The sequence below is a fragment of the Coturnix japonica genome, chromosome 6, assembly GCF_054131305.1.
Source record: "Coturnix japonica strain WE chromosome 6, WE-NBRP24, whole genome shotgun sequence".
Taxonomy (NCBI): Eukaryota; Metazoa; Chordata; class Aves; order Galliformes; family Phasianidae; genus Coturnix; species Coturnix japonica.
In genome coordinates, this window is record NC_140668.1 from 37,262,742 (window position 1) to 37,381,856 (window position 119,115).

The 119,115-nt window shown below is 41.2% G+C and overlaps 3 protein-coding genes across 4 annotated transcripts; 1 reads left to right on the forward strand and 2 right to left on the reverse strand.

Moving 5' to 3' along the window:
* Positions 1-30,707: 30,707 nt before the first annotated feature.
* HSBP1 (heat shock factor binding protein 1) lies at positions 30,708-32,297 on the reverse strand. The gene is made up of 4 exons (XM_015874160.3): positions 32,211-32,297; positions 31,823-31,889; positions 31,522-31,644; positions 30,708-30,972 (listed from the first exon to the last, which is right to left on the reverse strand). The coding sequence occupies exons 1-3, from the start codon at positions 32,253-32,255 to the stop codon at positions 31,523-31,525; spliced, it is 234 nt and encodes a 77-aa protein (XP_015729646.1). The 5' UTR covers positions 32,256-32,297; the 3' UTR covers positions 30,708-30,972; position 31,522.
* A 40-nt stretch (positions 32,298-32,337) lies between these two features.
* Positions 32,338-118,587, forward strand: LOC146760585 (uncharacterized). The gene is made up of 6 exons (XM_085551881.1): positions 32,338-32,524; positions 35,911-36,020; positions 54,098-54,180; positions 96,178-96,352; positions 101,602-101,718; positions 118,445-118,587. The coding sequence occupies exons 2-5, from the start codon at positions 36,012-36,014 to the stop codon at positions 101,701-101,703; spliced, it is 369 nt and encodes a 122-aa protein (XP_085408007.1). The 5' UTR covers positions 32,338-32,524; positions 35,911-36,011; the 3' UTR covers positions 101,704-101,718; positions 118,445-118,587.
* On the reverse strand, positions 59,365-75,592 carry KCNG4 (potassium voltage-gated channel modifier subfamily G member 4). Of its 2 annotated transcripts, none has more exons than XM_085551878.1 (3): positions 75,197-75,592; positions 73,547-73,861; positions 59,365-60,883 (listed from the first exon to the last, which is right to left on the reverse strand). In XM_085551878.1, the coding sequence occupies exons 2-3, from the start codon at positions 73,691-73,693 to the stop codon at positions 60,098-60,100; spliced, it is 933 nt and encodes a 310-aa protein (XP_085408004.1). In that variant the 5' UTR covers positions 73,694-73,861; positions 75,197-75,592; the 3' UTR covers positions 59,365-60,097. The 2 variants fall into 2 exon arrangements, with proteins under 2 accessions (XP_085408004.1, XP_015729647.3); XM_015874161.3 differs by having other exon boundaries at positions 73,547-74,346; positions 75,197-75,586.
* Positions 118,588-119,115: the final 528 nt, after the last annotated feature.

Below are 119,115 nucleotides of genomic sequence, written 5' to 3' on the forward strand. Positions count from 1 at the left end.
ATTCTGTTTAAGAAGAGCTTTGCTTGTTTCCTACCTGAGATGCCCCACAGAAAAAAGAAATGTTTTCCTTCAAGGCCTGGTTACATCAGTGCAATTAAATGAACTGGAATTATTGTACATATTTTTAAAGACTAATGTCTGTGTTCCTTCTAGGTGAGTGCGCTCATTTCCCACCATTTTCTCCCACCTGAGAGCTGTTTTCTTTTCAGGCTATTAAAGGGTACAAGAGAGAGCAAGAGCACTTATTCTGCCAAAGGTGTCAGACAGACTGGCACCTGCTTCTTGGTCTAATAGCACTTTGATTTTGAAAAGGAAAAAAAGAAAGGCATCAGCTGCCGTGTGAAATCAATCTTCCAATCTGTTGTAGAAGAATTTGCTTTGTGAAGAGGAAGAGGGAAAAAGCTCTCATGAAAGATAGATGCTTCATCTGTGTGTTTGCTCGCTGCCTTCAGCGTCCTTCCGTGCACTTTTCTTCCAACACTGCATCAGATACTTAATAGACTACAAAATATTGGATGTAATTAGGAGCCTGCTGCTACCAGGATACTAATGAAGGAGTTATTGCTAAGTTAGTCATACCCATTTTGAGGTGCCATTTCAGCTTGATACATCTCTAATTAACTGCAGGAAGTATTTCTGAACGGCTGCAGGCTCATGCTTATTTCAAGAGAAAGATGCTCGAGAGGTGGAAGGTTCTGGAACACATGAGATCTTCTACAGGACATCCACTTCCATTTCATACCCTTATTAATCTCTGTGGAGGAATATACCATCTTCATCAATATCATAATGAATCTCAGGTAACAAAGCTAATCTACGCTCAGCACTTCTGAGCTAGGCACTTAATTTGAGTAAACTGGAGCCCTCCCTGGTTAGTCTGAGCATCAGAAGGCTGCCTGTATCCTGAGGTACAGTCCCATTAATGCAGCTGCTTAAAATAATTAGGTATCTTTCTTTCCGTCAGTTATGCTGGGGAACGTTTGGCTGGGATGAAACCCTCTGTCTTGAGCATAATCCATGAGACCTAAGTAATGTGAGATCTTAGCGGGGGAAGATGGGAGAACAGGGGAAGGCAGAGAGAGAGATTAGTGATGACTAAATTTAGTAGTATATATTAGAAGCTTAGAGAAATTAATCTCTTCATATGATAAATAGACAGCAGGACTCTGAAATTAAGCTTATGATCTGAAATGCTTAATATAGGGATCACAGAATCATAGAATGGCTAGAGTTGGAATGGGCCTTAAAGATCATCTAGCAACCTCTTTTCTAGGGAAGCGGAATCTGAGCTTGGGAGCTTGAGGTGGCTGGCTTGGGTTTCTCTCTATTGCCCCCGTTAGAAGGGCATTGTACTGATTTGCTCAGAGTTTGAAGAAATGAACATTAAGTTTGAACTGGACATTGAACAAGGTAAAACTCACTGTGTGGTTTCAGTGTCATGAGATGGACATTTCTATTTCTCTGGCGTAGAGTACCAGATTGCTGCTGAGGCTGATCCTAATCTTCCAAGGAGCACTCCTATGAGGCTTACTATTGCTTGCCCTATTTCTGGATGAAGTAGGCTTAGTTGTCAAAAAGCAATAATAAAAATCAGTCCAAACTGCAAAATAAAATGCTGTTTTGATGGTCAGAAGACACCTGAGTAAGTTCTTTTCTCTTGTAAATTTTCCATGCTGCTTTTAGTTTCTCTGGATCAAATTATCTTTAGTTTGGATCTCAGCTTTGTTAGAATGCTGGTCTTGCAGCTAAATGGGAAAAACTGATCGCAGTAGAGTGATTTTTTCCTGCTAGCTGTTGCATGTAGTAAAATATCGTGCACCTCACATTGGCAAATCTAAGAGAAATGAACTTGAAATTCCATTATTTATTAAAAGAAATAAAAAGTAGCTAGATTGGTTCTTTAGATATCATCATTTGAGGCCCAGTGGGTGGTATTCATTTATGGACTTTATTCATCTCAATTCCTGACACTTATATATTTAAGCAAAAAAAAAATAGAAAAGATAAACATAAACTTGATTGTTTTTTTTTCTCATATTCATTTCTGAGAAGAAGGCATTTTATAGGGCTCAAAATTTCATGTCTCTGCTGGAAAGATCTTAAAAAGGAGATCAGAACAAAAAGGCCTCATCGCTCTGCTGGTTTTGCCCAGCATCATTATGTTTTTCCTTTAAAGGTAGCATCCATCTCACAACCTACTGTTGTAAAATTTCCAGACTTTCAATAATCTCTGTATTAATTTCCTAATACTGAAAATAAGTAATTACTCACATTTTTCAAAATGTGCTCCAAATTAAGAGGCTAGACTGCATTTTCTTTCGCTAATTATTTCAGGAGAGCTCATCTACAATGTGTGTGACCTTTTCTGAATTTGGGCCCATCTGGCATTTTCAAATGGAATTGAGTATTGATCTTCACACTGTTAATTTATTGTTTAATTAAAAAATCATAGTGCAGTGATGTGGTTTGATTGCACATCCTTATCCACATCAACCAATTAATGTGGAGAGCCATCACAAAACTATCACTTTTTATTATTATTTTTTATAATGGAGCTTCCCAGAAATGTAGGTGTCCTCTCATATACTACACTAATGGTTTGGAACACCTTTTAGCATAAATGACCTGCAGAAACTGCCATAGAAAGTAAATTCTTCGTTTATATCGTTTGGGTATGACCAAGGCGCTATGCTTCTTGGTCTTGATGAACGTTTCTGGAACATGACTGAGCACTGTAGGTCACCGATATCAAGTAAAAAGTGTAGAGTGGTGGTTATTAAAGACCAGTCATCTTAGTCAATGAGGGTTTTGCTGCTCTGCTCTTGCTTTCAGGAGGAAGAAACCATATTTCTTGACTGAGGCAATCCCATCAAACTTTGTGCTTTAAACTTCCCTTCGTATGAGTGAAAAACGTTTGAAGCGAACTTGCACTGTCGCCAATCTGTACATCATCTATCTAAAATGTGCTTAGGTGAGGCTGACTGTGCTGTACAACCTGCAGAACACTTGCTTCCAACTGCCTTAATAGACACCTAGAAGTGAAATCCTTATTGCTCCTGCCTCATATTTTACCACTCGGTCTTATGGAAATTTAACATCTCCTGCCTCCCCAACCATTATTAATGTTTCATCTCTTTGGAATATATCAGAATCCTCCTGAAGCAGTCTAGTTTGGTCTTCAGCATACCTGTGTCTGAAGTTTTTATATTACCTGTATTTTTATCACTGTTTTTTTTGTTAGAAATAATGATCACATCTAGCACAAAGCCAGCCACATTTAAATCAGTGGTGTTAGAATTAACCTGGTCTAAGCCTTCAAACAAAGGTAATTATCAGATAATAACTTCTGCTTAGTTGTTTAACTCAGGTGTTTTCCACGTCCGATCCAAAATAAGTGGTGTGTCAAAAAGCCACCTCGTTAAGAGATCATCCTTCCAGAAATGACAGAACCAGGAGCTTCAGAATTATGGAAGTTCTGAAATGAAGAACAAACTGCATAATTTCAAGGAACACTAATTAGAAAAGTGGGTACCATTCTGACGTAGAAATGATACCTCAGCATTCTTTGCAAATAAAGGTGTATATATAAACATTAGCAGAACTTCAGTGTTCAGCCAAACAGAACCCACTGAAAGCAATTTATCTTTGATCTTCTGAGAACAGCCTGTGGTTTGCTGTTATTAAAAATCATAACTATAATTGGAATTAGAAAAAAAGAAGCAGTACCTTTCCGTTACATTTTTACTTAAGACTTAAGCTTTAAGAAAAAAAATATTCAGGAAACTTTTACTTCTAATTTCTATAGTGTTATTTTTTCACTATGTGAGTCTTTCAGCTATGAAGAATTGTGACAAAAGTATACTTCCAAAGCATTTTAAAACCTATTGCTAAATATAAGCTGTGATCTGAAGCCCATTGAAATGGAGGAATGGAAATCTTTCCGCTACTTTCTCTGGCCTTTGGCTCAGGCTCTGGGTTTATTACTGGGGAGAAGTCCTTAAAAGTCATTTTCAAGTGCAGTGTCAAAAGGAGGTTTTATTTTAATACACCGTAAAAGATGGAGGAGTAGAAAGCTGCAGAAGGACCAGGTAAACGAGAAAAACAAATGCTGTCTTAGCAGGTCAGGAAAAGGTTGCTGTTTTTACAGTTAGAAATAAGCCTTCAATTGAGAATGACAGTAAGACTTTACTGCTCCAGTGCAAGGAAATGAAAGCGTATCGGTGCAAAGTGACATCTGAAGTGCTAGCGCTACTCTTATGGCTGTGACAGAAATTAAAGCAAGGGGAGATGTCAGGTTAGAAATAGTAACAAGAGCTGTTCTTAAGGAATGTAGAAGGCTGGATGGGTTGTGTTGTGGAGGGGGCTGGAAGCAAGAGGGCTGTGGGCATGGTTGGTCAGCCAGGACTTGTAGCACGTGCAGCAAGGAGACCCCAAACTCTGTTTATTCATACACAGGGAGGAAAGTAATGGATAAGGGACCGGTGGAGGAGGAGTGTTCCTGGTTTCCTTTAGCAAATGGTATTCATACAAGTCATACGTATTGGAAGTATGGCTTGATTTACTGCACGTGGGCTTGAATGATGTAGATATATCTCTGTGTGCAATTAAAAAAGCATTCAGATCATAAAAAGTCACATTTTGTAGTCATCTGACTATGATTAATTGTAACAATACAACTTATTAATTAAACTTGGGAAGCAGCATAATTGGAACTAGCATTCTCAATTCACATGAATGAATTTCAGCATTTATTCTGCAGCTATTTTAATGAAATGCTGAAATCATCTGTGTATCAATCTATTCATTACCAAATGAGATGAATGCAACAATCCTAAGTATTCATGGAAATATCTTCATTAGAAAAATCATGTAATTAACCTGGAGTGTTCTCTAAATGAAGCACCTAAAATGTTGCATACTTTATTTCATAATTGCAATTTGAGAATATTAGTTTCTCATTTTCTCTGATTATATTTAAAGTAAAAAATAGCATTCAAGATGACATAAGGATTTAGAACAAAAGAATGAAGTTTAGGAAAACGCTGCCAGGGGGAGCTTTAACCTCTCCCATCCTGTTTGTTCTACTTATTGTTATTAATCATTATCAAATAATTTTTCTGACTGTGAATATGTCATTTTGTGCTGAAGTTCTGTTTGTGCTGCTGATGCTTCTTACTGTTACTTGAAAGATTTACTCGCTTCATATGAGGCTGCTTCATTGCCTTTCCCTCCATTCTGAAATAGTTAAGCTGAAATATAAAAGGGATCTTTAGTAGGAAATTTGCCATGAAACTTCACATCCTGAACCAAAGCGTGTCTCAGCTGCCTGCTTTGAAGAATCCTGTCTTTGAGAAAACGACTTCTACTTGAAATGTACAACTGGATTAATATTTATATGACTAATAACAGGTTTTGCTGAGCACATACTTACCTCTCTTCTCTTTTGCAATCAGTTGTGACATGGCAGAAAGTACCTGCAGAGAAGCATTCTGGGGCTTTAAGATAGAAATAACTCTTACAAGGTAGAACATGGATGTAAGCTGGCCATCTACAAACTATTTCCCAACCAACTTCTATTGCATGAAAGATGCTTTTTCTGCCCCTATTTTTTTTTTCTTTTGAGAAAATGAAGCAATTGAAAACTGGCTCAGGAATTTGTTCTGTGTTGTTACCAAGACCGAGTTGGTAACTTCAATATAAAACCTCTTGTTTAATGTTGAGGTCAAGAGAATAACCATAAATAAATTATTCAAAAGAAAGAAACATAACAAAATGCTGCCTGAAGTACTTTGCATCTGGTAACTGCTCTTTTCCCCCTTTCAACATAGGACCATTTAACTCACTCTTCAACAGTATGTTAGGGTGTCATCTAGTTAGACTGTTCTTTAGAATTCCTCAGATTTCTTATTATAAGAATATAATTCAAAACATCAATCTCTGCTTAAGTGCATGAGTGCAGCACGTAAAGTGTTAAGAGGGAGCTATGTGACATGGCTTCAAAGAAATCTGTGCCCAGCTGTAATGAGAGCCTGGACTTTTCAACCGTACCGACTAGATGATTGTGATCTCTGTTTAAACAAAAGATTTCTTCATTTTGATTCAGCTATTTATCTTCATTTCAATGAAAGATTCTTAGCTCATTAAATTAGAAGCTGCTCTCTAAGAGATTGGGACAGTACAGATTAACATTATAACTTTTAGCAATAAGATCCGTCTCCTCAAGGAGATGGACTGAAAGGAACTGGAATTGTTATCATTGATCATTATCATCAACAGGTAAAATACTCAATTTCTAAGACAGGATTTTCTTATTTGAATACAGCATGTCATCTCTTTGGTTTGATAAAGAAAGATTTATGAACATGGTCTCTTCTTTGTTTCTCTAATAGCTTTTGAACCAATTAGCTATTTTCAGCTGAATTGGATAGAGTGGCATCAGTGATAGTTTCTATTAACAACTAGGGAAATTGGTGGTTGGGAAGGGAGAAGAAAGACAAATGAATGGCCTTGCAATAGAAAAGGCTGCAATGTAAGTTCATGTCATCAGAAATCAGAGAATCCATGTGAGTCTGTGTAATGTAGCTATATGAAGTCTCATGAAGAAGTAATTGCTGTTGATAGAGTTCTTGATGCAGATGCAGCAGATATATCTACTGCTCCCATAAAGGGTGAACATTTCTTGGGAGAATTCCTATTTGAAGTTCTGAAATCCTTAGGGATAGTTGCACCACAAAACTCAGAGTTCTTACGCTTTACAGGGTGGGAGCTTTTGAAACTGAAACATCCAGAAGTTTGATCTAACATAAGGAAGTGGGGAAAACTAAGGTTGTAAACTGCAATTCACTTTTTTGAGTACATGATCTGTTTCTAGGAAACAACTCTCAGTAAGAGCAACACAGCCATCTTTTCCCTCTTCATGCTCGGATGGTGAAATTCTCTCTGTGCCCATACACAGCCAGAGAGCATGCTGCCCACCTCCTCTAAGAAGGTCTCCTCATTTCGGAGAAGACAGTTTTTGTCAGCAGGCTGATCCAGAAAGGACTTCAATCCTGTCTGCAGAGAAATGACTTTTCAAATGGTGGTTTCATCTCCACCCCACTACCCCTCATTTTCTTTGTCTCCAGGATTCCTCCTGCATTCATTCTGCAAAATTTTTGTGTCCCTCTCATATCATTCTCTGTTGGTTTGCACAACATCCCCTCTGCAGGTACTGAGCCTGCAAAAAAGCTGCAGGCTACTGATTTGACATTGTGAAATTTATTGTGTTTAATGTTTTGTGTTTTTGGGTTTGTTTTTTTTTGCAAGGAGGATTATTGGAGGCTTTTTGTTTCCTGTTTTTCCTACAACATTTTTGAGCTATAATGCAGCCAGAGTAACGTTTTGAAGCAGCAAGAAGCTTTTTATTTTCATGGCTATAAGATGGAGCATTCTGAGTAGCCTTAATCACATACATAAAGGTTTTAGTATTTCTTTTGTATGGCGTTTTATGTTGTCAACTGCTGTAGTCAGAACCATTTCTGAGATTTGAGATCTATCACATCATTGGGTTGAGATGGTTAACTTAGAGAAACAAATTTTTATGGAAGACGTAAAGAGATCTGGAAGATAAGATAATGGTGCATTTTATTAAATGATGCATTAATGAGCCTTCACATTTTCAGCGTAGCACCTGTTTATCCTGTCAGAACCAGAGTTCATAGATGTAACTTCTCGTATTGAATATATGCCTTGTTCTTCCTCTTGTTACAACCTGATTATTCTGGTGTAAATGCATCACTGCAGGTGAATTCTCTTTTATTGTAGAACAGCCATCTGTGTTTTTAAAAACTTGATGAGGCTTTGAAAAGCCAAGCAGCATCAACTACTTACAATGGCCAATTCTGATAACTTTAGAATCGGAGCATTCAAAAATAATCTTCAGCAATAAGTGAAACTAGATTGTATGGTGCAATGGGAGGCTTATGTGCTGGTTGTCTACGTGCATTCTCCTTAAGTGCTTTTTCCCTAAGCTTGCCAAATTTAGGTATTAGATAAAAGATTTTAAAATGGTGCCGTAGGCTCCAGCTTGGTGGTCTTAATTATTTAGTGCCTCCTTGCACACAGTCTTGCCTACTAAAGTAATTTTAATGACAAATTACAGTATTAAAATATCTGTCTGAACAATTTGTAGGCAAAGTCTGATATTTAGATGCTTAAAGTGCTTCTCTAAAGTCCTTGGTTTATTGTGCATGCAAAATTACACCTGAAAGAGGAGTGTTTCTGAAAATTCAGTGTCATTTATTTAAATATATCCAGTGGTTGTAATGAGAGTAATTTACATAATCATAGAAAAGTACTGTGCTTCGTCTGAGTCTCTGATACCTTTCCAACAGAGTAATATCCACATAAGTGATGCCTTGTCTCGATCTTCCCTCATTTATGGAAGTGGTGAATGTTCTCTGTAGACATTGATTTTTACACTAGACGTTGCCATTGTAAGAGAGCCTCACGTGAGACACTTCAGAAATTAACTTAGCTAAGGGAAATAAAGTGATATGCCCAGGGTGATGTACACAGTCAGGTTGGTCTTTAAATGGAACTACCTTCCATAAATCTGTGAGCTCTTGGTGAAAGGATAAGGTGGGAAGAGGGTGGTAAAATTCAAGCAAGCTCTGGGTTTTTTTTGTCTGATTTAATATTCTTAGCATGGACAGCTGATATTTGAACGCATTTGCACCGAGTCTCTCACTAATGTCTGTGATGTTACGTGAGATAACAGATGCAGAAGAATCTGAGCAAATTGCAGCCACGTGGTTCCATTCCTGAATGCAGCAAATATTCCAGGGGAAAAAAAAATATATGAGAAAGTTCAGGCAGTTCTATATGGGAAAATTCCCAGTAGGAATGTGATGATTTGTAGTACATAGTGCAGAACTGAGATGAGAAAAGTGAAAATGAGAAGCATGGCTCTCAGTTTTCTAGCCAGGTTGTACGATAGATGTTTTCTGTATATGAGGCTCATTACTTGGCATTGGGTTTTTAGGTTAAAAATTAGCCCCACAAATCTAATCTTGATATGATATTCTAATATCACTGTTAAATATAAATAGTCCAGCTGCTTAGTTTGTAATCTGCAGCTAAACTTCCAATATAGACTGAGAAATTGAGTGCCTCCTGGGTGACTACATGTCTACATGCATGCTGGTTCTGTAATTGAAGATGTGATTTGGTTTGCTGGAAAAATAGGATGAGTGTTCTCTAGAATGAAATTTGGTGGGGAGCTTGATAGTTGAGAGTGCCTATGAAACCAAAGACTGGTTTTTTTGATAGGAGGTATTTTCTGAATGCCTTTTCTCTTTCAGTACAAAATACTAAATTACCCAGTGAAGCTTAAAGCTGTAGCAGTTTGGTGTTTTGGCATCATAAACTTGACAACAACAGATGTCATATTTCTTCACTTTCACAGCTATGTTATGAAGGGACAATCTTGAGAATAATGGTTTAATCTCTGTGGTTTAAAAGCACTGAAATCATTTGGGAAGAAAGAGACTAGAAGTTACTACTGGGAGGCAAGTGTTCTTGTTGAAAAAGCAGAAGCTTCCTTTGTCCATGGAGATGACTCATGCTTTCTCAGCTTGTCTGTAGGAACCGCGGGGCTGTATCAGAGAAGATAACACCACCAAGTCAATTAAATGTCGTCTTTCCAGGCTATTGAAACTAACTTCTGAGAAAGATGACAGAGATCTCAGAAATAAAGTGCTGAATGAAGAATGGAAGGGCTGCAGTTTATTTCCCAGCCATGATAAGAGAGAGGTTCCCTCAGCTGTCCTAGGCAAATCCTTTAATATTTGTGTCTACTTACCCTTCAGTAGATTTGCAGCAGCACTATTCCCCCTTATTTAGGTGGTATTTTTATTTCTGAAGATCTCAACATCAGTAAGACAAACTATACAACAAAGGAAAAGTACTTTGATAAATAACATTTCACGGCTAATGATCATGATGGAACTGGTTTTATGGGATTGTCTGGAGGAAGAACAACACCTCATTCTTTGACACATTTGAAACTGTAGGGTGTAACTCAGCTGAAATCAAGGGAGCTGTACTAAGAATTGATTCATTGAACTTCTTTGGAAACTGAGGTATCTGTGGAGAAGTGGGATATGGGAAGATTATGAAATACAACCAAATGAAATACAACCAAATTCAGATCCAAGGCACACAGCACAGGAATACTGAAATAATATTTGAGCTCACAGAAAGTAGGTGCTGAGATCTTGGCCTAATTACCTGCTAGGAGACAGGCTAAATTAGTTGGTTAATAATGATGTGAATTTGTCTTGAAAAAATACATGCCTTGTGGGCAGCGTGGGTTTGTCCTGTGGTGGAAAATAGCGTGTTTCAGCCCTCATGTCTGGAAGCCTGTGGTATTAATATGAACTGCTAAAGTAGGAAACAGTACATAATTGCTTTATTTTTCTACCTTTCGTTTCTGTTTGAAGATTTGAAAATCCGTGGCCTCTAGAAGTACTACTTTGTGTAGGGAAAAAAAAAGTTTATTTCCAAACACTCCAAATCAGTTTCTACCTTAGCTCTGGAAATGGTGTCAGCATGTTTTCCTTCTCTTCTGCAGCTGTAGTGAGGAGTTTCTGGGTGGATGTTGAATAATGTGCCCGTGCTAAGCTGCAGGCAAAATGCCTCCTGACAAAACTGAGTCCCAGCAAACTTCACAGGCAGCTCTAACAAGGCTTCTGGAACTGATAGGGCTCTGAAGTTAGCCACTGTGACAGCAATTTATAAGCTGTGAATAGAACACTGTGCTGATTATATTGATTTTTGAAAGCTACCACCAAAGCTGGTATTCACTGACATTCTTTTTGGCAGTGTGTCTTGGAAGTTCCATCTGTGTTAAAAGTGAGATGTGTTAGTACTAGACTTGCCAGGTTTGTCTGAGTTTAGATTAGTGCAGACTTTAAGGTGTCACCAAGAAGATATCTGGACAATTTGGGCTTTCATGAAGTTGGGAGGTTTTGTTTTGTTTTTGTACTATAATCTGCGTGCCTCATCTGAAATCTTTTCTCTCTGGGTCTTCTCTGATATCTGGTAAATGCCGCTAGTAGAGCAGTCTAATTAGTCAGGCTCCTGGCTGTGGATATCCACTTTCTCAAGTCTGCACTACGGTGAATACTGTAAGATTGTTCTGGACACATGGAGGGCATTCTTACCATGTAATGGGGACAAGCCATTTGGGTAGCAGACAGCTCTAAGCATCTGGCCTGTGACAGCCCAAGTCACAGTAGCTACATGTGGGCATGCAAAGTAGGGCACGCTGCAAGGCTCCTGGGCCCCATGGCTTCAGTCACTCCCAAGCCCAAAAGAAACTGTTGTCATAGACAGAGAAATGCAGTGAATTGAAAAGTCTCGATGAAAGCCTTTTGGGGGCCGGTACGCTCCCGAGTCTCCCTGCAATAAGGAACATTTTAAACTTTTTTAATTGCTTTCGTTTACTTATTTTTTCTCCTTGATGGTGACATTTTTTTCTCCAAGTGACTACAGTGGTAATTCATTTATTATTTTTTCCTTCCCGAGCCCATGTGACAACATTTCCCTTAATTTTATTTAATTGATTATAACTAATTGACTCTCAGTTTAGGGAATAGAGGTTTCTGAGCTTACTGGTCTGGTCTTTTTGTGGAAGTGTTTTACTTTCTGAGGGCACAAGGTTATTCCTTAAGAAGGAAAAGAAAGGAAAAGTTTCAGTGCAATGGTTGTTCTGTTGTATTCAAAGGTAAGAAAAGTAGATTTCCTTGGCAGAAACAATAATGCTGCTTCAATCTCTGTTGTGTAAATTGTCACATTTATTTCATGCAAGGTACTTGGATCTTTGAAACAAAATTTTTATTTGCTAGATGCAGGTAAAAATGGTGTGCTGGCTAAATAATGTGATAAACGAGGCTTCATGATGCTGCTGGTTTGTTCTCCCCTGGTTCAGTGCAAGTACCCCTTATTTGTGGGGAAGTCGGAGGTGATACTCTGTTCATCAGAGCCTCTGATAAATACTCTTTAAAAAATTGCCATGTCTCATTTGTCATGTTTTGGCTGTTTCTCCTTCCCTATGCAATTTCTGGTGTGTTTTCTGCACTGCCTTTTAGAGGAAGACTCCAAGTAGTGCCCTGATTGTGAACAGATCTTGATCAAACTTCTGGTGAGCTTGTTTATTTTTGCTTTTTTACTGTTTCTGTGTATGTCCTCACTGAGGCATAGGAGGGGGAGAGGATTTCCTCAATGGCACAGTGCTATTTACATGAATTTTTCTGCCTCCTTATGCCTTCCTCTGTTCTCCTTGGTGATCATTGCATAGGCTGCCACTGTGAATTAAGAACAAATGTGCAGGAATCCTACAATGCCATGAGAGCCAATATTATCTTAAACGTTTTTATTTTATGCCCAGCAATTGTGCTTTACCCAAGAGCACCATCTTCTGGATGTTGTGTCTCCATTTCTGGGAGTGCTGCAGTTAAATCCAGCTTGAAGGAGAAGACTACTGCAGAGAAGTGAAAGCTTGTAAACCCATGCTTCGGGGAAGACTTGCTGTCATGTTCTATTTAGCCAGAGCGAAAGCTTCCTGCAGACTGTTTTCATTTGCCTTTACAGACATGGCTCTTTGACCTGTTCACTAGTTAAAGTGCTTTGGGAGGATGTTCAGAGTTCTGTGTATTTCATAGCTGGCTTTGGGCAGCTATCTGCATGATACTGCTACTCATCATATTCTTGCAGTTAGTTCCCTTTCCTGAGCTCTTGTTCAGTTGCTCCAGTCCTCAGTTTTATTCTTCTGAGCCGTTTGTTGAGCCTTAAAATCGATATATCTTGATCAAAGGTCAAGTCCCTCTGAAATATTCTGAACTTCTGAAGAAGAACTTGTCTTTAGGTCTTTGACCTCTGTTTTGTCCTCTATGAGATTAAATCATTGACTTGAGATTTGGGAGAGACTTGTAGGTGGAAGCAATGCTGGTTCAGGTCAAGTTAAACCTTATGAAAAACCTCTCTTTAAAAGCTGGGTGCATACAAGGATGATTGCCAAAATAATCTGTTCTGAATCAATATTTTCCTTTGCTTTTTGCTCACAGCAAAAACAGGCATAAAAAAAACAACTATGGCAGTGTTTATATGTGAAAAGGGTCCAATTTACAATCAGGTTATGTGAAAATTTAAGTTAATTTCATAGATGCCCTCTTTTGACAGGCACTGCCTCAAGCTTCTATCAGTTCTGTGTGGTGTTTTTTTCATTACAATCTGAAAGGAAGTCACAACTGTGAAGAAGTTCATCAACAATGACCCCATCACTTGTCTGAGGACTTGGACAGACCTTGGCAGGGCTCTGTCTGAATGTGAACGCAACTCAGGACTGGCTCTGGCTAAAAAAAGGGGAGGGGAAGCTATTAAATGTGTAAGACAGAGACAAAAAGGTCTCTTTGACTTCATTTTTTACTGCTTTGCTGATTCACAAATCACTTAAACCAGGGCTGATTTTTCTTAGTAGGAGAAACTTTGGAACTACGGGCATGGTTAAGCACGGAGGAGATTTCCTTGGGGGTGGTGAAGTCCTCCTGAGAAGCTTTCAAGAACAGATTAGAGGAACTTCTGTCAAGAACAGTTTGTGTGGCTTAGCCTGCCTTGGGCAGAAAGACAGACTGAATGACCTTTGAGGTTCTCTTCCAGCCTTATTTTGATGATTAATCCTCAGAGGGAATGCATCTAATTGGTGCTATGTTTGATCAGTGCCAGGATTCAACCACACTCATTGTGACTGAAAAGCAAATGCACCAACAGAACATCACTCATAAATTTTGCCTTGATTATCTGTATTGCAGGATGGGAAGCTGGCTTGTTTGTCTGAAGGAGGAGCCTTCAGGGTGATATTACTGAGCTCCCCGGGCAACTCTGTCATAGCTGGATGCAGTAACCACTATCAGAGGCAGAAGAATGTCTCTTCTTTATATCCTGGATAATCTTGGTAGATTTTGCTAACATCTCTCAGCTACATATAACCTTGTTCTTCTGTTCAAAAAGATGGTTGGCTCGCATTCATGCCAGTACAATCTCTGTGCACCCATTGTTACCATACAGATACTGCATGTTGTAATAGCAAGGACAAATTAGCCTGAGCTCATCAGAGTGTGTGTCTTCTGGATTAAGTCCAGAGAGCCCAGCACAGCTTTTTGGAAGTCTTTGGGCACTACTACAAGCACAGGGGAAGTGAAATAGAGAATTCCTTTTGGTAACATTTGGGGACCTCAATTTCTGCATTTATCCCTCCTTATTCTGACACAGTTGCAGAGGAGTTGCAAGTGATCTTATCACATGAATCTCATTAGAAAGTGCCCACTGAAATATTTTCAAAGTGCTTTTTCAAAGCGTGCTTCTTTCTCCCTCCGCCCTTCCATTTCTCACTGAAAGTGCCACCACCAAAGCGTCTGAATAAAAGCAGAGAGAACGAAATGCATCTCTCCCTCTTTGAAGCTTCCCTCGATAAACCAGTTTTTCACAAGAATCACTGTGGAAGAATAGTCCTTGAGCTTAACATGGAAAATATTGTTCAGTAGATCTTTCTTTGGGTTTTACATGCTGTAAATGAGGTCATGTATTAAAAAGGAATGCAAATGCTGAAGTTTACCAGATAGGATTTGTATTATGCTCTTGATATGGAAACTATTTAAGCCTCAGTGAAAAGGTTCTTGCAGATTAAAGTTACAATAACTGGTACACCCAGTATCTGGGGATATTTTAAGCAGTATAATGTACTGTTCAATATCATTCGATTATAGCAGACTTTCAGACTTGATTTGAAGAACGTATCTTGTGTTTTAATGTGCTGCAAGAGTTGCCGATCTATTATTTACACCACATACCGGGTTTTATGCCCATTGCTTTTGAAGCCAGTCCAATCTAATCCCTGAATATGTGCTCAGTAAGCACATGCAACACAATGTGGTAGCTTTGTGCTGTTCCTAGACCTGTCTGCAAGTCATGAGCAAAGGTTTGAAACTGGGGTGTTTGGGTTTATTTTAGCAGATGTGCTTTTGAGACGTTGAAGCTGTGGAATAGAAACTTCTGCTGTTCAGTACATAGTAGCATCTCTGTAGGGCACAACATTAGATGCTATCATGAAAAACTGAAGGTGATTAAATCTAGTAGTGTTTGGGTTAGAAGGTTGAGCACACGGCAATAGCAGTGTCTGGGTTTAGGCCACTTTGGCCCACACCAAAGCTCCTGAGGATTATTTCCATCCCTTTATCTTGAAATCTCCCAGTTTTCTTCAGGGAGAAAAGGATTTGGAAAAAAATGTGGTATTTCCAGAAGTCAGAGAGGCACAGCAATGATTTTGCCTGAGTGTTGTGATGCTTGGTGGTCTAAGGAAATGAAATGAGGACAGCAAGCAGTTTTCTGTCTTTTGAGACAAAACGTCCATGGACTTGTATTCATACAGATTCACAGCTTGTGATCATGCAGCAAAAGGATGGAGGGGGTGTAACTGGGGGCTGTTTGCTCTGATTTTTTTCCTCCATGAGTAGAACTGAATGGAGGCTGATCTGGTTATTGCTCTGTCTCCTTATGAGTCAGCATGGCAACTTCATTCTCTGGGCTGTCCAGACTGGAACTCTCATGAATGCTAAATTTGCATTTCTTTGCAAAATACTCTCTCTGTATTATTTTTGAATATGAAATTACATGGCAGGCATGCTTGTATTTCTCTTGATGACCGTGTTTACAAGACCAGCATTTGCAATGCTTTTAAATCTGAGATTACTTGGTCTAATTTTAGAGCTGTTTCTTTCTCTTGTCTGTGTGAACCTGGTGTTAGCAAGTGAAAATTGGCCTCAGCTTCAAATTACAGAATTTAAAACAAATTACGAGATGAGCTTTAAAAACAAGGAAATATATTGGCCTACATTATTTCTCATGCTCATGTACTTCTCACTGTTGACTCACACTAATACTGTACACAGCGTATCATAAAGCTCCTCACAAAGTCCCAGAATCTACATGAAGAGATGGGGAGATGCAAAAGAGATCCCCTGGATCCTCAGTTCCCCTGGAAACACTAGGAGAGAGGTGAAGTAGTAATGCAGAATGTCAGACCTTTTCATGTTTGTCTTTTTGCAAAGATAAATGGAGAGCTGGAGAAGTTGCATCAGCTTCTAATGCTGGAGAAAGGTCTTCTCTGGCCACAGCAGTTATGGAAGGATCCTCTTGCTTTTATTTTCTCATCAAAACTCTCTTCCCCCCACTCTCCCAGTCTTGTTTTCAGTGAGATGTCTTGTTCCAGAGGGCTGCCACCAAAGCTAGTGAGTGAATGAAACCTCTTCATATCAGTCTTGTAATCCTGGACAGGGAAGCTCTTGATCTTGAGGGCAATGATGGGAGGCATGTCTGCTTGTGGCTATTTTCCCAACAGGAGCTTGGCACATTACTGATGATTTCTTAGCAGTCTGCAGTTATAAAAAGTACTTTGCTCAAGCTGTTCCTGAGTTTTCTGTGAGGACATTTCCACTCATGACCTGTGGCACCCAATGGAGGGGTAGCAAAAATTGCATTTGTTTTTATAGTCCATAATTTGCTTTATAATGTAGACAGCCCATCTGCCCACACATTTTGTCGTTTTTAGAGTACCGTCTCAGTAGGGTGCATTCTCTTGAATCAAATATTCCTTGTAAAGATAAACTGTGTGTAAGAACATTAAATATTGTTTGGATGGCTCAGTTTATGAGAAAAATATAGAGATTTCCCATCTCTTCAGCACAGCGAAGCTACCTCTTTTGGCTTTCCCAGCAACCTCCTAAGTGACTTTATCCATCAAGGACACCAATTAGCATTCATTTAGTCCAATAGGATTAGCTAGAGGCTGCTAAATTCATATCATGTATGTCTCTGAAAGGCCAGAGCCAGCCTTTCCTTGCTGCATTGGGTATGAATGGGCATTTGAAAGGTGAACTGTTCTGTATTCTATTTCTTATCCCCTTGGGCAACAAAGTCATCCCCTGTAAAGCTGAACTTTAAATATGATAGTTATTAAGGTTTGCCCAGACTTGAGATTTAGCTCGTATATATTCTGACAGAAACAAATGACTCTAAACTGCGACCAAACCTTTCTTTTTCCCCGTTCCCCTGCCCTTCCAGGTCTGCTGTTTGAAGAGGAAGCTGTGAATAAGAATAGCACCAGAAGATAAACAGCTACTTCAAAACAAATTTTTCCAGCTCTCTTCTAAATACAAAACCGTTATTGCAATGTGCTGTGCTGCAATTGAAGGCAACTTGGTTGTGACAGCTACTTTTCTATTTTAAAGTTGACTCTAAGAGCAGGCAACAAGTGGAGGGGGAGTGGAGCTTGTCAAGCTGCACGCATTGCACGGTGAAGATGATGTAGCAAGATTCTGTTTCCTGGGTAAAGGCTCTATCTGATAATATGTATGAGCTGATGGAAAATCTGGTAGATGAAAACAAATCCCAAGTCCCTAATTCATATTAGGGAGTATCCAGACCTGGGATTGAGGGTCACTGGGAATTATTTCTGGCTCTTTTTGCTGGGCACATAAATTCTCCACTTTGTCCCTTTTCTGTTCCTCCTTATTTATTTCTTCTTCTTCCTCGTTCATGAGGCAAGCATCAAAGAGCAATTAGTATTGGTACTGCAAAGCTGAACTAACATAGGATCTGACTTTGTGTCACAAATGCACCAGCAATCATGGTAGAGATTTGCATCCGTAAAGGTTGCGATGGAAGCCCACTACCACTGATTTTGGGGCAGGAGCGATCACTAACTCACTCTCAGCCCATTTTAACTCTTGTTTTGGCAGGAAGGATCACTGATCAGTCAGACTTCCTATAGATCTCAGCACAGGTGAAGCTGGCAGGAAGCCCACAGCAGTTTTGTTCCTCACAGCAGTCTGCTGCTCAAGGCAACTGCTTGTTTTGCTCCTACCTGGAGCTGGCCATGAAAATTGACTGCCATTAAAGACAGCCTACATAGCACATTTGTCAGTTCAATTAAATTAGCTTAAGATCTCATCTGCTAAATAGATGCAGCTTTCTTACATATTCAAGGGCTTTTTTTTTTCTCAAGGACTCTGTGAACAGCATTGAGCCTGCCAGGGCTCTGACCTCACTGGGCATCTTGAAGCAGTATCAGGTACTGACTAAATACAGTTTTATTTAGGGTGAAAGAACATGTCCTTTGACTTAAGATAATGGTACTCTGCAGAGCTGTGTGAGCCTGCTATTAGCCAACCGTCTCTGTTGAAAATACTCAGTGATGCTGCAGAGGGAAACAGGATAAAACTAAACTGCCTTGTGCCAAGTGATAAAACCCTTTGCATATGGCTATACTACTATCCTTTGCCCTTATAATGCCTTTCACAGAAGGATCTGGAGACATTTTCCAGACGTTAGTTAATTAATCTCCATAACATCCCCGTGAATTAGGTGACTTATCTGCTGTTTTACAGACGGGTGAACTAAGGCGCGTAGAGGTTAAGTGTCTTTCCTGAAGTTAAACAGTGAATTAGAGGGAAATGTTGGGAGTAAAGTGAAGGGCTACCATTCTGTTTAACAGCCATGTTCTTTCATCAACACCGTTCTTCACTGAGAAAGTTACCTTTCTCACTTTAGACCGTGTCCTGTTTAAAAGGAAATTGGTTAAGTTCAAATATTTCTATGGGTGTTTGCAAAACACGAGCTCATTAGTAAGTATTTTACTTGTAATTTAAATACATGACATGGATTCTTGGGTATTAAGCGAAAGATTGTACTATGTAAAACAGCGATTTCTTCTTTGAAGCCAATTAAATCCTTCTCACAAGGGAACAAAACTGTGTTTAAAGACACCAACCGCATGTGTATGTTTTGTCAGAAAAGCACTAACACCTCAAACTGCAATGTATGTTTTTGAATGGCTTCCAAGTCTGGCAGTATAAGCTCTCTTGCACCTTAGAGAAATTGATTTTTCTGCAAATGTGCAGCAGATTCTTTTGATCATATCTTTTTTTCATCAGGAACTAAAAAAAATAAAATAAAAGGAGCTACTGAATTGCTTTGTTTTTTAAGCAGCCATTCAAGAAGTCTGAGAGAGTGTGTTTTATTTGCAGCCTTTGACAACCTAGGGAAAGGAGGTGGGTATTCAATACCTGTCCCACATGATGTAGCCTGTCCAAATCAATATATACAATAGGAACGACAACAGTCTTGTAGAAGTATAGTTGCCACCTGCTTTTTGGCAAGGACCATATTTCCTGGCATACAGCCCATTCATCTCCGAAACGCTCCAGCTGCTGATGATCTGTTCTGTTTTAATAAGATGTATAAAAATCTCCAGATGTTTGTGAAGAACCAACACAAAGGAGATGATCTATTTGACAGGCAGAATGTGAGTACGGGCCTCAAAAATACTCCATTGTGACTTTCGTGATTAATATTGACGTGTTGAATTTGGCAGCTCTTACTGAAGCAGTCTACTGGCAGATGGTGAAAGAATGGAAGGGGGTTGGAAAGAGAGGCAGAGAGACTTTCCACCTGCTGCTACCCAGTTGGTAGTCACAGTGCCTGGCATAGCTAGGGAGGAAGAAGAGGCTGGAGGGTAATATTGCTGCATGATGGGTTGGGTGGGCTGTACATTCTGGTCCTGCATCCCTTCTTTTGCTGATGACAAACTTAGGATGGGTCATCAGTTCTTCTCCCACAAGGGATACAAGTATTTGTGGCCTCCTTCCAACCTGCAACAAATTACCATTGTTCTTTCAATTAATTTAGCCTTCTGCTTAGTGTGCAGCAAATGCATAATTAGCTCCAGGAAGACAGAAATGTTATTTCAAAAAACTGTTTGAAATATCCCAAAGAGGCATTCCAGCAGGCTTTACCCAATACTCCTTTACCTCCATTCCCACTTTAATTACCAATGAGCCTCCTTGTTTAATGCTGTTTTATGGAGCTCCTCTTTCCTTCTCTGCTGCTATTAGAAAGTTGCTGATGTGGAAAAACCATGGAAAGTGTCATGAGAAGAATCATGGCAGAATGAGCTCATTTTGAAATCACTGCTCAAAACTACAGTGGAGGCTTGTGGGCTTTGTGAGTCTTTCACACCAAAACAATGAGGAGTGGGGATAAATTACCAGAAGATGCTGAATCTGTCATTCTTTCCTTTGTTTGCTTGGGGAAATGGGACCAGTGTTATGGGTGAAACGTCACCTCTCTTGACTACATATTCTCTTTTGAGAGTGGAGCAGTGGAGGCATAGAGGCATAACATAAATTTCACTTTCGGTGTAGTCCAAAATTGTGCTTATCTTGCATTTGTCAAGATGGAGTTTGAAATTCAAGTAAATATAAAGTTATTTTCCTTCACAAGTGAGACAACAATATGATCTGTGGCTTCTCTGGATTCCCTGCCTCACCATCCCTGGAGTCATAGGTTTTAGTAACCTGAGCTGGAGCAAGAGAAGGGTACCAGGAAGGATCCATCCATCCCCTCTCATGCATGATGCCAGCCCTCAGGAGCAAGAAGATTTATTTCTTCACACCTAATGTGTGTTTATTCCAATTCTACCTCACTGAGGTGAGTTTCTGAGTTTCTGCTGGAGTAATAAAAATAGAAGAAGAAAAAAAAAAGCATTTTACAAAGAAAACGCAGATGCTACAGATTCTTGTTTTGCTTGAAAAGAAGTTCAAACTTTCCACATCTACTTTTGTAGGAGAAAGTAGGCCAGAAATACCATCCCATATTTGGTCACCAGCTCTATTTCTTTTCCAGGATTCTGACCCATTTCTATTTTTCAGGCACAGGGCTTGCAGATAGTAAACTATCTTTAGAACGTTGACCTGTTTGCATTCGATTTTGCAATACGTACTCAGAATATGTATGCCCACGTGGTTTTATCCAGTAGTTGATGTGCAGCCTGTGGGCTGGGCAGAAATACTGCAATCAGGAGTGACTTGTGATAAGAAGTAAAGGAGGCTAATCAGTCCACTTTCAGTGCCTTGAAGAATCTGGTTGTTGTCTGACCCCATATTTAACAGTCCACAAAAGTGCTGCAAGTGGAATGTGTCTATATCTCTCTTTTAAGCTGAGATAAAAAAAGCCTATCCGTAGCAAAACAGTGCTGAAGGAAAGGAAGCAGGCCATGAAAGAGACTGGCTATGCAAAACTGGTGGACTATGAACTTTCTTGCTTAATTATTGTAACTTGTGAAGTTAATTCCCTAAGCCTAAGCAAAGCATCTTTGCTGTCTGAGGTGTCTCTGCATCCCCAGTGGATTACCCAAGTGTTTTACTTACACAGGCAGAAATCATGCAACGCCAGCTGGAATACAACTCACTCCTGAACTGGGGAGAGGCTCTGAAATGACCAGGGAGTTTAGGGCAGGAAATGAACGATGCTATTACGCCCAGTTTCAACTTCACAGCAATTTTGGGAGGCAGAATGTCAATATTTAGTCCACAGCTGGGCCCTTGGGCAGTCAAGCCTGATGCTGAAAGCACCCTGATTCCTGCCATCTGTTATGGCCCGGCAGCAGCACTCAGTGCCACAGTGTCTGATCATCTAATGACTACAAGGTGTAAGGATTTCTGTTGTGCTTCTCATCCAGAACCCAGCAGATCTTCCCTTAACACTATGATGAAGCATTGCTTCATTACAGAGGGTAGGGTGCCATCTACTGAATCAGGTTGGAGTGGTTCTGTAACTCCCACAGGAACATGAAATGATCTTGAACCTTTATCAATACATCCTTGTGCTCTCTGCTGACTTCTCCACTCCCTCAGCTCAGTCCAAGTCCTTACATGTGTTCTGGTTGGAGCTGAACGCTGATGATGAATGATGGGCAGTAACAACATCAGCAGTACGTTACAGTCACGTGAGCTATTTTGCAAACCCATTATTCCAACCACTTTCCTGTCATTCTAAATTACTATTCAACAGATTTAATAGAAAAGATCTTTATCCAAATCACATATTTGTCAGTTTTTAGGATCTTTCACTGTTGTATATATGCTTTTAAGCATCCACAAACAGCACAGAGTTTACTGCAAGATCCCACTTACCTGAATACTTCCCAGCTACACTTGTAAAGAAACACGGGGCACAGCTGATTTGTGAGAGGAAGGGAATACAGGATCCACCTGATGGCCCAGAATCCTGCAGTAAATGGAGATTGATTCTTAACTCAAACAAGCGTTGAGCTAATGAATTAAATAGTGCAGTCCTGCGTGTTTTCGAGGCTGTACACACCTGCTGTCTAAAGGAGAAAATGAATGAGATTTGCTTTTTTAATGTACCCTGGAAGGTTTGGTATCCCATGGGCTCTAGGTTCGACAGTTGTAAATGTTTTAATGTTCCTTCACTCCTTCCCTTTAGGCAATAAATCTGTTCCTGCTCTTTGGAACAGAAAAAAAAAATCAGGGGATTGCTCTTGCTGTCATCATGAGGCTCAGACTCCTGCAGGTTTGTAGGCTGTCATTTGGAGGCTGCTGAACTATCTTGCTAAAGGCAGAGATGAGGAAGTCTGGCTCTGAACCTAACCAAAACTCAGGGGCTAGGCTGGGTCTGGCTCCCTGGTGTGATCCCTTCAGAAGCGATTCAGTTCCAATGGCTATACTTGAAAAGCGATCAAATCAAAGCAATGCCTTGTGCTTACAAGACTTGTGTATTTTCCATGTCAGCAGCTTTCCGAGGCTCTTAAAACAGCAGTGAATAATATTTTAACTGAGGCAAAACTCTTGAGCTGTAATAAGCTCCTGCGATCAAAATGTAGCACCAGGTCTAAGATGCCTGCTCAGAAACAAAGATGTTTCTGTCTTTGGACCTACAAAAGTAGTTCCACTGTCTGTTAGTAAGGTTTTTGCCACTCAATTGATGATTCAGTTCCATGCGTGAGAACAATATAAATCTGATCAGTTAAAATTGCCCTAAGACTTGGATTTGACAAACGAATTTTTAACACAAATATTGACCCACCTGACCTGTTCTCTCTGGCTTTAGTTTTCCACCTTTATATGCATCAGCCAAAGCCCAAAGGATGACAGGTTGAGCATCATCTTTGGATCAGCCACACAGGAGGGTCTGGTGGGAGTGCTCCAGAATCTCAAAACCTCACTGAAAATTCACTGAGCATCTGCTGGAACTGTCAGACCGAATCTGCCAGATATGAGAGAATCAGGAACAGGCTGCAGGATTAACTGACTCCTCAAGGTTTATTCTAGCTTTTTTTTCTATGATTCTAAAACCAAGAAAGCCTTAATATTGCATAGTTGTGGTCTGCAGTTCCAATTCCCATTTAAAATAAATGGCTTTCAAGTAGGCTGGTGCTGTGTGGTTTGTAGCCTTTCCCAGCCTGGAAGAAGCCTGCTGTGAGTAATTGTGTATTTATGTGATGCTGTGAGAGTGTGCTCACCCTCACCTTGGAGCTGGAGGTGCTGCTTACTGCACCCAGAGGTGAAGAACACATCTTCATCCTTGCAGTGAGGATGTGTGCCCTCAACCCTTTCTCTCTCTGAGAGCTGAAACTCCCTGTTGATCTACAAATACCATTTTTTTTCCCTATCAGACTCTGTTAATGCATGCTAACCTTAGTGTAAACAGTTTTTCATAGAAAAATTCCCTCAGGACAACTTCCAGCTTGATTTTTGAGGAGTTGCTTAGCCGTAATCATGCAGAATTCTCTGGGTTTCAGGCTGCGTATCTCCTGCTGAGGTGTTCTGCCTGCTAATGATAGGAACTCAAGCTGTTCATTTTGTCTAGGCAAGGGCACTTGAAGGACGACTCTCTGCTTTTGCCATCCCTCCATATCTTGTATGAGACAAACTGCAGAACTTTGGCAGAGTAAGCATTGCAGTCCCTTTCCTTAGTAAGCCTGCTTCTGATAATTGATGGGTGATACTATCAAGAATGAGCCACTTGTTTCTGACTTTTCTAAGAGGTTGCTGTAGGAAGATTTCCATCTTCTTCTGAAAATGGTGAGAGAAAGAGTAAGTGATGCCCAAAGTGAAAGCTCTGTCCTCAGAATGAAGATTTACTACAGAAACACCAGGCAGATACTTAAGAGTGGATTTGGAGTTTGCAGTGAAAATAACAGTTCACTTAGTTTCAGGCAAAGCTCTCTCCTCCAAATTATCTGCTTCTTTATATAGGAATCAGGTTTATTTTAGCAGGCTGCAACAGCTGTACTGTTGTAAACACAGAAAAGGTTGTTAGAGTCTTTGCTGTACCACTTAGAAGCATTGCACTACACTTCTGCCTTCTCTGAAGCAGACTGCACCCTTGTAAAGCCCCGCTCCAAATGATTCTAAGTGGCACTTGGTTCATCCACACCTTCATGTGAAGGGGAAAATACCTGCACCTCCACCTGCTGGACTGTGAGTCAGGTACATGTGCCTCCATCACCCTGTGCCTTCCAAGCAGCCATCTGTAAGTCTTTCCTCAGAAAATTCAAGGAGGTTATGAACAGTTTGCCCCACTGTATCTTCCTTAGAGAGCATAAGAATGCATTGTGTTGTTCTTCTAGACAAGTGCTCAGTTTGAGATGCCTGGCAATGGGCATTTCAATAGTGGACTCTATTTATACACAGTGTATCTGGAACAACAAAGGGTAATGAATCACTTTACTGGCTGTATGCATGCAATTAATACAGCATTAGTAATACAGGGGATGGTAGCCTGTGTTAACATTGCCTGCCAGCTAAATTCCAATAAATAATTGTCTGCTCAAATTTCACTCATTTATTTGTCAGTGCTCAGAATACAAAATAATTTGTCCTGCAACAGTGGCTCTATCTCCTTATTAACCTGGCATGTTGTTCCCTTTGGTAGTGAAGGAATGAAACTTGGGGCTATGTTAGCAGCTTCAAAACATCTGGCTGAGCCAAGCCCTCTGATATCTCCTTGTGGCAGAGTTGTACACAGCAAAACAAAGTCAACACAAGGAATAGAAGACTGGAGAAACTGGAGTCATAGGGAACACAATAAGGACAATAAAATTGCCTCTGGCAGCTTCAGGCCAAGCAGCTGGGATCCTAAAGTTTCTGCAGCATGGGACGTGGTGAATGCTGGCTCACCCCACTTGGAGACAGTTCATATTGAAGAGCTGTAGTCAATGACAGATGATTTCAACATTCATTGCAGGCGTGACTGCACCTGTATATTCCCTGTAGAGCTTCACGTTCACCTGATGCTGATTAATCATTCTTTCTAGGTTCAAAACTTGGGGTTCAGAGGAGAAAATCTACAGCAGTACCCAGCAAGGTGAATGCATCTGGGTGTTAAACATGGCTGAGAGAGATTTCCAATTCCAATCATGACTTTTCCCAAAGTATTTGTTCTGCCCTATCAGCTAATACAGCAATGGTGCATATATTAACATCCTGGAATTGAAATAGAGATCAAGGGCACAGGGTATAAATTGGTTTTACAGCATAATGTTAAATAATCAAACCATACTGGAGCAGCCTCTGTGACAAAATGACTTACATTTTTGGTGCCGCTTTTTAAATGTGATTATGCATTTTAATTGTTTAACTCCAGTCTGTGGAGTAGTTTCAAAGATGTTTTAAAATAACTTACAGCATGAAAAGCCTCCTGATCTTTAAATACACCTCAGGTTCAATAAATTTGTTTTTAATTCCGTGTGATGTGTGAAATAATAATTTTGTGCAGTGCTTTCAGAGAGGTGGAGAGGGATTTCATAAACCAGGCTGGGACAAGGAGGATACAGCTGTATAAAGGCAGTAGGAATTTCTATGCTGCTTCTCATTGTGTCTCACTATAAGAGCACAGTGTGTTTGGAAGAGAGGTGCACTCATGATGTTCTAAGCCTCAGAATGAACAACACTATGGTATAATAGGGCTCCAAACAGAGATATGAAGGTGGCTGGTTTGTCTTGCTCTACTTCAGCCATCCATCTCACAGTCATCTCCACAAAGCAGAATTCTGTCCCTAGTGGGCCCAGCTGAATGTAGAGACACTGACAAACCTCACTGAATTCGCTCGAGCACCCTCCACATTCCCTCCCATGAACATGAGGCAAGAATGGGTTAATTTGAGACACATCTCATGAAGTCAATAATGTGTGAAAGCTGAGATGGAAATCTGCACTTTATTTGTTTTCAGTCCTGATTATTTTGTGAGAAGAAAATCGTAATTCACAGTGCTAATTGTCAGCATTTTTAACCAGATCATGGCTTCAGATACTGGAAAGCTTTAAAAGAAATAACAAGACACCATCTGCCTTTTTTCTGTGATCCTGCTCAATGTTTATGGATGCCCGTTGTTTTAGAAGTTGAAAATCAGGACTGTTAATGAAGAAAAATGAAATTTGGTTCCTCTTCATGCAATAAATTAATATCAATAATTTGGAAAAAAAGGCTTGTGAGGAATTTCCAGAGCAATGATTCCTGGTTAATTGTCTTTTAAGAAGCACCCCGTCCTCAGTTGCATGGAACACTTCTTGAATGTATTAAAATGACACATCTATTTGTAACCCTCTGATAGGAACCTGATTAAATGTTTTGCCTGGCTTGCTGGAGATCCAGCCATGTCTCTTCTAATGAATGTTGATCACATTTATTGTCAATTTTTATGTTTGCAGTCCCATTAAGTTTTTAAGGTTTGGTCTATTTATCATACGTTTCTTTGTGTATGTGTTAATAGCAGAGCTGGCTTCACTAAGAAAGTGTGAGGTTTTCTTTGTCATTTTCTTCTTCCTTGTATATCACATTAACATTCATTGACAGTCATTCCTCCAGCTACTGGAACAAGGGATGTTTATAACAGATAATACTATGGCTGAGGTCCTTCTCTCATGTCTCACAGCGTGCATTCAGACATGCAGGCACTCCAGATGTGTTATCTTTGGTGACCAATCATGTTCATACAAAACCTGCTGCTGTGTAGAGCCAGGAAGAACTTCAGATCCTTTATCCTGAAGAGCTGGTGATGAGCCTGGAAGGTCTTTCTGGTTCTTCACAAGCGAACACAACCCTTGCAGAATCAATGTCTGCAAAGATCAATGACATCTGCAGTTTGGTCCTTAGAAAGAAGTAAGTGAAATATTTATTAGAGCTCTGTGGGAGTCAGAACTTTTATTCCTTGTGAAGTTTATATTCTAAGAGGAGGAGGAATTGGACTGAGCCGGGATGTTACGAACAAGTCAGAACATATCTTTTGCTGGGATACCTTTTGCTAAAGACAAGCAGACTACAGAGCATTATTTTCCTGTGTTATCTGTACCTATAATAGGTATATTATAAATAATATCTGCACAAATGGACCACAAGTCTTCTATTTGAGATGTCACAGGGACAGCTCTGGGTCTGAGACTTCACAATGAACTGCATCCCTTCCCATTCTCCTGGTGCTGTTTCAAATAGGATTTGATGTCTTGAGCAAGGAATGTGTATGCTGAAGCTTTGTAAACTGAAGGAATATTTACATGTGTATTTAACTACCAGGGCTTCGTAAATAAAGTCAGGTCTGTAGCAAAACAACATAAAAGAACATTTTCTATTAATATACGCATGTATTTTCAGAGACAATATTTGTTTAACAATTCCTATCTCAAGAGTGCTTATATGATGTAGAGTTTTTATTCTCATGCCTTATTTTCCTAATGACCAAATCTCGTTACCTTTACATCAGAGCCAGAAAAAATTCTCTGCAAGCAGCAGGTCTTTCAAAGCACAGTGAGGCTTAAGGCTCAGGAAGGGATTTGTAGATCCCATTAATTTTCTTAATCATAAACAAAGCCTCGGTGCCTTGTGTAAGAACCACATTTCAAAACAACACGTGGCTCGTTAAAGTCCTAACATCTGAACTTGTGGAGTAAAGGTAACCAAATAATTAATCTGAGCAGTGTTCCTTTGATTAGTGAGTGTGTGCCCACTAGAAGGCACTATCTGCTAGAGTTATAAAACAGAGTGAAGAGCTTCATGTAGAGAATTTCACGTGAATGTCTCCAGAACAGCAGACAGGTGCAATTTTAGGGGTTGAACAGTGTGTGTCTAACCTCAGTTACAGCTATTTCACAGCCAAACCATAAGGAATCAAAATTATTTGCTTTTTGGAATCACACTGACAGATGTGTTTATCATATGAAAAAATGAATTTCTTGAGCTTTCTTTAGATAGAAACAATGAGCACTCCAGGCACTTCCCCAGGGTTTGGAAGAAAGGAGGGTGAGGTCTCTGTCTTGCTGATTTCCACTATAATCTCAAGACAAATCAATTTCCCATGCCTCATTCCAGCTACAAAAAAGAACCATGTTGCTTATTTGGAGTGTTGAGGCAGTAAGCCTAGAGGAAGTCAGATAACATGAATTTGCACCTATGTTTCTTGTCTCCCTTGACAACAATAGATTGCAAGAATTGCAAGATATGATCTTAGTAATTCCTTCTGAGCTCTGTCCTATGTCAAGCAGCAGCACAGGCCACTTTACTTACCAGGAATCTGAGGAAAACTACCTGGGTACAACTCAGGGAAAGGCAAGCTTTGGAACTAGCTCTCACAGACAGCAGGTATCACAGCTCAGTGTCTCTCTGGCCTACACCCAGCTTCATTTGCTGCACAGACCACATGGGGTGAGCTAAAGAGCTCTCTGTATGCAGTTCTATTTACAGTCCATTGTCTTTAGAGCAAAGCTTAAAGATCCACTTAAGATCTCCATAATTTTGTATCACTTATCAGTTGGCCTGAGTGTTTCAAAATTGAGATATATGTTTTGGATGTCTGTAATGGGAGCATTGCTCCTGCTGTAAAGATAGGAATCAGTGCAGCAGAAGAGATGAGACAGAAGTTTTAGATTTATTTCTGTTGCCCAGTGTGAGATCCTTAAGCCAAAGAGGGTGGTGGTAATGAAAATTTAGGGAAGCATTGAGAGGTAAGAGCAGAGACAAAGGAGAGCCTGAGGAACCTGGTCAGGAGCAGCGTCAGGGAGATTCTGCCTTCTCTATCCTTAGTTTGTTTTTCCTTTTCCTCATCAATGCCAGACTCTGTACAAAACTGCACTAGTTTTGAAAGCTATGGTGGAAGATGCATTTTCTGCTCTGCAAGGGAATCGAAATACGGCACATTTAATCAGCAAACAGTTGTGAAAATAAACTGTAAGAGGTAAATATGTCAGTCACAAAATACAACGGTATGTTACCACGATGAAAGCAGACAATCTGTCTTTAAAGAAAGTGGTTATATGGACTTAAATATAGAGATAACTGAACAAAAAGAGGCAAGCCACAGCTTCAAATGACAGCCCTACACAGAACTACAGAGCTTGGCTTAAATGAATAGATGGAATAATTTTCGTGGTTTCAGCTGGGATAATTTCCCACGCATTTGGTCTATAGTGTAACTATGTGCTAAAAGGCTGATTTAGTACGGCATGAATTGTGCTCAGCCATTTATTATACAGAATATATCTATATGCTAGTCTATATTCTACAGTGATTGCACTCAAGTCTTCCTATAACTTATAAGTAAATTACAATCTCTTGTGTTAGATTTTGCTTTAATACATAACCTGGCTATTTGGTAACACATAATTTATTAGATTTTCCATGACATTACAAATAGCCTAAGGCTGGTATTACAAGATATACTGATACAGTTCCTATGTTCACAAAATTCCCCTATGAGTTTTTATTACAATTTCCTCTCAGTTTGGAAAAATGACCTGTCATATTGCCTTCATAATACACAGGTACTAATTTAGTGGCATTCAGAGAGCAGCCTTAAGTGGTCCACACGTAACTGCTGACTGCCACCAGTGCCTTCTTGCGTTTATATTTCAAGCTGCAGTAGGATTGTAATGATTGTCAGTAATATGCGACATTGGTCATTTTTCTTCACAACAGTGACACAGTACAGACTTCTCTAAGAACACTTTTCATTGCCAAAATACTGTAATGGAATCTGTTGAATGTCAGGCCCATAAACGTGGTTGTGATTGTAAAACCAAACGCCTTCCTAAACCAAGTGCTTTGGAGAGTCCCAGCTGTTTGTTTACTCAGAGTAGCCAGGCTCTACAATTCTAACTGGATTCTCTCCTTTGCTATTCAATATATTGTTGCTTTGTTTAGCAAGCTTGACTTTATACAACAGATCAGTGACTTAAACTGCAAGATCACATACAGAATTTCCCACAAAATTACCCATCCCTACTCTGCAGCGTATCAATATTTTAATCACTATTGTTCCAAGATGCTACTAAATGACACACTGTCAGTTTCAAAGTGTAGTTTTTACAGTGTTACAAAAGCCAGAATCTCATGGTGAGATTTTTTGTAACTGAGAATTCTTTCTCTCTCTAACAGATCAGAATGGCAGTGGTAGCTTTGCTCTGTACAGATGTCTCTACTGTTAAACACGTATTTGTTTTACACTCTAGGAACACACAGGTATGGTGATATCAACATGAGATATGATTTTGATATTCAATGTCTTATGTTTCCAAAAATCACCTTACTTACATTTATAAGGAGAAAACAATGCAGTCATCCACTACTTAAGAGAATGATGCTTGAACCTAAGATTAATACTAGATTTCAAACTTGTGCTTCACTCCACAAAATTACATAGAACAACTCAAGATCTCCATTGGACAGCAGTCACTGGCTGTTTAGATATCAAAAATGAGACGTCTAGAAAAAGTATAAGAGGGAAAAAAGTGACCTCACACCAAAAAAAATGCACCCAATAATTGAGATCCATAAGATCTGTGTTTTAATAACAACTAATTGATCCTCATAACAAGAATTTGAGAGGTGAAATTACAGTACACAAATTGAAATAGAAACTAACCTATCCCTAGCTATACAATATACATTAAGAATGCAAGCTCTGTAACAATATAAAAATGCTTTTACACACAGTAATTGCGAAAAGCTCTTCTGTTTATTCCAAGGGCTTGTAGAAAAAAAAAACACACCAAAGTCTTCCAGCATTCACCTTAAGTTATTGGCAACCTGTGTGGGGGGAAACATAACAAGAATATGATTGAGAAGAATTTAAGAAACACATTGATCAGAAGTTTTCATTTGTGAGTTTCGAGCTGAGAAAACTGGCACTGATGGGCAAGGAAGCCCATAACAACTTGTATTTATTTGGTCTAAGCACACAAAATATAGTTCTTTTAACATGCAAATATGCCTGTTTCAAACAGGCTGCACAGTGCTTTAGATGTGACCTCTGAATTTCAGACACAAGGGGCTGAGACATCTCTTATTTAACCCCCTTAAAAAAGGGTTCTCTACTATCACACGTATTCATTTGCCCATTGCTTTCTATGGATGAGGAAAATTAAGTTCTGTATTGAACCCTGCTCATACATTGTAACACACAGCCCCTGCTTCTGCTGGAATATTCTTGGCAATCTTGCATTGCCCTCATCTGGCGAAGAAAGCTTCATAAGATTCTTGTATTATAAGGAATTTCAGCCTATCTCACAGATAAAAAAATACATTTTTACCTTTTAAAGTCAGTAATTTCAAGTGACCTGAGGCCAACTGTCTCACCTTAACTCTTGTTAGTGGTAGCGGGGGCTTTGTTCTCTCCTTCCAGTTCTTCCACTCCCGCTTGTGTCATCAGGTCTGCTATGTTTTTCTCCAGGTCATCGATGCGGCAGCTCATGTCATCGAGTTCTCTGGTTAAGGACTATGACTACAATGTAGTGATCAGGTTCTTAGTGTTGTTTGGTTGCAATCGTGGCACTGCTCAAACTTTTATGGCCACTTTAAATGTACCTTACAAATCCCACAGAGATATGTTAAGCCACTTGAGCATTCAAAGCAGCCATTTGGCTTTAGAAAAGGATATTCCGTCCAATTATTTGGTCAGACATGGTCTGAAATTTATCCTGCATCTGCTGAAGCAACGTCTGCACCTGAGAGAAGGGGAGAAAACACGGCAGGCTGATTGCATTCATTACAGAACTCATCACGATGTTCGTAGTGCTATGAACACACACAGCAGCCTCACAGCACAGCCCCCCATCGCGTTATATTTATATGTACATACAGAATGAAAAGTTATAGGGGAGAGATAATAAACGCAGACAGACAAACCCAAAGCAGCTGCTCCCATTAAACAGCCCAGGCCTCTTCTCTACTCCCACAGCCCCGTCCTCACCCACACCCTCCTACTAAGGGTGATGTAACGAGGCTAAGGGCTCCTCCAACACCCTCCCCGGGGACACAGCGCTCACCACAGCCGTGAGATCCTGCACGGTCTTGGGGTCCGTGTCCGCCATGGCCTCAGCAGCAGCTCGGTTCACCCCGGCCTACACAGCAACGGAGCTTCCGGGCCACGCCTCGAGCTTTCCGGCTTAGAGATCTCGCGAGGGAGGAGGAGTTTGCGGTCATGGCGGCTGCTTTAGTCTCTCAGTGTTATTCGGTTTGGAGGAGCAGGAGAAGCACCTAATATCCAAACTCAGCCTTCACTTAAGGCAGTTCACTCTGCTTTGACCGAGCCTCGTTGCTTTCCATCACCATCCTGTAGGCAGCACTGGGCTGTGAGCAGGTCTGTGTTTAAGGCAGTACAGTGCCCTTATTTCCCATTAAGCTTAACCGTAACATTATGCTTAGGGTAAAAGCTTCCCACATGCTGAGATATAGTGCTTTTCTGATGCTCTTTAAAGGTAACTTTGCAAGTTGGGCACAGGACGAGCATGTTTTGTGGCATCAGGTGGTGCAGTGTGAGGCAGCATTCACCTTTTCCAGCCTTTAATATGAAAGGGAATGAGCCTGCAGTTTGTCTGTGTTCAGAACAGGGCTTAGCAGCTACAATAAGGGCTGCTGCACAGGTTGGTGGCTGGAGATGGTGCTTTATTGCAGCGTATTGCCTTCATGAAAGGAAGAGCAAATAACAGCACTGAATGCATTAGGTTGGATGCATGTCTGCCACAGATGAGTGATACGGTCCTTAAGGGACTGCAAAGCTTCATACACTCGATTTTCACATCAGGGAGCAGCGTATCCTAAATGCAGATTTATGGGCTTTTCAACCCAAGCCACACATCTATAGTTTTCATCTGTGAAGGGAATGGATGTTTACACAGCTTCATTATTATGTACTGCAACAAGATCTAAACAAACTCAAGTCAACAGAAACACCAGAGGTGCGTTGGTAAATGAAGAACGTTTCCCATTAGTAGGGGATAATTCCCCAATGCCTCATTTCTAGTGGAAGCAATCCGCTGGCACGTTCAGCCTTATCCCATAACTGCTAACAAATGTGAGATGCAGGGCATTTGCATTATCAATGTGCCTTTGAAAACACTGCAGTAGTCATAAAAAATGCAATTTAGTGCCAGTTTGGGGAAATGTTGTCTGTTTAAATGTAAATATGGCTTCTAGTTCTGAGAAAGGCTAAGAAATTAACTCCCATTTGTTTGTTGGATGTGTTTACAAAAGGCCGTTGTTTTTATGACCGTTCTCTGAGCGACATAAGCTACTGCTTTGGTAAGGCTGTCATACCTGGTCTGTTAATGCACATTGAAGAGGAGATGTCTCGGCTCCCAAGTGCTGATGTGAGTCACACAGCAGGCAGTGCTGCAGGCTCAGGCTGAGCTGCCCTTCAGCTGTTGCAGACCACCAAAGGATGTGGGACAGTGTCATACCTTCCCCTGCACCACTTGAGCATGTCACTTCCAGAAGCAGAACATGGGTTAGACTCATCTCCAGCTTTTTTCTCGTGGATGGTTTTGTGGCAGCTTACCTGTGAGAATGAGACCTTCCTGAGTTGGGTTCCACACCTTATAACAATGATTGTACTGGTATTGATCCTGGCAAGTTCAGATGGGGTGCTTTGTGGATTCATCTTGTGCCTCTTCTAGTTCACAAATCCCAATGGCACATTCTGCTTTGGTTCTGAAGAGGTCCTGGGAGGTTTTAACACGTCACTTAAGATTTGTGCTATAGCAGTCCTGGTTATGCAAGGAGCCTAATCAAACTGATAAAGGGATTCCTCTCACCATCAGTGTTTTTTAACTTACTGAGCAGCGGCACATTTATCTTCACACAAGTTTTGGGACTGTTTTTCATGGCAGGATAAAACATTCTCATTATTCACTTCTTAGCATGGCATAGTCAGACACTGAGTAACTTGAACACTGCGGGGTTTTGTTTGTTTGGTTTTTGTCTTCATTTTGAGACTAAATGCAGAGAAAAAGCAAGGCAGGGAGGACTAATAGGGCTAATGATTCCCTCAGAGTAATGGTCAGAGATTACTGAAATGACAGGAGATGTGGAAGGCTGGATACTCTTGCTCGCTTTTTACTGGCAAAGTCTTAAATTCAATTGTACAGAGAAGGACTATCAGAGTTAGTAAAGAGCCTGTTGTGCTCCTAAAATTCAAGGGAAATTTACAAAGATTGATTTAAGAACTGTTAATGAAACTCATTTTAAATGCAGGGATATGTAATTGCAACGCAGAGAGCTTGGCTCATATAGCAATAAGGCATTGTCAGACTGCGTACAGCGGCAGCTTTCAGCTTTCCAAGGAACACGAAACAAACTTTGCCTTGGTGGAAACATGACAGATTTCTGGCACTGGCATCTTTAGTTCTTGTTTACTTTGGTGATGCAGAATTAAAGCTTAATATAATTATAATTAAGAAACTACTGTTAATTTAACAGTTGTTTTTTTTTTATGCTACTTAATGTGAAAATCACCTAATTGGTTGATAGTACATAATTAATAATTGTGTATTTGCTGTTATGTCTCCTTTCTTATAGTCACAGCGCAGGGATTAGGCAGCAGCTAATGAAATGAAAGGGTAAATAAATCCCAAAGGCATTTTTTTTGCAAAGACAGTTGTTTTTGCAGCAATATTTTAATTGCTTTGGCCATCAGCTCGTAATTGGGCTCCTGGAAGATGTCAGGTAATTGTGGTAGTATTGTTTGTACAATGGACGTGCACTCAGACTGTTGCAGCCGTTCTTGATCCCTTATTGAGTTTGCTGAGTTTGTGGATCTTAAGGTGCTCAGCACATGAAATCAAAAGTATGTTTTATGTACTGCAGCCAAGGTCTTGTGATGACATCTTGAGAATGAAATGTTAATATCTCATTGCGGCCTGAGTTGCTCACAGCATAAATTCTAGAGACATTAGAAAAATATAACAAATGGAATTCATTTATTACTTCTAGAGGAACAGCGCTCTTTAGGGGCTGTCAGCTATACACGAGGTCAGAACATATTAAACAACAAATTCTTCTTAGAAAAGAACTGTGAAGGGAAAGCGAAATGTTGAATATTGTGAATATTTAAGTAGTTAAAACACAGTGTGTGGAAGCTGCAGAAGAAACAGAAGAGTGATTTGGAGCAAAACAGAAACAATTTACTGCGCTTATTTTCAGATTATTCTTATAGAATCACTGAATCACAGAATGGCCTGGGTTGAAATGGTCATCTGGTATCAACCCCCTGCTGTGTGCAGGGTCACCAACCAGCAGACCAGGCTGCCCAGAGCCACATCCAGCCTGGCCTTGAATGCCTGCAGGGATGGGGCATCCACAGCCTCCTTGGGCAACCTGTTCCAGTGCGTCACCACACTCTGGGTGGAAAAAACTTCCTCCTAACATCCAACCGAAACCTCCCCTGTCCCAGTTTAAAACCATTCCTCCTTGTCCTATCACCATCCACACTCATAAACAGCCATCCCCCCTCCTGTTTTACACTCCCTTCAAGTACTGGAAGGCCACAATGAGATCTTCTCAGAGCCTTTCTCTTCTCCAAGCTCCACATTCCCTCAACCTTTCTTCATAGACCAATTTTTCAGCAACCAAAATACGTATCTTTAGTCTGAGTAGTTCCTACATGAAGTTCACTCCTGCTAAGAAATGAGATTATTTTTGCTGTAGTTATTCTGCTCTGGTCACTTATCCTCTGTCTTGCCTTTTCAGTCTCCGATGAGCTGGATGTTACCTACCAGCAGAACTGATCGAGGACCCTGGATTCATTATGACTGGTCAGATTTCATTGCAGAAAGTCGGACCGGAGGAAAATGAGCAAAGTAAGATATGTAGATAGGAAGTATTATTATCAAATTTCATATGTTACTCTTTCACTGTCTCATTGCTCCTCATTCCCCCACTTCATTTAAAGCAAAGTGTGACAACATGTGGCAATATCAGTTACCTAATAATAACTGCTTTGTATTTCATAATAATGTTAATACATTCATTACTGGCATCACTAGGGCCAGGACGAGAGGAGCTGTGCTCAGCAACCACCCTATAAAAGAACAAAGAAGAGATTCTAAGATTGTACTTTGTGGTACTGATAGTTCTGTAAGGAAAAAGGACATGTCATATATATGAAAACAGACATTATGCTGGTAGAAAAGTCAACTAAATAATGCTACTTTTACTGCCAGTATGTGAGTTTTAAAAGAAGCTACTAAGACACGTTTTACCTTCACACTGTCATCAGTTGTCTCAGTGTTTGAAGAAGGTGGTCAAAGATTGAGAGCTCAATCTGAGCTCTCAGTAGTGGATGTCAGACTAACATCTGATTCACTTTTATGGCAGTTGGTTGTTTTTGAAGATCCAGCCAAATTGTTTTGGACTTGACATGAGCATGCAGTCCTACCATTCACACTCCCAAGTTAAGCAAATGATAGTCAGTGCTAAATAACCCATGTGATTTTGCTGTAGTTTTTCTGAGGTAGAAGAACTGGAATTACACTTGTGCAGCAAGGTTGCTTACTTGCAGTTTTAAATAGAGATTATAACAACTAGAAAAACTGGATACTCTTGGCAGCCCTTACACTCAAAGCCTAATCAATCAAACCAGGGGATTACTTGAAGGATCACAGGAGTGTAGTACAATTAAGTTGTTTTGTGCATCATCTCATTTAAAAATAAACCCACATCATTACAATTTTATCCTATTAATTAACCTTGTCTACTTTGACAAAAGAGAATGTGGACTCAGAGTCTGATCCTACAAATGGCTGCTGAGGCTCGGATACTGCAAAGTATATCCCGGCAATGACTGTAACTGCACAGTAAAATACGCTTTCACCTTTCTATACCTGAGATATCATCATTGTCATTAATTCTAGTATATGAACACAGGTGCTTAAGAGTGTTTTCTGACAGAAATGGTTACTACTATACTTGTGTCTTCTAACTGCAGTCATTCCATTTGTCATTCTGTTAGTAGAAATTCCCTGCTGTAATGACTTTACATTTTTGTCTGAATTACAGCTGTTGTCACGTTTTAATATACCTCCACGTACAACTTGTTTGCTGAAGTCCCCATTTCTTTCTACAATGATCGTGCAATGATTTATTTCTTGTTTTAGTTTTTTATGTGCTAAGAATGAAATGCTCTTCTATTTTATTTCTTGCCTTCTTTTGGGTGAGCAATTTTGTTTAGATGTTTTCTACCTTTTGAATGTTAACTTTCTACCCAGAGCTCACAGAAAAGTGAAAGTATTCAATTTGGACTCTTTTATGAGGAATTCAGAATGAATACTTTTAGAAGATACATTTAGAAGTAATACACATTGCCACAAAGAATGCTATTAAGTGTTAAAATTCCTTTATGGGCCTATCAATTCCTCAGGGCTAAACATTAATCATGAGCAAGTGCCTGGCACGGAGATCGTTGTCCCATAAATTATTTCTGATACTATTTTATGTTCAGTATTAACTTTGTTGTTTGGTGGGGGCATAAACTGCTGTGCTTAAAGTTGTCTGACATCCATTGTAAAGAGCTGTAAACTAAAGAGCTGTGTCCTCTTTAGATTTGTTGTTTGGTCCTGGTGTAAGGTCATGTAACAATGTCAAGGGCATCTCAACTCAAATACACTTACCTTGTATATGAGGTTATTCAGAAGTATAAAAGGAATCTTTCTTACTTGTTCATGCTGGTGTTTGCGTGCCAGGTGTGGCTGAGCAGATTATTCAGGGTGATGTTGATGATAGAAAGAAAGAAGCTGAAATTTTGAGTTCTGAATGGAGATGGATGAGATTTCTGTGAACATTTCTTAGAGAGTTCATTGCTCTTCCAGTTACTGCAAACAAATCTGGATGTATTTAATTACCTTAAATACTTCACGTGTGGAGAATAGGTAAATCTTTTCAGTGTCTGCTCTGACAAGATATTTGTGCCCTCTGTTGTTGTATTGAAAGAAGTTTGGCACGGAAGATGCAAATTCACAGCTACAGAGCATAGACAGCCAAGTTTTGCTCATCAAAACTTGGAAATGTTTCCTTCCAATTCTAACTGCAAAGCCATGAGAAAGGCGTCATTTGCGAATGGATGAAGGTGGCACCTGGAAAGCAAATGGAAGCCAGCAGGGAAGCCAGAGCAGGAACTAGGCCAACTAAATGGCTCTGCAGCCGCTCTGAATAATAGGGCAATTATAAAGGCTTTGCAGAATATGTGAATCTGTAACATCGCACACCTTGGAGCAGTGAGAGTCCATTCCTACTCTGAATGAATCTAGCAATAAATTCCTTTTGATTCCAAGGTGTTCAGAATCAGGTCAGTGCTGAGTTGTTGTGTGAAACAAACCTGCTTATGGATGAATAAAACCAGCATTTGTTTGTTCAGTGTAACGATAGGAAAGAGAAGGTCTTCTAACTGCAACATCCAGGAAAACTGTGGCCTACATTTACCTTCCCAGATTACTCATTACAATTCATTTCCTGCCTATACTGTGCACCAATATACGCTGTTCTTTAGATGTTAGGAATGTTGAAAGTAATGCCTGCAGTCCTGCAGTGTTTGCTGTAATTGTCCGTGTGCTGGAAGAAGAGCTTTAATGTGGGCAGCAAAAAAAGGGCTCATCCATGCTTGTCATTCGTTCCCTAATTTCCACATTTTAGGCTGTGCTGTTAGCAATTCAGCACAGTGCATAAGCAGTAAATACTATTCTGTGCCTCAGCGCTGGACAGCTGGTACCCCACGTTTTGTACAGAACTGTTTTACAGCCTGTTTGCTTGGCATACAGCATCCTGCTAAATTATTCACTTGATGCTGTGGCCAAGAGGCTGGATGGTTGTGACATGTCAAATGAAATTCAGTCGCTACCACTGATGTAAACAAACTCTCAAGATTTGTCTCTGTCATGAACAGAGCTGTTGATAATGCGATCGTCTTCTCCCCAACTGTCCTTTGCATTCCAGAGGGAGCAGTGATTATGTGAAGGCACGATCCTCATCGCATGGTGCTGGGCCACTCGTTAGGCCAGTTTAGATCAGGTTAGAGTGAGAACAAATAGGGCCCTTTCTGTGCATCACCATCAGGAAAGGAACCCAAACCAAAACTCGCTGAAGTGAAAGTGGTCTCTCCAATAACTGTAAGTAGGATTTAGGCCTTCAATGGATCTATTTCAACAGATGATGGGGCAGAAAGACAGTAACATCTGTCTTGTCTGGGGGTAGTCCCATAGCTTTTGGGATCCGACTTTGGATCTGAAGATCTTAGAGTCTTCAGGATGCTGGAACAAGGCACCAACCGCATCACTTGTCTCAGTGTGGCTGACATTTGTTATTTCAGCTTTAGAGTCAGGGACGGAGCATAAAAGGTAGCTGTATTCCTGTTACTCTGCCCCAGAAAGGGAAGGTTGTGTGCTTAAAAAAGTACACAATGTTCAAGCCATGAAATTGAGTTTTCCTCAAGTTGTAAATGTGGCATCCTTAAACAGTGTCTCATTTTGGCACAAGGTCCTTAGAATATCTCTTTTTGGGCCACTTTATCTGCAGAATTTGTCACTCTTTTTCCCCAGCCTGAATGTGGCACTTCATGAATTAGTCCAGGTGATGCAGGAGGGTTTGGGGGGAAGATTGCAGCTGCTGGATCCAGTGCTTTGAAGGGAACTCCTTTGGGAGCCAGAGCTGGGCTGAAAGCAGCACTTTTGTTGCCATGCAACAGTCAGACAGAACCCCGGGTACCAGACACAGCTCATCCATCACTTGGTGATTTTTCAGTCTCCTTTACAAGTGTGGCTACCAGAATTGAACACAGTCTTTCAGTCTCTGCTTCAGCTGTACTGTAAAATAATGTTATTACTCCTTATTAGTCCCACACACATACACCTAAAGATCCCATTACCTCTTTATGATTTTTCCCCATCAATTTGTGCCAGAGTTTCAGATTATGACAGTGCTGTTCTGCCTTTATTCATTGTAGTGCAACAAGGTCTCCTATGTGAACTTAACAGCAGATGTTTCCTAACATTGGACTTATGCCTCAGCTCGGATAAATAAGATTCTGAGAAATTAATGCAGGGAAAGCAATTAACATCTGGCTGTGAAACAGAATGTCACAGATCACAGAATCACAGAATTACCCGGGTTGGAAGGGACCTCAAGGATCATGTAGTTCCAACCCCCCTGCCTAGCAGGGCCACCAAACATACACATTTACTAGATCAGGTTGCCCAGGGCCCTGTCCAACCTGGTCTTGAACACCTCCAAGGACGGGGCATCCACAACCTCACTGGGCAGCCTGTTCCAGGACCTAACCACCCTTCTAGTAAAGAACTTTCCCCTAACATCCAACCTAAATCTTCCCTCCTTCAACTTAAAACCATTTCCCCTAGTCCTGCTATTATCAGCCCTTTCGAAGAGTTTACTCCCCTCCTGGGAGTAAGTTCCCTTCAGGTATTGAAAGGCTGCAATGAGGTCACCTCGCAACCTTCTCTTCTCCAGGCTGAACAAACCCAACTCCCTCAGCCTGTCCTCATAGGGGAGGTGCTCCAGCCCCCTGATCATCTTTGTGGCCCTCCTCTGGACCCTTTCCAAAATCTCCATATCTTTTTTGTACTGAGGACTCCACACCTGGACACAGTACTCCAGATGGGGCCTCACAAGAGCAGAGTAGAGAGGGATGATCACCTCCCTATCCCTGCTGACCACCCCTCTCCTGATGGAGCCCAGGATCCCGTTTGCTTTCCGGGCTGCCAGAGCGCACTGCTGGCTCATGTTAAGTTTCTCATCTATCAGGACCCCTAGGTCTTTTTCAGCCGAGCTGCTCTCAAGGACAACTCCTCCCAGCCTGTACAGGTGCCTGGGGTTCTTCCGGCCCAAGTGCAAAACCTTGCACTTTGCCGTGTTGAACCTCATTAGGTTCACCCGAGCCCAGCTTTCCAGCCTGTCAAGGTCCCTCTGAATGGCATCTGTTCCCTCCACCGTATCGACTGCACCACTCAGCTTGGTGTCATCAGCAAACTTGCTGAGGGTGCGCTCCATTCCCTCATCGATGTCATTAATAAAGATGTTAAAGAGCACCGGTCCCAAGACAGACCCTTGAGGGACGCCGCTCGTTACCGGCCTCCACCTGGACATAGAGCCATTGACCACCACCCTCTGTCTGCGGCCTTTCAACCAATTGCTTATCCATCTAGTTGTCCACCCATCAAATCCACCTCCCTCCAATTTGGAGATGAGGATGTGATGGGGGACCATGTCAAAGGCCTTGCTCAGGTCCAGGTAAATGACATCGGTCGCCTTCCCTTCATCCACCAACGCCGTCACTCCATCATAGAAGGCCACAAGATTAGTTAAGCATGACCTTCCCCTGGTGAAGCCATGCTGGCTGTCTCGGATCACATGCTTGTTCTTTATGTGATCAAGCATGTTGTCCAGGAGGATCTGTTCCATAATCTTCCCAGGCACAGAGGTGAGACTCACCGGCCTGTAGTTACCCGGGTCATCCCTGCTCCCCTTCTTGTAAATGGGAGTGACGTGACCCTTCCTCCAATCATCCGGGACCTCACCTGACAGCCACGACTTCTCAAATATGATGGAGAGCGGCTCAGCAACCACCTCAGCCAGCTCCTTCAGAACCCTGGGATGCACGCCATCTGGCCCCATAGACTTATACTCATTCAGTCTAAGGAGGCACTCTCGGACTTGCTCTACCCTTACAGTGGGGAGGGATTTACCTCCTTGGTCCCCACATGGAGGTATGGGGGTGCAAGACTTAGGGACGTGAAAAAGACTAGAATCCTGGCCACCAGTGAAGACCGAGGTGAAGAACTCATTCAGCACCTCAGCTTTCTCTTCATCTGTTGAAGCCAGTTCTCCTTTTAAATTTACCAGAGTAGGCACGCCCATTTTGGCCTGTCTCTTCTGGCCAATGTACCTGTAGAAGGTTTTCTTGTTGTTTTTCACATCCCTCGCCAAGTTCAGTTCTGCCTGCGCCTTGGCTTTCCTGATCCCACATCTGCAAGTTCGGACGGCATCCCTGTATTCTTCCCGGGTGACACAGCCTTGTTTCCAGAGCTTGTACACCCCTTTCTTCACCCTCAGTTCTCTTAGCAGGTCCTTGCTGAGCCATGCCGGTTTTCTACCTCTCCTGCCCACTTTCTTAATCAGGGGAATGGAGACCTCTTGTGCTGCCAGGAGGGCATCCTTGAACAGTAGCCAGCTCTCCTCAACGTCCTTATCTTTGAGGGCAGCGCGCCAGGGGATCTTGGCCAGCATTCCATTGAGTAGCTTGAAGTCTGCTCTTCTAAAGTTGAGCATCCTGGTCCTGCTCTTTGCCAGGCCCACATCGCTTGAGATCACAAACTCAACCAGGGCATGATCGCTGGAGCCCAGGCAGCCTCCAACCTTGACGCTTGACGTCCACTGGTCCAAATTGCTTCTGTTTTTCTTTCAAGTCAGCATTTCCAATGGGAAGCTGTGTCTTCATGCTGCATTCTGTGTTGCTGTATCCATGATTCAGTACTAGGAGAATGTCACAGCGCTATTTCTTTGCTAGATGTCAAGTCTAGGTTTGAATGTCTCCTTGATGCCTTTTTCTCTGTCTGCAGGTAAAATGAGTGGCTTATATTGGGAGAACTACTACTTGTTATTATGTTGTTATTGATTGTATAAAGATGTTGAGAGCATGTGATAAATGAGAGTTATGCTTGTCTGCTTGTGTGAACAAACCTGTTCTTGGGTCTCAACACACTCTATTTTTACACTGCATTGAAAGTGCCTGATTATTGGTTCCATCCTATGACTGAAACAATTCCTAGATACGTTTCCTCTGATGTTCAATACAAAGTGCTTATTTATACAATTAGATGGATAAGAATACGCAATATCAGACTGTAAGAGTGTACGCTATAACTTCATGTTTGTCCAGCTCTGTGCAAAAACACAAAGCCTGTGCTGAGCAGAAGGTTAATGAGAGGGTCACGTGGTCGTAGCCCATTAGGGTGCAACAACCAGAAAGTTTAAGAAATGAAATTAAACTTTTAACAGTACCATAATTGCATGACAGTAAAATTCAACTCATATAATTCTGGTTACATTATCCTAGAAACTCATTTTTACGGTATCTTAAGCTATAAAGGAAATTCATTAGAGGCATAAGGAACACAATGAGATCATCTTTCATTTCCCTGCTCTAAAGCTACATGGGATGAAGAACTTCAAGCAATTTATTGTGTCAAGAACTCTACTGCATGCACGGCTGTCAAGGAAAGAGAGATTATGTAGTTTAAGGTTCCTACTCTGATATATCAAAATAAATAATTTGGGCAGGATCAGTAATGCACAGTCATATAAAGAAAGGGAAACTGGGAGAGGGAGATACGTTCTGAAAGTAAATTAAAAATGAAAAAATGATCCTAGAAACAATGTGGTTTATACCAGAGGAACAGCGCTGTTGGAAGTGCTGGTTGTGCACATTGTGATCTCATTATTCAGACCGTTGTGATCTAAACTCCATCTAAACCTAGTGGTTATTTTCCTGCAATTTCCATACTCAAAGAGAGCCGAAATTAAACTAGTACAGAGTTAATGGTGCATACTGACTGTTTTAGCTATTGTTTCTTCTCGGATCTGTACCAGTTGTGTCTGGGGAACATAAACAGTAGTAGACTGAGAGCACCTGTAATTACTGCTGTGAAATTGAACTGACCAGAATAAAATGGATCAAGAGCTTTGCTGTTAATTAATTTTTACAAATGCTTTCTTAATTTGTACATATGTATCTAGCATGGAGGCAAGGAGATAAAGAAAAGGTAGGCAGGCACAGAAGAGATGCACTTAGGGCACTAAATGCTGTATTACATACTGTTACCTATTTGGGAATTCCATTTTCACTAGTACTGAATCTGAATAGTACCAAAACTGTTAGGTGCCACTGTCTTAAGAAAAGTGGTTAAAATGGTCTAAATATATTTTAAAAATTACCGTAAGTAAAAGACAGAAGCTTCACAGCAAGATAGTGTCAGCAGTTTGTGCTTCTGACCTGCTATTCTGTTCTGCTTTGTGAGATATGCATGGACTGCAGTTATGCAGGAGAGGTTGCAAGGTGCTTCTGTTTGTGGAAATCAAATGACTGATGATATCTCAACTATGATGGGAAACTGCACAGATTCAAAGGTTCTTTAGGATCTTTCGTTTTAACAGAATTATCCCATAGGAATAATCACAAGGTACACAATGTTCATTGACAGACCTGAGCAGAGCAGGGGCCAGAAGCTGCCCAGGTGGATGCTGAGGCTGCTTTATGCTTGCAGCAGCATCCTGCTTTTGGCAGAGATTTCTTGTGCTTAGTCAAACTGTCTGCAACAATTAATTGCTTGTTGCAAAGTCAAATCAAAGTGCTTAAAGATCTCAATACACTTGTCGTTTGATTCTTGGAATAACTTAGGAGAATGCAGTTGTGCTGGGGTAGGAGAAGAACAATCTTACAACATATCTGCAGCATGCATGCCTGCCAAAGATGAGGATAATCAATCAGCATGTTGCCGCTGCTATTGATGTGGTGTGAGATGCTGTTTGACTTGAAAGATGAAGAGGAAATTAAGCATAACACAGTGATAATGGAATGATCAATGCTGCTCGCTGCAGACTTTGCGTGTGCATAGAAAAGCGAGATATTTTGAGAATGCTGGCCACACAAGCATGAATAAGGTGGTTAGTCTTGACCAAAAGCTGAACAGAATTGACTAATTTGCTACAGTTAACAGTGGGGCTTTACCAGCAAACCAAGAAACACAAGAAGAAGGAGAGGTTGTCCTAAAACTTCTGTTTCAAGAAGGTATAGGGAGTTCTGGGTGAATTGCCTATGAAAATCCTTGATCCCAGGCTTTAAATCTTGGCTCTGTTTTCTCATCAAATGTAATGGAGGAATCAGTAAAGAAATCATTTTCTTCTCGCACTTGCATACACATCTGCTTATGGGATCGAGCATTTATTATTTATTCTGTATGGGTTTATCTACTGCTTCTGCTAATGAGATATCCTGTACTCTTGGTGTTTCCAGTGTTTTTACAGATCAATTTCTCAGGAAATCGTTAAGGAAATAATTAGGGACCTTCATCCATTTCCCATCCTTCCTTGCATTTTAGATCCTTGGCGTCACCCAAGTTGTCTTGTTTTCAGGATTCTGACTTGTTGTAAAGGCTATGCACTGGATTTTGATGTCCTGGTCCTTCTTCACAGCCTTTGAAGCTCATCTCATCTACTCTCTGAAATGCTTCTTTACTCAATAAAACCACATGATGAACCAGATAATAGGATTATCAAACCCCAGTCGTATGCTTTAAAATATCTTGCTGAGTCAAAATTTCATTACTTTAATATTCCATTGACCACTATATGAACTTTCCTTTCACTGTGGCTTCTCCGCAAAATGACATTATGTACCAGTGGCTTGTATGAAATCTTTCTTAATGTCCTCGATTAGTTAATAGCTTTACAATGCAAGGATAAGATCTAAAATTCCTTATCCATGTAGTAAACTTTATTTCTTGGCACTGCTGCCTGTTCAAGTTGCAGTGCCATTTACCTTTGTTTTTAATTGAATGTTAACCTCAGGCTAATCACCGTTCAGCTTTAATCTGTCACCATTCAGCCTTAAACCTGTGTAGATACATTTTATAGAACTTTTACCTATTAGACTGGGTTGGGATTCACAGCAGGCTCCTAATGCAGGATGGCTGTAACAGTCTGACCACTACCTGAGAAATTCCAGTTATATTTCATCTGATGCCAATCCATTGCCTCATTTTTGTTGCTCTGAAATGGGCAGTCTTTGTAAAAACAAACGTTTGAAGCAGCAGGACAGAACTGAGGAATGATTTGAATATGGAGGACAAATACTGGTTTCAGGGATTGATTCAGTTTTCAAAGCCTTGGATGATTATAGGAATTTTCCCAGTGTCCTACAGTGAAAGGAACGTTCCTGGGGAAGCAGCCTTGCCTGCAGTCATGAAGGCTCTGCGCCATCACTGCCCTTGTTTGGTTCTGCTTTCAGCACGCTGTGAGTGAAGTTGAGTGTCCTAGAATATGACTGAACAGTTCCTTGAAATCAAGTACAGCACGAATCACACTAGAAAAATGGCATGTTTTAACTGAGCTGAGTCCTTGGAGAATTACTCTGGTGATTATAGGAAGACTACAGCTGAGCGTCTTTTGAAATCAGGTAATTTGAAATTAACTGTGTTTTCTTTACCTGGTTAGCACAGTCCATTGTTCCGAGCCCAGCTTGCTATCTGATGTCTCAACTGCAGCATTTCCCAGAGCGTTTCCTGAACGTTTTAATGTGATTTGAGACCCTTTCATTCTCGAGTACTACAATTGCAATGAAATTAGAAAGCACAGTGGTTAAAATGAGTTTCCATTGCTAAAATAAATTATATTGGTAGACAATTCAGGATAAGATCTCAAAGAATTAAAAGGCTAGAGAATAATTCATACTGAGAGCAAGTGTGGACTCCAGCATCTTCAGGCTGCAGTTTTCTTTCTGATAGTGTGCCAGGTGTAACATGAATGTCTTCCAGATCAAGCGTTGCTTGATTAAAATGGGTTAGAGAAAGGAAAATCAGTCAGAGCTTGCCACATTTTCTCTGCAAGACTCACCTTGCTTGCCAGGAAAACAGACAGCGGAGCTATTATCATTCGAATAGCAATGAGATGTGTGATTTAGGTTTTTCAGGTCTCTGCCTTTCATACTCTCATAATAGAAATCATTAGGGATCTGCTGAAAAATGCCATTTATCACAGTAAATTTAGATGACTGATGACATAAAGTGCTGTTGTGGGGCTGGGTCATGATTACTACCAAGCTGAGTCCTGTTCTGGCTGGCTGAGCATGCACTAACTCACATAGCTAGATTATTGTCCATCATGGCTGATGATAAGGCCCGGTTTTTCTAGCAGCAGGGAGGTAAGAAAGCATCCAGGAGAAGTCTCTGCCTCTTGCATCTGGAGGTGAATTCAGGATGAGGTTTTCATGCTTTTGGTTGGGTAAATCAAAAGTCTCTGAGCTTTCCAAATTGTAATTCTCTGCTTCTGCATGCTAACTGAGGCCAACTCCTATTTGTGCACTGCAGAAGTGTTATTACCTACCTGCCTAAGAAAAGGAAAAGCCAGGGATTTCTATGTTGTGATGAGGTTACAAGGCAGTTAATGCTGCCAACCCCAAACAAACAGAATTATCACACACCATTAAGTTGTTTTCTGTCACACAGTCTGTGTGTAATCTGTAGCAGCCATCTTGCTTTGGGTAAATCTCAGTCTTTGAATTCCATTCTCTCCAGACAGGTTTTTAGCTTGACAGCCTAAAATTGTCAGTTTACAACATAAATTCACTATCTGAGTTCCAAACGCTGCCTTTACAAATTGCACTTTCATTATGTAAAATAAAGCAATTTATATCCATTGTCAGCAGATACAGTGCTTCAATGCACACTGTTTAGCTTGATCTATTTGAAAGCTTGGAAGTAGCTGCCTTCCAAACAAACAAATACTTGTATGATCTTTGTGTCTATAAGCAATAGCTTGTTGATCTTCTAGAATGCTTTAAATTCTGAGTTTAGCTACTTCAGCCTGGGCAGAATGGGACATTTTTTTCTAATTAAGTGAGCAGGTGGTGGCCAATAGGAAAATCGAGTGACTATTGTAGACAAAAATGAGGTATCATCTCATCTTTAAGTAAACAAAATGAAAGCATGGGTAAAAGAAGATAACTTGTTTTTTCTTGCAAGTAAACCTCAGGGCTCTATTATTTCAAGGCTGCTTATCAGAAATATTAACGCATTCTCTTCTTCTCCTTTGAAATTCTGGCAAGTTTTAATTATATTATGACTTATTTTGCAGCCTCAAGGCTTATAATATTTACTCAGGCAAAATTAGAACCGAAGAAAGGTAATCAGTCATTCACAAGTCTTATTCTTTCTTTATGCATTTTGTAAGCTGAGTATAGAGTAATTCTGTTGTTAGGATTGCTGACAAATACAGAGCTAGCATCTCACCCTCAATAAGAATCCTAAATAGTAATTAAGTCTTTATAAAGCCATAGATACAAGGCATTAGTGGAAGTGGTGATGATTTGGGACCTCAGTTAGCTAAATGGGAACACTGGAGCCATATAAAAAAGGACATCGTTGTGTTGTCGTTGTTGTCCCTTAGGAATGAACTGCAGAGAAGTAAATCCTTAGATTTCATTTAAGAAATCATTAGCTAAATATGAAGCTGCTGATGGTTGGCCCTCTTGATTTCAGTGGATGTGTGCTGGCTGAAATTAGAATGATGCATGTAAAGTTATGAACAGATCTTCTGCCATCTGATTTTTGGGCCTGTTGGGAAAGTTATTTTCCAGAGGAGAAAGCAAAACAAATTTCTGCCATTTTATTGAGGCTACATGAGCTGTTTTCTGCTCCAAAATGGCTGTTTGCAAACAATAATGCCTGCTAAGTTCTTCCTTACAGCTTGTTTCAGCTGACCTGCACAGAATGCTCATCCGTTACTCTTTTACAGATGCTATTCTGGCATGTATCATTGCAACGATGTCCATTGAAAATGTCACTCAAGACAAACATTTGCCAGATCTTCCTGCCAGCCTCAGTTAAATCATCACAGTGTGGGTTGGATGTAGTTTGTCCTTGCCTCTCCCCCTCTTAAGAAAATCATTAGGGAGCCGTAGAAGAGCTGATAACTAGCAGTGAATGACATGCAGCAGATGCTAAGTATTCTGACACTGTTAACACTTAATTTTTTACTGTGAGATCTGAAACTCTAGAAATTTTGTTTGTTGCTAGGAATCCTTATTCTAATTTTAAGGGACTGGGTAGAAAAACTTCTGGGAACAGAACAAGATGGTGAGTATATGATTTGATTAATAAACACTCCCTGCAAACCATTAGCCCAGAGTATCATAAGTTTCGGTTCAGTGATAATAACACATTGATAGCCATAGGGAACCATGTGGAACTACAGGTGGGCATGAGGCCACCTGATCTTGTTGAGGCAGATGTTTTGCATGCTTCTTTTCTGATAAGGAGTCTTTTTCTCCTGCAGATTACTAGTACCTGTGTGTTACCAAATCCATGCTGAATTTTAGTCTGAAACTATAGTTATGTATTGAGAGGTTGGCAAGAAATACTAAATTCTTTCAGGAAATCAGAGTTGGTCCTTACCTTTTCCTACATAGCACAGCTGAAGGGAACTTTGCCAAAGCAAGGCCTCAGTCCTATAGCTGACAGTTCACTGCATCCCTGTCAGAACTGCCCTGAAAGTGCCCACTGTCAGCTGCTGGGTCAGACCTTGCCATGGGAAAGATCCGACCTGTGTGTAGATGAGCAGGAACTTCTTGGGTGACCTTTCCAGCTGTCCCACTGCCTTTGGTCCCAAGGAAAGGGATGTACTGGTACATCATGGTTGACGTAGCTAATTTTAGCACCTGCAGATGTTTGACTGGGACTCTCAGTAGAACATGACTGCAGAGAGAGCCTGGAGGAAAGTGAGAGATCACTCAGCTATGAGTTCCATATGTTTTAAAGCTTGACTGTCCTGGGGAGCTTCGTGCTGCTGCCATTGCTGACCAATGTCCTGCACTTGGCTGACAGGTTTCTTCCAGCACTGGATGGTATTCAATAGAAGTATACTAAAAGTCTACTTAATATATGACACTTAATACATGACTCTGTGAGCAACGCTAGCCCTTCATGATTCCTAACGATGCTGGATGTTTTGTTCCTCTGAAAGAGGTGGGTGAGTAAGTTCTACAGTTGAGAAAAGCTTTTTGTCTTACCAAGATCAGCTTTTGGAACCTGCAAGCTGTGAAATCTTTTTCCTGAAAAAGAAACAAAAGATTCTGCCCTACTTTTCTAGAGATTAGCTTTTGTTTAATCTTCCAATCTTCTAACATACTGAATCACTGACTAATAACAACATACTAGTTAATCCTTATGAAACATGTAGGGATAATTCAACCTAAGAAACAATTCATGTTGTACTGGCTGTCAGTTTATGTCATAATTTCTGCTGTTAAAGGAAAAGAAAATAAATGTGTGTTTTTCCCCTCAATTTGTTCATATTGGCAGTGTTCTCAGCTATGTTGGGCATCCTCATCATAGATGGTCTTTTTTTCTTTTTCACCTGTTTTCATTTTATGTTCTCTTAGATCAGACCAGAGGCAGGAAAATAAAACCTACCAACGTGTGTAGGTCTACCATTAAAACCAGACTTCACAATGTGCTTTTATGGCAGTGAGACATTTCTCCTACCTTAGTGCATCTTTCAGGCCAGTTCCCTGTGCAAGGATTTGCCTTCTTAACCTTGTCCTCTGCGCCTCTATTTTTCTCTTCTTGATTTGTCTCCTTCAGACCTTCCCCCAGACTCATTTACTCACACATCCTCCTGAGACATCTTAAAAATAGATGTCTGAAAATAAGAACATTACAGAAAAGCGTGGAATCACTGAGACACATGGAAAATGGTCGTAATAAATCATTCTTCCTCCTTTACCCTTTGCATTATCTGTGAACTCCTTCAAATGGATAATTTAATTTTCTCTACAAGTAAAACACTCAGTAAACAGCGTCGCTGGATCTACAGATAGCAAGCAGTAACTCTGAGTCAGGATTATTTTGGGAATTTGGGTGGCTTAATGTGGGGAAAAAATGTCTATAAGCCAGATTGGATGGACTAAACCGCATCTTTAATAGGGTCATAGTTATTGATGCTTATCAATGTAACTTTGTACAGTAATGACTACTGTATTCAATAATAGTTATCGTAAGAATTACATGCTGTACTTTGGCTGCCATTGGATATCACCACTTGATGTAAAAGCAAACCACTTCCACATATACACCAATTATATACCAGTTATGATACATTAAAAAAAGAAGCACTGCATTTTACCAGGACCTTGCAGGTAACACTTGAGATATTCATTGAACTTTCCATTCTCAAAAGGCACACATCAATAACCTTGACTGTTTCTTTCTTTCAGTATGAGTTCCCAGTGAAGAAGGGCTGATCCTGAGATGGGTCTGTGATTGATGCCTCTCAGCTGTGAAAGGAGCTATAAGATAAAACTGCCTGCCATTTTATAGAAGGAGCAAACAAAGCTGCATAGGAATTTCATTGAATCATAGAGTGGTTTAGGTTAGAAGGGGCCCTAATGATCATCCAGATCTACCCCCTGCTGCAGGCAGGTCTACCACCCACCACCTCAGGCTGCTCAGAGTCCTGTCCAACCAGCAAACAGTGCATGCGAGATCTCTACAAAGGATCTATGTTAAGACGAGACTGAAAGATTTAATTAAGAAAAGGCTTGAATATATTGAAAGCAGAATAAAATGAAAGCTGAAGTTCAGGAGGCTGACAGCTGCTGCTGTCCTCATCTTTGCATCTTTTCAGGTTCCCAGAAATGCGGTTTACAGTATTTCTTTCTAGCAGGACCTCTGGGCTCAGTAATTCACCTGATACCCCTCAGGTGGGATGAAGAGGAGTAGTTTGACTGTCTGCTGTATCCTGGAGCCAAGTTGTGCTTTTCACAATGAAAATTTCCCTTGAACCATGTCAGCTTTTCTTTCATCTCACGTGTACTGCTGAGGTAAAACAGTGGAGGCAGTTGGTTTCCCTTTGCATTTCTCTTAATATATGAAGTAATACTATCTGGCTCTGAAAACTCATGCTGACTCTTCATTATTATATATATATTTTTTAACTTCCTTTCTTCCCTTAACACTGGAATACATTCATGCCCTCTAGGTAAACCCGAATCAAACTTAATTTGCAATTTTCTTGCCTTCATGCTAAGCTAGCCAAGATACTTTACTGCTAATTTCACAGTTCTCAGTACCTCAGGGCAATGCAGCTTCTGTAATGTTTCAAGCCTCGTGAATGATGTCTGTAGTTAGAAATGAGTGCAGTGGTCTAGCAAGCTTGGAAATGTGCCCATCCATCTGATCTGCACCTTTATCTTGCCTAGCAGAGCGGGTGCCGCTAGGTGGCTGTCGGGCAGAAGGAGTGGGTACCTCCAGGTGGCATGCAGGGCAGAGCAGGATTCAAGGCAGGGCCTCTATGGAGTGCTTTTGTGGCAGGGTCTTAACTCTCAAACAGTTCAGGAGGTGGAGAGAGACTTAATCATGATGAATTTTGTTTATGTGATGTGAAACATTGCTGTTAATTAAATGAACCTCTTGGTGTGAATGAACCTCAGTGTGTGTGAAGTCTGATTGAGTAGTGAATACGTTGAAGAGGCAGAATTCCCAAAGGCAAAATGGGCTGCATCGCTGGATTATCTTGCATTTTTTCAACTTACTGTTATAATTTGTTTTACACCATTAGACATGCATCTTAAAGGTGCTTTGCAATAATACTACGCCTTCATCTTGGAAGGCAGTAACAAAATAGGTAAGATGCTGAACAAGAAGGGGTCCAGCACAGTGACATGGCAGTGGGGTCCTGCTTGGCCTTTGGCTCAGATCTGGATGGAACAGAGCTGGTACACAGCCATTAAAGACTGAGCATATCATCTGTCTGTGTGTGCATCACTTCCTCGATAAACTGGAAGAGTGGGAGAAGATCCTGGATGCTGATATCTGAATTTTGGCTCCACACCAAAGCAATGTTCCTGCAGATTGAATTACTCTCATCTGAACTTTTGGCACATACTTTGATGCTTCTTCAGTAATTTTCTTCAGTTAGTAAAAGTACACACAGTGACTGTGCTGGGAGGGGGACCAATGCAATGTTACAAAGATGCTCTTAAACCCTCAGATGTGAAACTGCTGGCTCTAACTGGGGAGGTGTTAGCTTAAAAACTATCTGCAGCAGCACAGCCTATTTACTGATCCTCCTAAAGCCTATGAATAAAAAGTGGATTGCAACTGTGCAGCACAAAAGACACAAAAGGGAAGAGGAAACTAGACCTGTGACAGCCAATGAGCTGTGGAAACCGGAGTGATTTCCTACAGGTACACCCCCAAGTTTCCTGATGAAAAAACATCCATTAATACTTGTTCTTTTAGACGTGCTTTTCTCCTGTCTCATGAGATCCAGTCAGACAAATGCAGGCCACTGGGACAATTCCCAAGCAAAAGTTCTGGCAGGATTCAGCTTAGAAGCCACTTGACTTACCTGCCACATTAGAGAAAAGGAAAACTTCCAAAACTAATAAGCTTGGTTATTCAATAAAAAAGCAGTTAGAAGAAACGAGTACTATTGCTGCTTTGCTACGTTATGCTCCAAGACTTGTTGGCTGGTTGCTCTTACTCTGAATAAAATGAGAGGATCGTATAAATATTGGCAGTCCTCAGTGCAGCTTTTTAGCCAAAGATGAGCAAGCAAACAGCTGTGATTATGTCAGCTTTTCTCAAATAAACGTGCCCTTAAGGAGCAGGTTCAGCACCTCCCTGTGGTTCTAATTAGCTTATTCTCTCCCGGGTTCAGGAACGCAGTGATTACCTACTAATGGTTTACAGGTTGAGATACTCCCTGCTTTTAGAGAGTTTTTAATAGCCCCTCTTCTTTCTGTTGGAGATTGGATGGATCCAGACTTTCTGGTTTCCCTCCCAGAATATGGAAATCTGTCATGGGCTTTGAAGGTCTTATGGAGCTTCCTTTTGGAAAGGCAGGTGGTTGGGTGGAGTTGGTGTGGCAGTTTTGGACTGCATAGTGCATATATCTGAAATGACAACTATCCATATAGATAAAACTGGAAATACAGAGGCTTATCATTGTTCCTGATATTTCAGTTCCTGTCTACAAGGAAGCTGCAGGTCTCACAGTGCAGCTAAACTTCTAAAGCCTGAAGCGTTGGTCGTGGTTATTGATAAAAGGATGGTTAATCTTTCTCTTCAACTTGCTGATGGTCTCTTCTGCATTTCAGAATCACTTGACGAGGCAGGATGATGGCAGTGAACATATTACTGCAGCAGTGCAGAAGTCCTTACAGCCCTATTCTCAACTGCGGTAAGTTGGCTGAAATCTATGGATTTTAAGAGTGACAGTGATTCACAGCACATCTAGTCTATCTTCATTTTTTTCCCTTTGGAAAGCAGTACTGAATCAGGCAATGAAAAACATGGAAATCTGGGAGATAATTTGGAACTGATTTAGTGTTCCCTCTAAAGATCTCTCTTTTGAAATGCAGTATTTTTTATAGGTGCTACTCAAGGGAAAATACTGTTGGTCACAATTTTATGTAGAAAGACAAAATTCTGTAGGAAAATGCAATTTTAGATTGAATCTCTTAGAACATTTCACAGTCTGTGAATCACTAATGGCACAAATGTATTTGACCTTTAATTTCCCCTAAGGTGTCTTTGTATTGGTATGAAATTAGTTTCATTTGCTCTTGCATGCATACTTACACCTGGATGAACTGATTGCATCATCTGTATCAACTCTGTAAATGACTGTACTACGAACTCCCACTTAATGTTACATGCAGGCACCGTCTCAGTTTAGGAACTTAGGTATCAGGGCTGGAATTACAAATAAAGCTGTGCTAATAGGAAAAGTCCAACTGGAAATTTACTGATAGTGGGAAAGGCAAGAAAGATTCCAAGTGAACAGTGTTACACCTTATTGGTATTGATCTCCTTGGCAAGGCTGGATGGGGTTGGCTTTGGTTGTAATGGAAAAAGGACACATTTGTGAGTTGAGGTGGAATAGCAGAGTAGATTTTTTCCTATTATCCATGTTCAGAGTGATTTTGTGATCTGATAGTCTATTTCCCTGACTTTCCCTGGCTTAGAATTGTGTGAAACCTTTCCTCCCCAGACTGTGATCAGAACATCAGCCTGGATGCTTTTACCCTCTGCTTCCTAAAAATATCTTGAAAACCCTGTAGCAGTTTTGCTACACAAGTCTGTTAGTGTGTCTTTGCTGAACTGTGTAATTTCTCCTTTAATCATCCGTAGCTCGTAGCCTCGTAGCTCTTTATTCTCTCTGAAGCTTTGAAGTTTCCAGGAGTTTGTGTCTGAGCTCAGGTGACTTCTGGAATTCTCATCTAAAAGTCTCTCAGAGGTAGAACAGCTCTGATTTGCTATAGAACTGCACAGTCAGAAAAGTTTTGGGATAAAATACCTGTCTAATGAATGTTTTGTGATTTGGAGGAAGAATAGATCAAGAAGGCAGAAAGGTTTGTTGTTGTTGCCTGCTTGTTTGCAGTCATGCAGCTTGTTTGAAATTAAATGAAAAAAGTCATTGCATGCTCACAGCGACACTGCAAGAACTTCACTGGTGTGCAAGGTCAATGGAAACCACACCTCATCTACTTTGACATCAGGCAGGAAAAAATTCTGCATCACTCCATTTGCTCTTAGTGCGAACAGTCACAGCTCCTTGAAAGGTGATTAAAAGGGAATTATTTTGAAGAGGTAGAGATGAAACCTGTTGACTCGTGCTTAGTGTCCAGCTGACTATTACTTGGCTGAGCACTGGAACTGGCAAGCATTTGAGTAGGTATTATGGCCCCGTCATCTGCATGCACGGTGCTCCGTGCTAACACATGAAGTGCTAAAGGAATTTTCTTAAACAAAACTGTCAGGTATGAAGCAGTAAAAGTTCTTCATTTACGATGTAAAATTTTAAATGCTATTAACTGTTGTATCTGGAAGATTACATTTTATTACTGGTTATGGTACTCTTTACTCATGTTATTACAAACTGTAACTTTCAGCAGAGAAATATCCAAAGGGTTTTCTACATCCCATCTCTTTCAGGTGCATTCTTCATTTGTACAACCAGGCAGGAATCCAGTATAATGAAATCTATATGGATTTTTACCATTCTCTCTTGCTGAACCTACTTTAATATTCTGTTGAGGTGCTCCTTGAGCACTCCTAATTGTGCTATTGGGCCTGCAGTTTATACTGAAATCATTTCCATGGTCCTTGCTAGAATGTGGTTTATTTGTAATGGAATTACTTTGGGATAGATTGGTTCCAGTTTTGTGTAAGCTAGTCCTGGAGATCAGGTCATGGTATGAGGGAACTTCTGGAGGCAAGTCTTTTGAGACTTAGTTTCTATTGAAAGTAAAATGGTAAAGACAGAGGCAAGAGAAGCACCTTAGTTTTTCCCCCTTTCCTTGAGGTCACAGTTTTTGTTATCCAGAAAAAAATCAGAAAGCCCTGGAGTGTTAGCATTCCTTGTAACATTGCAGACTAAGAACTACACGTTCTTACCAAGGTTTAACTTCAACACGAGACTGACAATTTATCATTCAGAAGAACTAAAACTTTCTGATGTTCTTGCAGGGAATGTGCTGTACATTTCCTTGACCTTCCGGATTTTCATTGTTATTTATAGATAACAAATGTCCTGGGAGGGGGGGAAAGAAAGGTTAAAATCATTAATTAGGAATAAAATCAGAGGGAACATAGTCAGTATAATTTTTATTGGCAGATATGCTTAATGCTTCATAACGACTAAAGAAATTAAGTAATTAGCTATGCTGTTTGGGTATGTTTGAAATCAAAAATATATATGTATATTGACCAAAAAAACCCACTGTAGCTCAGCTCTAATTTATGCATAGTACTATTAACTCTAATTTATGCAGTGTACTTAGGAGTAAATTATAGAATAATTCAGTTCAATAATGTGTCATGCCCTCCAATTAATTTGTGACTTAAATAATAAACTTGATATCTGAAGTATGTATGAACATTGGTGACTGGATGCAAACTTCACATTGCTAAAGACACTTAGAAATCAGCCCTCAGGAGGCCTAACAGTAGGCTGAAAAATACGGAACCTATGAAAGTAATGGGACTTCCTGACTAAAATAACATTTCCATTTTTATATAATCCTTCACTACCAGAGGAACTGATGAAAGTCAAAACCAGCTGGAAAGTAGCTGGGAGGTAGAAACGCTGCAGCGAAAGTTTGAAACAATTTGCAGAATCCCTGAAGTTAGAGCGAGGTCAAAGCAAAGGTCTTATTCCCTCAGTCCTGCTTCAGCATCATAGAACACTTGCAATTATTTTGTGATCAAACCCCATTGATTGTGTCTTGGTGTCAAGCCAGACTGGAAATTGGAAGGGTCCTATATTGCATTTTCATGTGATCCTGTCCCTTTGCTTGCTGGCTTGCAGGAAAGGATATCTACTGACTTCCCCAAACATTATCACTGGGAGTTTTGTGGGTTCTTCACACAGCAGAGATGTTGATATATCAGAACCAGTCAGAATTTTAACAAGGGATGTAATGCACTGGGGAGAGCTGAAGAATGTGGCTCACACTGGATAACAAGTGCTGGTCCTCTGCATCTGTTGGGAGTTAGATTCAGGAAAGAGGCTCTGAACTAAGAGAGGCTGGATGCCAGGCACCTAAACTGCTCTTTTAATTAAGTCTAGTTATGAAATGATATGTACTTGGCAACAACAATATCTGCTAATTGTAACTGCTTGTTCTGAATTTGTTTCTCAGTTCAATTACACAGGAACTAAATGTTCCCCTCGACATATTTTTCCCCTCCCTAATAACGCAATGAATCATGAAGGATATTTGCTATGAAAGCTGCTTCTGGTCTGGCCCATCTATTGGGAGAAATTCAGTTACACGTGGAAATGTATGGCATGGTGCTGATTGTGGCCAAAATACCAATGCTTTACTGTTAAACATGGGTGATTTTCTTCTTTTTTTTCTTTTTTCTTTTCTTTGAAGATTTGGGGTGCTGTGATTTTGGAGACATAATTACCCCCACAAGCCATCATAGAACATCTTGGACACTAGGGTGGTAGCAGCACTTGGGCAATAAAAGTCCCTGTATTTTTCCAGCTATCTGTATGCTGAGAGAAATGTGGCTGGGTTAACTCTCCGTGGGACCGTGTTGAACTGACTCCTGAACTAGCAAGAAAACTGTTAATTAAGAAAAGTAAATCAATTGTATTACCTAACTGCTTGTATTTCCAAAGAGCGTGTCGGTGCTTCAGGGGATAAATGTCTTTCCAGGATGCAGCTGTTCTGCAGCAGGGTATGCAATTCTCACAGCGATCACTGAGCAGTAACAAGCACTGCCTTAGACGTGGGCTGTGATGGGCATTGTGGCAGTGTGCAATGGCTGTTCCTGAGGAGCTGGATCAATGGTAAAGAAATACAGAATCAAATGCAGGTGGCATCACATACACAGGGCCCTGGAGAGGTCTGGCTCATGGTACACATCTGGGGAGGAGTTGATCTGATTTACTATCTGAGTAGTCCTGCTATAGAGAATTGCTGGCAAAAATGGATGTTAAACAAGAAAAAAATAAATCAGATGGATTTATGCATGAAACAGGAGCTCCCCAGTATGTGGCAAATACAAATTCCTGTCATCTAGCATTAACTTGCTCCAGTTGTACTGGAACATCCCATCCATGATGTGCTGGAGTTTCTCTGCTTTACATCAGAGTCGACAGCAGGATAAACCCAGGAGATTATTGAGGCACGTGATCTGAACTGTGCCAACAACTGTGTTTTTCTGTACTTAAGCTAGAAAGCACATTGAGGGGAGCCTCTAAAAACTGAAGCTGCCTAATGCCTCCATGAAGTTGCATAACTCTGCTGCTGACTGTGTGTGTGTCTGCGTGGGACACTGGTCACTGCAGGATCCCCTGGGCTCTGACCTGCTCTGCCTGAGAATGGCACGGGCTGAAAATGGAACCAAAGAGTCACTTTGTGGAGCCTCGCTTCACAACCATGTCATGGGACTGTGGTAGGATTTAAGAAACGGAAAAAGAAAAGCTGAAAATCAGATGGAAACATTAATTTAGGCCTTGATTTATCTCGGTACTTAAATACATGCCTCATGTCCATTGAGTTAAAGCTCTGTATGTAGCAGCAGGACTGCCTGCAAACCAAGGACCCGTGAGCTGATGTTTGTGCAGACTTAACCTTGTGTTGGTGGAAGTTTCCCCTAACTGCATTCACAGCATCTAAAAGGTTGAATTATGAAAGATCATCTGGAATATCTCATGTATTTTTGAGGGACATCTCCCATTTGCTTTAGGAAATCACTCCCACTGCCTTTAATAATCATCCCTCTCATTTTTTTGCCATTTATACCTTTGAATACTTCTAAGCTGTTGTTTTATTTTCAATAACATTTTTTTCTCAAAGACCCATCAGCATTCAACAACAACAACAACAAAACACCATCTCACGTCTTCAGTAAGATTTTTTTATTATTTTTTTAAATAAGTATATGAAAAAAGTTTGAAAAGTTCTCCTGTCTAGTATGAAATGTTTACAGTTCTCAGACTGCAACTGCATTCCAAGCAAATTCTCTTGCAAACACGATGTATCTCACAACAGCAGTGCAATTTGTTGTGTAGAGACAGGTCATCTGACTACAGGCAAACTTGTAATGCTTTTCACATACAGTGCTTTTATTTTAGCTTGTTAGTGGCTTCAGATACAGAACTCTGATTCAGATATAGAACTCTGTGTGCCTGGGTGATGAGCATTGTATAAATAGCACAGGTGCGTAGCCCTGAAAAAATCCTTCCTAATGCTTGGCTCAAGGTGTTGCAAAGAACGTTGGAAACTCAAAGGCAAATAAAATAGCAAGTGCTTTTGTGCCAACAGAAGCTGTTTAGTTTGCTCTGCATTCAATATTAGGTATTCAGCAAGATATTAACTGGCAGAGACAAAGCTGAATCTTATCATTAGTCCTGTCGAATAATGAATATTTATTACTGAATAAACTTTTGACTTTTGACATTCTCAACCCTCCACCTCCGTAGTGATGTGCTGGAGCCAGCTGCATTGGCTTGTGCTGCTTTGCTGCACCTATGCTGGCAGAGAAAAATAGCGGCGTAACGTATTTTGTTGCTTTGCTTTGTGTGTTATGTTGACATACATCAGTATCCTATTCTTGGGAGCGTTGCAGAGCGAGGCTTAGTTCCCTGTGTAAATGTATTTGATGGGTGATGCTGGCTCCTCCAGGATCAAGCTGTCTGTCTCATTGAAGGTGTCACTTTCACCGGAGTGATTGGCATTTTTAACTCTGTTCAGCCGAGACTGCAGTCGTTCGTGTTCCTTCCTCAGCTCCGAGTAGGAATGGGAGAAAGTGTGGAATATCGATGTTGCAGGAAAGGACATGATGAGAATGCCACTGAGGATGCTGCTCAGAGCCACCATCTGGCCTGGGACGCTCCGTGGCACCATGTCTCCGTACCCCACAGTGGTCATGGAGATGATAGCCCACCAGTAGGAGGCAGGTATGCTGGTGAATTCAAGCACCTTGCCGGATTCATTCTCAGCAAGATAGACCAAAGGAGAAAACAGAGTGACAGCCACGCATAAGAAGAGTAAAAGCAGGCCGAATTCTCGCGTGCACCTTCGAACAGTGAGGCCCAAGGTCTGCAAGCCCAAGGAGTGCCGGGCAAGGCGCATGACATACAAGATCCTCAAGGCACGTAAAACACGTAGCACCAACCCAACCTTCTCCAAATAAGTGTTGCTGCTTGGCCTGTCATCCGTTTCACTCGAGTCATCTTCTGCCAAGATGAGGGAAACATAATAGGGTGAAATAGCCAAGAAATCAATGATGTTTAGAGGCCCTTTGAAGAACTGACACTTGCTCCTCGCTTGAATGAATCGGAGGCAGAACTCCAGAGAAAACCAAGCCACGCAGATGGTCTCTATGACGAAGATGTAATAGCACTTCTGGGAACACTCACCCTGACACACACACAAAAAAAAGGAGAATTAAATAAAAGAACAGTCTGCAAACCAGCATACAAAAACATCAGAGGAGCAGAAATGCTCCACAGCTCAAGTCACCAGTATCAGAAATAACCAAATCCCAGCTAGCAGGTAGCTGTCTTTCAATGGCACATAGGGGGTATTAAGCACACGAAATGTCTAGATGAACAGATGTACTGCCTGCTTGTTTTATTTGCTTCTTCCAAATGAATGAAGCTCTTCTGAGAGTCTGAGAAAGGCTCAGCTCTCCCTAAAGTCTGCATGCACAGCCTTAAGTTCCAAATCAGTCCCGCTTGCAGCTCTCAAAACACGTATTTTTGAACTTGACTGATTTATAAGTCTGCACCAAAATTAGTGTGTCTTCAAAAGAAAGATTAATGTCTGAATGGCTGCACACTTCTGGTGCTGTTTAACGCGTGGTGCTTTTGCAAATGTTACGTACTGTGGTGCAATTAAAAGTGGCTCAGAGTTATTCATTAAGTCACTTGGATCCTTGGCTCAGTTACACCGTATACAAATCATGTTTCTTTCTATATGAACAAATATTTTATAGCTCCAATCCGAAAGAAAATAAATACCCCTCCAGTAGGCAGAACTTGCCTTGAGGAATCCTCTCCCTGTGTTGATCCCCCATGCTGTAAGCAGAACTTTCCCTGTGTTTGTTATCAGAGGAATTGCTTTAGTTTGCTTCCTCAGAATCCCTTTTTTTTATTATTATTTTTATTATTTTTTAAATTTTCCTGAGCTTAAAAAGTGGAATTGCATTTGGTCCGTTGCCGTGAAATGAGGAGGAAAATGTAAATTAATTCGTGATTATTTTGGTAAACAAGAGAATACAGGAGCAGTTCCTGATACAGTATTATCCATTCTCAGCCACATTTCACAAGCAGTATTGATTAAAAGCTCTGCGGGAAACACATACCCCTATTACTAATTAAACTTGTCCCAGTGTTCAGTTACACTCTGCATTACAATGTGATGTTTTTTGAGTGCGTCCCTTTGCATTGAATTACAGCTCTTCTTGGGAGGGAGCAGCTCACTTTGTTCAGGAATTGTTTATATCCCGTGGCTCTGCCATTCTCAGGTGTTAGGATCAATGCCTGAGACTCCTCAAAGAAAACTGTAATGCATCCTGTCTGTTATTATCATTGTTATTTTACCTGGCGTAGCCTTCAGAACAGCGTAGCTCTGTAGCACTCTGTGGGGATCTCTATCTTTCTGCACCTTAGAATGTCAAAATCATAATTTTTTCACTTAAAATTAATCTCAGAGACTCAGTCCTGCTACAGTTATGTGTGGGTGTTGAGGTTACAGCCCTATTTGAAGCCACTGCCCTGACAGAGCCTGGAGTGCTGCAGTGTTCACAGAGCTGCTGACTTGGCTTGATACGATTGCCTGTGATCAGCAGTTGTTATGAGGTTCTCACTTTGTCTCAGCTCTGAGTTGTTCATACAGTACAGCCTGGACTCTGCACACACCCACCTCTGGTCACACTACTGAATTATTCATCGTTACCATCAAGATTTATTTTACCTTTTGTTAACTGAGCTGAATTTCCACTAGATCTGCTACTTACCCTCCTTTACACATCTACAGTGATGCTGCTTGCAGATCATTGTGTAGTTTACCCTATTCCTTCCTATGAAAATGCAAGAAAAAAATTTGTTTGCTGGGAATTTTACCTGTTAAGGTCTAGGACTAAATCTAGACCTGAACTAAATGTGCAGTGTCACAGTGCGGCATGGTAAGAGCTGGTTAGGAGCTTTATTTTCTCCATCCTCGCTTATTTATGTATAGAGAAAGCAATTTGTGCAATCAGCTTCCCAAAGGCATGTTTGTGTTTCATCAGAACATCCTTCAAAGCCAACTTTTCAGGAACGTTCCTGTGCGTTTTATTTCCCTTTTGTGCACAGTTGTGGATGTAAAGGATGGTGAGTTCTCCCCTGTTAGCACACTTTGTCTTTTTTATATACTTTGCAGAAGACACTTGAGAAATATATTTGTACAAGTATATGATTCAAATCAGTCTATCGGTCTCTTTTTCTGCTGAGGAAAGTTCCAGTATCACAGTGTCTGACACTGACTAATGCAGTGAATTCCTGGCTTCGTGGTTTTTTGGTTGCTTTGTTTTTTTGTTGTTTGGAAGATGGAAAAAGAAAGATGTTTTCTTCAGACATGCCGACATGGTGCAAAGGCATTTCAGAAGGAACTGGTTTATCCGTGCAGCACAGTAGTTCTATGTGGAGGTAACTAACTCAAACACTAGAAATAACACAGCTGGGCACCAGCCACCAGCACAATTTCACTCCATTACATAGTGTAACAATACCATTAGTTAGTCAAACTGTATACAGCACCTGACACTAAAGTTTCACACCTCAGCCTCTCTATTGCCAGAGACTGGAAGGAGAGTGGAAGACTCAGGGTCTGCAGGATTTGATGACAACAAACCCACTGATGTGACAATGGGAGATAAATTTTATGCATTGTACTTGTATGAGAATGTTTTACATATTAGGAATACCTGTATTTAATTTGTAATATGTGTGAGACAGTTTATATGGAACATCCCTCTCTAACACCAGGCATTTTGAAGATTCTTGATTCTTCTGAATATCCCATTCAGAAGTAGCAAATATTGGGGCAGTAAGAGGGGAAGATATACTGAATACCAAGACCAGTTTCTGTTACTCCAATATTTTGGATAATTTCAGACCTCAAAGTGCTCTGTGTTCCATTTTGTTGTCCAAAGAGCTGATGGAATAACACAGTGACTTCAGCTACCATATTCTTTCCAAAATACAGGTACCTGTGTGTCAGTGGTATTTCTCACATTTGCTGTTGTTACCAGCTTCCCTTTGGAAGTTAACTCCTTCCAGTGAACTGTCAACTTGCAGGCTAAATATTCTGATCCGTGAGAGGTGTTTTATTATTTTCGTATCAAATTTACCACTGATTTCTTTTTTCTTGTGTATCACAGTGTAGTAGAACTTATAAAAGCTCCAGACCAATGCAGCACTGATCATGAGCGTGGGGGAAAGATGAGCTTTTATTTATAACAGGACACAAAATAGCTTTGGGGTGGGATTTTTCAGCTAAACCTGAGATGCTTTGCACTATTTTAGCATCAGCCAGCACTGACCATCATGGAGTCTGATGGGAGATCAGTTAGAACAGAGCAAGTAGTCAGTGAGTATCCAGTGCTACATACATCCTGCAGATTTACTTTGGAGCAATGCAAGAATTTATCAGGATTTATGGAACTTGTCTCCAGCTGAAACTCTACAACATATGGCATGAGCGTAATAAAAAGAGTGCCTGGTATTGATTATACGTATGAAAAGAACATTAAGTTCAGCAATGAAGGACACAATGATTTGTATGTAACAAGCTATATACCGAGCCCGATGGCTGAAATATTGAATGATTTCTTAGATTTATAAACCAGCTCAAATAGGTAAAGTGGCCATTTCAAAGTTCCGTAGCACCCGTGATAATAAGCAATTCATAGTTCCTTTTCATTATTGCTTTCTGCTGTATAAGGTAATGGTTCATTTTCTGGGCTCTATTATGTACTGGGATGTTTATAATACTACAGTGGAAACACTCATTTTAGGATGCTTTTATTAAAGCCTCTTTAGATATGGGGGAAAAGAAGGCTGATAAGAAAAAGTAGGAATAGTTGAGCAGAGTCCCATTAGCCCAGTGCCCATCCTGACAGCCTGAGAAACAAAAGCTTAAGCAAAATGGATCTTTGTAGGAACAGTGAGAAGAAAGTAGGATTACTAATAGCAGAAAACGCTGGAGTTCCAGAAAGCTTTACTGCAGCTTTCATGCAGCACCTTCTTTTGATAGGATCAGAGGTTCAAGAATTCAGCACCCTCTGATGCCAGGGCGATGCACGGCATCTAAATCTCAGTTGCACAGGTGAGTTTACAGGACTGAAATTTATTCCCCAGCTGTGAACTCAAGTTAAATGAGCTTGAGATATGTGCCACTCACTAGATAAGATAAATAATATGAATTTCCAGCCAAGTGCCCTATTAGTTGACCAGGAAACATTAGTTACAGCATAATGACATCTAGGATAGTAAATAAAACCAGATCTCAAAATTATGCAGCACTATCATATTTTACAACAGATGTAAATCTCATCTTGTGAAAATAATGTCTGTACATGCACCAGTAATGGTAGCAATGCCCAGGCAGAGTGAAGCAGAACCTCCCTTGTGGAATAAATACCTCGTCCATCCACCTTGGTTTTCAGATGCATTGTACTTGGTTGCGCTTTATAGACAAGAAAATAAAAAGTTATTATTATAAACTCATTTATATATAACTAGATGAGAGCACCAGGGAGCTGTTCTCATGCCCTCAGGACCTGCTCTGCACTGGCCATTTCTGACCCACTTGGTTGCAATCTGAAGCATTTTATAATTAAAATATGCTGGAGAAAATCTGTTCTGAATCATGACCTGATCGGCCAATTAATTTCCTTCCTCTGAAGATTTACCTCAGTACCTTCTGAAGTGGATGTCTGCCCTTTAACCCACTGTAAGGTACTTCTAAATAAATGCTGAAGCAAACACAAAACAGTGGAAATGTGTATTTTGGACACTGTACACTGTGGTACCATCTCATAAAATAGTCTGAGGTTTCTGAACATCTGAACCCAAGTCTGGCATGTTGGCCACTTCAAGCTGTGCTGCACACTGCCAGGAAGGGTTTCCAGCTTTGACTGTGGTCTCCTAACCAGTATTGGTTGGAACAGATCCATTCTTTGTAATCCTCTGTAGAGCACCATGGAAATGAATGGCACGATGTTGATGGTGAGGTAATGGCTGATGGCTAACCAGGTTCAGGTTTCTGAATAGTGATGTTATTACCCAGCTGTTCTGTACTGTGGCCATAAATACCAACTTTCTGCCCTTCCTGTGGATGACTCTCAGTGGAAGTCCATTGGCAGCATCCTGAGCCTGTTTTCCATAGTGTGTAATTTGGGATTTCACACAGTATATAAAAGAGTGGTGCCTGAGATTTAGAAGAGGCAAATCTGCAGCATTGCTTATGATCTTTCTGTGCTTGCCTGTTAATGAAGTTAATGATGATGTTAGTGATTTTATGTGTTTCTTGTCTCACATCATCCATTTCCTAGTTAACTGGCTGAAGTTGCACCAGCACTTGTAAAGCACATTGCCAATAAGAACTGCTAGATCAGTCTATGGATTATTTCAGAATCACATCATCCCTGCAGGGAGTAATACCTTCAAAACTTCATATAGGAAATCACTATCTACATCAGCAGTGTGTAGAAGTGTGGGTTATACAGCATACTTCTGAGAAAGGCAAGTAACTTTACTTATGAAGCTAGGCTGATAAAAGTCCTTGAGCTGAGTTAGGAGTCACGACTGAATCACTGCATGCAAATGTTGTTCTTTGTGGGGTTCTCTTATGGAAAGCAGCTGGCTTATCATCGTAAAACAAATGAGCAATGGACAGAAAGGCTCTGAACCTCTTCCCAGTTAGATCCATCCTAATGCAGCACTGATTGCGTCTGAGTGAAGGCAGTTTTGCTGTTCAGTCATCCAGAAAACATTAAACAGTAACTCAAAATGGAGCAGGGAAGGAGCTCAGTAAAGCAATATATTTGACTCTTCTAATTCAGACTCCTAGTGGAGCCTGAAAAGTGTCCTTAAATACTGGTAGGCAGGACCTGGTCCTGCTTAATACTATGTATTTGAAGGACAAGCTGCCAGAACATCACCTTTCACACCAAGAATGCTGGCAGCTTTACTGATGCAAGGTCACAGTCCACATCTACTAAACTTAGCCTGGTGTGTCCAAATGTTATTTACTGCATTCAGATACAGCCAGTTAGCACTCAGATCCTTCTGTCTGATCCACATGCTGTATTGTGTACAGTGGCCAACGTCCACTAAAATGGCAGCAGATGGAACAGGCTACTAGGCTGCCTTCTGTGTGCAGCTGACAGCTACCTGTGCTTAGCAGAGAGGCTCCGTCCCAGCCATACAGCTCCTGGGGCTGCCCACACAGCACATGAAGAGCAAAACACAGCCCTGAACGTGGAGGATTTAGAAGAAAAAACTCACAGGAATTTTCCTCTCTAAACTCGAGGTTGACTTAATTCCCAAGCACGATGCTGTCTTCCAACCTTCTGCACTTCTCAAGGTTACAGATGGGCACTGCATCCTCATCTGTGTCCCTAGAGAATGCCCTCTATGTGAAAAAATGCAAGCTAATGTGGTAGTGAAAAAGCAAGCTTCAGTTCTTGCTATTGCCTGCCCCTGGACTCAAGAGTGAGTCTACAAGTCTGGAGAGTGGTTAAGGTGGAGCAGAACACACCTTTGTGTAGATCTTTGTGTAGGTGAGACACTGAGTTGTCTCCCAGGTGTTCTTATCCCACTCTGCAGCATTTTTCCCATTTCTTTTGGCACTAAAATGATCATTCAGTTAGTCAGTCTTGTACCAGTCTGTGTTCCCTGCGTACCTGGAGCCGTGGGATCCAGCTGCAGTGCTGCAGGTACTGCTGAATCACCGTGACCGCATTGCTGCTATGATTTGAATAATTAAACTCTGTGCTGCTGAATCAAATGATGGTCAGGGAGAACTTGAAAACCCCGTGTGATGGATCACTCCAGTACTGGGATTTATAGTTAGAGACAGATGTAATAAAATCAAAAGGTTTACTGCCTGCTGAGAGAGAGACTGTAACCTGATTTACAGGATGATAAGCTGGTTAAAGGAGTGCTGTGTATTCTGATCACAGAACAATTTTCCACTTACTTTGCTTTATGAGTAAGAAACTTGGACTTATGAAAACAATTACTAAGCCTAGTACATTTGAGGAGACTAAACTATTAGTGGGATTATATGACTGTGGACATTACAGAGAATGCAGGGAAGGGGAACTCATCCCTGTACCCAGCACAGGTTATCACATCAGGGGAGTAAATGTAACTAAAATAAAGGATTTCAATTAACTTTTATGCTTGTGTTCTTTATTCTGCAAATATTGTAAGAGTCAAACTGAAGCATTTCAATCTGATTGGTGAGCCCAGACCACTTTATTAGGAGAGAGATGTGGAGGCGTTATCTTTTATTTTTTTCTTTCCTATTAGGAAATGTAACAGACTTCATTTTGTAACGGTGAGGAACAGTACAGTCAGAATGACGAGGTATCTGCATGGGACTTAGGGGAAAGACTCAATTTCCAGTTTTACTTCTGGTGAAAGCTTTAGCCTTATTTCTTTTCCTTCTCTGCTTCTTTCCTTACTGCATTGGAAGTTCTTTGCAGCAGAGGCTGCCTGTACCTGCGTATAGGCACTGAACCTGTTTTAAGGACAAATACTGGTGCTGACAGGAGGAGCTGACACTGCGGGAATAGGCACAACATATGCAGGTCACAGCTCTGGTGCTGTGAAATTAATGATTAGATCTGCTCAAACATCTCCAGAACTAAAAGACCAGATTCTGATTTTGACTGTTGCAGTAACAGAAACTTCTATAGAACGTACAGATTTACACTTGGGCTGTCCCACATTGCATTTGAGTGATGGCCCACTGCAGAGCAGCTGGAACAGCTGGGTGTCCCCCCAGGATAGCGTGCAAGCTGGGAGTCCCTTGGCTGTTGGGATACAGCCAAAGCTGGATGAACATAAGGCAAACTAATGGTGTCAGACTGTGCCTTCGAAACATTGGACCTTGAACTGGCAGAGCTGGCTTTTAAAAACCATTTACTTACTGAAATAGAGTGTAAAGAGTTTCTAAAGCAAATCATTCTGTGTGGCAGTGAGGGTGTCTTGATACAGGTGATCAGTAGCATCCACCCCACGGATGCCCATTGGTTGCATAGAGCAGGGCTTCAGCAAGGTAAGCATCACTAATGGGGTACATATTAAGTTCAATGCTCTATTTTGTCCCTGCATATGTTTCTGCAGGCTGTGAGCAGAAGGGATGAGTTTGTACAACCCTACATGACATTGTCCATAAGTACTGTTATCTTCTCCAGTCAATCCCAAGTCATTCAAGTTTTCCTTTAATAAATACTCTAAAGAGATCTAATTTTACCTGCAGGTTATGGGCAGGGTTGGAGCATTGTAATGTCATCACAATGGATTTAATAGCGTGAATATTGAGGATCTGTCTGGTACCTGTCTATGTTCACACAGTGGACATATCTTCACATTGACAAAAGTTCACATGGTTTAACCAGTTAACCAAAGTTTGTGTTCACAGCTCTTTTAGCTGTGGTGCTGGTAACCCTCATGAAGCAGATATCTTGTCTGATTTCCTTTGTCTTCCCAAGGAAATCCTTGCCTTTTCTCCTATAAAGCAATGAAACTGCTTTCACACAAGATGTGTTTCTCAACAGTTTCCCCTGGGGTCCAAGCCAGGTAGGCTATTTTCACAGTGACACAGCATCAGTGATGTCAAACACTGAAAAAATACATCAGTGCCTCCAGAATAATGGCATAGGATGAAAAACAAACCATAAAATATGGTTCCATTTATTATATATCTGCTCTTCCTTGTTTGCCTGTTTTTCCCTTCTTTTATTCTTTCCCATTTTCTGGATTCTCAGTGTAATCAAAGACTAAACGCGTGCTCGTTTAAAATGAATTACAGTTCTACATAATCAAATGATCGCAGGAACTGGAACTTTAGAAAATGAATATACTTAGCTCCAAGATAAGATCATTAGGTCTGACAATGCTGGTTGCATCGCATGTCGGTTATGTTTCATTAGGTTATCTGTGCAGTACAGAAAGCACTTACAAGCTTCTCAAGATCAGTTATGAGCAAGCACAAAAATTAGTAGTAATGAAGTCTGACCCCTCACTTATCACTGGAGGACAGAGGATAGATGTTTCCTTCTCTCTTAGCTGCAGCCATAGTACATCACATAAGTGTGACTCGTTGGCAGCTTCTACACCAGGAGAAAGCTCTGGTTGTACCAGTGCTGAGGTACAGCTAATGGGAATGGCTGGGGGTTCTTTCTTTTCCTTCACTGACCCTAATTTGTTTGTCTCTCCTGAGGAAACGACCTTGCTGCACCTTTTCTGCTGAGTCATTTCTCCAGAGAATGCCAATTTTGGGGACTCGCTGAAAGAAATCTCCTCCAAAAGAAAATCCCAAGGGTGCTTTAAAGCATAGTCCTATCCAAGGCCTTCTGAGCTGGTTTTGTCCCGTACTTCACAGGTCTAATGATGTGGATTTTTTCCCTCTGTGCCGAGCAGTGCCTAATTCATTTGCACCTCTTGGATCCTGGCTGTACCTCCTGCATGGGACTGACTTCTGGGGAGACTTTTGCCTTGACTCTAATGAGCTCATCTTAATTCTGTCGTTGGAGGAGAATTTCTGTAGATGTATCACATTAGCTCTTTTATCCTAAATACACTGTCTGTGATTCAGCTTGGCATTTCTCATGCTGCCAGCAATACCTGTTTGGATCAACAACAGTGAGAGCTCCTCACCCCCAACTATGATTTCTTGTCTACCCCTACATACACACGTGCCTTAATTACTGCATTTTGCTGATGGCGTATCTGTTTCCTTACTGAAGACACTTTGCTTTCCCTTAAGAATGGACACAAAACCATAGATAAAGCTGTATGGCTGTTGGGGGATGTGGTTGTTTTACATAGCCTTAAGTTGTACTAACCAGTCTAACCTTAGCACTGTGTATGGCACATCCATCTGTTTCATGGTCAGACTCAGACCTGAGGTCACTAGAGCCCCAAAGATTTACCCCTTCGACTTTTCCCAAACTTTTCTCCTCCTTTGCTTGGGGCTGTTCCCCTTGGCAGGGATTCACATCACATGACACACAATACAGAACTATTTGCTCATCTCTCTGTTTTTCCTTCCTATTTCTAACACCGTTTGAAATATTCCAACAGATGTGCACGGTGTCAGTTCCAGTGCCTCGTTCTTTATTTGACTTTGGGCTCTGCTCTGTAAGCCAGCCCCCGCCCTGCGCTACCCACGCGGATGGCTCCATCCCTCCCTCCGGTTGCCAGGGTGATGGGCTTCCCCGGTGCAGATGCTCCTGCTCTGGCTCTTTGCCATCCCTCTCCCAGAGTCCAGAGTTCTCACTTTCCCTTGGATGTTGAGGACTCCTGTTTGCTCTCCTGCCCGCTGAGGCAGCTTTTCTTCCTTATGATCGAGCCCTGGCTTTGCACCTGCTAAAAGAACGAGTGATTTCACGTGCCTGCAGGGTGGGATCAGCCTCTGAGTGAAATGGAAGTCACCTGGTCTTATTTTTTTTCCTTTTCTTTTTTCTGTTTGAATCTGATCCTTCTTGTGCTGCAGCCCAGCCAGTTCTCACCCTCTTGGTGCGGCTGTGATGATTTGAAAAAGGAGCCCCGAGTGGCACAAACGCACCAGAGGTAAAGCCTTTCTTGTTTGTATTTATGTTCCGTTTCCAGTGTTAGTGACATTGGAATACGGATCCTTACAATACCTCTGAGCACCTTTATGCATAGAGCTTTAGCCTGATTTCAGCTCAGAAATGAATAAACCTCCGTATGGGGGCATCTTTAGATTCAGGGGTGGAATTACAGGTTGTTTAGAAACTTAATTGGAGGAGTTTGACTGTTTCTGTCACTAGGTAAAAGGATATCATGGAATTTTTAAGTTCAGCCCACAGAACCAAAATCTGAGGTGCTGTGTGCCTGTCCCAGGTTGCTGGTACACAAATCCTCATGCTGGAGTCACTTTCAGAGGTCAGTCAGTAACCAGGTTTGAGTAACAAATCTTAGTGCAGAGCTGCAGTTTCCCTGGGAGTGACTCAGTCACAACTGAGAAGTGGTGTTTTTAATCAGTTAAGCTGTGAGTGGTTTGCTTTCCTGTAGCTAAAATGCTCTTTTGAAATCCCAGTAGGAAAATATTAGGTGTTGCAGGCTACAAATGTGGAGATAGATAGAAAAGATTCAGTAGTTCATATTCTGCTTTTCCACAAGGTGTGAGCAATACACCTCACATCCTCCCCTGTGCTTCCTCTGGCATCATTTTAAATGGTTCAAATAACAGGGCTTTCCATACTGTCCTTCTGGGATTCCACAAAGAGGTGCATCATTCTGGTGCTTTAAGAGTAAACTGTGGGATGTTTCCAACTATTTGGACAAATCTGTTCCTTGGACTGAGTTCACCCATCGTGCTTTCCCCTGCACTTTAAGCATTTAAGCTTCTTTCAGTCCAGTCTGCTTGTCTTTAAAGTAATGATATGGGTGCAGATCTCTGGGCAGTAGTGTTATCTGTGCTTTATAGAGGATCTATGGAAAGCAGCTATATACCAGACACACTGACAAACCTGAAAATCTTTCCCTTTCTAAAATACAGGTAATTCTTTGTTCTGAGATCTGAAATAACATGTGCTTCCTTTTCATAGCAAGTATTCACCACAGCTTTTTCTGCAGCGGTTGGAAAATGACAATAAAACCCATCAGGCAGCTTCCATTAACAAAGTTGGTACGGAGCACTTCCTAGAGCTTGTGATGCTTTTACACCTAACCCTGAGAAGGATGTGCTATCTTTAAAGTGTTTCCTTAGAAGAAGCACTGGAGCAGGGTATCAGTTTTCTCTGCCAAAAGTAATAGCTGTGGAAAGCTGTGAGAGCACCAGACTTACTGCTGAAAGTTAATAGTCTTCTTATGCAAATACAAGTTAATATTCAGTCCTCAGTTTCATTCAGACATCACATATCATAACATCTTCTCGCCGTGACTGTGCTGCCTTGAATTACTGCTTGAGCAATAAAATAGGTACCTATTTTTGCATGGTGCATACCCTAATGTGCTATAAATGTGAGAATGTCTTTATTCATCAATGCAGAATACTTTAGGGAGTGTCTTATCTCACCGGGCAGGGAGTTTATTTTCTCACTGCTTTCAGAAGGACAGTTTGCTAATGAAGTGAAGGATTAATTAAACGGATTAGTCAAAGCTATTTGATAAATTTGGGTGTTACTGCATCTGAAAGAACTTTAGACTTCTACTTCCCTCCATTTTATAATTGGAATAACAGATCTTTACAGTGCTGAAATACAGCAGTATTAAAGAAAAGATCCTTCGTGTATGATACGGGCTTGGGCAATTTGCCCTGAATTACTGCAGCTGACCTACTTGAAAAGGGTTTATATATGTGGTTGGAAGTTCAGCTGGTATTTGATATTAGTGCTACATGCTAGAGAAGATATTTCTTGTGCTGTTACTGAGTGGTTGCTTATAACCAAAGAGTAAAATGTGCTGGAAACTCCTCAGTGTGAGCTGGAAACTCTCAGTGTAACAAGTTTATAACTTATGCTAGGAACTCCTTTTGAGAACAAAACCCAGTGCTGGGTGATAGAGTTCTGTCCAGAAACACTTTCTTTTAGTTTAGCTCACAATTAGTAAATTATTTTGTTAAAATTATTCTTAATTGAACATCCCTTTGAAGCTGACAGAAGCACTTTCAGCTATCACTGCATTTTCTGTTGATGATTCCATCATCGGGGCAGTTTCGAACCTCATCACTATAGATTTTCTGTATCTGTTGTGTCTTTTTAAGGATGCATGTCTAGCAAAACAGACACATTTCCTTATATTCTACAGTCAGATCAGTTAAAGGGAACTTACTTACCCTGTCTTCTTCGGCTCTTAAATCTGGCATTGTGCTCACGCAAAGGCTTATAGCTGTGGTGGCCACAAAGAGGATGGACAGACAAGCAAAGACTTTGCCTGGGAGTCCCGACTGAGGATTTTCTACCATATCTCTGAGCCTGTTCATAAACTGTCCAAATTTGGTCTTCTCATCCAGGACACACGCAGCTTCTTTGCTCCTCCGGAGCTCCTCTTCTTTCCGTACCTCAGCCAGCTCCTGCAGTTTCTGAAATAGTTTTCGAAAGCAGCAGTTCTCCAGGTTGGATTCCTCAATCCCCCAGTATCTCAGTTCCTCCTGGAAAGACAAGGCACACGTGTCTCTTAAAAGCATCAGCTTCCCTGCTGCTAGAAAGCTGACAATCATCCCGAAAGCATTGGGGTTCCTGTCAAAGAAGAACTCATGGGTGTCTTCATCGTAATCATCACACAGCTGAATAATTTCTTCGTAGCTGCTGCAAAACTTAAGTTTGCTCAGTCTGGTCAGGGGAAATTCATCTAAAGTACTCCAAGGTAGCAGGTACTTGATGCCTCCAACATTTATCATAATTTCTGTCTTTAGATCGATTGCAGAGACTTGATCAGGGTGGTAAATCCTCCTGGCTCTTTGGTAATGGACCCCTTTGACAGAAGGAGTTTCAACGGAGACAGGAAAGAAATGGCTCAAGGAATTACAAGACGCGTAGCTAATGTTACTATAGTCTTGGTCGCTGCCTCCAGAGAGAATAGGCATCTCTAAGAGTTCTCACTGGGACATCCGAAATGGCATCAGACCAGGGGTATCTGCCAGCCAAAAGATGGGTGAAGAAGGAGAAAACATAGTAGAGGTTACTGCAAGAGAAAGGGTGCTTCAGGCTACTTTCCTGAACCACAAATTTAATGAGTGTGTGTAAGTAAAAGTCACCTCTGTGCCTCCTCCTGGAATCTGCAGCCTGCGAACGCGATTTGCTTTGCAGCCTCATTGGTTGTCTGGCAACACACAGGCACAGAGGAGAGCTAAAGCCTTGTTCATAATTATCACAAAGGGTCGGATGCCTGCAAACCCCAGTGCAAGCAGATCGGTCTCTGCTCTGAAATATCTCGGTCCTTGCTAGATTGTTCATTTTCCAGAGTTGTCGCATGGCTCTCTAATTTCCGTGAACCCTTGAATACACACTAACTTAACTAAGCTGCTTAATAGTTATTAGAGTGGTCAATTACCTGCCATCAGCTGGATGCAAAGTTCTTAATTGCTTTAACTCGAATGCCCAGATTCTAATTCGCGTTTCCTTCACTGCTCGCCTGTTTGCCTGCCTCTCAGAGCCGTGGTAAGGATTAACTAGTACATGTTTGTTCAATGCTTTAAGAGTAAAATGCTTTGTAAATGACAAGTATTCTTACCAGCTCAGTCTCATGTCACTGCAGATTACTGAGAAAATACAAGGAACGTTTGCCCATCCTGTAGAAAACTTTGTTACAAGGACAGAAAGAAAACTACCAGCTCAAGGATAAAAGCAACTGAAAGACACCCCCCTTCCCTTCTTTCTCTCAGGAACGAAGCCCTGTTTTTGTTCCTATTCTCCAAAGATTCACATGCATTCATTACTCCAAGGCAGCAAAAAAAACCCAAGGAAACTTCCCCCAAGTTACTTACCACTGCGCCTCGGGCTGCAGCCCGCTGCCTGGCTTCCCCGCAGGTGAAGTATGCATGCTGCAAACTGGTCAGCTGAGTTACGATCCAGCAGAAAGACCTGGGGATATTTAATGGTATTGATTACCAAAAAAAAAAAATAATAAATCGCTGTAGCACTCTGGAGATCCCAGTCGCTTTTCTCTATCGCTCCTTCTTTCTCTAGGAGGGGAAAATATTCGTATGTGTTCATATATTATATGTTGTACTAATAGATCCTTTGCACAGGAGTCAGTGTCCTAAGTGGCAGCTCCTCTTCTTGGGCTCGTGGAGCTTTGTGGTGAAATTTGCTGAGCGTGAGCTGCAGGATCCTGCCCCCTCCGTCTCTCCTGTTTCCCTTGGGACTGTCAGTGTGGTCCTGGAAGAGGAGGGGAGAGGGAAGGGGGAAGGGCTTAGCAATAATCTCTCCAGCATCCCTCTGTCTGTTCAGCAGGCAGCAGGCAGCAACTGAGTACGAACACGGAGACAGTCTCCGACTAATCAGGTTTGCTAATAAATAAATTCTGGTGAACCTACTTAACAGGGATTAAAATCGTTTTATTAACTTCTGCCATTGTTGTGGTCATCTTGACAATACCAGTCAAACTCCTTAGGAGCAGTTTCGATATCCTGTATTGCTTTTGAGACTGGGATTTGCTCTTAGACATCCCTAGAGGGAATTCTGTTGTATCCACAGATGCTGGGCCTCAGCACATCTCTATCTGCCAGGAAAGTGCTTTCCTTCTGTAAAAGAAAAGGTCTCTGTGTTGCAGAGGGCAGGTGCTGAGCACTCTTTGCAAATCTTCATTGCTTTCCTAACAACCAGGAACTTTCTCCTCTCTCTCCTGTAAGGATGATAGGAAACAGCACATAACATGTTTCTCACCTTCTCATACGTGGCTGTAGGGGCTGAGCTTGATGCAATGCTTTTGAGCTCTGTACTGCCAGTAGGTCTTGGGCTGCCTCTGTCTGAAGTTGAGATGACATGAGTTTGACCCATATTCTGCTTGCTTTAGCTTCAGTCAGAGGATTCAAGTGGCCTGTGATCAGATCTTAATGACAAATACCCTTGGTGACGTTGCTAAATTCAGTAAGAAATGCCAGAGTTTATACCCAGCGTGGCTGCAGCTCCTGAACTTGAATCCTACTGCTGCAGAATTGTGTACATCTATGGGATTTACATGTCCCTTTGGGCATATGAATGCTCCATGGAAAGGCCTTTAGGAGTTGGTACCCCAGAGCTGTTTACAGCTGGGGGTACAAGGTGCAGCTGGAGCCCTTTGCTCGCCCTGGGCTACTTCCCCTTGTGCTGCTGAGATGAGGCACCTCAGAAGCAGATTCTGCAGCTGTTTATCAGTGATGAGAGAGATGCTACTGCACAGCCTGGGACAGGAAGCCTTTGCTAAGTGGACCTGTTGGCACATCTCTATTGACCCACGTGGTGCCTGAAAGATTAACTTCTTATCAGCCATCACCACTGGGGTTTACACTCAGGTCCTAATTATGCCATCCACTGAGAAAGGCCAGATAGATGCCTGAAGGCAACTCAGTTCTGGGAGCATAGCTTAAAATCGCTTAAATCCTACTACCTTTGTGTGAGATGCAGTTTGTGCTGCCTATCAGATTTTCTTATGGATTACTTTTACGAAGAAAAAGAAAACTTATTCTAATTAACTTTGGATGGATTGTTTCACAAAAGGATGAAACCAATTAGCATTTCCTTCTCACCTTGTGAAGCCCTTGTGTGGTACTGCTAAAGGTTGCATTTCTGAAACCAGCTGACAAAAAGGTGAATAAATCCTGATCAGTGAGTAAATATTATACATAATTCAATTATTTGAGTCTTATTTAGCAGGAAATATATGTTTTTTAAAGTTTACAGCTTTACCTTCAGTACTGGGCACCCTAATATTTGTTCTATGGAGACTCGGAGCCGTGTCCGTAGATACATCAGGGCCTCACTGCAAGCCAAAACCAAACCAGTATCTGTGCAGAAGATCCAATACAGATCCTCCTTAATAGTTCAACAACTGAAACTGTTAATGCTGAGACCACAAAACTGAAGTCTCTCTCCAGGTGGGAAAGACTTATTTCTGCATCAGTTCAAACCTCTGCTGACTTGCTTCTATATATGGTGTTTTTTATCTTTTTTGTAACTACAGCCATAGTTTTCCCGTTAAGTTCCCTTTAAATTTGCCCTATTCAGAATTAACATCAACATTTTTATTCTTTTTTTCCATTCTGCAGTTCCCTTTCGCTTTCTGGAATTGCTCTCTCCTTGCCCCTTAGCCATCTGGTTGTATCAGCTTCTTTTACATGCCCTTCATGCAGTTTCCATGTGCTTTATTTGTTGATGCAAATAACTTTCCTGTCTCCCTGTTGTTTCCCCCCTTTCATTATTTTTACCATTCCATTGCAGTGCCTTAGACCTGCCTCTCATCCCCTTTTTCAATGAGGGCAACATAATGCTGCTGAGAAGCAAGCTGAGCAGAGCTGGCTGTTATCTAGAGAGCTCTAGGGACAATGCAATTGCATGCTGTTGTGTAACCCTCCCAGATAGGCTAAGCATAGCTCTGTGTAAAGCAGGTAAAGCCTCAATCTTGGCTATGTGTTATTTGGCAGAATTCAAATTTAAGTACTCACAGCAGAGATCTACTAGGATGGCTTAAAACTTTGTGACTATGCTGGTTCAGCTATTGCTTTGTCTTTATGAAACACAGAGGAGAATCTGGTAAGTGGCACCAGTTCCAGTATACAGGTTTTTCCCAGGTAGTTGGATAATGAGGTTATTTATGACATTACTATTCAGGTGTTGCAATGGTTAATTTCTAAATTGTAGAAAACAGGAAGGCCAGCAAAAATCACTGTCTGTAATATCTTGCTTACCTGTGATTTTACATTTTCTATTTATGGCTGAGTCCTGTATCAAGCAGGAGATATATACAAAATTATAGATATGTAGAAGCAAGTGTTTTTTTTTTCACCAAGCACATATTAAGACTATGGAACACAGTTGTGGCCAGGATTTGAAAAAGGCCTAAACAAGTTCATGCAGGGAAAGTCCACCGTGTAGATCCAACCTCTGACACTGAAAATTGGTAGCCTAAATATTGCTGGGCAGCAGGAAGGTTGTAGTTGTAGTGGAAATACTGCAGTGGGCATGCAAGCCCTTGTCTGCTTTTTCCAAGGTCTCTGATGTTGTAATGAGGAGCTGCATAGACACTGGTTGGACCCTATGGAGGTGCCTTCATGTTAAGAAACCAGAGGAGGTTGGCCTAGACTCCATGAGGTTGGTTGTGCTGATTAGTTCTAAATTGGTCATGCAATCGTTATTTGACAGTATTTCTCCATTAGAACAGCAAAAAACTGCTGGAGACAAAACTGTGTGTATATGCATCTATATTCCAGACTCTATATATTCAAGAGTAATGATGTCTGCTTATAACAGACAATCTTACCAAGGGGTGGAATGTATGCCTGGAAATTGTATGTACTTCCAATTCTTCCAGTCATTCTGCAGAGAGCAGGTATGTAATTTAATAAAAGGAGTGTTGTTAATCTTCTCTTTGCTTCCCAACTGGGCTTTTTGTAATACTTAAATATAGTACAAAGATAATTACTTTCCTTGGCACCTGTAAACAGATGATGCATTTCAGGCTTTTAAAGTCAAAAAACAAAGGTGTACATCAAAATAATTATTTAAGGAAATATGAATGCACTGAAAAAAATAAGCATATAAAGGAGAAAAAAAGTAAGAGTGAAATAGATTTGCTCAAAAAACCTATACAGTTTTCATTCATTGGCTTAGAAAAAAGCCCAGCACTGACTGTTCAGTTGGTGCAATTTCATCACTAAATGGTTGCATTGTTTTTTCCTTTTGTGCTCAGGTGAGGATTCAATCTCTAACACTCAGCCAATGTACACACCTGGCCATTCTCAGATTCTTTCTGTTTGTGCCATATGAATTCTTCTGCTCAATAAAATATATGTTTTTTCAATTCACTTGCAAAATAGTTGGCGTGAAATTGAAAGGAGCATTTTAAAATTCAGTACTTAGTGGTTAACATGTGTGGATGTAATTGGATTTAGATAGACTCGTTACATGGGAATTCAGCATCTTTTCATATTCTCATATTTTTCACTGGACATAAAGAAGAGCTTAGCCTTCTTTTCTCAGTTCAATTATCGCATCGCCTATTGCAAGGTAAACTGTCAGGATTTATGCCAATATTTCATTCAGTCCAGCAATGTTAGCCTCATGCTCCTGTTTATTCCTTCATAATTTGTCTTTATGGAGCAATAGAAATGGCCTTTCTTGCCAAATGCCTACTTTGTATGGATAATTAAATTGACAGTAAAGGGCTAGGTTCACCTCTTCGTTATTCAAGCCTTAGCGAGTTGCAGTATTATTGATTCCAGTGGAATAATGATAGCATTCGCACAGGAGCGTGTGGTAAATCAGGCTGTGGGTACTCTTGATTTGTTAAGCACTTGTGTAACGTATTGCTTGCTCATCCCAGCCTTCATAAATGCCAGTTGTGATCCAGGCTCCTGATGTACCACAAACTGTCTCACAAGACTGAGTCACACAAACTGGGGACAGTGTTTTCTCCCTTCTCTCCATCACCGTCTTTATAACTTGGTTTTGTTTTTCCAAGTTTGATGAAAGCCAAAAGGGGCCAAAAGGGCCAAAAATGGCAAAATACTACTAAAGCCAACAGATAATTCACAGCATGTATCAGGTATATAAAAGTATGGTGAGGTTAATAATACGGAATGCACAAATTTCTGTGTCCTTTCACTTGTCTCCTTGCACAAAAGCTGCAACTCAAAATTAACTTCAGTTCTATTTCCCTCAGTTTTCTATGCTTATCTCCTCTGGACTCCAGAAGATTGTACCTGTTAATGTACAGTACATAAGGAAACTAATTCCAAAGGGATGATCGTTCCTATGTCAATCCCAATGCATGTTGCATAAAGGCTGATTCACTTAGGTTTAAAGGATTAGAGTGTGATGTGGCATGGGCAGAGAAAACAGAACTAGAATGCCATGGCTTAGAGCTGAATGCTGTTATCTTTCCACATAGCAAGAGACTCAGTGAGCCATCCCCAGGTAATCAGAGAGCTTGAGAGAAAGACAATCTGAAGTCTTTCATAACCTGATCTGGAGAATAATTCCCTCCTGCTGTCAGTTCTGGTGCTCATTTTCACCCTGAGCACCACGCACAAGCAGCTCATTTCAGGAAGAAGCATTTCTACCATCTCTGAGCACCGGTCCATTAGGAGGTGCCAAAATGTTTTATGGGAAACGTGTACAGCCTTCCCTTGAGTTCAGACAAAAGGGCACATCTGTCTGACTACGTGCACATCAAGGAACAGACTGATGCTCTGCATGGCTTTCCTCACGGAGAGCCTGGAAGCTGGGGGAATTACACAAGTCCCTGGTGATAATCAGCATGAGTTTGCTGCTAGTACGAGGTTTCTTCATTTTCCCACTATCTCTGCAGGTAGATTTACATTGTGTGTTTTGATGTATCTGTAAAGTAGAAAGCATTTGGCATCGTAAAACCTTTGGTGAAATTAAAATTGGAAATCATATAACATTTTTATATATTTCTTTTCACCTACTGCTTATCATTTCAAAGTTCCAAAGCATTTATGAATCACACCATTTTCATGACTGGTATTAAAACAGTCATTGCAATGATCAACATGAGGATCTTTGAAATACCACAAATGCCCAAAAGATAGCACAGCCTACAGATTTTGATGTGCCTCCTGCTATAGCCAAAGACCCTCCACGAGACTGATATCTGATTGCCATTTGAGTACCTGGGTAGTTATTTTTTTACCATTTTCATGCATTTCTATAGTCAATAAGAAGGGATGTGATTATGGAAGAGATAACCTTTGTTTCACTGAGAGGTTATCTACACAGGGGTAGGTTGAAAAGAAGTTGTGTTTGTGCCACCATATGAGTTAAGGAAAAAAATAACACCAGTTGAAGGATTAAAAGAGGAAAACAGGCAGAATAAGGTGCTGTAAATTTGCTAGGGAGAAAAACGGAACAAACATAACCAGACATTTCAAATGTCTTGAATGTCATTCCCTGCTTAAGGGAGGGCTCACTTGGCAGTGTATGAATGTCTGTAAGTACCACTGATTTTGGAGATCACAGGTCATGGATCCATCAATCTATGTCCATCAACACGAGCATGACTTAGTGCGTGCAATAAGATGTCTGCCATCGGGCGATGCTGTACTGAAAGAGAAAAGGTAGCACTGTGGTTACAAAACAGAAGTTCTCTCTTTCTTACCTTTGTTAATATCGTCATGTGTCATCCCAGACACATCACTTAATGCCTCTAAGCCTTCATTTCCTAGTCATAAATCACATGCATATAACCCCTGTGGTCCTGTAAGGAGAACTCTGTTATAAGACAAAACAGCAAGCTCCAATTACGGGGAAAGGACAGGAGCTATTAAAAAGTTGATCTTCAACTAACTATGCTAAAGAGGACTGTTTTTAATAGGTAAATAAGTTCTCAGTAACAGTGATCATCTATCTATAGGTGCATAGCTCAAGGATCAGATTCAGCAATGTTTTTTGCTTCCAGACAGAAAACAGAAACATTAACTGCTGTGATGAGCTGCCAGATTAGAACGTGAATCACTAAGCAGGTGAGGTGGGTCTGAATACTGAATATCAACGATTTTCTTCCCTTCTTCTGTTAGGATCTATATCTGAAATCATTTAAAACTTGCATAGGAAAGTCTGAAAATATTTTTCTAGTTGTTATTGGTGATTGATTACTTCATCTACTTTTTTCCTAATATCATACTGTTCAAATTAATTACCATATGAATCCGGTTCTGCATTTATGATGCATTAAATGTCAAAATATATATATAAAATGATTCTAATCATGGTTTCTCCCAAGGCTTGAGACCTTGCATTAAAATACAATATGCACAAAAGGCATTGCTGTGCATATTGTATCACCCAGTTGTTGAAAGTGCCCTTAAGCTCTTTTTAATAATTTAGCCAGTTCCTCATTGAGATCTGTATCTGTTTTAATCAATGAAATGTTAGCTTCATTCAGGCTAAAAACAAAGATATTATGATTTGTTCATACGAATGTAAAACTAACAGAAAAGGAGTTTGTGCTTGCAGTTTGGTCTCTGCAAACCCCATCCTGTGGGCTCTGAGTAGCTGTTTAAGTTTCCTGTTTGGGACAAAAGGATGGAATTTTCCCTCCATGTGCTGGTTTTGGTTTGGTTTTTTTTACACTTGCTTTGCTGAGAACTTTGGTAGTGAACATTTTTGAGGAGCTCACCACTGGGTGAGAACACAGGCTCTTCCCTCCAGCCTCCTTTTCAGACCCACCTTTCAGACTGTCTGAAAACTGCCACCCAGGGACACATCTCTCTCGGCCTGCAGGACTACAGGGCTTCAGCAGCATCAAGTTTCAGTAGCGCAAAGCCTATATCATGGCTGCTGTCAATAGATGGGTGCTTTGTCAGCCCTTCCTGAAGAGGAACTTCTGAATTACTGTAAGGTACATTGGGGATTTGTCTTGGCATGAAACTGCACGAGGATTGGGAAGGTTCAGGTGTCCCTTGTGAGCTTCCCCAGCCATTGCTGACATCCCGGCCATTCTGTTTTGCTTACTGGTCACTCTGTTCTCAAATCTGTATTCCCTACCTCCTTCTATCCTCCAAAGTCACAAGGATTTGTTATCTCCAAGTGCTGAAACACCGAGGGGAAAAATAACCAGAAAGAATTTCATTTGTTGTAATCTTAAAATTATCACAGTGATTTGGAAAAGGTCTGACTGCCAGTGACTGGGCAATGAATGGGTGTGTGACTCACATCTACAAACGAGCTTTTGTTGTAAACTCTACAAATATGCATTAATTAACGATAAAATCAAAGGAAATGTCTGGAAGGATAGATAGAGAGACAGTGATGAAGCTAGAGAGATTAGAGAAAATGGTAAGCATTAATAAAATTAGACTGAACATGGGAAAAAACAGACTAATATGTCCAGTTTGGGGGATAATCTAAAGGAAAACAAATAAATTAGGAAGAAAGATTAATGCAATGCCTTCCAGGCACTTCCCAAACAAGGGTCTGAAGAGCAGAAATGCAGCTTGGTTGTATTATATGATGAGATGGCATAAAGCAAAACATGACATGATTCCATTCATGTAGTCCATCCAGCTGGTCAAAAGATGCTTGCAGAGTTGTTTAACAAAATGATGATCATGGATTAAATTGGAGTAGTGTTTTCAGTTCCTGCAGCTTTGAATTTCATTGTTTGAAGAGGACATGTAGAATGTCAAAGGGATAGTGTTCACAGAGTTAAATTATACATGAAATTTCGGTCTTTTGGGCAAAAATAAAAGGCACACACAAAATAAAGAACATACAACATTACCGGTAACATGGGAGCCATTTGTAGTTGTTGAATGGGTGTTAACATAAAGTAAAATGAATGATTAAAATAAAGACACAAGATGTTGTTTGGGCTGGACAAGGGAAAATACCTTAAGGTCACTTAAACTCGTGAAGAGAGGGGGACTCCTCTGAGGAAATAGCTCTGATACCTCCATGTAGCACTTATGCAGAGCTTAAATGACAGCTGCTCCTGTTTCTGCAGTGCTTTCTTCCTTGTCCCTTTTAATAATTCATATTCATCTGCACCTCATTCCTGTTCTCCTTTTCATTGCTCCTTTGATAGTTTAACAGTGGGACAGGAAAGTTATGTGAGATGCTGAAATATTCCTGGGACTCAAAATACATCTGACATTCAAGTGAGGGAACTTAATTACCAGGTGGGTTCTTATTGCCTGCCTGGGAAATAACTGGGCAGTTGTGTTACATATAACAGTATGGCAGCAAGCAAGAGGGAAAAGGGAATTTGGAGGCTGATTGTAGCAGTGATATTTCTTCGTGTACTCAAGTCAGAATCGCTGTAGTTCATTTTAACCAATTTCACAAAGAACAAATGCAATATATGTGGCTCCGTGCGTCCGTTTTCTTGGAGGTAGCAAATATCATCATCATATTTAGTTGAAATGTTTTTAGCCTTGGTAAAATAAATTTGTTTCAGACATGGGCTGCAGAAACTTTATTTCTCTGGTCATTCTCCATTAGAGCAGTTTATTTACAGACCATGCACAGGATGAATTCTGTCTCCAAAATGTTGCTATTTAGAGCTTCCCTTTCTAAAAATGTTATAGAAAGACTTAAAAATGGGGTATTACTTCATAAAGATCTGTCTCAGTTAACAGGAGGTCACAAGTAGCTCATAGGCAGCAGAAACATCAGTAAAGTTGCTCAACTACCATTTCTGATGGCCTACTTCATCTCCCTGGTTCCTAATCATACACCTAATGAATTTTCATAGCCCTCCACCCCTCTGATTGTTGCTATTTGTTGGTGCTGCCATTTTGAACTACTTTTGCAGCGCATTTCCTATTCACAAGAGCTTCCACCAGACTGTTTTCCTCCCACACCTCACCTCAGTGTTTCAGTCCATGCAGATGAAACAGTGCATTACAGTACAACTTTTCATTCATTAGCTGCCGGAATGGTGTGTTCCTGTTTGTGCTCTCATCTGAGCCCTGCATCACACGCTACTGCAAAAGCTTGAAAAATCAATACAGATGCTTACTGCCTTTATCTGTAAATGCATCAGAAGGTAAAAACAGGGAGAGTACTTGAGATGCTCAATGAAAGATTAGCGAAGGGCATCCATTGAAAGCAGTCTACCCTGAACAATGACTAAGGTAGAAATTGTACCACTTTACCCAGCACCTCTGATTCCTCGCTTGAACTCAGAACTGCTGCTGTTACTGGCAGTGCTGCTCTCCGTCAGCACTGCAGAAGCAGACCTGCTAGGAGAAAAGCAGCTAAATCATCTTCCTTTTTGTGCATCGTCAACAGAATTGGTCACCGAGTTCAGGCAGAGCTCTGGGATGAGCTAAAAGGGACCCAAGGACATGGAGGGCAGAGATTGGACTGCAGGTTCTTCATTATCCGTGGCATGAAAAGGAAGAAACTAAACATGAATTGGAAAAGTCTTCCTAGTTTGGGGATGGGTTCTTAATTTTACAAAATAGCTTCGTGAAGCTTCATATTCCAGCATATCTTGACAGGACTTTGTCAGGGCTCCATTTCCAGGTCCACATTTGGGTCGGGCAGATAATCATTTTACTGTTACAGAAGTGTTATCTCATAATGCATGTGCTATGTAATTCATGTATCTCATAATCTAAATTCCAACTCAAAGTAAGAAAAGTGCTGGAGTCCAGCCACCTCTGCAACACGTCTGTCTTGCCACGTTCTTCCTCTGGTGTTTCTGCTGTATTATGGTTCAGCCATTTCCAGCAAAAACCAATATTTCCTTACACAAATATTGTCTAGAAATCAATGCTGGCTCTCTTCCAGCAAAGACAAGATTGTTTTTGCTATTACTTGGTCATTAGTGGTGCTGCAGCGGAGCTTAAGAATCCAAGGGAGAGACTTGAACACCCTCTTGTCTAGTAAAAACCCAGGACAGACAGATGGTGCTGTGGCAGAAAGCTCACCCTTGAAACAGACGCAAGAGCCTATTCCAGGCACTGCCGGTTGTTTGGACTTTGGTACTGTTTGAAAACATTTTCTCTTTTCAAGGCAAAATTGGGTCTCTGGTTTCACTGAGAGACTCTAATTGAATTCCCACAATTGTCATTAATCGGCCAATTTGCTGATACATCAAATATAAGGAGTAAACATGCTCGCCTCTGTCCCAGGATTACTCTGTTCATTCAGTCCTACAAAGATCCTGTCCTGTTAATTGTTAGAAACTGTTCATAGGGACAGGACGAGCAAAATGTGTCAGCTCTTGTTCCAGAAAGAAACAGACCTTATCTTTTCAGGCCAAGGCCAAAGCTGAATGTTTTAGACTACAGTAAAGTAATACTGAGCTTTAGATTTAGAAAAGTCTGTAGGGAGCGAATGTTAATATCATTCATATCTTCAACTTTAAATTCACTGCAGGCAGTAAAAGACTCTTTGGCTGATTTTAGCACATCTTAAGCTGATGAGTCCTTTGAATTGTAGTCCCTTCCAGAATCTATTTACTATGGACTTAATTTGCTAATGGTTTTACATTTTAGCTTCATCCTTTAATAATAAATTTCACTGACAATTCTTTGCCGTTCTGAAGCTTTGTCCTATTAAATTCACAACATGGCTCTCTCCTCGGGTGTCCTCACAGTACAAGCAGGCTGTAGCTACACAGTCTATGCTACTTTCTTAGCAGATTCCAAAGTTTTCAGAATACCTTGTTATAAATGTCTTCACTTCATGAGATTTCTAATCCTAATAATAAGTTATGCACCGCGTTTGGTTATATAAGTGTTTTGATTTCATATGCCTGGTATATGGAAGTTGGAGTGGATTTGCTGTAGAGAGAAAACTTCCAGCTGAAGATTCAATACGGAGATACGGATATTCCCATATCCCTGAATACAAGTTTTAATTACTGATCCCAGGCATGCTCAAAATACAGACTGCAGGTTTACTAATGGCCATTGTGGGGTTATTTGGAGCATAGTGAAGCAACTGTGACCATCTCTCCCAGCCCCAGCACCCTGCTCCTGAATTCAAGGCTGTCCTTTGCCATGCCCTTCACAAGGCAAGACCCTGGGGAACGTGTTAACAATACCAGCAGATGTTTTCTTTCTTTTCTCCAGGTGCACTTGGCTACAATGAAGTTTGTTTAGTCTGTCCTAAAGATGAAAATAGAATCTATTCATCATTCTTATCTTCCTAAGAGTTGTATCTTGTATTATTATGAATGAGAACTCTGGAAGTGCTATCCCATTGCAAACTCATTTAAGATACTGTATTCATGGGGAAAAAAAAAACCAACATTCCAACTGTCTTATTATTTTCAAGACATTACTCGTTAAAAATTCCAAAGTAGGATATTATTATGTTTCATTGTTTTTATATGGGTAGAGCTGCATGACAAATGAATAGTTTTGTGTTGGCAAGTCTTGCTGTTGCTTGCTTACTGGAATGACTTTCCTTTGATATTAAATGCAGGAAAATCTTCCCAGAGGCTGTTTTTCCTCCTTTTAATATCCAGTCCTGCTCGTGTCAAATGTCTTATTAATGGTTTAATCAAACAGCAGTGGTTTGCTTAAGCTGATTTCTCTCATAAGCAGTGAAAGACCATCATTAAAACTAGTGACTAAGTCATGGAAAGAGTTGTTACAGGAGAAGGAGGTTACGGCTGTCATCAGAGAGCCCATCTCTTCCATGGTATCATGTTTGGTTTGAAATCAGCCTGTTTGGTGTGGTTTGCCAACAGCTATCTTGCCCTCCTGCCTTGCCCTTGGATCCCTCCTGTCTGTCCTTGTCAGATAAGAACACCGAAACCTGAGGCTGGGCTTCCTTCACACCTTGTCAGCACCACGTCAAAAGGTGTCGGGTCACATCCATTTGGTTTGCAGGACAGTAGCTCTGGTTTTTGGTTGCAGGTACAAAACATATCCAAAGTAAACATGTGAAGAAGCCATTTGGTAAGAAGAAAAGTGTTTTTCTTGCATTGGCAAGGACACGCATTCAATGAAGTGCTCGAAGTTCCATACAAAATTATATTGAACTCGACTTATTTAGACATGCTGTGCTAATATTAATTTCTCATTCAGTAATTATCTTATGAAACAGGCAGATGAAGCAGTCATATGGCCACACAGATGCAGAGCACTGTCATGTGGGTGACATTGGCAGATTGTGCTCATATTAAACACTGTGTCTTAGGAAAGGTGAGGAAAGAGAGTAGTGTAATATGGTTGCTCAGCCCATATGTTTTCCTGTGTTAAGTATCTCCAGGGCAAAGGGTAGAATGGTTTTGGAAAGTGCTTAGAAAGCTCTGGTGGAAGAACTGGCTGTATAAAAGCTGAAGATTATCTTTGATAAATGGAATCTGGGGACTTAAACAAGAATTACATTCCTAAAAACCCACATTGAGTTTCCATCCCCATTTGGAAGTAGCTGCTCTCTGTGGTTACTTGAACTCTCCAAGCTTCTGAGGAGTCCAGAGAGTCTGTGCACATTTTATAACTCTTGTAACGCTGTATAATGTTTTATGCTAAGCATTTCATAAAATACATGATTAGAAAAAACAAAACACAGTAAATATTTATATTTAAAAGCTTGACATGACAATTCCAAGAACATCAAATCTTGAGAATGAAATTATGTCTGAAATTTCATAACTTGGGGCATTTTACTCTGTAAGTTCCAGTTCTGAGAATGGTATCTCAAAATGATTCAAGAAAATGTTTAACTCTCGACTAATGCTTCCCTAAGAACTCTGAATTCCTATGGCTGATCACTGTGTAATGAGCAATAATACATTTTGGTACTGCAGGAAAGTGACCTGGTGCAGCTGTTCCAAGGTGAGTAAAACCCTGAAGATCTAAAGAAATCTAAGTACCTCATATATGCCAAGGAATACAGAATAGAAAGTAGGAGAAAGAAATAGAGAACAAAATATTATATTCAAGGGCCTGATGTTGGAGCAAGGCCTTTCTAGCTGTATTTTAATTCAGCATCATGCACACATATGGAAATCAAAAGAAATGCTTCATTTAAATTGCCAGGGTTAAACTTGTTTGGCTTTTTTGTTGGCTTCCACCTTTGTGTTCTTAGAATTGGATAAATGGTATCAGCGTCGCTTTAGTCATTTATCTGGAAGTTGTTTCCTCGTGGTTTTATTCATATTCAACATGCTGAAGTCAACCTCTTTTCATGGGGTTGTGGGTTATTCTGTTTTTATGTAATACATGAAGGGTAACCAATAAAAACAATGCGTGAGAGGAGATCTGGATGCCTCAGTTAGTGAGTATCTAAAGAGAAGAGAGCATTTAGGTCTCAGTCAAGACTCAAAAAGACCCTTCCCATGCCTGGTGGGAGAGGAGCAGCTCCTTTCACAGGGGTTCTCACTGGTTGGAGCCCTGCAAGTTCAATGCAGCCTGCTATGGGGACACATCAGCTACAAGGGCTTGATTTGAAAACTCCCACCATAGAAGGCTTATTATAGCTGGGTCCAGCATTATCTGCTTTTGTCTTATACTTCTCTCTCCCATTTCCACTTTCCATGCGTAAGATGTTTAAAGAAAAGGGAGAATGCTCTGACTTGAGGATCTGTGGCTTTGTATTTCCAATATATCTTTCCCTTAATAACACTCAGATGTGACTGGCCCATTGCCCGTTTGTAAGTTTTACTAATGCCTTCCACCCCCAGCTTGGTTATTCCAAGGGAAAAAAGCATGTGCTGCTGATGAAGTGTGGCAGGCCTGTGGCAAATGGCTTTGAAGTATGAAGAGCTCTAGAATCAAATTGGGTCTAAAATTTATACCTAACCCTTGAGGTTTGTAAAATAAGCTGACCCTGACCCATAGTTCTGTGTGAGCCACTTCACAGTGAGAAAGTCATTTATCATTGCCATGCCTTCCTAGTATATTCATCTATATTTCATATGGAATGTTTTATCACCGTTGTTATTCCCTGAGAACACACCTATCTTTGCTGAATGCACAGGTTTTTTTGTTTAGCTTTTTACATATGTTAGAACTCTTTTTTTCTGTCTTTTTTTTTTTGGTAAATGTGGAAGTATCCAGGCCATCAGGGTGGAAGAATTTAAATATTTAGTATCATGAATATTTATTATCTTCAGGATTATATTTGAGTCTGAAAAGAATGAGAAGGAACACGTACTTCTGCCCATCTCTCAGGCTGTCATGAGCCTGGCTCCAACAGCTACAGCCAAATGATGACAATATCTTAGTGATTTTATTATTAGATGGTATTTGTAGGGAATTTTAGCCCGGGTGTAACTTTATATGACAGTATACATGCCCCATAGGTCAGATTGTTAAGAAGATGTTATTTTTAAGCCATAATTCCTGTAAAACCAATGAGAAACTTTGCTTGCAGAACCACTTAGGAACTGGAGAGGACAAGACAAGCAGTGAGTGCACCAGCAGGTCCTGAAAACTGCTCAGGCACTGCTGGTCTCTGCAGGGCACTGAGCTGTATTACATGCTACCACAAGTGACCCACATTGGCTTTGAGCTGATCTCTGGATTGGTTTTCTGGATACCTGGCACTGGCAGCATAGTGCTCATTAAGTAAAAAGAACCTAATACTTGCCTTTCTCTTTGTCTGATATTCTTCTCCCACTTCTCTGCCATAATTGAATATAAAAGCATTTGTTTCAATGACTAGGAATAATAAAGGCACCTGGGTGTTAATTTGCCATTCAATATTTTAACAGGCAGTGCTTTTCCTGCACTTTTGGAATGAAAGAGTCGTGTGAGCATGGCTTTCTCTAAGCATGAATCAATCATCATTGCATCTGATACATGATGACTCCACTCTTGGCTACCCAAAGCACGCAGTCCTTGCAGTGTGAGTTTGCTCAGTGGTCAATTCTCCCATTGGAACCCATTTTGTCTATGAATGCACTAAGAGTAAATAATGACATTGTAAACAAAAAAAGAAGCAGGTAGATCAAGAGTACATCATCTGCTCTAGCGATGGGCTCCAAATTAATATGTATAAAAGGTTTCATTTTTTAAATCCTTTTTTGGATATCCTTCTAAAACATGTGACATAACAGAGCAAAATGGAATGTCTAGATGATAATTTCAGCATAACGTGAGTAGCTCAGAGAGAATAAGGGGATACATGAAACACCAGCAGTCTGGCAAGTGCCCAGTTCCAGCTCCACGCTGGTAAAATGCACATCTGCTGCTGGAAAATGTGCATGTACAGTCGTTGTTTAGTAGAGGACAGTGTGACTGTAGTAGTTTCTAAGCATTGAGTGGGGCTGGAAATTAGTTGTGGGTTGAAATAAATAGGAGGAAAGTCTCATTGTGAAATATTCCAGTTTTAGACTGTCAGAAAGACAACCGAGTACCTGTGTTTTTACTACTGCTATTTTTATTAAGAAACCGAGGGAGGAGAAACTTAATGCTGCAATTCAAATGAATTACTTCCTTGGTGCACACAGGGATAGTGAACACAGCCGTATATCCCCTATTGCTGGGTGAGACTCTCCTTGGAAAGAACGCTGTTGTCTTTGGTTGTAGACTCATCTTCACTTGGAGGCGCTGCAGGAATCTTGCAGCCATACTTAACACAGAGCAGTAAAATACATGGTGGGAAAGAACTTCAAGGGGTCACTGTGCCATTTCTAGGGCAGTTGTTGGCTTTTTTCTTATTTCCAAGCTCCTTCTGTATTTCAAGCCCATTTCTTCTTGCCCATCACCAGTGTATATGAAGACTGCAAAGAGCAAAGCAGTCAGCAAAATCATCTCCTGTAGCTTAAGGCTGTTATAACCTCTTTTACTGTCTGTACTAAGCATTCCCAGTTCCTGTCTTTCCTTGTAAGTGATGTTTTCCAGACCTTCTGACAGCTTTATTGCCCTCATCTGATGTCAAGAGATAGGCCATAATACTCTTTACAACCCCAGGCTACTATGTTTGTGTTTTTGTTTTTCAAAGATAGCAGGATATCTCAGGCTGTAAAGATGGGAACCTGTACTGTTGTGTGGCCCACAACCAGCAAACCTGAGCGTAGTGTTTGAAGTGGTGCATGCAATACAGCAATATGCTGCATTGGCTTGCATCATGCATTACTGCAGTTAGCAATAGGTGAGATATGGAATTCTGGCCTGTAAATTATCTCTATAAAATTAACTGCCTCAAGTCTTGTTATGAATGTGCCTGATAGCACTCACAGTGGAACTCTTCCTTCTCACTTTCCCAGCCTTGGATGCATTAACCTGCATATTGTTGCCCAGTATAATGTACAGAAGGCAACATAAAGAACCATTCGCACATTTCATATGTCAGCATAACTTCAGTGTGGGCAATGGAGTGAGATTTAGAGTCAATCTGTCTGGAAATATAGCAGAGGAACGTAACTTCCAACTAAAGCTTTTGGTTTGAAGTGTACATTTGGGTGAATATGGGTTAAAGCCAGCAGAAGTCTTCAGAAATCAAGGCTCTTAGCACACATTTTACTCCTATTGGATTATTAAAGGAAGTTGACCTAACAGCAAACTACATTCACTGTATTTTGTTGCTGCTTACGTAATACCACTTCCTTGTACTGGGAAAAGTGGCTCTTTTGTCATGGAGCAGAATATGTCCACTCACTGCCAATGTTAAGAATGCCCTTCGATATTAAGTTAAAAATATGTGTCTGCTTTGTAATCTGTCTGGACTTTCATCCCCCTGTTATGTGCTGCATCATGACAGTTTTCATTTCTTGCTGTGATTTCATCTCCAATTTAGGTATGAGCACACGTGGAAACCAGAAATAGCCCAAATGTCTTCCAGCAAATTGTCAGTCACCTGATACAGCTAATAAAAAGCTCCAACCTCACTTCTCCTGTATTGCAGTTTCCATCTCACACGTCAGAAGAATGTACGTCCAAGGCAGTAGGACTGGCCATCTGTTCTGCTTACACGGTGCTAGTACTTGGGAGTACTGAATTACTCAGATGCTCTAATTATTAGAGACATCTGGAGCTGGTGGTCATCTATTAAAAAACAATGCAAATGAACTGGAAAAAAAAGAGAAGCTGTGCTGACTGCCCTTGTCTTGGGATTGTGAGGAGCTGTGGGAGCAGCGTTTGCTGTTATCGTCTGTCTGCCTGCTGATGCGATAAACAGGGAGCCGCCACTGTGATATTCTTTGGAATAAAGAATGACGTCTCCTTTGTTACAAAGGAGAACAAATACAGCTCAGTAGATCAGTTTTGTCCTGTAGTTTGCCTCAAAGCATTTCAAAAAATTAAACATCAGATTTAATTTTAGGGCAAAGAAATGGGATGACGTCGAGATTAAGCAGGTCTTACTTGTTTGTTTTCTTAACGAGGCCAAGAAGCACATGGGGAAGCAGCAGAAGACAATCAAAAGATGAGTTCACAGAGTTAATGAAATCAAAGTGGATGTTCCAGGTCCTATGCAGGCAAATGGGTCACATTGTCAAAGCCTTCATAATGAAAATACTTTAAGTATATCTTAGCATTGTAGAATTTATCAGTACAGAAAAACCCCAGAGATGTTCTGGCAATGGACAACACTTGATTTTGAAAGTAGAACAAACATCACCGATATAAGGAGCAAGTACAGTTCTTCAGTATTGAAACCATTGAAAGTTGTTGGCAATTCCCTCTTCAGCGCTTAAAACACTGATCGAAATCATATGCAGTTAATTCTCCTTTTAATGCAGTACTTCTTTCACTGCGACTGCAGGCAGGTAGAACAGGGTATTCTGCTGGAGAAATCTGGAGATCTTAAAATTCAATCTTGCTGGGGAATATCCCTCTGACAGCTCTGGTTTAGGAATGTAGTTGTTCATGTGCTGCAATTTAAGTCAGCTATTCAATCCAGTCAGCTGGATTTCATATGGATGGAGCAGGAACTTTGCAGAGTGTTGCCATCAAGTCACAAATTAAGGCTCCTAAATTATTATTGCTTTACATAAAAAGGAAAAAGAAGAAGAAATTTAACTCATACCTCCTGTTTGGTTCTGAAAGGCATTTTTAGGCTACTCTTAAAATATTTCCATTGCAACCATGAAGTTTTTTGTGTTGATTTTTAATTTTTCTTTTTAATTTCAATGTAATCTAAAGCTCTCGGAACTACCAGCTTTCTGGATATGGAGCTTCACGATAGAGAGGAAAGCACCAAAAAGTATAAAAAGTTGCAGAGATTCATTTAATCTTCTGAGTTGGTGCTGTGAAACCTTGAAGCATAGATTCTGTACAGTGCTGTTGCAGTGAAGATGTTAAATTCTGTCAAGTAATGTGGGCTATCTGTATCTACTATGGGAGAAATGCTGCTCTCATTCCTTATAGCGCACGCTTGAAGTGACTCATCACTTGCTTTATTTAAAGAGGTGCTTGTTCCTATGTATACTAAACATTCAGTAGTGCTTTCTGGCTTTATTGTAGCCAAACTCTTAAATATGGGCTTAACTTTCACTGTGTGAGTTGTTCCTTGGGCTCCATATGTATTACATGTGCTTAATATCATCACTTGCTCCCATGCTTTGCTGGATGCAGGCTGAGGTTGTCTGTGCCTGTGTGGATGGAGCCCTGAGTGAGCAAGACTCAGATGGCGATTTGTGCCAGAATACATGGGTTTATTATTCAACATCTCAGCTGGCTACTCAATTTGTAACCACTTTTGGCTGGAAAATTCACTGTTAATGCAATCAGCCGCCTGCTTTCTGTCAGGCCTGAGGCATTTATTTTCATTACTGTGGTTGCCTCAAACAAATGAGAGGATGGGTGTTGGAACTGGCATCTTTTGAGATCTGTGTGTCCATCTGGTGTGTCAGCTGGAGTCAATCATTTCTCCATTGTTGAAACAAGGCTGGATACCTCCTTCAGGAGGTATATGAGCAGGATACTTAATAGGTGTTGGGGGCAAATTGCTGGATCAAAGACCACAAGGCTCAAGTTGAAAAGATCCATGGGAGTGAGGAGTGATACTGAAATTAATTGGAAGTATACAAAATATACAGAGGACAGAGAATGAAAGGAATCTGAGGAAGTAAGTGCTAATGGATGTGCTAATTCACGTGCTGTAACATATGTAAACAGACCTTATTTTAGAAGAATCAGCCTCAAAAAAATACAAACCAACTAGAAAGAAAAATGCCCTCCTCCCACAACTGATCCCATTTAGCTACCAAAGAAATATGTTAGGAGAGAGAAAACACAGATGAAACACTTCTCTGTTGCACACAAAATCTTTCTTCAAGACCGGTGCCAATGTAACATTTCCTTTTTCTCTAACCACAGATATTAAAGAAGGAGATTAGACCTGAGCTGGACAACACAGGCATTGTATAAGTACAGGGATCAAGCTATTCTATGCCACAGTTCACTGCACTATTGCTATTTGTTGACATGTTCTGTGTAATTTAAGAAACCAACGTCGTTTTTCTGGCAGTAAAGTCAAGCGGGTGTCTGGGATTTGCTGTCCTGCACTTGATTATTTCTTCTCTTTCCTCAGTAAGAGTCCAGTCTGGGGTTGCTTTTATTTTTGTTTCATAGTACACATTCACAGCGAGACCCTAATCTCCTCCTGCATCTCGTTATTGTCTGTTCCAGCCTTTAGCCAAGTGACATTAAATGCAAAACATGGGGAAAACACAACCTTTCAAGATTAACCTCATGTTGAAAAATCCCAACCTGTGCAATAGAGAGACGACCAAGAACAGAGCACACAGAGCAGTCTGATTGCATTCAGTTGTGTAGCTTATCTCTGGAACCAGTACAAACACGCCACGAATTTGAAGTGCTTTGTAATCATTGAAACATAATAATGACAAATCTGAACTTCCAGCTAGGACAACAGATGGTATGAGAACTGTCTCAGCTATCTATGGAAGGGATGAAGCATTGGTCTCAAAGATCAGAGGTGGAAGGTCAGTCTCTAGTTCTGTCAGTAGCTTCTGTTGTATCTCTGCACAAATCCTATGAGCTCCAGTTCTTAGGAGGTAGATAAAAATTAAATGAGTTTTTTACTACTGAGAGTCAAAATGAAAATACAAAATAGAAGCAAATGAAATCAAATGAAATCTAGAGGAAGTGTTGGAACCACTTAATGAAGTATTGTTGGGAAGAGATGTCACATTTTGAGGAGTTTCTGGGTAGAAACGTGTGTGTTCCCATCAAATGGGTAACACGGCCAGCTGTCCCCCACTGCTGGGTGCTGCACTGCTCACACATGGCCATGGTGTGGGGTCCTCCCTGCCTTGTATTCAACTTAATTTGAGCACCAGAAGACATTCAGGTAGCTGAGCCCTACAGAATCATTAAATCTGAAAGGAAAGGTAACCTTAACCAAGAAATCTGATTTCTCTTCCCTGCAGATTTCCCAAGGGTGGACGGATCGTTCTGGAGCACAACAGGAAACCTTTCCAAAATCTCACAGTTCTTCAGATAACAGGAAACATCTTCCCACCCACTTCTTGTCACAACGGAGGTATTTCATACAGCACTTTGAAAACATTGACAGATTTCTTCCCCCAGTCGAAGGAAAGCAGTGTGAGTTTCTATAACTCAAAGAAAATTGATATTCTGGCAGGTGACGCGAATGTCCATGTATGTGTGTCTTTCAAAATGCAATTGTCATCGGATTCAATGCACTACACATCAGATCCCTAAGATTTATATAGGGTGTAGGGCAGGATTAATTTTAGGGCATTTCTTTTTTTCAAAGTAAAAATTGATTGTAGTGAAAAGTTAGCCACATTACTACTTGAGATTTAATTGCAACAATTACTGAAGCATAGAAAGCTTTAAATGTGAAGCCCGGTTATCTGAGTCCAGCATGCTCGCTGTATGCATAAATGGATAAACATCAGTGTACAGTTCTTCAGGCCTGAATTTAGAAAACACTCAGTTGTGGTGATAAGTCAGAAAGGTCCCCTTGGTTATGTAAGAACAAGAAGGAAGCATCTCACTGAATAATCCTGATGGATTATACAGTCCCAGTGAAAGTCCAGTATTAGCCAGCAGCCAATAGCTTCACATCTGGAGTAGGGAGCTGAAAGTCAGACAGTGGGTGGCACTCATTAAAAAATAGATCTGCTGAACAGTTAAGACGATTATTGGTCCTGATTTGCAGGATTAGACACACGGAGCGGTCTGTCAGGCTGTTTCTTCACTTGGCTGCATAAAAGGCTTCTCTGGGGCTCGGGCAGCAATCGATTCTCTGAGCAGACTGCTCCCTAGGGAGGAGAAAACAAGGCAAGGGGAGATGCCTTCCCTCTGCTCATCTGCCTTTGTGCTGCCTTGCGCTGTTTGAAGCTGGCGCTGAGCACATAATCACTCCTGCAGAGATTTACAGGGCTTAAACACTGTAGATGTGACTTATTAACATGATCTCCCTGCCTGATGCTGTGAAATCTTCGCAGCTGGGATTTCAGATGGGTTTATTGGAACTGCAGGTGTGGCAGGAGGTTTGCAGGTTTATTTCTTTGGCAGCGAGGGTAACCAAGTGAGAGAACAATCTGTGTACGTGGGATAGACTGAGAGTAGACAGCAGGAGTACCCAAAGTGTGGCTAAAATGCCACAGTCCAGGTGGGGATCTCTCTTGTTTCGCGTGTTCTTGTTCCTTCTTCACACACATTTGCAGAAGTGCTCGATTTTACAAGAAGATACTTGGCAAATATTGTTAGGGGAAGAATCTGTTTCCATTCAGGAACAGAAAATTAGGCAAATGATGCATTTTATGTGTCCAAATATACAGGTTGAATAACTGCAGTTGTTTATCTCTTGACAGTCTATCTATCTCCCTTCATTTGTTGGGACGATGATAGGACAAATGATTTACCATAATAAACACATTCAGAAAAACTACAGTGTATGCTCTGTGCCAAGGAGAAGTTCCATTCATCAAAGGAGTTATTTCAGGTCATTTACCCAGATCTCCCTCATCCTAAATAGGCAGAAGGAATTCCTCACCTAGCAGCTGCTTTACATGTTAACTGATAGGAAAGAAATTAATATGCCACTAACTCAACCTGAAGCATTTACAGGCAGCAGCCCTTCCTAAGCCTAATGGCTGCATTTGGAACCATCTCACTCCATGCTTCCCCCATAAATAATAAGATACAATGGATCTGTGGGAATTAAGTTCTTAGGAGGTAATGATGTCATCTCTGCAGATTCAGGGCACTATTCACTTGCTTTCTGGAAACACTTTATAGTTATGTAATATTCCTCAATCCACATTCTGGATCAGCTTTGTTCCGTCGGGCTTTTCCCATTACTCTAATAACTTCTGTCTGCAGCTTCACAAGTTTATTTGAAATATGTACGTGGATTTAAAAGAAAAAAAAAAAAAAAAAGCCAGGCAAATGGAATCTTCTAAACCATGATCATTGCTCACATGGATATAAATAATAGGGACTGTTTAACTGAGGGCAGCTTATTTCTTATCTGCAGAAATATTAATGCCCTGCCTGTTACCTAATTCAACATAATGTAAAGGGATTTAGTGGAGATTAAGAGAGTAAGTGGGAGAAGGTTTTCTATTCTTCTGGGCCATGCTTGAGCTCCCAGGATTTTGCCATCAGGAGAGGTGAGAGGTCCCAAAATTGCTATCTAGAAATTCCAAGTATTTGAGGAATCTTGTGTACTTGATATTTCTTCTGAGCTTCATAGTGAAACAATGCCACCTTTCCGCACTCCCCTGGAAGCAGCAAAGGCCATTTGAAGAGCAGTCTTCTAGCTGTGCATGTCCCTGTTCATTGCAGGTGAGCTGGACTAGATGACCTTTAATGGTCCTTTAATAATCCTCTATGTATTCTATGACTTAAGTGTGGGTTGTCTCTGAGGAAAGCCCTTCTGTATCCTTTGGGTGTGTGTCTGTCCTCCTCATGACTGCAGCACACTTCTGCTGTCTGTATGATTTGTGCCCAGGGACAACAAACATTTGCTGCTGGGAAGCAGGTTGTGGCCATGCAGATCACCAGATTTTACAGCCCACTTTTTTATTGCTTGTTACTCTGAATGGAGTTATCCCTGGGGAAGGAAGATAAAAAATGGTTGTGGATAACTACACTGTGCATTCGTTTGCATCCATAAATGGAAACTGTTGTATTTTGTGAAAGTGAAGGTTGAAGCCTTTCTCTGGTCAGCTTAATCCAGACAGTGATCCCATAATCCGTGTTAAATTTACTGGCTTCCCTTTCTAATCGGGTTGGAGTCGGCGTGATTTCTTCCAAATGTTAATGAAAGCCAGTGAGCCCTTACTCAGGAAAGCAAATGGAAATGAAATCCACATTTCCAGCCATTATTCCAGCTAGTGCCTGACTTTGGTTTACGTTGTAGTATTACGTTGAGCTCAGCTTCCAGTCTTTAGTTTCGTTCTGACCATGAATGCTGAAGGAACAAGTAAATACTTGCTTAGGAAATCAAACAGAAAGCTTCCTATGGAATGTTGAAATATAAATAATCCTGATTTGCTTCCAAGAAATATGAAATTACATTCCTGATTTCTTCCTCTGATCAGCAGCCTGTTTTCCCTGCTCTTTGAATGTGGGCAACCTTCTTCTTGTGCATCTTCCATCAGCATCTTTGGTACCAGTAGCATCACCCTGTTGTGCTGTATTCCTCCCCAGTGTCTGGACATCATTGCATGGATTGCAAAGCCATCGGGTTCTTCCCAGAACCCATTATCTGGAACAAACATTGCTGTCACTCCAGTACAACATCCAGTTCCGGGTGTTTATTTCTACCTTCTTATTGCTGCTCAGTGTCATAAAATAAATGAAATGCACTCCTCTATTCAGTTCCTGATACCTGGATCTACTTGGGGGAGAGATCTGTCAGACTCAGTCCTTCAGATGGGAACTAACTGTTGTAGTAGTTGAATGTAAAGCTTAACCAGTCTCACTATTAGGCTTGATCAGGACTAAGGAGAACCCTCAGTGAGGCCTCCACCTCAGCAGTCTGCAGCAGGTTTCTCCATCGCCCCAATCCTTTGGTCATTCCTGACTGGATTACGCATAGAGACGCTGAGTTTAATTGTGTTATTCCTGGCAAAGAAGGGGAAAAAAAGCAGAGGAAAACTAGTTCTAACAATCCAATTTGTGAATTATAACTGTACACTCTAATCACGGTTCTCTTTCTCCAGATGTGGAGAATTTTAAAAGTGCCTCATTACCAACCTCTAATTAAATCTAATGTGAAAGAAATGTTGGATGAAAAGCTGCCAGCATTCGACTTTCAAGCAAAACTCCCACTGACTTTTTTGTTTTGCCTTTGGGGTTTGGGACTCTTCTGGGGACAATCAATATAATTATTTATTACCTGATAGCACTTTTGTACGTAGTTCTGACACTGTGGGGTGAGCAGAAAGCCCCTTGGGATGAAACCAGGTGAATGCAAGAGGCAGGGAGTAAGAGCAGAGCTGGGGACTAACAGTGTCACAATAGGGAGTAGTCAATTAGAAAACATAACACAGTGCTTTCCTTTGCCTGCGGGCAGGTGGTTTGTTCCTGGGGAGAACCTGCCCTCATTGAAGGCAGAGTCTTTTAGGAATATGTGCTTTCATTTAGTTAAAAGAAGGGATGTATGGCAACCTCTGGTGCTTAGGGAAGGGAAGAGCTGATGGAACAAGGCCCCTTACAGGGAGATTGGGAGACCCAGGGTTTATGGGATTCCTTTCACTTCCAGTGCACGTTGTAAGGGCTTTACACCCAACAAGCTGGCCACCTTGCACTGGAGTTCTCTGTGTAGGTGTTATCTATGTGTACAGATGCTAGGCCAGGAGTGGGGACTCACACAAGAACATGGAGCCAGGCTTGGGGCGATGCCTGTATGAGTTGCTGCAGGCAATATCTGCCAAATCTATTATCTGTGATATTTACAACCGTATCCTGACTTGATTGCAACTTGCTAATCCCTTCCTATGGCTCATTTAAATTCTTCATCGGATTGTTTTCCCTGCAGCACTCCTTGATCTATGTAGTTCAATTAGAAGGCAGCACGAGGGCAGTATCTGCAAGAAGTTGTTTATTTCCACACTTCATTGCAGAGTTCTCCAAACACCCAGCATCTGAAGAAACTCATCCTTCTTTTGATTTCTCTCTCCACGAAGCTGCTAAAACTGCTCTTTAAAACTGCACCGTGGGTCAACAAATGTGTGCTGTGTTTTGCCTTTCTCTCCATGGGAGTTTCTGGACTAGACTTCTTGTTTTGTCTGTGAGGTTCATTGAAGATGAACAAAGATTATAATCAGGTGTTTTTCATAGCACCACAGTGTGATTGGCTTTTATTTTGGTTGCTGTATTTTAATGCGTGGCTTGTATTTCTGTATGAAGGTTTGAATATGTCCCTACCATCTGTTCCTACCTCGTGTTTGGAGGGCAGGATCTCCTTGCTGCCTGTGTAGTGCAGTGAGGGAGCCTGGGGAAACCAAAGAGGAGGTGACTGCAGTGCAGATTTGCTGGGTTAGGATGAACCTTAAGAATAATCTTGGGAAACCCCCGCAATTTCCAGGGAGCTCATAAGAGGGCATTTCCTTGGTGATGGTGGAGGTCTCACAGTAGTAAATCTGCCTGAGACTCAGCAAATATTTTGTTCCATCCGAGCTCTGTCTGAAATGCTTTCCCTGTGCTTAGTGTACTTTTTTCCTTTGAAGTCAGGATTTCAATATAGCTGGGCACTTTTTCACATCATCATGTAAGGGGATATGTGTGCCCTCATCCTGTAGAGCTTAGTATAGTTAATGACAAACATGTTCAGTAACTTCCTTATATTTTTGCCTACTGTTTTCATCTAGAAAGAAAGATCGCCTTACATGACAATGTCTGAAGCACTCAACTGTGGAACATCTCTGCATGAACATCAGAGGAACGCTTCCCTCATTTCAGCTGCAGTCTGACAGCTTTGAGGACAGGTAATGACTACTGTAGAAATTTATCCTAAGAACTTTTTCATGATATTGTGTTTAATGCAGTAGCAGCAGCTGCTACGGTTGTAATGCTTCTATCTGTCACCAAAACATGGATAGATGTTTCTTTTAATGTAGGAGAGGCCATGCAAGTTTCTGAAAGTCCTTCATCTTAAGCAGTTCAGCCAATGTTAAGAGGCCTTTTAGTAACTGTGTAGAGTCTTTTATTCTCAGATGGATATTCAGTGTAGAAAAAAGGCAGTACATCAGTGTCAGGTTATCTGTGTAGAAGAACCAATATGGGGTAAAGATTTAAAAATCCCACAGCCTTTGTGCCATTTTCTTCTGTAGAATATGTGGGTTTTGGCTCTGGAAACAAATCTGAATCAGAGATTGTCAATGGAATGTGAAAGTGAGTGGAAAGTCTTTAGCTGACATTAATCAGTGCTGTAAAAGGCAGGAAAACAGGTTGTATCCCAGGCAACTCATAATACCTACACTAGTAAGTAGTATAGCAAACCAGGAGCCATTTAGTGGGAGTTCTGTATCAATCATCACCTGCCCTCCTGAAACTCAGCTTACATATGCAAATGTTTTCATGAGTCATTACATGGGCAGCAATGACAAGGCATCTTCTTCCTCCTGTTAAGAAAGCATTATATGCGTGAACATTGCAGTATTCTCATTTTAAATAAAGAAAACACTTCCTTTTAATTAGACAGTTGGATTCTTAAGAAATTACTAAAACATTCTTAAATATCTCGGCCAAAGTATCTCCCAGTGATACTGTAACATGGCTCCAAATCCCCAAGCTAATTGCAATTTGCCATGCCAAGCCACGCATTTAAAAGGTAGAGGATCCTTGTATTCTAGAGCAAGGCTGTTTCTATTGTGACATTTTCTGTGCAATAAAAACACTCATCCTTTCAAGTTAGATCAACAGTTGGAGCAAAATGGCTAAAAGAATTGCAGTCACATTCTCAATTGGCTTTTAAAGAAGAGAAAATGGTATGACATTTGAAGATGACAATAGCAGCATCACTAAAATAAATTAAATGAATCTTATCTATTTTTCTGAGTGGCTTTTAGAGTCTTTAGAATGCTTTTTGGATTGTTACTGCTGAGTACTATTAACAAAGTATTTCTGCGTAACTCCTCTTTCACAATATTTGATATGACTGAAGTAATGGAAGAATCAATTGTATCTTGAAATGGAAGAAAAGAAACATCAGAAAGAGCAAGATGTTATCAAATAGGAAAGTAAACATCTTCCTGAAATTAGAAAATGTGTGTCTGCAGCTTTTAGTATCTTACTCAAACAAACAATAATGCTGTTTGGGTTTACAGCAGGTTTTACCATAGCTGCCAAGCTGCAAGGAGCTTATACAAATAGATTTAATTTCCAAACCCAATCAGACCTCACTCAGAAATAGTTCTTCTCTCTATATTCATCCCCAAGTGGCAGATATCTCCAGAAAGTTTCAGCTCTGACTTCTCGATCCCCACTGCAGAAGTTTCCAGCTTACACTGGAACAGATTCTTTAGATACTCCAGATGTGCTGTTCACAGTGTGCCGTGGCAGAGTTAAAGAACTACAAACCAGCTGCTACAAAAGCAGGGGCAGTGCAGAAACAGTCGGCTGGGCTGGGGCAGAGCCTGACCCCACAGTGATGCTGCCATCCAATGCAGTGTGTTTCACTGTGTAGTAAAGTGCGTGGATCTGCCACTTGGGAAGCCTGGAGCAGTAATCAGTAATGTAAGAGAAACATCTAAATATTTAAATCCCGATAACTTCTAAGATTAAAATGCCAATGGCTTGGCTGAAAGCTAGGTTCAAATGGCTGCCACTGGAAGAAAAGCACATAAAACTAAAACATCGTCTATTTGAAACATAGTAAGTTTATATTCCCCCCCTCCCATGTATCTTGCTAAGTAATTGCAAAACCTGTCAGCACAGATGATGTTTACAGAGCAGCTAGAAGCTACCAGCTGTACATAGTTGCACTAGCATAGGGGTGAACTAAGTCTCCTAGAAAAGCACATGTATGAGAACTGTCCTACAAACCTACATCTAAGTGTTTGTGACATGAGCTCACCTCCCTCCATATTCCATGAGTGAAGTCCTAATGAAGGACAAATTCCAGCCCATATGGCCAAGGCACAAGAGCCCCAGAAGGAGCCTGTTTGTGGAATGGCTGCGTTACCCTGAGCTCAGTTTGATCCTTCCATGAGGAATTACAGGACCTTATTTGTTGCATCTGTCAAAATAATTACACCTCTCAGTGATTTTTATCTCTTTATTCCCTGTTCTAAGTACATTCATTAATTAATTAGCTGTGCTTATTTCAACATGGCCCTGAACTGATGTGAGCAGTACATCATACTCATTATCCTCTGACCATATTGCTCTGAACTCACACAAATTAAAAGGCTTTCTGTGTGCTCATCCTCTATCCTTATGCCTTTTTTAGTTCTTTCTTTGTTCTTGTTATGGAGAAAATCTGGCTGAAAGGCCAGATGTTGCCTGTTGAGCTGTAGGTGACAGGAAAGCAGGTGTACACCAGAGATCCAGACTTTGCATGGCTTCAGTTTCCCCTTTTAACCCAAGGGGCTCTGATTCCTGATCATTGAACCAGGAGCCCTGTTGATCTGGCCAGTGCTTTGCTCGCACTGTGAGCACACACACCCTGCCTATGGGAGCAGGCAGATTAATAAAATTGAAATCATGTGCAAAGAAACACTAATTGGGGGATATTTCAGTGCAGTAGTTTTAATGGCTTCCCATTTCCTGCTTGGGAAATGTGTAACTAATTAAGTCTGCTACATTCATTTAACTCAAACAATAAAAAGTGCTTCATGTCATCAGTGCTATTTACTAAACACATGTTTTCCTGGTAGAGGGAGTGGAGAGTTTGTAAAGGAAACATCCACAATGTCTTAAATGAGGGTTCAAGACAAAATTACAACAGCAAAACCTCTGTTAATCTCAGCATAAGCCATCTCAACTGGTAATCTAAAAATTAGAGTGTATTTGAAATGGGGATTGTCCTATTAAACACTCAGAGCACAAAGGTCCTGCACAGCTCTGTAAAGCAGCCTTGGCTGTAGGTGCCACCACCCCTCCCTGAGATAAGCACTGCTTTGAAACCCTTTTGCAGTCAGAACAGACCTCAGAATAAACCTTAGCTGTGCCAGGGAGCATCCAACTCTCAGATCTCATTTTGTTGTGGACAAACAAATGCTTCTGTGCCACTTGTTACCATTTAGTACCACTGATAATGCCAGTATCTCACTGCCATGAGGAGACTGTTGTGACTTCGCAGAAGGAGGCAGCTGTTTTCCTTGGAGTCAGCAGAAAGCCAGCATTTGCCCTTAAGACAGCCCCTGCCTTTGTACCAAGCTGAGGAATTTGCCTGTTGTCTCTTTGCATTGCACAGCAAGTGTGTTGAGAGCTTGACACCTCCACTTCTCTTCTGGCCTACATCGCATACCTCCCAGCAAATCTTGTCATGGCTAGTCATGCAGAGCAGGGCAACCCGAGCACGGGCTGTGCTCAGCCTGCCCATTCAGCTCTGGTGCTGATTTCTGTCTGGTTTCCCAGCAGCACAATCTGTTGCGTCTAATTGGAGATTATTCCAAGTGTCACAACAGAGACCAAATCTGACAGTTCAGCTGAGCACCGAAGTAATGAGTTAAATAATGCACCTTGGAAAAGTTAATCCTTAGCAGTACATTAGACATCTCTTGTTTTCCAGGTCAAAGCAGAACTATGTGTAACCTCTTAGAGGTTTTCAAGAGTTTGGGGGCTGGGGACAAGCAGCGGGCAGAGCAGGTATTCATTGGACTGGTGCAACCTCATGGAGTAAGATAGATTTGCTCCTACTGTGGAAGATGCAACAAAAATTGGATTTTATTTCACTTCTCCCAGGTCTTGTCCCAGTAGATGACAGCCAGACACAGAAATAAAACAAAGTGCCGTATTGAGGGGATATTAAATCCTGCTGCCAACAGTTCACTTCATTTTTCTCGTTATTGATTGCTGTCAGGGACCTGGGGAAGAATCCAGAATCCTGGTTTATGACAGCTCACAAAAATACCAAATTTTCAGATTCGTGCTCTGAGCACATTTCTATCCTGCCACTTACATTCTCCCACAGACACTATTACTTTATTTCCCAGACCCAGCAGTCCAGGCAGGCACAAGGCGATCTCATGTCTCCTCTGGGGCAAGAGGGCAGGCTGATGGAAGGGTCTGGCTGGTTGGGCTGCGCTGTCCCATCTTACACTACTGAGAGGACACCTCTGGGACTCCTTCATGCAAGGGGCCACGCAGCGTGCCACATGCCTACATGCAGAGATAGTCCAAACAGATCAGAAGCTTCAAAGCCAGCTCTTTTTTCACCCTTTGATTTCAGCAGTGACCTCAGAGAGCTACACAACTTGTCACCTAACTCCCTAAGCTGGTGCCATATGTGCCATACAGATGATGTGAAGACAAAAGCCACCGTCTTCCATCTGGAATCACTTCTGCTTAACCACTTCTCCCAGGAGGCTGAAGGAATCCATTTCTTCCAAGGAGGTTAAAGAAGTAGGCAGCAAATGCTCGTGGCAGGAGTTACAGCAGCTCTTTGGGGGCCGTCTGAGTCAGTCACGAGACAGCAGCAAAATTCCTGCATTCCCCAGCCAAGCCCCTCTACAAAATGTAGGCATTCTTATGGAGGTTAAGATCCCAATCCTTGTTTTCTTGCATTTGTTCCATTTTTCTCTTCCTGTTTCACATGTGGAAGTACACACTAGCCCAGCGTGTAACTCCTTTCTTTGATCTGTGCACCAGAAAATCTGTATCAAGTCAGCCGCACATTTCTAAGGAGATTAAATTGGCCCTTGTGTTCATCTGAAGCCTGGCAGATCTCATTTCTGTGTTTTGTGGTCCAGGATCTCAAACCAGGAACGCCCTACAGTCCCTCTGTAATTTTAAGCACATGGGCTCCCAATTTCCGTGGGACTTACCCATTTGAGGTTAAGCATATGCCTGAAGCCTTCTGCAGACACACTGCTCTGCTTTTATACATGTAAGCAAATGTCACCTGAAGATTCCTGGAACACTCAGTGAATGATAGAGATATAAGGACCTAAGACAGGACATTGGTTCAAAAGGCAAAGGAAGAGAAGAGCTAAGAGGTATTGAGAAAGTTGTAACACTTACTTTGTGGCAAAGTATTTGCCATATCACAATATTTGCAGTGTCACATTATTGTCCACTGGTCAGCCTGTAAGAATGAAGGGGGAAAGCAAAATGAAATGAAAAGCAACAATTGTCCTAATTCAAATATGACTGAGGAAAATCAGAACTGATGGGGAAAAAATGTCTGAGTGGTATCTGGGGGATCTGCAGCCTGGTAAATCTAAGGGAGAACCTGAAGGGGACATCTTCAATCTGTGTCCCAAGACTTGAGGGGATACAGGAATCTCTTTACTAACATAAAGTAAGGAATGAGAGGGAATTTTATATCATTTTGATGATATTGATTAAAGCACCAGTGGCTTTAATTGCTGAATTCTGACAGAATTCAGAGAGCCAAGGTAGTGCGGTGCCTTCAGCATCCATCTCCAAAACCCAGGTCTCACCTCCCCGTCATCTCCTGTGTCTGCCCTTCTGTATTTATTCACTGCATAGAAGCAAACAGCACAGTGGAGCCGAGGAATTCAGGAGATTTGTGCTTGCTGCCATCAAGACTGCCTTTGGTATTTAATCTTCAGCCCATAAAAGTTGCAAACCATGCTGCTAAAATATGCTCACAGAAGCTGAACTGATTGAGCCATCGCTGCTGCACTGAGCTGAGAAGGAAGAGAGGCAAGTAGCCATGGTTTGTCAGCCCTTCCCCACCACTAGCCTTTGCTTTGATGTTTCAGATGGCCTTAACATAGATCAACAGTTACAGCCCTCAGTCATTTATTCAGTGAGCTGATGTTTGTAAATAAAGAGGAGATTTTAATCTACCCCAGCAAAAGGCCAGTTTGAAAAGGAGGGATTGATTTATGCTTGATCCCGCCTCTGTTCTTGCACATTTGGGCAGCACTTGGGCTGCCCTGCTCAGCAAATCGGTGTTCTGACTTTGCTGTCTGAGAAGAAACGACGCCAGCGCTGGCAGCTGAACCCATATTAAAAAAACAACCATCATTTTAAGCAGTGGTTATTTCATTACTGTGGTAAAAAGAGATTGTGGCCACTTAAAGACCCATGGTAGAGTCTGTAATATAACTAGATGATCCTGAAAAAGCAATTCTGGAATTCAATCACTCGGAGCAATGCACACGCGCTTCCTGAAGGCAATCCATCCCTGTGTCATGGGAAGCCCATTGTTCTCCAGCCCCCCAGGGTCTCTTCTGCAGCCTACAAAGGGCTTTGTTGTCAGGACCAACAAATCCATTTCCCCAGTTTAGCTGAAGATACAAAAACAATGCCTGGGCTGTCCAAACAATTTGTCTTTTCTGATGCACTTTGCTTTTCTCTTTCTAGGTTTCCTTGTTTCCTTGTTTTGGAGGTGGCTGACGTACAGCTGATAGTATTTTGTGATTAGGCTCTGCTGGCTTTTAACCTGTGTAAAGCTGAAGGTCAGGCACAGTGTCATTGTGTGCTGGGAAAGGGGAACTGAAGGGCAGCGCTCACATCCTTTTCTCCAAGGCTCGTATAGCATTGATAAAAAGCTGTTAAAAATATGTCAGCCAGCATCCAAGGTCTTTCTTTGGTGGCTCTAATGTAGAATCTGGCACCTTGTTGCCCTGTGTGTTACAGTATATATATATACTATACATATATGTATGCTGTGAGATTTGGTTTGTAAACACTGGCCCAGGAGTCAGCACTCATTCCTTATTTCTACCAAGGATGTCCTGTTTTGTAACCAGAAAATTGAATTACTGCCTCTGCTTAGCTTTAGTACTTTCTACCTTCTGGCTAGGAAATTTAATTATCCAGGTTGGTTTGCTTTTTCCACTGTGTAATAATACACAACTTATCTGTGTTAAAATATAGATGCTGTCCTTCCACCACGTAAAACTCCACACGATTCTTTCCTATTTTAGCCTGTGGAGTAGCCAGGAATGAAATTGAAGCCAATATCTGTTTTCTGAGGAAAACCTCCAGGGCTCAGACAACCTGGGAGAAGCAAAATGAAACATCTGACTCAAAGAAGCTGCTGTTACCTAATAATGATTCTCGAGTGCTTCGATGAATCCTTTGTGAAGGAAAAGCTCTCCTTGAGAATTGCACCTCCCTGCAGCAGTGCAGACCCCAGCAGGTGCCCTCCACCAACACGCAAGGCTGCAGCGGTCAGAAGAGATTAACGGCATTTCCCCACAGCTGCCCAGTGGAATCAATGCTTGCTAATCTTTAGAAAATTACACTAACAAGCTCCAGGCCTGAGCTGCAGGAGCTCGGCACACCAGTCTCTGAAATCACACACAGGCCATTAATGCATCAAGGCTTTAATGAACCAGAAAATCTCTCCTAAACAGAGGCCAGAAGGATGCTTTGAGGTTCCTGCATCTCCTGAGCCAGCTTTAGGACAGGCGGTCAAATCCAAAAGCAAAAATGGTATTCGTGGGGCTGATCCCATCTGGGGGCAGCCCCTGATCCTGAGGTGTTTCAGCTTTGAGGTCTGTGCAAGGAGATGCTCAGCAGCTCTTCAGAACTGCTGAACTTAGAAACCCTCATGTGGCTGTTCAGGGACGGCTGCTGCTGGCTGTGGTGGTGGGCATTGGGTGTAAACCTCTGTTCTTTCAAACTAGAATCATAGAATGGCCTGGGTTGAAAAAGACCTCAACAAGGGCAGGGTCACCAACCACCAGACCAGGCTGCCCAGAACCACATCCAGCCTTGAAGTTGTAGCTGGCCAGAATACAAATGCTGGAGGCTAGAAATTCTGAAAAGAAATGAAATCCTACTATATCCTACAATTAAAATAGTAATAATAATAATAAATTGTTTATATTTTTTGTTCCTAGAAGTCATAAAATCTACTTATTTCCTGAGCAATGTTCTAATGTGCTTTATGCTTATAAGATACATTGCCTGTTTTCCTATTAGGCAGTCTGCAAGATTCCCTAATCTCTAAAAGGAACAAACATCTGTTTCTTATGTGGTCTATGTCTGATTTAAGGTAATTATATTCCTATTATACTCCTACACAACATATCTGAGAGAAAATAACACCTATTCATTTTTTTTTCTCTGAAGATATTTTAACTTGTAATCCAAGAGGGATGCACACTGGCTCTTTCTTTAAATGGAACAGCCTGTGAATGCCTGTCCCTGAGCCGGGGAAGAGCTGGAGGAGCCAGCTCCATGTCATCGCAGCAGTCCAGGTGCCAACATCTCTGCAGGATCAGCACCAAGGGGCTCCTGCCTTTGGAGCTTTGTCCATCTGGATGTACTGAGAGCAGCGCAGGGCTGTGAAGGTAGAAATAAGAAAGCTGTTTTCTCTATGGAGGGGAGGGAGGAGTACAGAGACACAGTCTTGAACATAATGGCATCACCCTTTGGAGGCAGGGGAGGTGTTTTCTCTCACTCCCACATGTTTCCAAACACTTTGTTTCCAGTCCTCAGCATCTCTTGGCACTGACACTGAGTGGCCCATCAGATTTTTGCAGAGCATCAATAGGTACACTACTGCGTCTCCTCAAGAAAGCCATGAGAATCTGCATCTTTATTTGTCATCCCTATATCTGCAGTAATTTGAAATAATAATATCTCAGTGTTCAGTTGTTTTCTTTGGTGTTGCTTGTTGGGTTTGTTGTTTGGTTTTTTTTTTGAGTAATGTATTTGACTTTGGGTTCCTTAGAGAGCAGCTCCTCCCACCAAAAGGCAGGCTGAATCTCCATTGCCCAAGGAGGGAATCTCAGTTCCCTTTCTCTTCTCAGATGTGGGGCTATTCTTCTTCTCTATCAGCAGCCATTGTTTCCATTCTGTGAACCCCATCACTAAAAGGGCTCAAACAAAGCCAACTTTCCAAATCAGTCATGAACCAGACGTGTATCCTCAGGATTCCTGTTCTCCAGAGCTTCTTAACCTCTGCCCTCACCTCTGAATTTAATAAGGAACCCTTTGCCATTTTTATTTCATATTGCTGGTACTGACATGAGGAAAGAGTAAGTCTTAACTTAAATCTGATGCAGAACCAGCATTTTTTTTTTTTTAATGAAGCCTTTGAGCATTTGGAATGTTTCCTTGCATAAAAACCTCAATGAAGACTGTGTCTGAAGCCAATATTTGCTCCCCTGCAGAGTGTGAAACCCACAGATTTCAGCACAGATGCTGGAAACTCCATGCCATGAGAATCAATAGCAGTTTCATTTGCAGTGGGAACAAAATACATCCTAAAATACAGTGGTGCCAGAGCAGTTTGCCCCAGCTGAGGATCTGCTACTAATTGGGGAAATTAAATCAGAAAGGACATAACTGGAAACACTGACACTTGAAAAAAATGAATTAGAAATAGTTATAGATTTTTCTCTCACTGTTATCAGTTTTCTAACTTCACTCTCCCCCATTCCTGCTTTACAGGGCTGGGGTTTCTCTCTTGTCTGCTGTTTTCTGCAGCATGTATCCAAACAGAAGGGAAAGCTGATCATAAGTGAGAATCAATCCCAAAATGTTCCCCATGCACGAAGTGGAAGGCCAAGTACACAGAGCTGAACGTGAAGCCTTCAGATAATCTTTGGAGTCTGTAAACTAGAATCTGATTCCTACTGTGCTAGAAACCCTTAACCCCTATCCAGGGTGGGAAGGGATTGTATTTCAGTGCCCTGAACCAGAGAAGCCCTGAGAGTCTGTAAAAACAACCTCTGCTCATCCCTGCATCTCAGAAACACTCATCTGCTGTCAACACTGGTCTGCTGCAGACCATCACACGCCTTTAGGCTTCCAGCGTTTCCTTTCTACCAGCTCTTCATCCCAGAGGGGGTCAAACTTACAGACTGGGGAACAGAGATTCCAAGTGTCAATTATGCTTTGGGGTGGGGACTGTCATTGTGTTCATTCAGTACAGTAGCTGGAGGAAGAAAGCCTTGCTTTGCAGTGAGACCTCCCACTATTACCCTCCTACTTGTAATGTCAGTGGATTAAATTTTCCCAAGCAGACATGTTTTGGGGTGCAGCTTGGCACTGCCACCCAGCAGTTCCCCAGGGACAGGCTGACTGTAACATAAAGATCATCTGTTTTTATTTGAGCTGCTGACATGGATGTTTTTCTTTGCCTTGTTCTGGACCTAGTCATAAAACCCTCTCTCAGTTTTTCTCCTTTCCTTAAATAGGAGTTCTGTCCCTTGCAAGGAATTGCTGCAGATTCCAGGGTTTGCCCTCATCTCCTGACCTTGGGCTCCTGCTGCCTCTCTGCACAGTGGGAGGGAGGCAGTGTGCACCATAGAAGGACAAACAACAGCAACCCTGGGGCCAATTCCTCCCCACTTCATCCTGATGGAGAGGCTCCAGCTGGCTGCAGTGGGAGCTGGATCCATCCCTTAGCGGGCAGGGTAATGATCTAGCCATTTAGCCTGGCATTTGTTAGACCAGAGCAGCAGCAGAAGTGCAGACGTTACTAATGCCCCAAGATATGCAAGGCTATGGCCAAGATTTCTTGTGGATCTGCAGGCTTGGTGAGGCTTGCTGGAACCCTTTCCTTGTCTCATTGGTTTTGCCAGTAACCCCTCAGCTTCAGGGCACTGCCTCAGGTCTGAGCAGCAAGTCCTGCTTTGCAGAGTGGCCACAGGCAGCTGCTTTTCAGAGCCATTAATCAAAAATACACTGCTTATATTTCAAAGAAACCAGAATTTATTTTATACTTCTGTTCTCCACTGAGTATGGAAATTTAAGCCGCTTGAGGCTAGTATATAACAAGGAGAAGGTGAAACTGGTCAGCAAATGCAACCTCCCAATGGCAGCAGGGCTGGAATTCAATATCTTCAAGGTCCTTTCCAACCTAAGCCATTCTGTGATTGTACAATTCTATGGTTATTTGAAATTCCCAGTCCAAGCAAAGAGATGCAAAGTTGATAGGATTTTCTTTCCTTTTCTCTTTTTTCCTGAAAACTAGAAAACTGATGAAATATATTGGCATTCAGGTTTGTGATATGCGGAGTGAGTATTGCTACCTAAAGTACACATTTTCACGTGGCTAGTTTGTAAATAGTGCCAACTCTGTGATTCTGTGAACTTAAAGTAATTACTTTTCTTTTTTTGGAGTGGTAAAGCTATCATCTATTCCTGTGTTGAACGTGCGTTCTCCATGTTTCCAGAGGCTGCTTTGTTTAATGAATCATTGCTCCAATGGATGCATTGTGCCTAATACGTTTGCTTATGCATTCCTGAGACTTTGCATTTGTCCCAGCAGCCAGTTTGGAAATTGCTGGCTGAGACTCTTACCAGTCTTGCAAAAATTCACTTGAAGGAAGTTGTTTGTATTCCCAGTTAGTATCTGTTGTAATCTCTTAGGAAATAATCACTTTCAGATCAATCAGGATAATAATGTGTTACAAGTAACCATAAACCTATGTATAGAGGAGGGGGAGCAGCATGTTTTCTTTCCAACAGAGAGGGGAAGACTGCAGGAGCTTGGCTGCTGTGCCAGGTCATGTGTGACCTGTGTGCAAGTTACGGCATTTCTGACCCAAATTCCAATGCTTTCTCATAAGTATAATGGTGCCATTCTATAGCATAGACTGCAGGAGTGGATTATTAGTCTTCACTCTCTCTTAATTTGAATAACTTCCTTCTATTGATTCAAAGTTTAAATCTTTTTTCGCTAATAGACCTTTGAAAATGGTGAGTGCTTTGTAATAATTCACAGTTATTGTATATGAGCCGGTTATTGAGATATTTAGGTTAATAACAGCAGTGTGAAAAACTGCCTGTAAGGAAATTCAAGACCACAGCTCCAAATGAGACCTGCTCTCAAGCAACAAATCCTGGGCTGCTAGTTGGGAATATCCATCTCCAGGCACATTTTAGAGTTTGCTTTGTCAGTGTTGACAAAGAGATGACTGCAGAGAAGGGAAGATGGTATTTAAGGTCCCTTCCGACCCAAACCATCATGTGATTCTATATTTTAGAGAGTCGGAGACCTTTGGTGGAGTAGGAGCAATCACTCATCCGGCTGGTAACTGTCCAATAAAGAACCATACAGAGGATGCAAATTGCTTCATAGAATAATAGAATATCCCAAATTGGAATGGACTCAAGAAGATCCTTGGGTCAATCCCATATACTCCACCCTTGGAGCCTTATGTTCAAATGCTTCAATTTGCAAAGGCTACCTTGGTCTCTGACCCCAGCCAGGAAAAAAGCTAAAGGAATGGGAACATAGATGGAGCTAGAGAGGATTTTTACAGAGCTAATGTGTTAACTGCAATTTCATCCCTTGAGACAAAGAAAGGAGGCTTCAAATTTGAGGAAGATGTATCCGGAGATGAAGAGACACAACCAACAGTTCCGTGATTACATTTCAGTAAAGAGTCTGGAAAAGTTCAGCTGTAAATGCCATAACTTTTCAGTCACAGTCTGAAACAGCTGGTTAAGTCTGCACAGAACAGTAAATCTGCCCTGCTGCACACAGCGTGTCCTGGCTTTCTTTGGCAGAAGCGCTGAGTTAATTGAGACAGAAAGTTTGTAATAACTGTAGGTTCTGCTGAACGGAGGCCCCAGGTGAAACACACTTTACAGCATTTATCTTCATTACCTGTCACGGGAAGGATCTTTGCTCTACATTTATGTACATACTCAGTAAAATTTGAATATGGAGCTTGCAAGATTCATTGCCCCCCAAAATCTCAGGGCAACCCATTGCTCCAGCACTGACTTTTGACAGTTCTGTGCATCCTCCTTGCAAAGTATCAATAGGAAGGTGGCCTTCAGCCTCAGCTGAAGACTCTGAAGGACTTCATGGAATAAGGAAAGCTTTGAATTTTCTTCTCCAAGCTACTGAGCCTCCATCTACTCTCAACTCATAAGCTTCAGTTTGCATCACTCCTTTTGGCATGAAGGAGGAAAAGTAGTAGAGTGGAAGAGGTTTTTGCTCTAGGTAGGAAAGATGAAGTTCAGAGCACCAGAATGTATGTGGACAATAAAGGGGTTGGTATTTAACCATGCTAGAAGTGATGATTAAATTAATCCAGCATTCTCCTTTTCTCAGCTCTCTGAGGGATTTATATCAAGAAAGTAACAAAGGAATGCCACAGTCTGCCAGTAATGTAATTAAAGAGTCAAGCCTCATCTGAACTTGTTCATGCCAAAGAATTGGTTGGATGTAAGCTGGGAAAAAATAAAAGTCTTCAGAGAGATATGAAGAAGTTCCTGAATTTTTTAACTGTTTGCTTCCTCCAGTCTCCTTAATGCTCTCAGGCTGAAGAAAATGCAAATGATAAAATAATTCAGCTTCATTGAGAAGACTGAGCAAAACAAAAAGTGATTTAATGGGGCTGGTTACACTCGAGAACAGCTTAATGGCTTTGGAAGAGAGGTAGACTTGGAAGGGGATCTGGAGCTCATCTCCAATCAACTGCAAATGTTTGTCCCATGCTGTGGGAATGTGCTAAAAGAATAGTGCAGATAAACCAGCTGTTCTTGTTTGGTTTGTGCCCTTCTTGAGTTGTCCTGGTAATAATTTGTCTTTTCCGCTCTTTTGCCTAAGGTACAGCATTTTCCCTTGCTTCCTATTTCAAAGCCCGACACTGGGAACTTCAGCTAAAAAGAGAGACCTTGACCTTTATAATGCCTGAATGGTGCTGGGGCTCTGGTGACCCCAAGTGAAGACAAGTCTCACAGCCTAATGCAGGGGCAGCCCCTCACCTTGACACCTGCGTCACACCGTTCACTGTAGACTGGTAAAACATTTGTGATTCCACGGACAAAATCCACCAAAGTCACAAAGTCACCAAAGCACAAAGTCCACCAAAGCCTAATAGGACTAATGTGCTTAATGGTCTCTGAGATACTTTGAGCACATTTTTCTTCTCCTCCTAATTAGATACGTATTCACAGAGGGCTTAAGCTGCCATGTCTGGAACTGGGCTGGATAAAATTATGACGACTTGCTCATTAGAAATTATTTCCATTGGAACATGTCCAGAACTGCTGCACATTGGAAATCTCTGAAAAATGAACCCTGACGAAGCCAAAACTTTGCCGAGAGGGCAAAACATGAGCATAAATCTAAGCTCAAATTCTGGCAACTATGAAGCAGCCCATCATGTACCAAGAGGCTGTAGGTAAATAGATGTGATGATGTTGCTGCATTACTCTGTGGGAGTGGAGTGGGGCAGGAGGGGAGTTATGAACAAAACAGAAACATGATGGAGATTAAATTCTATTTTTAAGTTTATTTATAATTCCATTATTATGTAACATGTGTAATTATATAACATTTCACTAGAACACTGAATGAAAACTGAACAAACCATATTGAATTCACATGGTGGATGGCTAAAGCAGCTGTCTCATGTAGAACTGGGAGTGAGCTCTCATGGGAGTTAGAGAGGTGGCCATCTTCATGCAGCTCCAAGTAATGACAGAACCCAGGTCCCTACTACAGTCAGGTTTTTAGCACTGCTTCTATTCTCTGCCTGGTGCTAATTGGGTGTTTAGAGAGTTTTTTTTGCTTTGTGCTTAGCTAACAATTTCCAGATTGTTTTGCTACAGAAATAGAGACACCCATTGCCAAAGTCCCCATTCAATATTCAAAACATTGACTTTGTAAGCAAGATGTCACCATTTCTCTTGCTGCTGTTCTCCTTAATATAAACACCACCCATCCTTCTCCACTCTCTGTCTCTGCCCTGCCCAAATAGTTTACTGCAGCTGCACAAGAGCAGAGCCTGGAAGCACAGTGAGTGTGACAGTGAATGCACGGCACCGACTGACTGCAGCTGAGGCACAGTGTGTCCAGAGTACCTTCGTGTTTCCCCTTTATGTCAGGAATGGGAAACATCATAATAAGCAACATCTGTGGAAAACGCAAGTTGCTGCCATCCTAAAAATGAGCGGCTCACCGGAGGATAATAACCTTCTCATTAAAGAGACTCTATTCAGATGAAAAGTTCTGTGCTGAGATAAAAGATGGAAAATCTCCTTGTATCTCTCCCCGTCTGCTGAGCTATTCGGAAGGAATTCAGCTGGAATACTAAACCTTTCTGTTCAGGTTCATCATGCAGAGACCTCACACAGAGACCAGAGGGGAAGAAACCCTTTCTATTATACTTCTTCCAGCACCTTCAAAAAATTAAGCTGTCTGACTGATAAAAAAGAGCCTTGCTTTGCAAGGAAATGATATGCAAGCTATGAGATACCTCCTCTTAGTTAGAGGCATGTAGATAAGAAATAAAAGGACACTCCCTGATGTTTCCTGGGTTTTCCTGCCACACCAAAGCTTGTAGGAGCTTCCTGACTGCCCAGAAGGCTTTTGGAGGGGGCTGATACCCAGACATTTGGGGGCACATTTGGGTGGCAGGGAGCAGTTAATGGAACTTTCTCACAGGGAGGTTTTGCTTCGCAGTGCTTGTTTTTCATCACTTGATTTCTGATTTTGGAGTGGCACCTAAATATATTTGCAGCCCAAGCCAAGAGAGGATTCAAAACATTGCCTGGGGAGAGTGCAGGGATGCAGTGCAGAGTCTGATCTCTGTCCAGGCACCAGGAGCTGGTAGTGAATGAGATCCAACCCACTTAGCACAGCTGTTGGACAGGAGAAAGCCTACAAGTGCCCTCAGACCAGGTGGATGATGGAAACACATGTGCTGCATTCCAGACGATCTGCTGAAGGACATAAAAGGGAACACTCCCAGATAAGTTTAGTCTGCAGTGGTTCAAAACACAGTTGTTCATCTTCAGCCAGCTTTTGATAAGGCCTTTATCAGGAGGTCAAAGGCAAGAGGGATTTTCTATAACTTATTTAACCCTTTTCCTTGGAAGAGAAGAAAAACTGTCTGCCTTCTCATAGCAAACTCCTTAAGAGCAATGGGATAATACATCAAATGTGACTCTCAGACACCAAAATCCTTGGATGTCAAGTAAGAAATGTGAAAGCAATGTAACCAGCTTCAAGTCTTAGTGTCCCTGTATGGTTGTAGAGCTGTGGTGATGCTCCCTGAGCACAGAGATTGTGGTATATGATAATGTATATATGACATCTGCCTGATTCAGTGTTTGCAGGTGCCACCGACAAGCATATTGTGTATTAAGTTGCTATTTCTGGATGTATGCAGGACACTTTTGTAATGGGAAGCTATCTGTCTCAGGGTTACAGGCAGGCAAATTTCAGACTTGCAGAGATGCAGCCCCCAAACCGAACTGCCAGGCCCTGAGCAACCATCAGGGGTCAGGGCAGGGAATCAGACACCTCCAGCCATCAAATAACCCCCGCTTCAGTGTCTCATGTAAGATCCCTATTTTCCTAATGGTGCATGTCTCTTAGCTGGACTGATTTATACGTGCTCACACGATTGCATGGTCCCTGACTCTGACTTGTGCCTTATATGTGCAAGATACTATGTGTCCCATGCTGTTCCTGATTTGAATCCCTAGAGTACAGCCCTGATGTTTTAAGCAGACAGGGTTCAGTGTTTCTTCCCCTGGGGACCCCAGCCTGGCTGATACACAAGGCACAGCAGAACACTCTGAATTTATTGTCAAATCCCTGCGAACCCTCAGAGAGACATTAATGCTCCACATCTTTCATTTCAGGATGCAGTCTGTATTCCTGGGGCATTTTGCTGAGATTTCCAGTCCGTGATTCAGCTGCTGTGGATCAGAACTATGGCTCAGAGTCCCACCCAGAGGAACTCTTCAGACTCAGCAGAGCTTTCCCCTGGCCTCCTCCCAGCAAGGTACCTTTCCCCTTCATAATGAATTCAATATTTGGATTATACGTTTTAAGACTTCCTGCTAATTTAGTTAGTGGGATGTAGCATTCAGGAGAATGCTTCTCTAATAACATTCATCTGCTTAATTTATATCTGATATGCAATAAAACAAGTTAAAAGTAGAAACACTTTTTATTGTTCCTTATAGGCCTTTCCAAATGGACTGGGGCCACATAACATTGACCTTTTTGTGAGGACTTGGGGCCAGATGCTTAAGGAGAATCACCTGCCTGTGTTCTGTAATGCTTTTGATCTTGTATTTCATCCTGTGAATTCCTGTGGGACCTCACTGGTAGCACACATCTGGCACAGACACAATGGCCAGCTCTTCCTGCTCACAGAAGGAGTAAACCCGCACTGAAAGCCCAGATTTGGTGTTTTCCCACCAAGCTGGCCTTAAAATAACCCTCTGGGTGAGGGGCAGCAGCGTCTCCAGTGTTATCTCTCAGGGATATTGTATTATTCTCACTGTTAAGCCCATCTAAACACCTG

Bases quoted from the DNA above. Each gene is read 5' to 3' on its own strand.
- HSBP1 (XM_015874160.3), bottom strand. From the start codon at position 32,255: ATGGCGGACACGGACCCCAAGACCGTGCAGGATCTCACGGCTGTG. The intron at 31,890-32,210 runs GTGAGCGCTGTG...CCCTTCTCTCAG, and splicing joins TGCAGGATCTCACGGCTGTG to GTGCAGACGTTGCTTCAGCA. The intron at 31,645-31,822 runs ATATCCTTTTCT...TAACCAGAGAAC, and splicing joins TGACCAAATAATTGGACGGA to TCGATGACATGAGCTGCCGC.
- KCNG4 (XM_015874161.3), bottom strand. From the start codon at position 74,296: ATGCCTATTCTCTCTGGAGGCAGCGACCAAGACTATAGTAACATTAGC. The intron at 60,884-73,546 runs GTAAGTAAGTTC...TGTGTGTGTCAG, and splicing joins TAAGAGCCGAAGAAGACAGG to GGTGAGTGTTCCCAGAAGTG.
- LOC146760585 (XM_085551881.1), top strand. The intron at 54,181-96,177 runs GTAAGTTGGCTG...TCTTCCCTGCAG, and splicing joins CAGCCCTATTCTCAACTGCG to ATTTCCCAAGGGTGGACGGA. The intron at 96,353-101,601 runs GTGAGTTTCTAT...GTTTTCATCTAG, and splicing joins CCCAGTCGAAGGAAAGCAGT to AAAGAAAGATCGCCTTACAT.